General features: G+C 37.3%; 3 protein-coding genes and 2 pseudogenes across 6 annotated transcripts; 1 reads left to right on the top strand and 4 right to left on the bottom strand.

The window, feature by feature from the left end:
* Positions 1 to 9,437: 9,437 nt before the first annotated feature.
* Positions 9,438 to 43,533, bottom strand: LOC132283741 (uncharacterized). Its single transcript, XM_059785753.1, has 5 exons — positions 43,348 to 43,533; positions 34,335 to 35,588; positions 34,168 to 34,238; positions 13,931 to 16,446; positions 9,438 to 9,727 (listed from the first exon to the last, which is right to left on the bottom strand). Exons 2-4 carry the CDS (start codon positions 35,325 to 35,327, stop codon positions 16,266 to 16,268), a joined length of 1,245 nt encoding a protein of 414 aa, XP_059641736.1. The 5' UTR covers positions 35,328 to 35,588; positions 43,348 to 43,533; the 3' UTR covers positions 9,438 to 9,727; positions 13,931 to 16,265.
* Positions 43,534 to 50,716: 7,183 nt separating this feature from the next.
* On the bottom strand, positions 50,717 to 50,815 carry LOC132287435 (small nucleolar RNA R71; annotated as a pseudogene).
* A 24,378-nt stretch (positions 50,816 to 75,193) lies between these two features.
* On the bottom strand, positions 75,194 to 77,588 carry LOC132280944 (NAD(P)H-quinone oxidoreductase subunit T, chloroplastic-like; annotated as a pseudogene).
* Positions 77,589 to 77,779: 191 nt separating this feature from the next.
* On the bottom strand, positions 77,780 to 110,946 carry LOC132283054 (uncharacterized). Of its 4 annotated transcripts, none has more exons than XR_009471930.1 (6): positions 110,628 to 110,942; positions 109,704 to 110,546; positions 107,143 to 107,251; positions 97,758 to 97,893; positions 84,719 to 84,897; positions 77,780 to 78,034 (listed from the first exon to the last, which is right to left on the bottom strand). XR_009471930.1 is itself a non-coding variant. In XM_059784934.1 (6 exons), exons 1-5 carry the CDS (start codon positions 110,726 to 110,728, stop codon positions 84,776 to 84,778), a joined length of 1,311 nt encoding a protein of 436 aa, XP_059640917.1. In that variant the 5' UTR covers positions 110,729 to 110,946; the 3' UTR covers positions 77,780 to 78,034; positions 84,770 to 84,775. The 4 variants fall into 4 exon arrangements, 2 of the variants coding, with proteins under 2 accessions (XP_059640917.1, XP_059640916.1); XM_059784934.1 differs by having other exon boundaries at positions 84,770 to 84,897; positions 110,628 to 110,946; XR_009471931.1 differs by lacking the exon at positions 77,780 to 78,034 and adding an exon at positions 84,212 to 84,387 and having other exon boundaries at positions 110,628 to 110,945.
* Positions 82,545 to 83,174, top strand: LOC132280945 (uncharacterized mitochondrial protein AtMg00810-like). Its single transcript, XM_059782692.1, has one exon. It carries the CDS (start codon positions 82,545 to 82,547, stop codon positions 83,172 to 83,174), a length of 630 nt encoding a protein of 209 aa, XP_059638675.1.
* Positions 110,947 to 144,179: the final 33,233 nt, after the last annotated feature.

Genomic DNA, 144,179 nt, shown 5'->3' on the forward strand with positions numbered 1-144,179 from the left:
ATGCAATGGTTGTATGTTAAATAATGTCTATTTTCATGTTGGTTGCCTTGGGATTGCATTAGAATGGGTTAGGAAGGTGATCTATACGATCACATAGACTTTAGGCATGATCTAAACAGTCAAATGGGCTCGGCAGAGAAAGATTTTGGCCAGATCCCTCATCTATGCTCATAGATCCTTTATGCGCACAGATCATTCCATGTGTGCGCACAAATGTGCAATTGTGCTCACAGATCCCTTCATATGTGGGCACAGATGGCCCCTACAGCTTGGTTGCTTCACTGGAATGTGATATAAATGATAGGTTGTGATCAAGTGTGCACACAGATGGTCCAGTATTTGCATTTTGACCCTAGACTTCAGTATAATTACATATTTACCCCTGGACATATTCCTAATCATTGAATAACCCTAATAAATGACAGTTTTACCCTTTTTGAACCGCAAGTCATATATGACCTTGCCAAATGACTATTTTACCCTTAGGGACTCTAGAGTCACTATATTAATGGGAAATGACCATAGTACCCTTATGTAGCCTCGGGTTTGGGTAAGAACTCGGGTAGCGATCCAGACCCTCGAGTTTGGGTCTTTACATATATGCCTATTCAAGATCGATTCATAGCAATTGGTTTTGGAATTGGTGGCAACCAGGTTCGTGGTTTAGTTCAATGCACTCGGACGATTATAAGGTATATCAAGACGTCGAATGTCTGGTCAAGTGAACCGGATGATGTAGGACATGTTTAATTTGTCTATCTGAATAGGTTGGTTTTAAATTAATGTGATGCGTATGAGGTGCATGGTGGGACTATGGGTGAGTTAGTTATTTGTTAAGTTTAAAATTGGTATATGGTTGAACTAAGGCATGGTTGATTTGCCAAAGTCTAACTCAATAGATTTAAGATGGCATGGTTTATTTGCCAAAGGCATGGTTGAATTGTCGGCATGGTTGATTGTCAAGTATAACTAAATATACTTAAGGCTGCATGGGTGATTTGCCACAGACATGGTTGAATTGTCGGCATGGTTAATTTGTAAAGGTTTCACACAAGATACAAAAAGGGGTCATGGTTTATTTGTCAAAGTATAAATAACTATACTTAGCGAGGCATGGGTTAGTTGCCCAGTTATGAATAAAAATATGTCTATACTGATAGAACTGAATCCACACGAGAACAGAATTGAATTTTAAAAGCAAATAATTCAAAGTTTTGTGAATTCCGAGGACGGAATTCCGTTTGTTATGGGGAAGAATGTAATACCCCTAATTTTAAAAGGATATTCCTGGTATATAATTTATTATTTATTTGCATCTTGTTTGATTTATATGTACTTATTTGCATTAATAGTTATTATTTGATTTATTTGATAATTATTTGCATTATTTGGATTAATTTTGTAGTTTAGTTTTCAGTGAATTAACAGTTTTAAATAATTAATTTTGTAGCAGACTAAGTTGGTAACATATATAGTTTCATGGGCCGACTAGGATTGGAATTAGGGCATAGTCTCTAATTATTCATGGACTAGGGTTATTGATTTACACCTATAAATATAAGCTATATGGTGGTTTAGGGTTTTAGTAAAATAAGCAAACTTCTGAAGGAAACAGAGAACGTAAGATACAGAGTGAGGTTGGAGAGAAACAGAGCAAGTTTGTGAGGTTTCCGACTGAGGCTTCAAGGTCAGACCTAGGTGAAGGGAAAAGCAGAAGTAAGAGGAGGCTAGACAATAACTCAGTGTTGCCGGAACAGTGGACACGACGCCGGGATTTCATAACTGAAATCACAGGCAAGTTCTTTTCTTCCTCCTTCCCTTTGGCTTGTGTTCTGTGCACCTAGGTAGCCTCTAGGGTTTAATTAATTATGAACTGAGTTTTACAGTTATATTAGATGCTATATTGATGCTCTGTATGTGTTGAAATCTGTTCAAGTATAGTTCATGCATGTCTGATTTAAATTGTGTTCATAAAGCATGTTTAGTTTGTAGAACTTATAATCTCTGTATTGGATTTCAATTGCTGTAAACACACCATGGGGATTGTACTGGACATAGTTAAGACTCTTAGGAATAGTTTAAAACCAAATAAAAAGGGTTAGAAGCGGCCGGCATTGAAGAAGAAGGTCGCAGAAAGCGCAGACGCAAGAGATGACTCTCAGAGAGGGAGAGAGCCGACTCCAGGAGGAGGGAGCCGGCTCCCCCCCATTGTAGAGCCGGATCTAGGAGAGGTAGAGCCGGTTCTGCCTACCTAGAGAAGGCTCCAAGAATTTGGAGCCTACTTTTTTGTTTTCTGGAGCCTGCTCTACAAGTTTTAGAGCAGGCTCTCCCACGGAAGTTGTTTTCTGAAGTTTTCTAGGCAGTGTTTGGACGGTTTAATGTTTCCTGAACTGCTTTGTGAGTGTACTGGGGTTCCTAAGTGAAGTTTTAAGAGTTATTAAAATCTCTTATTGCATGGTTTATGTCCAAAGAATGGAACAGTATAAAAGTAAACAATTTAGCATACGGTTAATGGATGGGAGGAACTGAATTGTTTAATTTAATTTTAACAATTTGTTGGATTATAGCATGAATATAAATCTTGTTTAAAATATATGATTTTTATATTTTACTTTGATCATCTCTTATTTGTGAAAACGTATTTGCAATAGCTCTGTCATGTGTGTTTTTCTCGTTTCTGTTTCGGCATAAAACGTTTCACTGTTTTAAGTTTGTTTTGAAACTCACTGAAATAAACCAAGGTCTGAATTAATACTAGATGTAATTTAAGACCTTTAAGATCAATTAGAGGAAAAACAATAAGGTTGGATGTTGCCGGAGATGAAGCAGAGACGTGTAGTAGGGAAAAGAAAAGGCTCTGGACTTAGAAAGAGAAGGCTCTATGGAAAGGAGAAGGCTCTGGATTTAGAAGAGAAGGCTCCATGTCAAAAGAGAGGGCTCTTTGTTTTAAAAGAGAAGGCTCCAAGCTAGAAGAGCCTGCTCTCCAAGAATTAGAGTAGGCTCTTTGTTACGAGTTGTTGTTACTATTGGAGCATGGGAATTATTCTGATTATTTTGGGACTTTACAGAGTGATTAAGAATTAATGTAGGGTGTTAATAGGACCTTTAATTGGTTAAAGTTTACCTCTGAATTAACGGAACAAACCGTATAAAATCTACGCATCTTGTATACGGTTAATGGATGGAAGAAAACTTAAATTGCCTAAGCTTAATTTTGGCAATCCAGTGGGATCTAATATGTTTATAACACTTATTTTAAATGCATGATAGGGTTATCTATGTATTTGTTTTGATCTATTCATGTTTTGGGACGCTAATTGTCGAAATATTAAACCTTTTCTACAATTACTTGGATTATTGTTGGATTGAAATTGCTAGAATAATGAAACATTTTCTGCAATTATTTGGATAATGTTTTGGACTGTAAATTACTAAATTATGATTTATATATTGTAATTTACATGGATATGGAGAATTGTATGCACCGGTATGGGACGGTGGCATACTAGGGACGGTTTAGCTTCAAAATGCTAAGACCTAACCTATCGGATTAACGGAATGGATTGTAAACTATTGAATCCTAAATTTGTGTTTAAGTCAGATCAACTGACTAAGTTAAGTGACTTCCTGGATTGGTTGGTTGTAGTTAAGTCATATCAACTGAATAAGTTGAGTGACTATCTAGACTGCATTTTGTATGTCTCCTCAATGAATAATTGAATGACATACTCTGGTTTTGGATGGACTTTAGATATATAACTATGATACCACGAGATGAGCTTGAGTCTCAGACTCGTTGGTTAGGGTGCGTATATGCAGTGGATGCGTAGCTAGATATAGTAGATAGGTGTACCCTGTTAGGTCTAGGTACTCATGCCCACCTTTGGGTGCGTTTTCGCATGATACCTTCTATTCAGGTTGAGACCCCTATTGTAGTCCAGTGAATGTCCTTAGTGTGGATATATATATACTTATGGACTAAATAGATATTGTGAGGTATCTAGGGTGTATCTGCTTATCGGGTCTCTGTATGGATTGCAGTTAGATTATAACTTGTTTGTGGACCTGACCCACTATTATTTTTCAGGTAATGGATGGTTCCAGGTTGTAGAGCTTGTTCGTGCTGAGCAGAGACGGTTACTTATTCTTCTGACGATGTAGGAGTTTTCTTCATGGTTTAGCATTAAGTTCTTCAGTTGTTATTTTCCAGTGTTGGAGTTTATTAGGGGTCCACCAGATGGATTCCCGAGTTGTATTAAAAATGAAAAAGTTGGATGTATCAAAATAATTCTTTATCTATAAAATTTTATTCTGAGGTTTCAGTTTTTGGATTATCATTCGTGTTTCTTTTCAGCAATTTTATTTATTTCTGTTTATCTTAATTGTATTATGTATTCATTTATTGCTAATTGGTTTGATATCCTCAGGTAATCGGGCGTGGGCCTAGCCAACCCATATCCGAAAATCTGGGGGTATCACAGAGGGCCAAATAGTGCCCACAACCAAGCTTGGAATTAGTATGAAGCTTTAAAGAACCAAAATCAACACATTCAAACAATAACTTTCAAGCAATCAGACCAAACTCGAATTGATTATCAAAAGCATTTGACTGCATCAATTAATTGTATTCGGTATTTGTTAGAATAAGGGCTGCATTTCGTGGTCATGATGAATCTAGGCATTCAAGTAATCAAGGAAATTTCCTCCAGCTTTAAAGTTTCTTACTAATCATAATGAGGATGTTAAATCAGTAGCATTAAAGAATGCTCCTAAAAATCTCAAGTTAACCTCACCTGATATTCATAAGGATATTGTGAATGCTGCTGCCATTAAAACTACTAATGTTATTATTAGTGATATTAGAGATGAACTATTTTCTATCATGATTGATGAATCTCGTGACATATCGACAAAGAAACAAATGGTTGTTGTATTTCGTAATATGGATATGGATGGTGATGTAATTGAACGTTTTATAGGTTTGGAACATGTTACAAGTACCACTACTCTTTCACTTAAGATGGCAATTGATGAACTATTTTGTAGGCATGGACTGAGTATAACTAGATTGCACGGGCAAGGATATGATGGAGCTAGTAATATGCAAGGCGAATTTAATGGTCTTAAAACACCAATTTTAAAGGAAAATGAATGTGCTTTTTATGTCCATTGTTTTGCTCATCAATTAAAGTTAGCTCTTGTGAAAGTTGCAAAAAGTCATGTTGATATCACTACTTTTTTTAGCTATGTTGCTAATATGGTCAATGTTGTTGGGCTTCATGTAAACGTCGTGATATTCTTTATGAAAAACAAGCTACCATGGTTATTGAAGCACTTAATAATGGTGAAATTGAAAGTGGACGGGGTCTTAATCAGAATACTACTTTGAAGCGTGCTAGTGATACATGTTGGGGCTCTCACTATGATACTTTAATCAGCTTGATTTCCATGTTCTCAGCTGTTATTGATGTGCTTGAGATAATTATAGATGAAGGATCATATGTTGAACAGAGATCTGAAGCAAAAATTTTATTAACACTCATGCAGTCATTCAATTTTGTCTTTACTCTCCATTTAATGAGGGCTATATTGGGAGTTACAAATAAATTGTCAAAAACGCTGCAAAAGAAAAATCAAGACATTGTAAATGCTATGTCCTTGATTAAGTATACAAGAAAGAACTTCAATTGATGAGAAAGAATGGTTAGGATTCTTTACTCGATCACGTTGCTTCTTTTTGTGAAAAACATGATATTGAAGTTCCCAACATGAATGATACACGTGTAACTTCAAGGCGATCATGACATAAAGCTAATGAAATCACAAATTTGCATTGCAATTGTTCTATGTTGTGTTGGACATGCAACTTCAAGAGCTAAATAGTCGTTTCAGTGAGTCAAACATTGAGTTACTTATTTGTATATCGTGTTTGTGTCCAGATGATTCATTCGCTTCTTTTGACAAGGAAAAACTAATCCGACTTGCTGAATTTTATCCAAGAGATTTTGCTCCGTTAGACCTCCTGAAACTTGGTGATCAACTTAACACTTATATTATTGATATGTGCTCTAACAAGAAGTTTTCAAATTTAAAAGGAATTGGTGATCTTGCTCGAAGAATGGTTAAGACAAAAAGTGACAAGGCTTATCCATTAGTTAACTTGCTTTTGAAATTGGCATTGATTTTGCCGGTTGCTACTACCACAATGGAGTGGGATTTTTCTGCCATGAATATTTTGAAAACTCGATTGCGCAATCAAATGGAAGACCAATGGATGAATGATATGATGGTTGTGTATATTGAGAGAGACATATTTAATACTGTTGACAATGATGTTATTATTCAACGCTTTCAGAATATGAAAAATCGTCGAGGGCAGTTGTGAATGTACTTAATAGAAATATTATGAATCAATGTTTTAATTTTTAATATATATATATTGTTGCTATTAAAGATTGTCCCCACAGAAGGAAATTCCTGGATACGCTGCTGTCAATGAAGATATATTTGGTGTTGTGTCTTGAAGGTTCTCATGACAATAATCAGTATACTGTTGTGGTAGGCAAGACTTCATGTTATTCGCAGCCAAACTCGAGGACGAGTTTTTTTTAAATGGAGGGGATTGATGTAGGACAGAATTCTGAATAGTTCTGCAAGTCCATTCTTTACGATAATGGAGTGTGTTTTTTTATGGAAATGACGTATTGAGAAAAACTCACTAGCTTCAACTTATGGGCCATGTTGGTTTTCGGCTGAAAACTTTCGTTTAGGGCTTCGAAATCGCATTTTCTTATTTGTTAGGAGGCCAGTCAATTATTTCAAGATTTTTGTTCGAGGCCTTAACGAAGTCGGAATGCTCTGGAATTTTAGATTTAGTAGTTTTATTGATAATTTTTGTTACTCTTATTTTTTTCAGAATTTTTAGAGAAACTTTATTTTTTGGCTTATTTTTAGTGTTATTTTCCTTTTGCTATTAGGTTTCATTATGCTTTTAGTTTCCTTCTAGTGTTAGAATTTCTTTTATTATAAATATGTGTACTGCAAATAGCAAAATTAATTTTATTTATTCAATTTTTCAATACAATAGCAAATTTTCTCTTTCTTTGTGGATTCAAAGTTGTTACTTTGTGGATTCAAAGTAGTTTGTCGTTCCTTGTGAACAAACCTAGCTTCTTCTTATGTCATTTGTGCTTATATTTTAGTTCAAATGATCAAAATCTTTCACAACAAAATTCTCTGTCTCTCTTTTTACCTCTTGTTTCCATGAATTTTTTCTCTTCTATAGATTCTTTACTAACTAGGCTCTAAATCTTTTTCTAACAAAACTCTAATCCTCTTTGTTTCTTTGTTTTCTTCTCAATCTTAACCTTCTTTCTATTATTCTTTCTTTTTCCAGGCAAAACACAAATTTTCTTCATTATTAGGTTGATAAAAATAATATTACTCTTAATTTTTTAAAGTACAATATATATATATATATATATATATATATATATATGATATAATTATTATTTGTCCTGTCCATGCTGTATTCATATTCTAATTTTTTAGGATTTTTCGTTTCCGTGTCGTGTCATATCCTCGTCCGTATTTGTTTATGTGCTTCTTAGGTTGTCTACTTGACACCCACCCACCTCTTTTTCACATCCCGCCTTGAGTACCGCCTATGGGAGAGTAAAAGTACCTCAAATTTTTTTTGATATACCTAGATAAAGTTCTAATCTATAAATATAATCCGAGTTATTTTTCTAGTTAGTTAATCAATTTATATGAGACAATAAGCAACCATAACAAGCAAATAAAGTATAATGTATCTCCATACACATCTCAGCAAGCAAATAAGGTAATACAGTAGTAAGAATCCCACATCAAATTGGGATGATAAATGTGTTATACACAAATAAATTAAACAAAAAGATCAGTGTAATCTCAATGCACAAATGAATCAAGTAAACCGGAAGATCAACCAAAATATCAGCAGCTGGAAGTAGATAATATCAACAAAGCCGAGACTGAAAATATTAGATCAGATGAATACAAACATTTATGGGTAAATTATGCGGACCCCTCTATGGTTTGTCATAATTACGGGAACCTTTTTTGTGGTTTGGAAAATTACTCGAACCTCCCCTAAAAATGAAACTAACTTATGCAGGCCTCCCTTCTAATATGGTCAACGCAAGTCAATAACGAATTTTGCTGATGTCATGTACCGAATAAATTAAAATTATAATATTACCCTTCGTCCATCTCCTCTTTCTCACACATACAGAAAAGGTAGTACAATCGTTTACCATTACAACTTGAGGGTATTTTAATAAATTAGACAAATCTGTTAGTGCATTTGATAGCCCGTCACTAGGAAGGGAGGTCCGTATAAGTTAGTTTTATTTTTAGGAGAGGTCTGAGTAATTTTTCAAATTACAATATAACTATGATAAACCAAAGATCTATTTTTTGGGAGGGTAAAAAATCTACTATTTATGTCTTATTATATCCCTTCAGATCCTTCATTTTCCTTTCTTTTTCTTCCAATATTTCATACCAAACACAATTTTTCGTCTTCCTCCATTACCATTCTTTTCTTTTCCTTCTGTTTGCTGATTTTATGGGCTACAGAGTTGCAATTTTGAGGGTTCCAAGATGAAGAGAAACCCTTTTGATCCCAGAGGAGGATTTCAATATCTTCGGTAAGCACCAGGATAAACTATTGGAGGGATATAGATTGATAAAGAAGAGTCAGTCCCCTTCAAAATCCACTTGGTCGTAGTTCCATTGAATGAGGAATGAGAGACCCTCTAGGGTTTGAGCTTCGAGGATTCGAAATATTGTTCATAAAAATGAAAGCTGATATGATGGTTCTTCCCTTGAAGTCGCGAATGATAAGACCACCCTGTTGTGCCAATTTTGTGGAATTGGAAAAATCGGCGACAAATTTGAAGTTGAATCTCCATTTTGTTGGAGGAATCCATTGAGATGGAGGGTGGAGATCAGCTTGCAGGCAGTGATCCAAGGCAAAAAGCTAAAAGAATTCGATAAAGTTCTACCGAGCTCAGTTGAGGATATTCTTGAGGTCCCATCTAGTGGAGTTGAAGTACCAATCGTTATAACTCACTCCGTGTTTGAACTCTGTGAATGGGGTTGGTACCATAGCAGAGCTGACTTAAAAACGTTAAAATTGAGCTCAAATTTGACCCCATTTGGCTTTGAAATGAAGTTATGACTGTTTGAAGTTGCATGATCAAAGCTGATTGAAACAGGGAGCCGGCTCACACTCCGCATGAGCCGGCTCACAACCTGGGAGTGCAGAAAAATGGCCTGTTCTAAGTGCTCTAATGCCTTGATTACTTAGTTGAAACCACATACGGTTATCTTAAACATCCCAAGCACCATTTCCCACTCCCCATAGCACACATCTACCCATGGAGGTAGCCCAAAATAAATACATTTGCATCTATCAACACAACCAAGTTCCAACCTTTCCTACAATGGATTTCAAATATGAAGAGTGGCAAAAATAGAAGTGGTGCCAACATATACATACCAAAATACATAAAGTTGCCAAGGATTAATTACATCAACAATGCTTTCCTAGCATAATTTACAATACTTAACACGTGGAACATATCAACCTTATAGCATGGATACAAAATAGCAAGTAGCAAGGAACTTCAATGGCATCACTATGCTTGTGGACGTGGACTATTCTCCGCTTCCTTTTCGGCACCTGAAAATGTTAAATGATGGGGTGAGCAACACTTGCTCAGTAGAGGTGGCTAAAACACCCTTCCTAAGGCCACGTGAGCGACACATAAAGAAAAGGGAAGAAGGAGAAGGGATCATGCCATTGGAAGGGGCATATCCAACGAAAGGTCCATACATATGTCATAGGTAAACAAGTGAGCAGCACGTGTAAATATAACCAGGAGAATGTTATATGCTATGAATGAAGTAAACAACGTCTCATCATATACGTGCCATCAATGGGTAAGAAAACAAAAGTAGCAACAAGGGCAAATCAGAAACGTTCCAATACAAATTTGTATACATAACATGGATAGCCAGGTAAACATGTGCAAGAATACTAATGAACATGCCCCGTGTGTTGCCATGTATGAACACACGCCAAATACCACACTCACTCCAACATTCTTGGGGTCTGTTAACTCAACATACCCCTCTAGACTAGTTAACAAACCCGGATGCAGAGCAGTCTCCCCGTCAACCGTTTTCAAAAATATTTTTCCAACAAATTTCGGAAAATTAACCACCACAAACAAACCACCCCCCACACACCCCCGCTATGCATTTGTGATGAATAAATATGATATTTCCAGTCAATTCACTACTAAAATCATCATATAGCCAAGGCAATTTAGTAAGCATGCTTCTTCACATCACATTTAACAAGGCATTTTCACATTTACAATTAGTCAAACACGTCATAAACAACCTCAACAAAAATTTGCACAATTGTCACTTAAAAATTCATAAACTCACGTATCAAAAAAAAAAAAAAAAATTCATAAACTCATTTCAAATCGAAATAGATTATAGAGCAATCTCAAGTGATTTGGAAACTAGACTTATAACACAACCACGGTGGATCACTCCTGAAAACTAAATGTTTCTCAATTAAAACAGATTCTAGAAGGAAAACAGCTTACCCAAAATTGGCTGAAAATAAACCTATCGAAAGATTTCATTCATTTGGAAAATATTAAGGTACTACAAAAATTCCAAGCTTTGGTTTTTAGAAATTAGACTAATGGGAGTCACACTGGAAAGTTTGGTAATTTTCCAATGTCAAGAAGTCTATCAAATAAATTATTCAAAAACTGATTTCAAACAGCGAAAAAGCATGGACAGCAGCTATTTTCGGATTTTTTTTAAAATAAATAGATGGCCTAAAACCATCGAAATTAACAGAAACATGCTAGACTAAAATAGCATGTTTCTCTATGTCAGGAAGTCGGTTGAACCATTTCATCAAAATTCATTTCCAATCTGTTATAGAAAACTGGGCAGCGGCTACTAGCGGATTTTTAGAGAAAAAAAAATACAGCCTAAAATCATCAAATTTGACAAGAACATACTAGACTGATGAGAGAACGTTCTATAAAAAATTGAGAATTGTTCTATCTCAGGAAGTCGGTCGAACCATTTTGTCAAAATTCACTTTCAAGCTGGTGATTGAAAACTGGGCAGCAGCTACTGTCAAATTTTTAGAAAATTAAATACATGGCCTAAAATCATCAAAATTTTCTGAGATGGTCTGGACGCATAGGAGAAGTTTCAATAAGAATTTCGTGGCAATTGGAGCTACACAGCCCCTAACACAAAATTCGTTTCATCATCTATACAACTTGGGCAGTAAATGTGAGCATAGTTTCATGTAATTCACATAATATCTACAAGTGAAACATACCATGGGTCTATAACATATAAAACAAGAGTTCAATAATCACCAACATGACAAGGAATTTTAATCATATAGCAAGCTATCCCAAAGTAATTGACAAAGTGTACAATTTAACATGAATAACACACAATTACACACAAAAGCTAAGGAAATAGTGGGTTAGACACCCCTACCTCAAATGAATGAAGAACCATAAACTGCCCCTAGACGAAACTCCTCCAAATCCCACAAAAATTGGACCGCATGATAGCCCTTGTTGTGCTCGTCAACTTTCCCAACTAGCTCTTCGCCAAATTCCGAGAGTTACCAGATCAAATCTCTTGCTTGAGCTTGCAAGTAAGTAAAAAAAGGAAAAAGGGCAGAAGAGAGTGAAGGAGAAATACACGGCTGAAAATGGAGCTAAGGTCCTCAAAATATTAAGTCATTACCCTTGGGCCCCACTTTCCACTATAAGTATGAAAATTCCATCTTTGTCCCTATTTTCTCCACAATGCGGAAGCCTAGCCAAAATAAAAAGGGTTAATTCCACCTACACCCCCTGACATTTGCCTATATTCCACTTACACCCCTTCTAGGTTTCATAATTTCACCTACACCCCCTGTCAGTAACCACCGTCTAAATTCTTAACAGAAATGTGTGATTTTACATTTTTGCCCATGAATTATATATTAGAATTTATAACTTAAATGAAAAGTCCTAAATACCCTCTATTTCTCTCTCTCTACACACAGGCATATCACAGTACATATGATCGTCAATATATATTTTAAGTTTTGATTTTCTTTTGATTGGTATGCATATAGGCCTATATAAATCTAAAATCATGAAACTAAAACTCTGTTCCATTTTTTTTTTTTGGGGGGGGGGGTTAGTTTCAATTCGATTCGGTTCTATTATTTTTACTAATTTGGTCCAGATTTATTTTTACTAATTTGGTCCAGATTTATTTGAAAACGAGACCGAAAATTCTATGTGCACTTCTAGTGTAATTTTACAATGGATAGTGAGGACCGTGAGCTAGATGGTATTGTTTTAACGATTTCATTCGATTTTAGTTCAGATCAGCGAAGCTCGCAACGGAGGACGGCGGCTGTGATACGAACCCGTGTCGGCCGTAGCTGCACCTTGTTGATCCGAAAACCGGTGATGGCAAGGCAACACAACAGGAACCTCCGACGACGGCGACTTCTTCTACGACGCTAACTCTTGTCGTACCTCCACCATCCTCTTCGACCAAACCCAGTTCAGTCCGGCGAGTAGCGATTCAGTCATACCGGCCTTGCATCTCGATATTGTCGACTGCGGAAGACAATGAGAGCAGATCTGACATCCCAGTGTTGTCGACAGCGCAGACGATGATGGTCTCCTGGTTGTTGATATCGACGGTGAGGAGTGTCACCGTCAAGTACAGAGGCGTCCGATGAAGGCCGTGGGGTGGAGATCTATGATCCCAAACGCCAAGGGTCTAGAGTTTGGCTCGGGAAGTAAAGTGGTTCAGAACTTCCCTCCCGAGGCCGGAAAGTCGTATGGCACGATGGTGTAGTGGGATGACCGACGTGAAGTTTGTTGGGATCGTCGGTGGTGAGCAAGGAAGATGCCGACAGTGATGAAGTTCAACGGGACGTCGCGCATCACCGCTGGCTCCTCCTACCACAGTCTTCTTCTTCAATGACCACCACTATCTCAAAAAGCCACCGCCTTTCTCAGCCTCCTTCTACGACCCAATAACGTGCTTTAGTCCAAACAACCCATTAACTTGTTTTGGTGAAACCCAGTTCATGACGGCAAAGGACTGGCCGGACATTTCATTCCCGCCACCAACAGAAGAATCGAAGATGGGTGTAGGTAGTGATTGGCTAAGGGTAATTTTGTAAAATTGCATTGATAAATGAGGTTAAAAATGTCATTTCAAGTATTGGAAGGGTAAAATTGTCCTTGTATCGATTTATTCATGCTGACACCGTTAGTTGCTTAACGGCAGGGGGTGATTTGTTACATAAACCAAAACCTTAAGGGAGGTAGGTGAAATTATGAAACGTAGAGGGGGTGTAAGTGGAATATAGACAAACGTCAGGGGATGTAGGTGAAATTAACCCAAATAAAAATGAAGTGACCCAACATAAAATAACATAACGAGAAAATTCCCGAACACAAAGTACAACCTCGGGCCACACGGGGACCTCCCAAGTCCACAAACCCGAAATGAGGAAAACGATCCTAAATACATTTCTAAGAGTATGTGACTGTAAGAAAAGCTCTAAATGGAATCTCGGAACCCTGGTACACACATCCCCATGCCACAAAACACACAACACGTGTGCAAAGAAAAGAGAGAAAAAAAATGGGGAAAAAAAAAAATGAAAACGGTCTCTACAACATACCTGATGTATTCGATCATGGACATCCAAGTTCATTTTCACAAAAATGCATACATACATATACACACACACACACACTCAAGCAATCCAAAATAAAAGGTCAACCACAGAGAGGCAAAATATTTGCACCTTGGCCAATCTGCAGCGCTAGTTGCTTTGGTAGGGAGTCATCTTTACCCCTCTCCCCTCAACTCCCAGAGAAAACAAAAAGTTGCTCAGTAGGAGCCATCTTTAAGCTAACTGAACATCTTCCAGAGTACAGTAGAAAAGTTGCTCCTAGTCACATTGGATAGTACACCATGACTTCTACTGCTTGCTCAGAGATAAGGACTTGAATTGACCACTATGCCACCTTTCCAATAAGCAAACAGCAACACCCAGTGGCAATAAGAGTTCAAAAAAATGACAGGAAACTCCCATTCAAATAGTTTTAAATAAATTTATAATTAGTAAGTGGTCCAGCTTTGCTCCACTCCTTTCAGTTTATAACTCATATATATTAATTCCAAAATAGCCAAAAAGAAAAAGAAAAGAAAGATATAAACAAGCATTTATAAAAACCAATTGAATTATATCTTCTTTTCATTCTGCCTCATATGAAATTTTGCTTTGAAGAAAAAAAGAAAAAAAAGCATATATAATGGCATTACTGTTACTATTTAAACGACAAATTGACGGCTAGGGAATTTAATAGTTCAAATGTTTAGTTGAAAATTAGTAGGTGACAATATGAAAATATATATATAAATAAGTTTTTGAAATTAACCCAAAATTAATAATAATGATAAAAATGGTTGGAGGTGGAACCCACTATATTAATATATCAAGACATAAATTCAGCTTAGTTTGATTATTACAGACCATAACCTAATCTCTTGCCATGTACAAATCTAGAATATTTGATTTGTTATAAAAATCTAATCATGGCCAAATACCCGAGAATGGTCTGAAAGCGCAGCTTGAAGTACTGGGGAGATGAGGCTGCATAAGTAATGGGAATGCAATAAGATATAGGTCTTAGATGAGCTGTAATAATCAAAGAGTTTGATAAATCGCTTTGTCTTAATACCTATGTTACAAGGACTCTTCAAAAGTAAGTGAAGTATGAACGGACCATCTTAATACATATGTTACAATGACTCTTTAAAAGTAAGTGAAGTATCTGTGTCGAACGCACAATACTCGCACCTGACACGTGTACGCCAAGTCCATGTAACATAGCTTGCTACCCTGCCTAATGAGAACTACCTTGTAAAACTACTCTTCTAACCTGATGTTGAATTATGTCCAACTGCCATGTTTAAGTATTAAGCACCAAACATAATCTACAAATGAGAAACTCCAAAACTAATGCATGCAGATCTGAAGATATATACCAACTGGCTTTTGCCAATGATACATGATTAAAGGCTCTAACATCCCTACATACCTGACTTTCTAGGTTGTCGTACATTTGACTATTTTTTCTTTTCCAATAAAACTGCCCCACTGTCACTTTGTTCATGATGCATCTTGTTCTATTCATTACGCACTTTTTAATATTTAACCTTCATATTTACTTTTTTTTATTGGTACAGAGATCTTTGTTTAATTTTTTATTTTTATTTTTGATAAGTGTCTGTTTAAATGACTAAACAACTTGATATGATGTATTAGATCATGCACATCCAAGTACAATTTCGCAAAAATACACATATATATATACACACACACATAATCATGTTTCCAACATATCACAATGGACAGCATTATGCAAATTTCCCCCTTCCATTTTCTTGTTTTAGCTCAAGCAATCCAAAATAAAAAGCAACAGAAAGGGAAAACATTTGCACCTTGGCCAATCTGCTGCACTATTTGCTTCAGTAGGGAGTCATCTTTACACCCGCTCCCCTCAACTCCTAGAGAAAACAAAAATATTACACCATCACTTTAATGTCCCGACTGCAGTTCCATTAAGCTAACTGATCATCTTCCAGAGTACAGTAGAAAAGTTTCTCCTAGTCACATTGGATAGTACACCATGACTTCTACTGCTTGCTCAGAGATAAGGACTTGAATTGACCACAATGCCACCTTTCCAATAAGCCAACAGCTGGCAATAAGAGTTCAAAATAGTAATTTTTTTTCTTATTTTTGTGCTTTTCCCATCAGCCAAAATAGCATAGCACCTCCCATAGAATCATAGAAAAGAAGAGATTCTCCACTAATTCCTGAAACTACTGTTTATGTTAAATTGTTTGGCTAATATTTACCATCAGGCGGACTAAAATTCTCAAAAGTATAAACAAACTTCATGTTCTCTTGAGTCTTGCCTTTCATCTCTCTCCAAATTTTTTTCTTTTTCTGCCACCTTAATACTGCCATTTTCTCACATTTCCACTTCCGATATCTTTGCCGATCCTTCAACCAGCCAGAATAATCCTTCCCTTGCTTGCATTCAATGAAATCCGTTAAGTCGTCAATATCAGATGATTTTTTCTGGGCACTCTAGTATGCACTTGAGAAAAATCTCCCCATTGCAAGTTTCCTCTATTTCCTCCTCTGTGCCAACAACACATTCCATGTGATTTGCAAATGAGGAATTTGCTGAAGTATTTGTTTGCCCATCCTCACTTTCTGTACAATCGATTGCAACAGGAGCTGCACTGCCAAAAAGTGACAAAATAAGACAAACAGAAGGAGATAGCATGATGATGGTGTTTTGGGAGAGAATTTAGTCAGCAGTCTACACGAGTTTTTAGTGGAACCCTCCTGTATAATTTAACAGAAGCAAGAGAATATGCCAACATTCTCACCACCTCAAAACTCAATATTTTTTGTTTCAAACACAAACTAAGATTAAAAAAGAAAAGTGTAAGATAGCCAGTCTAGTTTTGTAGAAACAGAATCCACAAAAAACTGAAAGAAGTTTTTCCTTTATTGGAATTTTAGCACCTGCTTTAACAAGACAAATTATTCCATGCTCCAAATACTAGCTATAATCATGTTTGGGTCAGTAACCTTTTTTGATAAGCAAAGAATTCATTGAAGGCACTCAAAAAGGGAGCACAGGCTGCGCAGCCCACTTACAAAGTATTGAAAAACAAAAGAGTCGCTATAATTCAAGTTATCCACAAACAACAAAAGCTCCTCCACAGAGTTACAAAATCTACCATGAATCCAAAAAATAATAATAACCTTAGAATAGAGAATTTTTACACCCAAATAGGAGTCTCCTCCCCATCAAAGGATCTCTTATATCCCTCATGCCATAAACCCCCCTACAGGCAAAAGGGGACAACCGTCCAAGCATCTCAAGCTTGTTTCCTCAGTACACATTCATCCCAAGCTTCAAGCATGATCTTCGTGGAAGGCAGCATAACCCAATACACATCAACCAAGGCAAAAAGCAATCCCCACCCATCCCTGGCAACTGGGCAATGCAAGAGGAGGTAGTTCACCGACTCCTCACATCTCTAACACATGCAGCACCAATTGACAAAGCCTAGTGCCTCCTTAGATTGTGAATCATCAAAATCCTCTCCGAAAAAAAACAGTCCACCTGAAAATTCACCTTGGGCTTTTGAATGCCAAATAACCTTCCAAGGGAACTAAACATCCACCAACTGTATCCCAATACTTAAATTTATAACCAATAACCTTCCCAAAGCATTGAAATTTTAAAATATAACTCTTACAAATATCTATATATATATATATATAATATATCATTTAAGGATAAATTATTTCAGATGCTCCTACATTCAGCAAAGGATAAAGACATTTCTCTTTTCCTATGGAATTAAATAGCTCATTTCTATTTGAATCATCAAGCTATGATTGGTATCACATACCAGTTAGGAAGAGTTACTTGAAGATATGATAACATGTGATTTGACTAAGACCATGTGGCTTTGGATAGAGCGTAATGGAAACATAGGATTCATGTAGCCGACCCCAAGTAGTTGGAAAAAAGGTTCTGGTTGTAATTTGGCAGGGCATTAGGAAGAAAAATAATGTAAAAGGAAAAAAGAAAAATGCCACATGTGATAGATTTAAAAAAATCTATCCAGAGATTCACTTCTCGATTGAATAAAAGAAAAAAGGGGAAACAGAAAGAAGAATCCCAAGAATAAGGAAGCATGAAAATTCCTATCCGGGGAAAAAAAAAATCATATCCTAGTCAGTGTCAAGATTTTGCATTACATAATATATCACATACAAAAAATGAGAGAGAATGTAGGAAAACAGTTCAAATGCTGAATGTTGTACTAGCAAAACTTTTGACAACATTGCTGAGATTTTTTTGATTCAGCCAAGGGTAATCAAATTCGAATCAACTGCATGAAAACAATCAAGTAGCTGACAAAATACCCAACCAACCAGATTTGAGTCATAAAACACCTGCACTAAGCTTCCGGATATAAAGAGCAACAATTTTTTAAAAAAATAAAAATTATAGTCCATCCATTAGGAGTGGACAAAATGAATGGAAGGGAATGGAGGAATGATGGAAGAGGCATCCTTAAGGAAGGAAATGTTTCTTCCCCACTTTTTGATTGGTTTAGTCATCAATGGAAGGGAAGAGGAGGTTTTGATATTTAACTAGTATACCCCTAATTATATCAGACAAGTTAATAAACGAGGGTAATAGCGTCAATTCAACTTTAACCAATAAATATCCGTTGTTCTCTCACCTCGGCCTTCCCGTTTTGGATGGAAGCAAATTGGTGGGGCTAAAGGGAAGCTTCAAACATCCTACCATATCTTCCCTCTCCCCTCCAACCAAAGAATGGAAGCATGCTCCATCCATCCCTTCTTGCATCTCTCCTATCCAACATAGCATTAGGATATCTTAAACAGAGAAATTTTGGTACTGGTCTCAATCACAGGGCTACAATTGGAGGTGGAAAGTCCAAGTCATTCAAAAAAGTGCTCAATAGGGGATCTATGTTATTGTCTACGCGTGAAATTAGAAGATTGTTCTTGGGAGCATTTAATGGATTCTTAGTCTATAAGGGGACAAATTCTCTAGGATCATCTGACCTGCAATTGATGTCACTGCATAGGTCAGGACCCACCCGCATTGTGTAAATATTGTCCACTTTGCACACTCTCCGTGCAAGCAACTTTTCCCCCTAAAACGATGTGGGATGTCACAATCACACCTTGTCATGGCCTTGTGCAAGGTCTCCCCATTTCCTAGCTAGGGAATGGCTCTGATACCATATGTCAGGATCCGCCCTACTGTGTAAATATTGTCCGCTTTGTACACTGTCCGTGCTCACTGTTTCAAAATGTGTCCACATTGAGGATAAGTGTGGACGGTTAGAAAAAGTGACATGGTCCACATTAAGGGTAATATTGGGGGAAGAGGAAGACCAAAGTTAATGTGAGTAGAGTTAGTAAATAAAGATATGATAGCATGTGGATTGACCGAGACTATGGGCTTAAATAGAGTGGTATGGAAATATAAGATTCATGTTGCCAACCCCAAGTAATTGGGAAACAGCTTGGTAGTGGTTGTTGTTGTCGTCGTCTACACAATTAGGGGAATCTAAACATACAAGTGCCAGCAACTTCTCCCCCCAATCGATGTGGGACGTCAAAATCACCCCCTGTAGGAACACAATGTACTCACTGTCTTACCCTTATGGGCTTGTGCATAGTCCCCCATTTTCGTCAAAACCCGCCCATGCTACGTAGATATAGTCCAATTTGCACAATCTCTATGCTCACGGTTTTCAAAACATGTCCACACAATTAGGAGGCATCCACACATATAAGTGCAAGCAACCCCCTCCCCAAGCGACGATGTGGGACGACACAACATACAATAATATGTTGAGTCTATTATGTGCTGCTTCATTGTATTTAAATGCAGAAAATGCACTATAAGGTTCTTGAGTGATTTCATGATTTAATGCCACACATTTTCCCGCTTAAGACCATATTAGCGTGTTCATTTAACAAACACGTATGAGAATACATATTTTTCACTGAAAGTTGAACGAAGCATGACACAAATCCAAGGGCTATTTATCTGCAAACAAACTTATTTAAAATATATATATATATATTCCTTTTTTTCTTTCTGTCTTAAAACAAACAACACTTGAACAGAAAAAACTTCTGGTATATTTAATCTACAAGAACACTCACTGTGCCGTACAAATTAAATAGTGTTAACTACCACCTACTCTAAAAGCTTAAGCTATTAGAGAGGGTGTAACTTCAATATTTATATCTTTAGCACGCCCCCTCACATGTGGCATTCTTTTGGTCACTGTGTGTTTTCAATTTTAATTATCTGGGTGACTGTAAGGGTGTAACTTCAATATTTATATCCTCTAGCAAATAAGAACAGCAAGAATCCCACTCTTCCCTGTACATACAAAAGGTGATTTAGCAATTATACTTCATAATAAAAACCTCAGCTATGTGAATTTGCAGAAACGTGGACTGTATATTGCTCCTATTTGTCACAACTGTTTGGCCAACACCGATACCAATAATCATTTATTTTGTGAATGTAAATATGCTGTTGTAATTTGGCAAGAAATTGCTAGTATTATTCAAATGAATCTGCCCAGTTTCAACTTATTTCCACAAATGATAGACTGGTTTCTGCAACAATCAGCTTTCAAATCTACAAAATCAACAGTGGTAAGTGCCTTATTTGCTGCCACTATTTGGAAGATTTGGTCCAATCGAAATTCAAATCTCCATCATGGAATGCAGGATACTTCTTCTTCTGCTGCTAGAGCTATTGTTTGGGATGTGCTTGCATACCTGAAACTTAGACTTGAGGATTTGTTAATCATTTTTTAATTCTTCATGTTGTGGTTTTCTTTTTTATTATTGTCCAGCATTTATTGGAAATGGGCTTATTCTAGTCCTGTGATGTAAAAAGGGGGAATGCCTCCTTAAGACCTTGTAATGCTCTTTTTTGTTTTTATATATCATCCCATTCAGGAAAAAAAAAAAAAAAACAAAAGGTGATTTAGTCCAAACTAAAGTGCTATTGAGGCAAACAGAAAATGAAGAAGTCTTCTTACGACAGTAAGAAAGACCATAATTACTCCAATCACCGTCAGAGCCTAGATTTCTATAGGGAAATCTGAGGGAAAGCCTTGGAGAAGTATAAACCCTGATAATATCTCAAAATTATATTGATTAAAACTTGAATACAAAACATATAGAGGTTGTCCCTTTTATAAGACAACTCTTAATGAAACTTTTCCTAGACTGACTTTCATGCTACCCACAAGTCATTAATAATGACTTCTACTATTCCCTAACAATTTTAGATTCCCATATAATAATTACTTACTAAATAGACTTTTGACTAGATACTTTTCAAGACGCCATTGACCGCCGTAATCCTGACTGAAGTACCCTTACTCATTTGCATCAGCTATTATTCATAAATTGCAAAACTAGAAAGATAAAACTTGGATAATTTCCAAATTTCAAGAAATAAGCAATGTGGTCAAGTCAAAAAGAATTCCTGAACTAGAAAGACAAAACTTGGAAACAAGCCAATTTTCAAGGTTTAGAACAAGCAAAATAGTCGAAACAAAAATTTACCAAAAATAACATTATCAAGGCAAAACAATCGCCCAACACATCCTTTAAAGGAAATTTCTCACTTTCCAACATCTGAGAGTAAAAGAGCATCTGGTACCAGCTTTTTTGAGATATCAATCACCAGAAATTCAAAGATAAGTTGCACAGCAAACAAATAAATAATCACCAAGTAAATCACAAACAAACCTTATTAGCAGATAGATACCTTATTGAATAATTAAACATTACATCACAAAAAGCAGAAGATGACTAGGTTTTTTCGTTCAAAGATGACAATGCTTGACATACAAACATCATGGTATCTGTTACCATATATGATAGCCACGATTTATGGAATGATTTACCATATCAGCAGAGATTTGATAACCATAAATAATGGCATAGAATATGCTATTATTTGATTTAAATTTGATTTAATTTCCTTTCTTGTAATATGATCATGTGCACTTTTTATCTATAAATACTAGAATTGTGAATGAGTGATATATATCATTCAAGCCTTTACACAATTCTCTCCTTTTTTCTTCTTTATTTCTTCTTGGTATCAAAGCCAAGGTAGTCCGATTGCAACGAGGGCATTGCAAGTTCGGCACCACCGATTTGAGAATGGTATATGTTGACTTTAAGATATAATCAAATCAAGAGTAAGTGGTAAAGAAGAAGAAGAAGAAAGCGGATGAGAGAAAAGGAGAAAGAGATGAGGAAAGAGAGAAAGAATGAAAGAAATCATTTCATCCTTCCACCACATTCTATTTATAATAACAAGTTTCATAAATTACACATAAGCCCCAACATTATATAAGTAATAACAAATACGCCATTGACAACACTCCCCCTCAAGCTGGTGCAAAGATATCTATCATGCCCAGCTTGACTAATATATTTTGCAAGCAAGTCTTGCTCACACCCTTAGTCAAAACATCAACAACTTGATCATGTGTATTGACGTATGGAGTACAAATTAGCCCAAGACGAAACTTTTCCTTGATGAAGTGTCGATCGACTTCAATATCCTTTGTCCTGTCATGTTGAACTGAATTGTGGGCAATGCTAATAGCAGCCTTGTTGTCATAATACAACTTCATTGACTCGCGAACAGATAACCCAACTCACCCAACATCGTACGTAGCCATAACAACTTACAAACTCCATATGCCATGAATCTAAACTCAGCCTCTACACTAGATCTAGCTACTACAGACTGTTTCTTGCTTTGCCATGAAACAAGATTACCTCCAACAAATGTGCAATATCCTGAAGTAGATCGTCGATCTGTCACAGACCCTGCCCAATCAACATCAGTATAGGCTTCAACACGCAAGTGGCCATTACTGCCAAACAACATCCCCTTAACAGGTGAACCCTTGAGGTAGCAAAGAACATGATGAGCTGCCTCAAGGTGAGGTGTACGTGGAGCATGCATAAACTGATTAATCACACTAACAGCGTATGCAATATTCGGGTATGTGAGAGATAAGTAAATCAGTCTCCCAACCAATCGCTGAAAACTTCCCACATCATCTAATGGGTCTCCATCTACATCATTAAGCCTATGGTTCTGCTCAATGGGAATATCAATAGGTCTAGCTCCAAGCCTGCCTATTTCAGCCGACAAATCCAACACATACTTCGTTGAGAAATGAACACTGCTTTCTTCGATCTACACACCTCGATGCCAAGAAAGTATCTCAATGATCCGAGGTCTTTAACCTCGAACTATGTCCCCAAGAATGACTTCATTCGACGGATCTCTTTTGGATCATTTCCAATGATAACAATATCATCAACATATACAATAGGGGCAGTGGTGCTGCCCTGGTGCTTCTTGATGAAGAAATTATGATCTGTCTGATTTTGTGTGTACACTACTCTTTTCACAGCAATGCTGAACCACTCAAACCAAGCACTTGGCGACTGCTTTAACCCATACAAAGCTTTATTTAGCCTGCACACTAAATTATGACCATTGGCAAGCTTAAACCTTGGTGGCATAGTCATATACACCTCTTCCTCCAAGTCACCATGAAGGAAAGCATTCTTTACATCCAACTGATGTAAGGGCCAATTCAAATTAGCTGTCAAAGAAAGAAGAACACGTATAGAGTTCATCTTGGCAACTGGAGCAAATGTTTCCAGATAATCAATTCCATAGGTCTGAGTGAAGCCCTTTGCGACTAACTGAGCTTTACATCTCTCAATTGTTTCGTCTGCATGATACTTTATTGTGTAGACCCATTTGCAGCATACTGGATTCTTACCCCTAGGTAATGGAACAATATCCCAAGTACCATTCTTCTCAAGGGCCTTAATTTCTTCAAGCATAGCTTTCTTCCATGAAGTTTGACTGAGAGCATCTTAAACACTAGAAGGAACAGGTACAAAGGAGATACACGAAGTGAAAGCACGATATGTTGGAGATTAGGCATCATAGTTTACAAACTGAGATATGGGATGCTTTGTACAACTACGAACACCTTTACGATAGGCAATAGGGACATCAAGATCAACAGGAATGCTATTGGGAAAAGAATCAGGAGTATCAATATCAACTAAGGAATTACCTGGATCGAAGGAGACTTCCTGGTCCTGGGGTGAGTTGATAACTTGTTTTGCCCTCCTAGTGTAGACAATTGGCTACTTTCCCTGCTGCAAATCATTAGTGTTGGGAGGACTAGACATAGGCACCTCAATAAGAAGCTCCCCTGAATGGGAACAGGCAAAGGAAGGGGGCAATCCCTCTGAATGGACAACGAATTCTCTACCTGCATAGTAGTCTCCCCCTGTAGAGAATCCCAAGCAGTGGGAAAAAAAGGAACAAACTCGAAGAATGTAACATCCATTGAGAACCTTTAGGCAACGCTAGGAACCGAAGCTTTATCTAATATGTCACAGAACCTAATGGCACCTTTATATGATATGTGACAGAACCTTATCAGATATGTCACAGAACCGAGCAAAGTCAACCATTATTGTCCGGTAGCTCTGGTTGTAGGATAGCTCGAATCTTCTTCCTTGTCTGGTAAGGCTTACTCATCAAGCATCAAACAGACTTCTATTCTCATAGGTGAAATGAAGTTCTCAATGATATCTCTAAGTCCAGCTACTTAATTGGAAAACCTTCTGAATCTAATAGGAAGAAGTAAGGGTTGGCTTCTGTGTATGGGAGTACGCATTTTCTTGCTTGCCTGTGTAATAGTGTTCATACCTACCCACGTAAAGGTAAGCTCTCAATACGAGTTTGCATACCTGCCCTCTAGTTCACTGGAAATTGAAATCAAATAAGCAAGATGCTTAAGCAATACACTTTGAGGAAATTCAAACATTCCATGTTCTTCTGCGGATGCACTATTTCCTAAGTTCAGTACAGCGGAGAGAAGGATTACTCTGTTGCTTTCTCATGTATGTAAATCCCCTGCGACGACGAGTGGTAGGGTTATAACACCGATACCCTTTCTGAGTAGCAAAGTATCCAAGAAAGACACATCGGATTGCCTTAGGGTCCATTTTGTCCTTGCGATGATGAATGTGAACATAACAAACACAACCAAATAGTTTCGGAGGGACAGTAAACAAAGCAGTGTCATGGTGTAAGACAGAGAAGGGGGATTGATAGCCAAGAACCTTAGAAGACATGCGATTGATGAGATATGTAGCTATTAAGGTTGCATCAGCCCAATAACTTTTAGGCACTCCCATCCCAATTAGAAGAGAACGGGTCACCTCCGTAATATGACGGTGTTTTCTTTCAGCTACACCGTTCTGTTGTGGTGTATCGACACAAGAGGTTTGATGGACAATCCTGTTATCAGCAAAAAAAAAAGACAAGACCACCATACAGCAAAAAAAGAGGAAAGACCACCATACATAAACTCTCCTTCATTATCAAATCGAAGGATTTTGAGGGGACAACCAAACTGAGTACATACCATCCTATGAGAGGTTTTAACAATGGAATGAACTTCATCTTTGGTTTTTATAAGATAAAGCCAAGTATATCGACTAAACTCATCGACAAACACAATAAAGTAACGAAAACCAAGTAACGAAGTAGTAAATTCAGGACCCTACACATCAGAATGAACAAGCTACAAAGGAGCTGTACTTTTATTAATACTAGTAGGATAAGAAACACGACATTGTTTGGCAAAACCGCATGTTTCACAATTTAACTCAAAATATTCAACAGAAGCAAACTGGGGAAGCACATGCTTCAAAACAGGAAGAGGTAAATGACCTAGTCTATTATGCCATCGCATTTACAAATCTTTATTAACATTACTATTCCTAACACTAGATTGATTTGCAACATAATAAGAAGTTGGCCTCGGCCCTCGCGTTCAGCAAACACAAGCCATTGTCCTCACGTCCACTTCCAATCGTCCTCCCCGTGTTCAAGTCCTAAAACACACAGTGAGATAGAAAAAAGGTTACACTACAATTCAAGCCTTTTGTATTGTGACTGATAGAAAGGAGGTTATTAGTAAACTTTGGGACATGAAGAATAGAGGATAAGGTAAGATTAGGAGAGGCAGAAACAATGCCCTTTCCTGCAATGAAGGTGAAGGTGCCATCTGCTACTCTAACCTTATAATTACCGGAACATAAATTGTACGAAGAAAAATCAGATACCACACCAGTCATGTGATCAGTGGCTCCTGAATCAATGATCCAGGGTGGCCCACCAGATAATGTGGAAACCTAATGTGCCGAATGAGAGGTCCCTGTCTGAGCGAAGTTAGAGGTGGAAACGGAGGAATGTGGTGCTAGTAGATGTTGGAGAGCATCAAGTTCAGTCCCGGACAAAGAACTCGGTGGCCCTAAGGAGGCATGACCAGTAGAAGCCATCTCATGCTCTATAGTATGTGCCGTAGATAACCCCCTAAATGGACCATGGCCTAGTATTCACATTAGTAGGAGCTTGAGTAGGGCGACCATCTAGATTCCAGCATGTTTCCCTAGTGTGGCGGGTAAGCCCACAGTAATCACACCTCAACTTGCTTTTGTCATCCTGTTTCCCTCCTTTTCCCCCCTTTTGGAGGATTGGGCTTGTTCCATTGTTGTGTGGCAAGAGCAGACCTCTCAGACAATGGTACTTCTGGCTCAGGCTTAGTGTATACAGGCGCAGACATAGCCTTCATTCCACTCTCCTCAGCCTGGATATACGAACACACATCTCTAACAGAAGTAGGGGCTAGATACCTGTCTAACACTTATACACTAGCATGCTCGTATCTCAGATGCCACCCAAGAACTCATAGATTCGATTCCTTTCTACCATAGCACGAAATTCTTTAACATCAGCTACACATACAGGTATGTAGTCCTGGTAGTAATCTAGCTCTTCCCATTTACCACGTAGAGTGTTGTAGTATGTAGCAAGAGTTTGGTCTTCCTGCTTAAATCTTAAAATCTGTTGTTGGAGTTCATACAATTTTGCAAAATTACAAACCGAGGCACACGTCTTTTCCACAGCTGTCTATAGCTCTTTACCTGTTTTCACAAACAGAAACCCTTTGCTGATCTGTGGCTGCATTGACTGCAACAACCACGTCATAACTAGTGCATTATTTACACTCCACTCTTTGAATTCAAGATCGCTCTTGGAGAGATACGAGACAGTCCCTTCGATATGGTCGATCATCCTACGACTAGTGATATGCATACGAGCAGATTGAGCCTACTCCATATAGTTCGTCTCATCCAGCCTAACAGTCGTAATACAAAGGCCTAGATGGTGATCACTACTACCTTCCAATACTGGAGTCAGACTAGGAGAAGACCCAACTTCTTTTGAAGTCACCTCTAAGCCAGACATTTTATCAAACAGTTTATAGGTATACAATCCTCAGAAACAAAAACAGAAACAAAATACGTAGAGAACCACCTCTCTAACACACAAATTTCAACTAAAAAAGATTACCGTCTTCTAAGATGCATAAAAAGCGACCACACATTCACCACACAAACCCTAGAAAGAAACAAAGTAGACCATACCAGAATTGCAAACGACTAAGAAAAAGCAGCTTTTGCAGAACCCCGCGAACACAAAAAAACACTAATCTAGACTGCAATAGATAAAAAACAAGTCCAAAAAATTTTTTTGGCCTGAGCAGGGGCACGCTGCCCCCTGCGACCCCCAGCCAACTCACCGCAGAGTTGGATCTGTGGTACCTGTGGATGTGATTAACACTACTTCCTTGCAAACAAATCCCATCTTGGAATCTCTTCAAAACCCTTCACACCCACTAGGGTTTACACAAACTTGCCCTGGGGTTTCAACTACAAACCTAGAGCTTTACAAACCATCCTCTGATACCATGTTGACCTTAAGATGTAATCAAATCAAAAGTGATATAGAAGAAGAAGAAAAAGAGAAGAAAGTGAATGAGAGAAAAAGAGAGAGGGATGGGGAAAGGGAGAAAGAATGAAAGAAATCCTTTCATCCTTCCACCACATTCTATTTGCTAGATAGAACCACGTGCAATGCACGTGAATATAACTTAATCATATTTTAAGATAGTAAAATAGTACAAGTGAAAAATAAAAATAATTTGGAAATAATATGGAGAAAGAAAAATCTAAAATGAAATTTAAAAATAATTGACGGTAACTTGCAGATAAAAGTGCTAAATAATTGAATATTAATCTCAAAGATAAATAAGGATTAAAAATCACTAAGTCAATCATTTCGACACTTTTCATCATCTTCAAAGTTCCTTTATGCAAAACTTTATTGAAATCCTAATATTCTTGTATCAATAATCATATAATGACTCTCTTTATCACTTCAAATTTTTATTTTTTAAGTTATTTATTGTTGATTGTTTACGTAACTTATAAAAGAAAAACAAAACTACTTAATGAGTTACAATCTTAATAACAAACACACCTTTTAAAAATAATCTCCTTAATGCAAAACACTTCTAATATTTTAATAATTAAACAGAAAGATGATTAAGACCCTCATATAAATCATATTAATATTTTAATTTTAATTAACATCTATTCCGTAAATCTAAATTAATTTTTTGGTTTGGAAGATTCAAAATTAAAGTCAATTTTATTTTATTTTGAGATAAAATATTATATAAAATACCAATTATTTATCCAATATATATTTTTTTTACGTGCATTGCACGTGTTCATTTTCTCAAGGAGATGACTTTTAAAAGGCATATTTGTTGTTAAGATTGTAACTCATTAAGTAGTTTAGTTTTTTTTTTATAAGTTACGTAAACAATCAATAATAAATAAGTAAAAAACTAAAACTTCGAAGTTATTATTATTATTTTTTTTTTTTTTGTTTCTCTCGTTCCAAACAAGTATTAGTTGCTAAATAGGTAACTTGTCAACAATTGATGTATTAGTTTTTATGTAGGAAACAGGTTTAATTTGACCAAAAAGTTGCATGTTTTTTAAACCAAGAGTCGTTTTTTTTTTTTTCTATTTTTTTTTTTAAATAAGAATACGTGATTTTTAAGATGTGTTAGTTTTTAAATAGACAACTGATTTATTAGTCTAATCAGTCATGTGCTTCTTTGGACGTTAGATTTCAAACGGTCCACTAATGATTTGCAACAATTGAAATAGTTTAAGGGGTTAAGTGTCTTTCACTCAGTTCAGGATGTTTATTGGGAAAGAAAAGAAAGTTGAGGGAGGTTTAATGCACTTAACTCTTTAAAAAATAATAATAATGTATATACTATTAATTAAGAAACTTAATCCCAAAGTCGTTCATTTAACCCTATCATCAAGTCTATCATTTAACCCTCATGTACTAATTATGTATTGTATATATAATGATTCATTCGGTGAAAGAATTCTATGATAACTAACTGACATTTCAATCAATAATTATATGCGTCAGTCATCTATATATACTTAAACATGTATATTGTATATAAAATACAATATTTCATATATTTTATCTATGTAATTTTTCTAAACAGAGCAAATTTAATATTCATGCATATTTCTTTCACATCATAATAAAAGAACTCCAGAACTGAACTATTAGGAGAACATATAAAATATAATAACTCCTCATGTACTAATTATGTATGACACAATATAAATATATACATGATTAAATAGAAAGATAAAATATATAAATTGCTCTTCTATTCAAATTAAAACATACCTTTAAAAAACAAATTAAAAGGGTTTTGAGTTGTAATTTGATGTACATGAACCAAAAGACGAGTCTCCTCTCAAAGCCGTTGAAATTGTTTGTGGAAGAAGAAACCTCTAACAAACTTTTTGTGAAAAAATTCTTTTCAAAGAGAGATAGAAAGAAATAGAGAGAGTGAGATATAGGGTGATATGAATGTTGGATACATATATATATATATATATATTATATGGTTGAACAAACAGGTATTTGTAGTTAAAAGGTGACTTTTAGAAGAGGTGTTAGTGTAGTTAAAAGGTGAATTTTAGAAGAGGTGTTAGTAGTTATTTGAAAAGTCACATTTATTTATTAAAATAAATTAAATGATTTAATTGTATATAAATGATAAAAGGTGACCTTTAGAAGAGGTGTTAGTAGTTATTTGAAAAGTATATATTATAATTACAAAAAAGTGTTTATAAAAAATACAAATAAAATTGAACAAATAGGTGTTTGCAGTTAAAAGGTGACTTTTAGAAGAGGCGTTAGTGCAGTTAAAATGTGACTTTTAGAAGAGGTGTTAGTAGTTATTTGAAAGTCACATTTATTTATTAAAATAAATTAAATGATTTAATTGTATATAAATAATAAAAGGTGACTTTTAGAAGAGGTGTTAGTAATTATTTGAAAAGTATATATTATTATAACAAAAAAGTGTAATATAAAAAATACAAACAGAATACACTTTTATAGAGTAAATAGATAATAACAAGTTTCAAAAATTACACATAAGCCCCAACATTATATAAGTAATACTCCCTCTATCCCAATTTAGATGTCGCTTTTGGGGAGTAAAAATTTTTAAGGGGACATGTGAGACATGCCTTGTCTCTTTAGAAAGTTACTAATTTGCCCTTCTAAGTTTTTTTTTTTTGTGATAAGTAAAAATATATTAGAAAAACGTTCAAAAGGGGAATGCGTCCCTAATACAGGGAGAACAAAGATCTAAGGACCAATAGAATCCAAGAGATTAAAGAAAGCATCAATCGAGGAACATGCATTTCCTCTTACAAAACAGAACAAAGAACGAAAAATATGAATTTTTAAATTAGCTAAAGACGATTCTTTTCCTTCAAAGGATCTGTTATTTCTCTCACGCCACAAACACCACCAGACACAATGTGGAACAATCCTCCAATAATCACGAGCTTGTTCTTTAACAGGACACCTTCTCCAAGCGTTAATCAATTGTGAGGAGTGTTTAGGCATTACCCAAAAAAGGCCAAACATGCAAAAAATAAAACTCCAACAATCATACACCACAGGACAATGCAAAAGAATGTGATCCACGGATTCACTATCAGCTTTACATAAACAGCACCAATTAACAATGATGTTGCTTCTCTTTCTCAAATTGTCCAATGTCAAAATCTTTCCCAATGTGGCAGTCCAAACGAAGAATGCGATTCGAAGAGGAGCTTTAGAACACCAAACAGACTTCCAAGGGAACGCATGAAAAATGAAATTGGACAAACACAAGAACATGGATCGGACACCAAACCTATCATGAGCTAAAGGAACCCACAAAATATCATCACACCCTCTGCCAATATCCTTTTGCCTATACAACGTATCCAAAAAAAACAAAAGCTTCCTCCATTTCCCAATCCTGAAAGGGCCGCCTAAACCGCACTTCCCTCGTAACTCCATTGTTATCAAGTTGATAACAATCAATCACGTAGACATGCTTCTTGGCTGCAATACTGTAAAGTCTAGAAAATGAGTGAGATAGCAACTGATCTCCGCACCAAAGGTCCTCCCAAAAACGAACATGTCTGCCATCACAAACTTTGAATCTAATGTGTGTGGAGAAAACATCCCAGCCCTTCCGAATGAATTTCCACACACCAACACCTCCCGTAATAGTGACTGGAAGAGATGACCAACCCCCACTCTCCTCACCAAAACGACACGAGACAACTCTTCTCCACTGACGATGGCGTTCCCTTCCAAATCTCCATAACCACTTTCCCAAGAGAGCACGATTAAAAGGAACGATTTTTCGAATGCCTAACCTCAACGGTTGGCAAACTTGATCCCAATTAACAAGATGATACTTCAACTCCTCTCCCCTTCCACCCCAAAGAAAATCCCTCTGAATTTTTTCAATCCTTTCAGCAACAGAGCATAGAATTTGAAACAAAGATAAAAAATAGGTAGGAAGGGATAAGAGAGTACTCTTAATGAGTGTGACTTCCCCCCCCCTTAAATAGATACTGCTTTTTCCATCCTGCTAATCTTTTCTCATATCTATTAATCACTGGATCCCAATTCCCAACTCGTGTAGAAGAAACTCCCAAAAGCAATCCTAAGTAAGGAAGAGGAAAAGCACCAACTCCACACCCTAGGACAGCAGCTAAGGAGGAAATATCTGGAACATCCCCCACTGGGACAAACACACTCTTTCCGACATTAATCTTTAGCCCAGAAACTGCTTGGAAGCAAGCAAGAATGCACCTCAGATATCTGAGTTGAGAAACTTCAGCATCACAAAATACCAAAGTATCATCCGCGAACAACAAATGGGAGATCTGCATCTGATGTTCAACATCTCTGCCAACTCTGAACCCCCTGATGTAACCCAAATCTTCCGCTTTTCTCATTAATCTGCTTAGACCTTCCATGACAATAAGGAAAAGAAAAGACGATAATGGGTCTCCTTGTCGCAGACCACGCGAGCTAGCAAAAAAACCCGCAGGTGAACCATTCACGAGCACAGAAAACATAACTGACGAGATACAAGTTTCAATCCATTTTATCCACCTGTCACCAAACCCCATCCTCCGAAGCAGATACAGAACAAACTTCCAATTAAAATGATCATAAGCTTTCTCAATATCAAGCTTACACAAAACCGCAGGAAACCCACTTTTTAATCTAGAGTCAACACATTCCCCTGCAATAAGAACATAATCCAAAATCTGCCTCCCACCAACAAAATCATTCTGTGATTCTGAAATGAGACCATCCAAAACATTACTCATCCCGGAGACAAGAACCTTGGCAATAAGCATATACAAACATCCAATTAAGCTAATTGGCTGAAAGTCCTTAATATCAGAGGCACCGCCCTTTTTGGGAATAAGAGCAATAAAAGATGCGTTCAGAGTTTTCTCAAATGTGCCATGAGAATAAAAATCCTGAAAGGTGCCCATCACCTCAACTCGCACCACCTCCCAACTCTCCTTAAGAAACCGCATAGTAAACCCATCTGGCCTGGAGCTTTGTCCCCGTTACAACTAGAAAGTGCCTTAAGTACTTCCTCTTCTATGAATGGAATCTCAATCCTATCACTATCCAACGCAGAAATAGAATTAAAAGGAAGACCATCAAGAGTAGGTCTCCAATCCAAAGTCTCAGTGTAGAGCTGCTGATAAAAAGAAACAATTCCCCCGCGCTCCTCGTCCTCCCTCCACAATTCAGAACCATTGACCCGGATACACCCGATGTGATTACATCTTCTGTGAGCATTGGCAAGTCTATGAAAAAAATTTATATTACGATCCCCATCAGGTGGTGTCGAGTAACAAAGGGAGTAACAAATAAGCCCCTGACAACAGTATAAGGAGACATCGCCCATCAGGAGGTGTCGAGTAGGCAGGTGGTCTTACCTCAATGAGGGCATTGCTAAGTTTGACACCACCCATTCAAAAATGGTTTGAGGAGACATGGTTGTTTTTTTTTTGTTTTTTTTTTTTTTTTTTTTGTTTTTTATGGTCTGAGGAGACATTGTTGATTCTTTCATCTACGTTGTTTAAACATATGTATGAAGGAGAATGGTCTAAAAAGACATTGTTGATTCTTCTATCTACATATTTTAAACATGTGCATGAAGGGAAATGGTCTCAGGAGACATGGTTGGTTGTTTACGGTCTGAGGAGACATGGTTGGTTATTTACGATCTAAGGAGACATAGTTGGTTGTTTACGATCTGAGGAGACATGGTTAGTTGTTTATGGTCTGTGGAGACATTGTTGATTTTGCACTCCTCAGCTTGCATTCTTACAAAAAGCGTCAGCAAGATTGCACCAACTTGAAGGGGAGTGTTATGGAATGATTTACCATATTAGTAGCGATTTGATAGCCACGAATAATGGCATAGAATATGCCATAGAATATGTTGTTATTTTATTTAGATTTGATTTAATTTCCTCTCTTGTAATATGATCATGTGCTCTTTTTTTCTATAAATACTAGAGATGTGAATGAGTGATATATATCATTCAAGCCTTTACACAATTCTCTCCATATTTCTTCTTTATTTCTTATGTATCACTCTTAAAATTGTAGTAGAAAACAGAACAAAAATGAACATCCAATTAGCCATATACTATACAGAGCACAAGCTGCCACAAGACTATGATTGCCAATCAAGTTTAAGTTCTTTTACATCGACTTTATGTCATAATTAATATGTCTAAACTGAAAAACGTATAAGGAAATCCAAGGTAAAAGTTTCAGCAGAATGTTGACAACCAACAATTTACTCCTAAGATTCATACAAACAGATTACAATATGACATAAATTGAAGAGTTACAGCCTACATGAATAACTTTTATTTTTTCTGGCTAATATTATCTTATATGATATATTAGCTTATATGATATACACAATACTATCATGTACCTCAAGTAAAACATCTGGACTTTCTGGGATTTTGATGCAACTAATCGGCTAGATCTTTGGTCCAACACAGCCTGCATAATAATAAGTCAATACTTTAACAACATAAATAAAATGAAAATAAAAAAAGGAACGTATTTAGATAAGTTACAAAGGGGTTGAAAACACACCTCCGGGACATTATCAGTATGTAACACAATTGAAAAGGATTTTGATCTTGAAGCAATCAATGATTTCAATGTCTCTATATTACCCTCTTCAAAAATAAATAGATTCATCAATGTCATTAATGCCAATATGCAGCCCTTCACCAATAAATCAAGCCCATAATGAAAACTTAATGATAGCAGGCCTAGAAAATGCAGAAGCATCATTATGGACTCCTTGTGCTGTATCGGGTGACTTTCCATAATGTCATATAATGACTTTTGGATTGGTAAACATATGTTAAATTGTTGAAAACAACTGATAATACCCACTATAGAATCATATTCCTTACATGAAGAGAAGTTCTTTAAGTTTCTCGGACAACCCAGCCCGCCACTATGCCTTAGGCACCAAATGGCTTGTAACAGGGAACTGCTCATTAACTTCAATATAGAAGCAAGAAAACATATATCTTGTGGACTAGTATCCCCATTGGTAGTTAATGCAGTATCATTAGTGCCACCAGAAGGAGATTCTAATGTTATGGAGGCTAAGATCGATAAAATATCATCTCTGTATGACAAGTCAAGAACAAATTGGCTATCCTTCATGTATGCAATAGAGGAAGTTACCAGATCAGATTTTGTTCTCGAAAACACGTTGTATATGTGTGAATGCCAAGAGGTGTCTAACTTGGTGATTATATGATTAACTTTATTTCTAGTGACTTCCTGAATATAAGACTCAAAAGATGGCTGAATGTCTTCCCCAATTATACTTGAATTCACAAAACAACCTCCAGCACCTGTAGGATGGCTATCCATTTGCAAACTAGACATGTGCTTCCTGTACAAGATGACAGACCTTTCAAATGCTGATAGGTAGCAATCCATAAGTCTAAGGTCTGGTCTAATATTTTCCAAACCCATGCAAATACCAGTTGCTTCCGAAACCAATGAAATCAGATGTGCCTGGAAAAATTTTGGTGCAGAAAGCATGATAGGATTGAGAAGCATTGATATGGCTGCAGTTAGGCTGAGTTCAGAAGATCTATAATCCTTTCCATGCAGCAAAAATTATCTGCCGAGAAAATGTCCAAATGCTTGCTCATCAGAAAATGATAGGGAAAAATGAGCAGAGATAACCTCCATCACACTTCCAATATCACCATGACAACTGTGGCATGTATATAGCAATTTACTAGAAGAAGAAACGGAATCAATCAGCTTAAAATATTCTCTTAATCGTCCATGCACCAAAAGCTTATCTGCAAACACCTGAAGAAAAAATATCTGCATTAATTTGAGCAAGGCAGCAACGAGTTCATTCCTGACTGGAGAAGAAAGCACAAAAATTTATAAACCCATAAAAAAAAATGTGACCAATTTTAAAATAATTCTGAAACAAAACCAAACTCGTAGAATAATATGTAAAGATCCCTAAAATGAAAACAGTCCCAAAAAAAATCAAGAGGAAGAATATTTTTCCATCCAAAAGAAAGCCATACAACATTCTCAACATAAGAACCCATAAAAAGAGTATGAACATATGAATAGATTAAGCCAGCTTGATTTTCTTTTGGATGACAAAATTTTGTACAACTGTCCCATCATTCCCACAGAAGGTCTTAAAAATTTTCTTTTACTTGTGAGTTGTGTCTAATGAATAGCTCCTTTACCCAGGAAATAAAAAAGAAAAATGAGAAATCAATAACATGATTCATTGAGAAAAACTAAAAAAAATTCATTTATAATAATAATTCTCACAATCTTATGTGTCATGTAAGTCGGTTAATTATTTTTTCCTCCTGAATATGTAAGTTGGTTGCCTTGTTTTTTCAAAACGTTTGACTATGTTTGACTTTATGTCTGTCACTGGATTTTCATTTTTTGGCAAGGAATCGTGATATGCATCGATCCTATCTTAGTGTTGAGACCCTACCACGTCTCAATTTTCACAGGGAAATCAAAAGCTGCTCTATAGGCAATGATTTGGTTTATAGGGTTGATCATCAAGGCATCCAGGAGCGTGAATCTATACTGCGATCATGTCTGGTAGGTCGCTTTGACAGAGACGTGGGGTGTCTTGAAGGGATTGAGGCGTGGGCGTTGAAAACTTGGAAGGTTTCATGTGGGGTGAAAGTCTCTCCTTTACCTGATGATTTGCTCCTGTTCAGGTTTCCATCGAAGACTGAGGCCTTAAGGGTGTTGGATGGAGGGAGTAAGAGATGGGGCGACGCCTTATTATCCATCAACATTTGGTACTTTGCCGCCGGCTGGTCTGCTGTAAAAGAACGAGTAATACAAAGGGTGATTTTGTTTGGTTTGCCCCTCCATCTCTGGTGTAACAAGTTATTTGAAGCAATTGGGAACTTATGTGGTGGATATCAAGGTGTTGAGGTGGACGTCTCGGCGTGTGGACAGCGAATTCTCCTCTATGTTTCCGTCGGAAAAGTGATGCCGGAGTACGTTTCTGTTGAGGACCAACGAGTGGCTTACAGGGTCAACTTGATAGAGGAAATAACACCTCGTATTCTTCCGAAATCTTACTATGACGTTGGGGAGAGTTCACATATTTCGGCTGCTGCAACTGAAGGTAGTCACCGGAATGTACAGATCTACCACGACGTCGAAGGAAAGAGGTGACTGCCTATTCACGCGCCAGAAGCACGTAGAGGGGCCATCGATCAAGCCCTTAGTCACCGCCTTACGTTCCCTCGTAATATCCGCGCTAACGGATACCAACCACGTGGCAGAGATCGTGGCTTTCTGCGGATTCTGATGGGCCTAAGCGCGGATCTGAAGCGAGTTACGGGCCTATTTCGTCAAATGGGCCGCTTGCTCATCACGGCCCACAGGAGATGCAGAGGGCTGTTCATCGAGGGCCTCTTTCTTTTAAGAACAAGCCCAGCCCACAGCCCATTGCCAATTCATGTTACGGACCAAATGTGAGTAACCTGAAGAGAAAGGTTTTGAGGGGGCCCAATAATAAAATGTTAGTTTCTTTTATCAATTCCAAGCCAAGCCTACCTATTTCTAAAGGAGTTAGCCACTTACAGAGGCGTCGTTTTGATGATACCTCTGCAATCTTCTAAAATTCACCGTGCCGCTACGACTAGTGGAGGTCCTATTGAGAAGGGTTCTCGTCATTCTCAATGTTGTGCAGGTATCTCATCTTCATCTCTCTCTGATACTTTACAACCAAAAGGAAGAATTGTCAGGTCTTCGTCTCGGGACTTTAACAGAAATCATCACGGAGTTAGATGGTCTCGAAAAGAGAAGCAGAAGTGGATTTCTACTAATATTCCAGGTATGCCATCAGTTTCACATCCTCAGAATTTTAATGCTCCATCCTCTTCTTCTACCCCTTCTTGTGTGTTGAGGAGTGCTGGTGTTGAGCCGAAATTGGAGAAGAGGTGCGAGTTGACTGTCACGAATAATGGAACTGATTCTTTGCATGGGCTGATTACGGAAGGAAAGAAAGAGAATGAGTCTGGCGTTTCTAGGCAGATGAAAATTACAGATCGTGCAGTCAAGAAATTATCTGAAGGGGTTACAGTCTGTGTGGGCAGAGACCTGCATTTTCAGTTGCCCAATGAAGAGGCCGCAGCTTTGCTTAAAGAGCTTTGATTAAGTGTAGCACTTAAAGGTCTTAACTGCCTGCCTAATATAGGGGCTGACGAGACTGATTCTGGTAGACTCGCTGGGATGGGCGATTTTGTTATAGAATCTTATTCTTTTTATGAGAATGACAGGGAGCTGGAAGAGGAGGTGTTTGATGATTTGCTCCAATGAGCTTACACCCTTGGTGGAGAATGGTTCTGAAATCCTATAGGAGGTACCACTGGCTATGGTGCGACCAGACGAACAGGTTGTTGACAAGGGGAAAGATTGGGTAGTTGACAATATTGGAGTCACTAGTGAGCTTTTGGGAGTCTCTTCAGAAGGTAATGACGATCAGACATTATCTATCCTTCAAGCAATTGTGGAAGGGAGAGAGGTTGCAGTGATCAATGAAGTTATGAACATGAAGCCTTTGTCATCTTGGAAAGGAGTACAGGAGATAAAGAATCTCATTTCTGAAGTCAACTACGAAGGGAAAGGAGGAGTGGCGAAGGAAAGGGGAAGAACCGGGAGCAAGAGTCTCAGGAAGGGTGGAGAGGAGATCATCTTATCTGGTTTACAATGAAGCTACGAATCATTACATGGAATGTTCATGGTCTTAATGATCCGAACAAGAGAAGGGTGGTGAAGGTAGCTTTAAGGAAGTGGGGTGCCCAGCTTGTTTGTTTACAAGAAACCAAGTTGGCATCCATTTCTGACAGGGTGGTTAAGAGTTTGTGGGGAGGAAGGTTTGTGGAATGAGAGACCTTGAATGCTATAGGTTCTTCGGGTGGGATATTAGTCATGTGGGATAGTAGATGGTTAACTCGAACGGACGTCTAGATGGGGAGATTTTCTGTATCTTGTGTGCTTAAGATGGAAGAGGACAACTTCAAATGGGTTTTTACTGGAGTCTATGGACCGGTTGTTGATGATGAGCGACCTATCTTTTGGGAGGAGCTTTGCCATGTCTAAGGATTGTGGTCTCTCCCTTGGTGCTTGGGAGGGGATTTCAATTCTGTTAGGTCCCCGTCAGAGAGGTCTACAGGGGGAAGACGATCCTTGGAAATGGATCAATTTTCTGATTTTATTGATCAACATCTTCTTGTTGATTTACCAATGGAAGGTGCAGCCTATACTTGGTCAAATGGTAGGGATCCAATCACTCTTTCAAGACTAGACAGATTTTTAATTTCCGGGGATTGGGAAGAGAAATTCCCGGATGTTGTTCAGGCGATGTTAGCAAGGGTCACCTCTGATTATGTTCCTTTGGTCTTGGATTGTGGGGGTTTGTGTTCTCAAAGATTTCTAAGGGAAAGTCAAATCTTGGTGGGAGGGAGTTATTGTTTCAGGATCGCCCAGTTTCACAATTACAAAGAAGTTAAGGGCTCTCAAATTTGTTCTTAAGCAGTGGAACAAGGATGTCTACGGGAATTTGGAATTGAGGAAGAATAGAGTACTTGCTGATTTTTATGAGATTAATCGTCTTGAGGAGGCGGGAGGGGATGTGGAATTTCTACGTTCCAGGAGAGCCTCTTGTCAGGGGGTTCTTGCTGAGATTGCTAGTATGGAGGAGATCTCGTAGCGATAAAAATGTCGGGCTCTTTGGCTAAAGGAAGGAGATCGGAACACAAAATTCTTCCACCGGTTAGCTAACGCTCATAAGAGAAGTAATCATATAGGAAGAATTCGGGTGGATGGCGAGGAGCTGTGGAGAGAGGAAAAGGTGCATACGGTATTGCTTCCTTTTATCAGAAGCTTTATACCGAGCCTTTAGTTTGGAGGCCCAAACTTGATGGTCTCCATTTTGAGGCTATTTCTTAGCTAGATAGAGATAGGATTGAAAATCCTTTCACTGAAGAAGAAGTTCTTAAGGCTTTATCAAGTTGTAATGGGGACAAAGCTCCGGGGCTTGATGGCTTTACCATGCGATTTTTGATGGAAAGTTGGGCGGTTGTAAGAAATGAGGTAATAGGTACTTTTCAGGAGTCTCATTCTTATGGCATTTTTGAGAAGTCGCTTAATGCTTCATCATTGCCCTTATCCCAAAGAAGGGAGGCGCTTCAGATATAAAGGATTTTCGTCCAATCAGTTTGGTGGGCTGTATTTACAAACTTATTGCCAAGGTGCTTGCTTTAAGGATGAGGGAAGTAATGGATGGGATTATTTCGGACTCCCAAAATGCTTTTGTTGGCGGACGGCAAATTCTTGATTCAGTACTTATTGGTGGCGAATGTGTGGATTCCAGATTGCGGAGTGGTATTCCTCGAGTTTTATGAAAACTTGATATTGAGAAAGCATATGATCATATGAATTGGAATTTCCTACTCTATTTGTTACAAAGAAGGGGGTTTAGAAGTAAATGGAGGAAGTGGATTGAGACCTGTCTTTCGTCTGTTAAGTTTTCAGTTCTTGTGAATGGTTCTCCCGCTGGTTTCTTTGGTTGCTCTCGGGGTATAAGACAAGGAGATCCTTTGTCATCTTTCCTTTTTCTTGTTGTTATGGAGGGGTTAAGCAAACTTATGCGCAGGGCAGAGGACCTTGGTTTTATAAAGGGATTCAGGGTGGGTAGAGATTCAGTCCATCAGATGGAGATTTCTCATTTACTCTTTGCAGATGATACCCTGGTTTTCTGTGATGCTGATGTGTTTCAACTTCGATACTTGAGGTGTGCATTGGCAGTTTCCAGGCTAAAGGTCAATGTGGCTAAGAGTGTGCTTATCCCAGTAGGGAATGTTCAGGATATTTCCTCTTTAGTTGCAGTCCTTGGATGCCGAGTGAGCTCATTCCCTATTCCTTATTTGGGCTTGCCCCTAGGGGTCTCTTCAAGGTTAGTGGGGAGTTGGGATTCCGTGATTGACAGATATGCGAAGAGATTAGTAGGATGAAGAAGCAATACTTGTCAAAGGGGGGTAAAGTTACTCTTATCAAGAGTACATTATCGAGCCTTCCCACTTATTTTCTTTCTATGTTCCAAATCCCTTGCTCCGTTGCAAATAGGATTGAAAAAATTCTAAGGGATTTCCTATCGGGAGGAAAGGGCGATGAGTTCAAGTACCACCTTGTCAGATGGGAGGAAGTTTGTAAGCCTGTGAAATTGGGTGGACTTAGTATAAGACGTTTAGTTCCTTTTAATCAAGCTCTCCTGGGTAAATAGTTATGGAGATATGGGAGGGAAAGACATCGTCCATGGCGCAGGTTAGTCTCTTGTCGGTTTGGGGAAGAGGCTGGAGGTTGGTCTACACGTCCGGTTACCCTAGTGGGAGGAGTAAGGATGTGGAAGGCTATTCGAAAGGGATGTGATGTTTTTTCTGCTCATATCAGATTCAAACTCCGTGATGGTCGTCGCATTCGGTTTTGGGAAGATCTTTGGTGTGGGGATCAGCCACTTTCTCGTACATTTCCTAGATTATTCAGTATTGCTGTTGATAAACACGCCTACGTAGTTAACTATTATCGGCTTGATAGCAGCGGGATTACATTGGATGTGCATTTTCGGCACTCTTTTCAGAATTGGGAGATGGACGGGGTATGTGTTTTTCTGGATCTTCTGTATCGGCAGGAGGGCGTTGGCAGAGATAATGACGTTTTGATTTGGGTTCCTTCTTCCCACGGTCGTTTCGAAGTTAGATCCTTATTCTTATGTTTGTCTAATTTTGTGAATCGAGACTTCCCGTGGAAAACTATTTGGCGGTCTATGGCTCCAACTAGGATGGCTTTCTTCGTCTGGACCGCTATGTGGGGAAAGATTCTAACAATTGATAACTTGAGAAAAAGGGGCAATTGTATTGTTAATCAGTGTTTCGGTGTTGTCTATACAAGGATGATGAGGAGTCCGTTGATCACCTCCTTTTGCATTGCGCTGTGGCGAACGACTGTTGGAATCTTATTGTTGGGTTGTTTGGCATGTGTTGGGTTATGCCACGATCTACTAAAGAATTAATTTATGTTTGGAGAGGATGTCGAGTGAGAAGAGATGTTCGCGATTTCTGAAGAATTGTACCACATTGTGTATGGTGGTGCATTTGGAAGGAGAGAGATAGCAAAATGTTCGAAGGGAAAGAGTCGCCTACACCAATGGTCAAACTTTACATTCTTCGTTCTCTTTTCAATTATGTGAAGAGGAGCTTTTGTTCTTCTTATGATGATTTAATTACTTTCTTGGATTCTTTGGGGCATTAGTCCCGGTTCCACTTTTGTAATTGGGACGTGTTCCCCTTTTGAACGCTTTTTTTAATGTTATTTTTACTTATCAAAAAAAATATATGTAAGTTGGTTAATTGAATGCACAAGGGGGGAAAATTAGCTTGTCCATTGGCTCGACTTGCAGAAACATCAAGTAAAGCAGAGAAAAACTGTTCAAACCTCTTTACAAGTCCTTCAAAGAGTATATCAGAGAGACTGCATATGTCTTTAAATGTTATGCTGATCTGACAATTATCAATTTCCATCTCCAAGTAATTTGAATCAACTCCATATTTTAAAGGTTTTGAAGACAAATGAACAAGCAGACAACATAAACCTTTTAGTAGCGGTGGATTAAAACCCTAAAACACAAGAATGCTAAAAATCAAATCAAATTAACTAGAATAGGTAACCCTACTTAAAACAAAATGAAATAAGGACATGTTCATCAGAATAAATTGCACAAAAGATCCATCCAGACTTCATATTGTTTCTAAGAGTTTCTTCACTGAAGAATACATTCGCCAGAAATACATCTGCATCACATTTTCATTGCCAATGAATTCGATGATTCTAATTCCAGTTTACAGAAATTATAAAATACCTTTACTAAATTACTATTGTTTTGTCACTCATAATGCGTCATATTTTCATTGCCAATGAATTCGATGATTCTAATTCCAGTTTACAGAAATTATAAAATACCTTTACTAAATTACTATTGTTTTGTTACTCATAAAAACGAAAGAACAACTAAATATGCATCACAAGCTATACGGTACGCAAACGCGTTTATATGTATTAAGAAACAGTTTTCTGCTTCCTGCATTCTCTACAAGTAATTTCCTGCATTTTCTACCCAAAATAAATAAATAAAAGTGTATTTACTGCATTTTCTGTATATTTGGAAATTTTGGCATTCTCCAATTTTTTTTCCAAAGCACAATTGAAAAAAAAGAAAAAAAAAAAAAAGGTGATTCTTAGGAAACAGTGCAAAATGATTTCCATACTTCCTTTTTCGCACAAATTTAACAAAATAATAATAATAAAATGCAAGAGGTTATGCAAAAAGGAGGTTGCTTCCTATAAAATCCCAACATGACAACATACCTATATAATTAAAGAAATGTCACTGATTCAGCAAATACGTCTAGAAACCCTAGTCTTACCCACCACTCGGTTATAAAAATAAAAAATAAAAACAGAAAATAAACAATTCAGTGCAGGCGAGAGAGAGAGAAAGGGGTACCTCAGGAGCTTTAATGGCGGATAGCAGGTTCTGGAAGATCGGTGAAGATGACGAATGCCCACAATCTAGGGTTTCATTTGATGATTTGAAACGCTTCGCTTTTGTCGAACCCAGTCTAAAACACAACACACAGACAATTCCAGAGTAGGACTAGGGTTGTGTTTGTCAATTGACGCTTCAATTTTTGCTGCTTTTTCGCGCTAATTTTAAGAGCGTGTTTGTCCTGTTGGTTGAAATGACCCAAATGACCAAACACAATATTTTGAAAATTATCTTGTAACAAAATTAAGTCTTTTTTTCTTATTTAAAATTCAGTATTTGAAAGAAAAAAAAATTTCAAATCAAAACCACTATTATATATGAAAAACCTAAAAAAAATTAAGAAAGCCTCCCTCCATGTTTCAAATTGAGCAAATAACAACATTTTCTCAATTTAAAGATTGAAATATTTAAAATATTCTTAAAGCAAAATGAAAAAAAAAAATTAAAAACAATGCACAAATTTTATTAAGAGTATTTTTTAATTTTTATAAAAATAGTCAAAATTTACGGGACAATTTACTTCAAAATTTTAAATTATAAATAAAATACTTAGCAGGTCTAATGGTCTCAAATTCAGCGATTCTGGGCTGGATTTCCCTATTGGACTCTTCCAATAGCATCACCAAAAATTAGGCCCCACCCATTAGGTCACGGAATGGTCGCTGAAAATCGTGACCCTCTTGGCGAGCCGTGGGCCTGCCATGTGAGCCCGCATCATTTTTGTTTTTATTTTTTGTTCTGCCCAAAACACTATTCCTAATGGTATGTTTGTCTGGAGGAAAAAATAAAAATAAATAAATAAATAAACATATTTTTGGCTTTTTTTGGTCTCTTTGTTAAGGCACTGTTTGGCTTAGCCAAACAGTGCCTTAAAGGCTTTTTTGGGCAAAAAAAGTTTTAAAAAAAATTACGAAAACTGTTTTTTTTTTAAATTACTTTTTAAAATATTCTTACTGACATATAGCCGTTTTAGGCACTGTTTGGCTGACCTAAATAGTGCCTTAACGGCTATATTGGCACAAAAACCTAATTTTTTTTATTTTTTTTAAAATAATTTTATATATATATTTATTTATTTAAAAAAAAACCTTTCATTTTTCCTCTATAAATACATCAACCCCTACTATTATTCACCTCACATCAACCTCTAGTCTTCAACCTACAAGTACAATCACTAAGTCATTTTCTCAATCTTTTAGTTATATTTTTTACTCAAGTTCAATTACATGGATCCGACACTACCATATTACAACTACAACTCCCAATTCAACCAATCAAATGATAATTTTGATCCCTTTTTATTTGTTGGAGAAGAATCCCAATTTGTTGGAGAATAATCTCAATTTCCGTCTCATCAACCTTCTCAAGTTTCGCCCATTCCTAATAAAGTGCCACAATCCAGTAACTCCCAACCTCCTAGAAAGCAAAAGGCTATTCGGCCTCCTAATTGGTCCACGGTTGAAGATGAGGCTTTTATGTTATGCTTAGATGGCCATTAGTACTGATGCGATCATCGATTCAGACCAACAAAAGACAGTGTTATGGATCTGAATTCATGAAAATTTTGAGCAACACATTAGTGGTGTTGGTATACCTAAAAGAAATCATAACGCTTGTTTGAATCGTTGGTCCTTCATACAACAAATGATTACCAAATTTTCTGGATGCATGCCCAAATCGAAAGGAATTACCCCAGCGGGCAAGACAATGAGTACAAGGTAAGTTATTTCTTATATTAAATTTAATTGGTAGATATTTTAAATATTTGTCTTCTAATAATTATTAATTTTTATTTTTTTAGATGATAACAGCCAAAGAGTTGTTCTCTCATCAAAATAACACCAAATTTAAGTTTGACAATTGTTGGAACATTTTGAAAAGCAACAATAAATGACATTTACATTATCAAAAAGAATTGACATCCAAAAAAACAACCGAAGAAGATGAGTGGAATCCACATTAATGATAGTGAACCTGTCAGTTACTCAAACCCATCAACTCCATCAAGTAATGCAGCAACGACACCAAGTTCGGTTAAAGGATCAGCGCACATAGGCAAAAATAATCCAACGGATGTTGAAGAATGTTAGCGACCACAAGGACGAAAAGCAGCAAAGTGTGATACCCCCGGATTTCCGAATACGGGTTGGCCAGGCCCACGCCCGAATACAAAGGGATATCAAAAACAAATCGAAGATAACCGAACACAAAATACAAGAGGATAAATAAGAATAAATAAAAAATGCTGAAATGAACATCAAAATGATAATCCAATAAATCCTCAGAATAAATTTCCATTAAATAATAAAATATTCTGATACCATAAATCTTCTAATATACAACTCGAGAATCCATACTGTGTGGACCCCTAAAAAATTACAATTGAATAAATAACCATAACGACTATTTACGTCTAAAAGATAAAACATAAATGAATCTCCTAAGTAGACTCGGAAGAGTGAAACAGACTGATCCCTGCTTGGCACAAACAATCCTCTACACCTGAAGAACACCTAAAAACAATAATGGTAGGTCAAACCAACAAACAAGTTCTACTCTACTACAATCCAAGCAGAGATTCGATACGCGTATATATCATAGTCAATCCAACAATAACTAGTAGTTCGTATAAATTTACACACACACACACTAAAGGAACCTCACTAGACTATAGGGTTACCTCAACGTGAATAATAGACAACATGCAAAATGCACATATAGTGGGCATGAGTACCTAGACCTTCCAGGGCACACAACTACACTATATCTAGCTACAAATCCGTGGTGATATATGCATCCTAACCACTGATCCTGAGACTCAACCTCATATCATGGCATATAATTATATATATATATATATATATATATAATCCAGTAACCATCTTATCCAGTAAAATGTAATCCTCTATAAGTCATTCAACTTGTTCAGCTGACCTGACTTGAATATAAGTAGAACTTAATATTTTAGTTAATCCATTCCTTTATACAAAATCGGTAGGACTTAACTGATAAGTTAATCTATCCCTAGAGTGCCACCATCCCATACTGGTGCACTGCACCCTCACAATCCAATAATTGATGTAACGATTAAGGAAATACATCAAATAATCCAGAAATAAATATAATAACATAATGTCATGCTATCACAGAATATGAATCACTTATAATCTATTTAAGCTTCCTATATCATATCCTACACAAACTGAGTCTTAAACATGCTGATATTTTATTATACAGCCAAGTAAGCATTCTACATATCCAATTTATGTCACACATTTAATCTCAATTGTTAGAACAATTTACAAAGATTAAATCCATTCATTCCTTAAAGAATTCAAATAGCATGCATTGTTACATTTAAGTCTGATTAGAATTTGTTTAAACTCGTACCTAGTCCTTATTTAATGATTAGGACCCCTAAAATTCACTTAAAATTAATTTGACGCTGTTTACGAAACTTCCCCAGTTAAGGCTCGAGCTTTTGTCCTAATTGCTCGAGTTTTCTGTCCAAGGCTCGAGCTTCCTGTCCATTGCTCGAGCTTTACATCCGAGGCTCGAGTTTTACATCCAAGGCTCGAGCTTTTCTTCTATGGCTCGAGCTTTGTCTCCAAGGCTCGAGCACTGTATCAACGAATCAAACACTGTTTACACGATTCACCCCAGAATTTTACTGTGAACCCAATCTTTATTGTTTAAGGATTCCTAGGCATGTTTCTAAGTTCCATCAATCCACATATATGAAAATTACATTATTTAAAACATGTAAAAATTCATAAAGAAACCAGATCAAATCCATGAATTTAACAATTCATATAACAAGAACAAATATGAACCAAATTCAATAAAACATATGTTCTAATCCAATTAAACATGCATAATTATTTAGTTTTATATGTTTAAGAATCCTGGAATCTCCTAAGCATGTATAGAAACACAAATCTAAGGGAGAGAGATAGAAGAAGAACTTGCCTTAAACTTTCGGATCGAAAGTTTAACTTCTTCTTCCTTGATTTTCTTCTCTAAAGATTCTCTTTTCCTTCTTCATTCCTCTTCTTCCTTCTCTCTCTAACTCTCTCTCTCTAAAATATATTATGTGATATATTTTAACCATTTTTTACAACCTATAGTTATATATTTATAGGCTAAATAATAACTCTATTCCTTTTCCCAATCCAAGTCAACTTAATAAAGAAAATAAAAATTAAAATATTGAAAAGGTAACTTAAAATATGTTACGTATATAATTTATGTATATCCTTATTAAATAAATAAAATATATACATCAAATTATTTATTAACAGATTATTTAATAACACTTAAGTTACCATAATATTAAAAGGTAACTTAAAACATGATACGTATAAAATCTATGTATACCTTTATTATATAAATATATAAAATATATACATTAGATTAAATATTAATACAAAAGTAACCATAAAAGTAATTAATAAATTATTTTCCTTTTATATATGTATATACATATATATCTATATATATACATAAACAACTATCCATGAGTAATTGTCCATACCTATTAAACCTCCTATCAAAGTAGTCCAGGTGACCTAATCGGTTGGCCCATTACTACTAACCATAACCGTAAAATAAAATAAAATAAAATAAAATAAAACATTTAATCATTTAATCATTTAATCTACAATTAATCACAATTAATTAAACATATCATTTAAGCACAATCAGATAAACAAATAATACAAATAACACCTAGACAGATAATCAATTAATCAAGTAACACTTAATTCAATTAAACACATAAACAATTAGTCAAATAATCAATTAAACAATTAAAAATGTAATTAAAACAAATAAATTAATACCGACACTATCTTTTTTAAAATTAGGGGTACCTACCTATATAAGGAATATGAGCTACTTTTTGAGAGGATATACTTGATATACCAGAGAGTAGATAGAGGCACAATTTTGGAGATTCTTAGAAAAGAAGAAAAGAAAGGAGGAGGCTAGAGACACAAGATTGGAGTTCTTCCATCAACCAAGAAGAGGAGCAATCTCTACCATGGAGTTAGCCCTTGAGGGTTGGAGGACACCATCCATGAGTGGCTAGACATCCTCTTGGGGCTAGAGTTAGCCCTAAGCATGCTTTCTACATCTTGATTTATGTATTTTTTAAGAGATTTGTATTGTGATAGATGTTTTGACACATATATATATATAGATATTGTTTATCCAATGATTTATGTGGTTTAATGCTTCCAATTGATCATTTCATTCTATCCATATGTCTATGTATGCTAGAATAGATGTTCATGTGTTTATCTCTATTTCTTGTGTTATTGATGCATGTCTATGTGTATTAATGTTATAGATCTAAAGATGGTCAAGACATAGTGCTTAATGGAATGCTCTTGTGGTTTATTTGATGGTTCATACTGATTTCTTGATGGATTGTGCCTCTCCCTTAGTTTAATTAGTTTAATTTCATGTCATTAGCTTAATTGTAGTGTAGTTGTAGTTTAGATGTTAAATGGGAGGACAATCCATGCTCGTTGTTTGATATTCCATACTTATGAAAGCAAGTAGCATATGTCTCTAACCTTGTGATGTGTTTGGATTGTGAGCTTAAAGAAAGGATTAATGGCTTAGTTTGATATATTGTGCTATCCACCATGTTGCTTAGACAATTTATGCTTAATTTGTCATCCATGCTTATTGAAACAACCACACATACACTATGTTGTAATACATGTTTTCCCCCTCATTAATCATTCATTAAGGGTGTAGAAAAGCTATGCTTAATGGTGATCTCTAAACCCCAAGATCTCTCTCTCTCTTATTTTCTCTCCATTTACATTTAATTGTTTACTTTAGTTTAAATTGCGTTTTAGTCTAATTCAACCACCAACCAATCTTTTGACCTACTAACCCTAATCCCGATTCTACAACCTTGTACGACCCACCAATCCCTCGGGACGATCCGTACTTGCCCTAACTATATTTTTAGTGAAAGGTAGTAGTGGCAATTTCTAAATGTAAAAGTTGGCCACATTCATCATATATCTACACCATTATCTTTTGGTGCACAAACTGTGGGTTTGGGTTGACGCCCCGAGCCACACTAAGTTTTTGGCGCTGTTGCCGGGGATTGATTGAAGGCAACGTCGTATTTGTGGAATCAATTAGGAATCAGTACTCTTTTGATCGTGTCTTTACTTTGTTTTCATTTTGGTTACTTATTATGTTGGTTCTTGTTTGACTAGGTGCATTGAAAAGAAGGTGAGTAAAGGAGTATTCCAAGAAAGGAGCTAAGCAAAGCAAAGGAAAAAGGCAAAATTCTAAAAATTTGCAAGGCTAAAAACTGAAAAATAAATTGAAGTGCTAAAGGACCCTTTGTGAGCTCTTTTTTAACTCAATCTCTAGTTAAATCGTCGGCTTGCGTGGAGGCTTATATTTCAATTCTTAGATAAATCGTGAGCCCACGTGAAGGTAATTTACTTTTCTTGCATATTGTTGATAGCATGGGAGTATATGAACATTGTATGTGGAGGAAGTTTGTTGATTGTTAATTTGTTGCGAAGGTGAAGTGTTTGTTCATTACTTGTTGGTTGTTGTGTTTTGTTGTGCATGCATGGTCGTAGATCATTGAAACCCACTCTTGTCCCTCTAAATTTTCATCTTGAATCCGTTGTTCGAAACCCTAGGGGAAGAGGAAGTTCTAGTTAATCCATTTCATCAATGGAAGGATATAATGAGAACCATGTGGAGGACCCTGGTCACATAGACCAACAAGGCATCTCCACCCAAATGTGCATCATGATAACATGCAAGTACCATTAGGTATGCCGATGCCATTCATTCACCCACCACAACAACAAGGCCAAGTTCCATTGGGAATGCTAAGGCCAATCTATGCTCCACCACCTCCCATCATTCAAGGCAATCAAGGTGCCCATGTTACACCTCCAATTGCTAATCCTCTCCTTGCTTTAAAAGATCACTATGTGCCTAATGAATACAATGCACCCACATGCATTCAATTGCCACCATTTAAAGCACACCTCTATGATATCAAACCACAAACTATTCAAATGCTTCCTAACTATCATGGACTTCCAAGTGAAGAACCTTACAAGTATTTGGATGAGTTTCTTGAAGTATGTTCCACCGTGAGATACACGGACATACCAGAAGAGGTTTTAAGGCTTAAACCTTTTCCATTTACCCTTAAAGACAAGACAAAATATTGGTTTAACAATCTTAGGCCTTTTTCAATAACTTCTTGGGCAGAAATGCAACAAGAGTTCTTGAAAAAGTACTATCCGGTTTCTAAGACCAATGCCATGAGAACCTCAATTCGAGAGTTTTCACACGGGGATGGGGAAACGTTCCATGAGGTATGGGAAAGATTCAATGAATTGCTTAGGAAGTGTCCACATCATGACATGCCCAAATGGCAATTAGTTCAATATTTCTTCAAGAGCTTATTGGACAATTATAAGGGCATGATTGATGCTTCCATGAGTGGCTTTTACATTGATAGGCATGAGGATGACGTGTGGCGTCTTTATGAGAGCATGAGTGAGAATTCTTTGCATCGAACTTTATCATCCAAGAATGGTAGGAATTTAAGTGAAAGGAAGAGTATTGGCTTACATCAAGTTGACCATTCCAATGAAATAGCCGCCGAGGTGAAATCCTTATCTCAAAGGTTTGATCAATTCTTGATCAACCAAAACTCGGCAAATCAAGTATCTTCCGTTCCTAACCATTCCTATTATGCATCCAATGAGACATGTATGACTTGTTCAAGTGTTTTACATTCTGCTTCTAATTGTCCCCATAGACGTGTGCAAAGTGAGCATCATGAACAAGTCAATGCAGCTTTTGTTAATCAAGGGAACAATCCTTATGGCAATCATTATAATCCTAGTTGGAGGAATCACCCGAATTTCTCTTGGAGAAACCAAGGGGAAGGCTCAAACCCTCCCCAAGGTGGTTTCCAAGGGAAGTATGTTCCACCTTCGATGCAAAGCCAAGGTTCCCAAGGATATAGACCATTTCAATCACAAGGAAACCAATTCTCTAATTCTCATTTTCCTAATCAACCATCATATTCTCAAGGAAATGCTAGAAGTCCCGCTTTTGAAGAGAAAATTTTGACCGCTATAGGCACTCTAGAGGCGAATACTCAATTGTTTCATTCTCATTCTCAATCCATTGCTAAGCTAGAAACCTAAGTAGGGCAAATAGCTAGTACTTTAAATACTAGAAAGAAAGGGAAAATGCCTTTGAATGCCCCACAAAAGCAACAATGTGTTGTGGAGACTCATTCCTCATCGGAAGGTCACACAATAGAGCATGTCAATGCGGTGACTACCTTGAGAAGTGGGAAGATTGCGGACAACCAAGTGGGTATGTCCAATGAAGAGAGTGAACCGGTGCAACCACAAGATGACACCCGTCCCGTTTCTCATCATATCTCTCCTTCATTGCATATGCATGATCTTTCAAATGAGAATATTTTGAAAAGTGATTTTGAAAAGAAAAATTTGCAACATGATTTCAAAACTTCTTGTGTTGAAGAGACTTCAAAGAAAATTTCTGAAAAGGTTTTTGAGCCAAGAGCTCCATTCCCGGATGCCTTAAAAGGATCCATTTCAATTGACAAGCAAAAGGCCAAAATAAATGAAATTATGGATGTGTTTAGGCAAGTGAAAGTCAATCTTCCCCTTTTGGATGCAATCAAGCAAATTCCAGCTTATGCCAAGTTTCTGAAAGACTTATGCACCCAAAAGAGGAAGAGCAAAAGCCAAGCACCTAGGAAAGTGGTCTTAACCGAGCAAGTAAGCTCAATTTTGCAGCATAACACTCTTCCGAAGTTTAAGGACCCCGGTTCACCTACCACTTCATGCATAATTGGAGATCATATCATTAATTGAGCTCTTCTTGACGTAGGAGCAAGTGTTAATCTTCTTCCATACTCAGTATATGTCAAATTAGGCTTAGGAGACTTGAAACCGGCGTAGGTGGTTTTGCAACTTGCCGACCGATCTATCAAAAAGCCTAGGGGTATCATTGAGGACGTATTGATTAAGATTAATAAATTTTTCTTCCCCGTTGATTTCGTTGTTATTGAAATAGAACCGGTCCCGAATCCTAAGAGCCAAATTCCTGTTATCCTTGGCCGCCTTTTTTGGCAACCGCGAATGCCAACATTAATTGTAGGACGGGGATAATGAAGATCTCATTTGGTCACATGAAGGTGAAGTTAAATATCTTCAATCCGACCCCCAATTCATTTGACAAGCATGAAGAAGTTAATGTTGTGGAGAAATGTCATGACCTTAAATGTGAAGGAATTGAGTTTTTGCGTGAGATCGAAGTTTCAAAAAGTTCATCTTCAACCCTGTATTCTAAGAAAATTGTTTCAAATTATTGCTTTGAAAGGGCATGGAAGCCCAAAGATTATTGTGACCAAAGACCAAAAATTTCTTTTGAGCTTAATCCAACAAGTTTTCTAGAGAACCATTTGTTGGATGGAGTTTAAAACACTCATCACCCCATCAAGGAGGGGATGCACTACAAGATGTTTGATCCAGGCTAAAAGAGCCCAACGTCTTGCTAGAGACGTTAAAGGCTAGTACATTTCGTAGGGTGTCACAACCCTATTCCTCCCTCATTTCTGTTTTAAATTTCATTTCTTGCGAAGTCTAGATATTGGCTTTGGGTTCATATGCACTGCTAGGAACTGTGATTAGGATTGCATGCACTTTTATGTTGAAATTGAGCATTTTGCATAAGTTCGATCGATCGCAAAATGAGTTCGATCGATCGAACTCCATACCTGCATCAAACCTGCATCCAAATCACCCTCTGTCCCATCGATCAAGAAAAACCTGCATATTTCAGCTCTCTGTCCCATTAATTGAAGACTTTCTTAGATCGATCTGAAGTTCTTCGATCAATTCAACTTCACCATTGGATCGATCTGCAGTGTCCAACACTTAGAAAAATTTTAAACCTGCATCAAAAGGCTCTCTGTCCCATTGATCGAACTTGTCTGTAGATTTTTGAATGTTCGATCGATCGGAGTCATTCTTTGATCGATCTTGGAGAGATCGATCTCTGTTCTTTAATTTACTGTTTTAAGTTTATCTTGTTTTGAATTTTAAATTTAAAATAATAATTATTTTATTGTGTTTATTCTGTGATTAAAAAAAAAAAAAAATTCAAAACCTTCCAAACATTTTGTCTTTTAGTGAGGAGAAATCAATCGAACTGGTGACGGAATGTTTTTAAAAAATCAAGTCAAGGGGTTTGTAGATCAATTCAAAGATCGATCTAACATATTCTCCCTCATTCCCTTCGCCGCTGCACAACCCATCTTATCCATTTCCGGCGAGACTTCGGCGATCATCCCAAGCGTCGATTCTCTCTTTCTTCCATCGTAGATCTCATTCACATCTTACCCTTTCGTAACTCAACTTCTCTCTCGGTTTATAGGTGAGATCCGAATCCCTCTTGATTTCAAGCTTTAATTACATAAATCCATGCTTTAAATGTTAGATCTAAGGTGTCTTGAACATGAATTTTGCAATTGATGACGTTTTGAAGCTTTGTATATATATGTATATATATGCATATATGGTTTTATATGTTTTTGATTTTTGATTTTTGATTTGATTTCGGGGGTCACGGGCAGAATCAAGTGACTAATGTTGATGCTTTGATGTGTAGATGGGCCCATGACCATGTTCGTGAAGGCCCCGTGCCATCCACGTCACAGATCTGTGACTTTTCGAGTTTCACCTCACAGTTCGATCGATCGAACTTTTTCTTCGATTGATCTGTAACAGATCGATCTCACTTATTCTTGATTGATCAAACTTGTATCGATCTCACATTTTGTGATCGATTGAACTTTACAGATATACTTCACACATTTCACACACCATCTCTTGTGTTTCATGCTATCTCATACATGCCTAATGCTTGTGTTTTCCACATTGGATGCATTCCATACTTATACTATCTAGCATGCTTCACATCATGTCACTTATTCCTTGTCACTTGCATAGATTCATGTTTCCTATCTGCTTTGTGTATCCTATTTTGACATACATGATTCTATTAATTGTGCTGTAATTTTTTATACTGGCACTGATTCCTTTTTGCAAGTTTTCTTTTTATTTTGCAGACCATGGCTAAGGTCAAGACTGTTGCTCGTGGACACTATCATCGGAGGCCTAGGTGGAGTTGGGACGACGAGGCAGGTCCATCTCACGCCCAGGACCCCATTCAGGAGAAGCCAGCAGAGCCCACTCCACCTTAGTCTCTAGTTGACAGTCGACTACAGTCTTCAGCCGAGGCATCTTCTTCACAAGCTGACGCTGAGGCTGAGCACATACCATCTCCATCACCACCGCCAGCTCAGCCAGCCTAGCACTTAGACCGGCCATTGCTGAGATATTCACGCCTTCGAGTGGTGCACGAGTCGGTCTTTAACATAGACTTCTTCTCCCGGTCTGTTCTTACTAGAGCAGCATATGACGATATAGACCGGAGGGGCATCTCAGCCATACTAGCCCCTGTCATATACCCAGTGTACCCGAGGTTGGACCGGATGTTCTTCCAGAACCTCCGACCTGCCCCGAGTAACCTAGCAGAGCTGCGGATTACCATTGATGGCCACCATATCACTATCACGGTGGACACCCTTTCCAGATCCTGCCGTTGTCCACACGTCTGCCCTCCTGATCTCTAGGATACCTATCCTACTCTATGGAGGCCCACATACAGACATGGTCGTTGCCCTCACAGGTCACTATGCCGGTGGCGAGACTTTCGCCACCCGGACTTATCTGCTAGACGACCTGTGGTTCTTCAATTCGGTGCTATACTGAAATGTTTTCATGGCCGGCCACAAGATACAGAGGCGCAGCGACTTTCTGTCAGCCTTATACGCCTTCTATACAGGGTATTGGATATCCATTCCTGCGCTCACCTGGAACGTTATGATGAAGCTGTATGTTGACCATATCAGCAACGCCAAGCCCAAAAGGGCTAAGTATCTCCCATTGAGCCATTTCATCGCACAAATTCTGAGAGACCAGCGCTATCCCTTCCAGCCACGGGAGCGTACTGAGACTGGGGTCTGTCCATTCAAGAAGAAGGATTGGGATAAGAGTTACCAAGCTTTTATCAAGAGCCTACAGGACGACGTTGTCGAGGCAACTGAGGAGTTAGAGAGAGAGGAAATGGAGCAGGCAGTGGCAGCAGTAGCAGCACAGGTGGCGGATGATATACCAGTCGATCCGCCTGCCATGCACATGGATATTGACTTAGAGCAGCCAGCAGAGGACCAGGAGCATCACTCTCCGACTGGGTCGCCCATTCAGGATGAGGAGCAAGCTCAGGATCATCATTCTCCCGCTCTAGAGGTACCTGAGGCTCCAGCACAGACACCTGGCTTTAGAGAGCGACTCCAGGCTTTAGAGGATGCTGTAGTATCTATCCGCACCGACACAGTCTCTATCCGAGAGGATGCTGTCTCCATCCGAGCTGACATTTCATCTCTCCGTACCGATGTCATGGCTGCGTTGTGAGACTTATCTCGAGATATCCGCGGAACACTCCCTGCCTTCCCTGCCTATCCTACCTCCTCTTCCTGATCTTTCTATCCCTTTGCTCTTGTCATTTTATATATATATGATACATTATTAATGTTACTCCATTTTTTTGGCCAGTCTGTTGGCCCTAATACTGTCCTATGATGTATATTATTTCTATTTATACATGCTATATTTTGGATGTTATACCTTGTATTGATATATCTGTTGTGATTAACTCTATCAGGTGCATCCCAGTGACTTTAGTGAGAGAGAGTACTGCCCAAAATTTTCAGGACCACCCTTATACCTCTCTCTATTTTCAATTGTTATCCCATTTACACTTGTATATCCACTGTGCACTGTTATTATCCCTTTTGTTATCTGATGAGTTTTATCCAAGTGCCAAATTTTCAGGACCATAGTTAATCCGAAGTTTGGGGGGGCTATGCCACATACTTTGGATAGTTCTGTCCCGGTTATTCTTTGCTATAGTTCCACTGGTATACTCTTTCCTTTTGTTCTCTTTGCACATTAAGGACATTGTGTCATTTAAGTTTGGGGGTAATAGTGTGAATTGCAGTGTTTGCTTTAAATTCAAAAATTTTAGTATGACTTGTGTATTTGAAGGATTTTCTATGATTGGTCCATAACTAGTTATGATTTTGATCCTTTGAGGACTATATTGCTTAAAATTTAAAAATTGCTAGACTTGAGAGTCCAATACTCCTTGTATGCTTTGTGGATGCCATTTAGGAGTAAATTTTTCGAAAGATTGATATCATGCTTGAACTTGTGGTCCACATCATCCTGATTTTGTGATTGTTTTGAGATTCACTCTAATATTCTACACTAGCACAGACGCACACTAGCATCATTTGTGGGGTACATGCTTTGTTGATTATTGAATTGGTTATATCCCAATTGAGATAGTAGTGCATTGAAAACTTTCATTTTGATAAAGGTGGATAACAACCCATTTTCATTAAGTAGCTGGGATTCTAGCCTTATCAAGCACTAAACTTTTCGTGCCGAAAGGTGGAGGGCCTAAACTCTAAGTTAATAAATGAATTCAATGAAAAAAAAAAAAAGAAAAAAAAAAAGAGAAAAGTTGCAAAAGCAATAAAAAGTAAGGACTTCTCCCAAAAGGTGAGAAGTGGGAAATAATTAGATGGAGGTTGTCTTGATTTGTAGCCTAGTTGATTTGAGCTTATAAGTCCTTAGGGGTGTTTCAACACCTAGTGCCCTAAAGCCGTCTGGTTTGGGAGTCATTGACCTAACGCTCGACCTCATGGATCGATAGAAAGCTTAATAGATCAACACATTGCACCATGCTTCTATCTTTGATCCTATTAAAAAAAAAAAAAAATCGAGTGAAAAGAATAAGCGCACCTAGAACAATAAAGCTTTAATAAAAGGTCCACTCTTTGTCTTGATGATCGTTACTAGATTTGTATTATAGTTTGAGGGTAAGGATGTGATCATTTTTTTAGTCGGCTAAGATAGCAACATACTTGATGCCGGTTCACTCAAAAAGGATTCTAGAGTTGTTTTGATTTACATGATCATTTTCTTGATGTGTGGAGGACCATACTTGCTTGCTTGATGTTAAAATTTTGGGAGATTGCTTGGAAAGGGTTGAAAAATTGCATACTTGAGGTAGTTTTCTCCCAATACTTGTTTGCAATATTGGTGCCTCTTTTGAAAAAATGAGCTTAATGTTTATGGGTATCATTTCTGGAAACCCTCACGAGACTTCACTCGTCCACTAGGGGTAACCTAGGGGTTTAAAAGGCTTGTTGCATATGCTAAATACAATCGTGTTCCCTACGAAAGTGGCGTTATCCATTTATTGCTTTCTAGTTCATAGTTGTATAGTTGTTTATTTCATTTCTTTTCTTTTTAATTCATTGCTAGGGACTAGCAATATTTAAGTTTGAGGGTGTGATGAGCACTGAAAAGTGCGTATTTAAACCCCTTAAACTTAGGTATTCTACGAATTTTATTTATCTTATTTTCCCGCTTTAGATTGATTTTGTATTATTTCCATTTTCAGGTACTTATCCCCAAAATAAGCTAACTCAGCTAAATAAGAGCATAATTGAAGCAATCTTGAGATTAATCAAAGAAAGGAGCAAAGTGGAGGCAAAAGGAAGCAAGTGGTGGAAATTTAGCATATTCGATCAATCTCACAATATATTCGATCGATCGAAAGTTCATCGATCTTAATATTTCAAGATGGATCCAAGCTCTCTTGTCCTTATCCAAAGATCCCACAAAGTTCGATCGATCCAACTTTCTTCCGATCGATCGAAAAGATTCCATCTTATCCACTTGTACCACCCTACCTACCACATTTGTCTCTTTCCCAAAAATATCTTCAAAATATCTCAGATTTGTTTTTATCCAAAAAGGCGCCGCCATAAAGGATCGATCCAGCTTAAATTCGATAGATCTCAGCCATGTTCGATCGATCTCACCACAAGTTCGATCGATCGAACTCCCTAAATCCCGAGAAAATCTAAATTCCAGCTCATTAAAAGTTGTCTCATATCCAATCATAGGAAGGAATATTGGTGTATGAGCCCAGCTCATTTTGGGTGATATTTAACCTACCTATATTAGGAATATGAGCCACTTTTTGAGAGGATATACTTGATATACTAGAGAGTAGATAAAGGCACAATTTTAGAGATTCTTAGAAAAGAAGAAAAGAAAGGAGGAGGTTATAAACACAAGCTTGGAGTTCTTCCATCAACCAAGAAGAGGAGCAATCTCTACCATGGAGTTAGCCCTTGAGGGTTGGAGGACACCATCCATGAGTGGCTAGACGTCCTCTTGGAGCTAGAGTTAGCCCTAAGCATACTTTTTACATCTTGATTTATGTATTTTTGAGGAGATTTGTATTGTGATAGATGTTTTGACACTTTTATATATATAGATATTGTTTATCCAATGATTTATGTGGTTTAATGCTTCCAATTGATCATTTCATTCTATCCATATGTCTATGTATGCTAGAATAGATGTTCATGTGTTTATCTCTATTTCTTGTGTTATTGATGCATGTCTATGTGTATTAATGTTATAGATCTAAAGATGGTCAAGACATAGTGCTTAATGGAATGCTCTTGTGGTTTATTTGATGGTTCATACTGATTTCTTGATAGATTGTGCCTCTCCCTTAGTTTAATTAGTTTAATTTCATGTCATTAGCTTAATTGTAGTGTAGTTGTAGTTTAGATGTTAAATGGGAGGACAATCCATGCTCGTTGTTTGATATTCCATACTTATGAAAGCAAGTAACATATGTCTCTAACCTTGTGATGTGTTTGGATTGTGAGCTTAAAGAAAGGATTAATGCCTTAGTTTGATATATTGTGCTATCCACCATGTTGCTTAGATAATATATGCTTAATTTGTCATCCATGCTTATTGAAACAACCACACACACACTATGTTGCAATACATGTTTTCCCCCTCATTAATCATTCATTAAGGGTGTAGAAAAGCTATGCTTAGTGGTGATCTCTAAACCCCAAGATCTCTCTCTCTCTCTTATTTTCTCTCCATTACATTTAATTGTTTACTTTAGTTTAAACTGGGTTTTAGTCTAATTCAACCACCAACCAATCTTTTGATCACTCGACCTACTAACCCTAATCTCGATTCTACAACCTTGTACGACCCACCAATCCTTTGGGACGATCCCTACTTGCCCTAACTATATTTTTAGTGAAAGGTAATAGTGGCAATTTCTAAATGTAATACTTGGCCACATTCATCATAGATCTACACCATTATCTTTTAGGGCACAAATTGTGGGTTTAGGTTGATGCCCCGAGCCACACTATGTTTTTGGCGCCGTTTCCGGGTATTGATTGAAGGCAACGTCATATTTGTGGAATCAATTAGGAATTAGTACTATTTTGATCACGTCTTTACTTTGTTTTCATTTTGGTTACTTATTGTGTTGGTTCTTGTTTGATTAGGTGCATTGAAAAGAAGGTGAACAAAGGAGTATTCCAAGCAAGGAGCTAAGCAAAATAAATGAAAAAGGTAAAATTCTAAAAATTTGCAAGGCTAAAAACTGAAAAATAAATTGAAGTGCTAAAGGACCCTTTGTGAGCTCTTTCTTAACTCAATCTCTAGTTAAATCGTCGGCCCACGTGGAGGCTTATATTTCAATTCTTAAATAAATCGTGAGCCCATGTGGAGGCAATTTACTTTTCTTGCATATTATTGATAGCATGGGAGTATAGGAACATTGTATGTGGAGAAAGTTTGTTGATTGTTAATTTGTTGCGAAGGTGAAGTGTTTGTTTATTACTTGTTGGTTGTTGTGTTTTGTTGTGCATGCATGGTCGTAGATTATTGAAACTCACTCTTGCCCCTCTAAATTTTCATCTTGAATCCGTTGCAGAAGTTAACTTGCGCTTTAGCTCATCAAAAGCTTTCTGACAATGTTCATCCCACACGAACCGTACTTCTTTCTTGGTTAGGTAAGTAAGCGGTCCCGCTATCTTCGAGAACCCCTGAATGAACCTACGATAATATCCTACCAATTCGAGGAAACTCCGAATCTCGGTAGGTGAAGTAGGCTGTCCCCACTCAACCACTGCTAAAACCTTAGCTGAATCTACCGCTATTCCCCTTTCTGACACCACGTGACCCAGAAACTTCACTTCCCGCTGCCAAAATTCACACTTCTTGAACTTGGCATATAACTGGTGCTCATGAAGCGTCTGCAAGACTATGTGAAGATGTCTAGCATGGTCGTCCTCTGACTTTGAATAAATCAAAATGTCATCTATAAAGACAATGACAAATTGATCTAAATAAGCCCTGAAAACTCTGTTCATTAAGTCCATGAAAACCGCAGGTGCATTAGTCAGTCTGAAAGGTATGACACGAAACTCATAAGAACCATATCTAATGAGAAACGCTATCCTCGGAACATCCTGCTCCCGAACCCGAAGTTGATGATATCCAAAACGAAGATCAATCTTAGAGAAGTATGTAGCTCCCTTCAACTGATCAAAAAGATCATCAATCTTGGGCAAAAGGGTACTTATTATGAATAGTAACCTTATTCAACTCCCTATAATCTATACACAGGTGAAGTGAACCATCCCTCTTATTCACAAGCAGAACTGGTGCTCCCTAGGGTGAAATACTCCTACGAATAAAACCCTGGCTGAGTAATTGCTGAATTTGATCCCTTAGCTCTCACATCTCCACTGGTGCCATCTTGTATGGTGCTCTAGCAATAAGTGTAGTGCCTGGAGCTAAGTCAATCACAAAGTCTATCTCACGACTAGGTGGCAATCCTGGAATTTCCTGAAAAACATCCGAAAAATCCTGTACGATTGGTATGCTATCTAATGATACAGAAATCTCCTCATCCGTTTCCTCCTCCATATGGAACAAAGAAGTGCTAGTAACCCCATTAGAATGTGGCATAGCGACAACTTACCTATCTTGTCTGGGTATGGTGAACACATTAATCCCATCAAAACATTTAACTTGGGCATGGTAGTGAAATGACTAGTCCATCCCAAGTAACACAGCATAAGTGTGCATGTCCAGGACCAATAGATTGGCTAGAAATCTGAGTCTACCAATATCTAGTGTCACAAGCCCATCACTCTCATGTAAAATGGCAACATTGTCCAAAGGTGTAGCAATACCATGAGATCTATCAACATACCTGTGTCCACTAAACTACAAAACCTAAAACTCCTGAATGCTCCATAGAGCAAAACACATAAGGTAACACAAAATGCTCCGGAATCTACTCACTTTTAGATTATCGCTCCATCTTAGGAATTCTTCCCTCGAAATCAAACTTACTTTATTGATTTACACAAGTTCTTTTATAAACTCCCTAACAATCATCCCGCCTCAACACAATGGACCTACAAGCAAATATTCGTTTGCCTGTCCAAAACCAATCACTCCACTGTGACAATCCTTTATTATTGTGACAATCACATTCCAAAATAGTTTAATAAAACCATATGTGTAATCATCACACAATATAAAAACCAAAACCACCAGTTCACTTTATTAAGAACTTCTCTAAACCATAAATTGTCAAACGAATAACTGTAAGATATTCTTTAACCAAATACTAGTGTACGTGATTAAATTCATACTACACTTTTATTAATATCTCCACCACTGCTAGTAATTAAAATCACTCTTAAAAGAGCCATCCTCCTTGTGGTTCGGTATCCTCCTGCTTGGACGGCCCGACATCTCCTTGTTTAGGACACTGCTTGGAAGTGTGGCCATACTCTCCACAAGTATAGCAAGTACCCCTAAAAGTACCAAATGGCCTCCTCTGCTGGTTAGACTGTAGCTAATCCCGTCTTACCTGTGGTCCCCCATTCTGCTATCTCTGAGCTAACCCAAGACATTGATTAAATGTATACCCATCCTCTCCGCGGCCAAAACAATGAACTTTAACCACATTCTGCACCATTGGTACTGCTTCGAGTGTCCGCTGAACGCGTGGCTGATTCTGAAGTGCAGTTGCTACGCCTGCAGCTACAGCCTGAGTAATAATGTAAACTAACTGAGGAGAAAACTCTAGATTCCTGCTTGATTGTAGCCCCGATCCTGAGACCCTTGAGTCTGCTATACATCTTCCTACTCGATGTGCAACTGACCACCTTCCTCCTGCTCCTTCTCCTGAAGCCTTGGCAGTTGCTGCTCTTCCTCCATTTGCCGACGCCGTAGGCGATCTTGCTGCCTATGTGCCGCTCTCCTTTGTCGACTGTTTCCTTGCATGTTCTGTCCTCTTCTAGCGTTAACTATACTGTTAACATAGAAAGACAGACATCAATACGACTTAAACCGAATCGTAAAGGAGTACAACGAATCCTAAACTTAAGCTCTAAACAAGAGAATACGCTACGTGGAAGTCTTATACGATAGAATCTTAGAGACACTTGAACCTGGAGTGCTCTGATACCAACTGTGATACCCCTCGATTCTAGAGCCACGGGTGATCAAGTCCGAGCACAGATCCGAGGGATACGAAACAATTAATATGTAAATAAGCATATAATACAGAACGAATTAAAGAAATAAATAATAAGCTGAAAAGAATTCTACAGTATAATCCTTAAAATTTATAAATTAATATAAATTCTAAACTTTCCAATATCTGTACAACTCGGGAATCCATCTAGTGGACCCCTATCCAAATCCCAAACTGAAAAGGAAACAACTATAATAAAAATCTAAAGTTAAACATAGAAAGCAGTCCTACGTAGTCGGAGGAGTGAGTGATTGTATCTGCTCTGCACGATCAAGCCCTAACCCTGAAAGTGACGAACACCTAAAAAATAAGAGTGGGTCAGGCCCACATGCAAGTCCTATCCTATTACAATCCATACAGAAACCATATACGCAGATACATCCTAGATAGCTCAACAATAACTAAAGTAGTCCATATAGATATAAATACACACTATAGGACGCTCACTAGACTATAGTGTAACCTTAGCCTGAATAGAAGGTAACATGCAAATCGCACGTAACGTGGTCATGCATACCTAGACCTACCAGGGAATAACAACTATGTCCAGTTATCCATCCTAGGTGATATACGCACCATAACTATGATCCTGAGACTCAAGCTCATATCACGGCACCATAAAGATATATATATTAAATCCGTTCAAGGTATGACATTCAAATGTTCATTGATCTGTCATATATATAAGTAGGACTTAACTTTTATAGTTAATCCACCTTACTTCAGAATAGGCAGGACTTAGTGCTTTGAACTAATCCATTCCCAGAATAGGTAGGTGATAGTGTTTTGAACTAAGCCATCCCTAATATGCCACCGTCCCATACCGGTGCATATACACATATATAAGTAGGACTTAACTGTTATAGTTAATCCAACTTATTTCCAAATAGGTAGGACTTAGTATTTTTAACTAATCCGTCCCTAGTATGCTACCATCCTATACCGGTGCATACAAAACACAAGTCCGTATAATTGATAAAGCAGAAATAAGTAACTCATCAATCATATACCAAAATTAGCATAAATAAAGTCTAACATGTGTATGACCAAATTATGCATCCAATATAAGATCTAAAAATCCTATTTCAGTCCTTTAAATTGATAAAATAAGATTAAGCATTTAATCCTCCAAATCAGTCATAACTTGATCCAATTGTAGGCAAGTTAAATACCGTCTTATTCCAAACCAAGCATAGTTAATTTCAAGTAGTCCACTACACTTATACCTATATTTAAATATGATTAAATAGTATTAAATCATAGATACAAGAAACTCCAAGTTCCAGTAGGTAAGTTGATTAACAACCAAAATGCAATATGTCAGATTTTTCCCTAAGTTCACACTGTCCATTCCTTAACCCATTTATGAATTATTATTTCCCTATATTTTTACAGGTCTATAACACTCATATACATCATTTAAAACAGTTTAAACAAAGTAGGAATACCCTGTATAGTCCAAACAATGCCCTAAAAATAGTTAAAACGTAATTCGGGGCGAGAGCAGGCTCTCACAAATTGAGAGCCTGCTTCATTAACATGGGAGCCGGCTCCCTAACTTTGGGAGTAGGCTCTGTGGAGCTAGGAGCCGGCTCCACACTCCTTGGAGCCGGCTCCATTGATGAGGGAGCTGGCTCCCTCCTTTTGGGAGCCTGCTCTCTCACTCCCTGAGCCGTTCTGTGTTTTCTGCTTTGTCTTCCTCGCCTCTGGCGATACCCAGGCCTCTAAAATTCTTTTAATACTTGTTCCAGTGTTCAATTAATGTCCCAAATTATTTACATGACATCATTATGCATTAACAATATCAATTACACAAGGCTTAAAAACATATACAGAAAGATACAATTAAACGCTTAAAGAATTTTCAAAACAGTTTAATTCAACGAAGCTTTTAAACATGCATCACAGATATGTTTTAGCATTAATTAAACCCCTGGATTCTACCTAGGCATGCACAGAACACAGGTTAAAGGGAAGAGTTAGAATAGAGACTTGCCTCTGATTTCAGTTTAGAAATCTTAAACCGTCGTCTCTAGCAACTCCGACGGCCTTAATTGCTTTTACTGACCTCTGCTGCTCCTAGTTTAACCCACGAGCATGCGTCAATGATTCCTCCTTGATTCAGCCTTTGACCCTAACCAAAACCCTAACTTTTCTCTCTCTGTTCTCTCTCAAACCCCCCTGTTCTTTCTCTCATCCTCCACTGTTTGTAAGTAGAGTTCTAAAAACCCTTGCAGACTATTAAACTGTTATATTTTTAGACCACTTAGGTTAACCTAATTCTAATTACATAGGGAAAGAAAAGCACACACAAGTCGGCAACACCGTGAATCATAAAACCCTAATTAATCCAATTAACTTATTTAAAGAATTAAACAATTACAATAATTCAATTAAATACAAATAATAAATTAAAAAAACAATTAAATCAATTAATTCAAACAATTAAACAATTAAACCAACAAAAATGTAACTAAATAATTAATTAAAATACCAAGACTATCCTTTTAAAATTAGGGGTATTACATGTAGTCTTCCTAGTTTTGTATGACCCGTTCCCTATTATCCTATTCATTGTTTGGATTCACGGGGCTACAAGAGATGTGTCTTAGGCACCACCTACTGAGCTTTATGTTCACCCCATTATTTAACATTTTTCAAGTCCGGGAAAAAAAGTAGTGGATCCTGACCTTCCACAAGCATGAGGAAGACTAGGAGTTTATTTTGTCATCTTTAGTATTTTTTCCCATTTTTTTTGTAAAGTCTCAAATTATAGTAAAGTGTATTTACTTTGCACACCATGGACATGTATTGTGGCTAAGACATTTGATTGTAAATGATGTAAATTTTGGGACTATGTAGATATTTCATGTTGAATGGGAATTGAAGTTGCGTTTTGACAAATTCATTAATGTCTTTCAATTATTAAATATCATATTTCGTTACCATGAATTCGGAAATGAAGTGCATAACAGGTTCGGTGCGAGTTCGGGTGGTAGTAAACACAGTCAGTGGCCATTCCAGTGAGTTTCAGGGTTCAGGGCCTTGTTTCGGCCGACTGATCCTCACCATCAGCCGAACGAAACCCTAGGTTTGGCCGACCAAACCCCCATCATCAGTTGACCGACGGTTGAAACAGTGAAAGTCCTGAGAACAAATTTTTGCCCCATCATTTTAGGCGACCGACCCTGTAGGTCAGCCGGCTGATCCTGCTTTGTCAGCCGGCTGGTAAAGGCCCATCAGCCGGCTGATCATCCCCTCTGATAAGCGCCGAATATTGTATATTCAAGCGCCCTAAATTGCATTAGTTAAGTCCATCGTTTGATTATTTCAGTAGATTATCTTCATTTGTGTGTATGTATATATTTTCAGGTCCATTTGCCAAAAAAGGAGCAAAATCAAGGCTTTGTGGAGTTTTGGCCATCAAAAGGCACAAGGCTGAATTTCTGGCAGCAGTGGATCCTGAACTTTGCTCACCATTTTGACCTTGAAAACTTGAGAACTGGACTTCCATCATAACATGACATATTTCGAGCTCTGAATCAGCTTTCCAAATCTTCAAGTGGTTCGTCATTCGGAGTTCGGAGCAGAGAGTTATGATCTTCTTATCATAGGTGCTCAGAACTGCCTGGCAGCAATGAATTTCTGCCTTGCTCTTCAATTTCAACCAACCAGACTTGAGAATTGGATCTCCACCAAAACATAAAGTTTTTAGAACTCTGAATTAGCTTTCCAAATATTCAAATGGTTCATCATTCGTAGTTCGGAACGCAAAGTTATGGCCATTTTACCAAAGTAGGTCCGGGCGGAGCAAGGCAAGAATGGAGCATTCTACTCCAATTTCAAGCGCTCGAGCCCTTATTTCGAGTGCTCGAAATTAGGGCAGAATTGCATCTGGAAATGGCCCATTTTCAGCCACTTGCATCTTGGGTTCCTCAATTCTAATTTCCCTCTTTAATGGTTGGTTGGAGATGTTGGTTGGTGGGGGTTTTTAGGGGCTTATCTCTAGAAGATAAGAGAGGGAGGCCACATATCTTATTAAGCTTCATTTTACAAGATTAGAGGAGAGAGAAGAGAGCAAGGAAGAGGGTGTTCTTGAGTGCTACAGTAGGAGCTCGAAAATGGAGATGGATTCTTCTTCTTCTTCTTCCATTTTTGTATCAATGGAGAGCTAAACCTCCATCCAGGGAGGTGATGAAGCTCCTCCCTTGTAAGCATGTGCTAGTGTAGATTTTATTTTGGGGAGAACAATGTATAGTTTTTGGTTATTTTATGATCTAGAGCATCATATTTGTTTTAATGAACTTTAATGTCTATACATGATTATTTTGAGTTATTCCTCTTGTCTTAGATGATTACTTCTCTTAATCATAATGCTTACACTTTCATAGTGACAATGGAAGTTAGATCATGAAATGGTTTTATTGACATGAAGTTGGAGAACTTAGATAGTCCATTGCTTAGGATCCCCATTTGATGGTCTATGCTTAATTCCTAATTTTATGTGCTTTCATCATTCCATTAAGGACTTGATAATCTTGGGCTTAGGGAGCATGTGAAGGCTACACCCTAGTTTAGGTGGCTTGAGTATGTGAACCTTTGATGGATTATTCTTGTTGTTGATTTAATGAACGTCTTGAAAATACTATAGCAACCAAGTGTTGCCATGTATCATGACCATCATTTGTGTTGTTTTTCCCCAATTTAATCTTAATCTAGCATGTGTATAGGGTTGGAGTGAATTCATCTCCCTAGTCTTTTCTACTTGTATCTCACTTCTTCAATTTCATTGCAATCTATTGTTTTATGCATTTTAATTTCTTAGTTTAGTGACAAACACACAAACCCTTTATAAACCCCTCATCACTCTAAAATGACTTTAGATACTTAGGTTACCTTAAGACTAGCGCAGTCCTAGTGGTTCGACTTACCCGTCCAATAGCCCTATTTTACAATGATTCGTGCTATTGCGAAGGTTGATGTTTAATTGACCAACCGATCACCCTCTGACCTGCATTACTTGACCACCATTGTAAGGATGCATTTTAGGGTATTTTGGGAATCTGGATTGACCCCTATGATGGTGTTGGACATAGGATGTGACGAGTTTGGCCTAATTGACCTCGGGTTCGGGAAAGGACCAGTGTAACGGTCCGGACCTACGGGTTCGGGTCGTTACACCAATAAACCTGGAAAAATCTCACAGGAAAACCATCAGGACCTGGTGCTTTATCAGCTCCCATACAAAAAATTGTATGCTTGACCTCCTCCCTTATAATAGGTGTGATACTCCTCGGATCCGAGACACGGGTTGATCAGGCCCAGGCCCAAACCCGAGGGAATATCAAACAATTAAAGTATTTTAAAGCGAACACAGATGACAAAATGAAATAATAAAGATAGAATAAAGCTGAAAGAAATGCTAATTATAAAACCCTCTATGTATAACTGAATAATAAAACTCCAATCCTCCAAAACTTCAAGGTTACAACTTGGGAAACCACTGGTGGACCCCTAACTAAAAGTTCAACTGAAATTAAAAACTAAAAATAGATAACGCTAGAAACATCGAGAGAAGTCCTACGTAATCAGCTGAATGTGAGACTGTCCTCAACAAGCACGATCAAGCTCTAAGGCTGGAATCGTCCTGTACCTGAAAAGAATAATAAAGGAGTGGGTCAGACTCACGAGTAAGTTCTAATCTAACTGCAATCCATACAGTGACTCGATACGCAGATACACTGTGGACACCTCACAATATCTATCTAGTCCATATATATAAATATATCCACACTAAGGGACATTCACTGGTCTATAATAGGGGTCTCAACCTGAATAGAAGGCAACATGTGAATACGCACCCAAAGGTGGGCATGAGTACCTAGACCTAACAGGGTACACCTCAACCTATTATAACCAGCTACGCATCCACCACATATACGCACCCTAACCAACGAGTCTGAGATTCAAGCTCAACTCGTGGTACCATAAACATATATATAAAGTCAGTCCAAATCCAGGGTATGTAGTTCAACTATTTATTAAACTGACATACAATAAACCAACTAGTTAGTCACTCAACTTATTCAGTTGATATGACTTAACTACCATCCGTTAATCCAGGAAGTCATCCAACTTGGTTATAGCTGATCTGACCTAGTCACAAATAGGATTCAATATCTTTCAATCCATTCCATTAATCCATTAGGTTAGGTTTATGCGTTTTGAGCTAAACCGTCCCTAGTGTGTCACCGTCCCATACCGGTACATACAATCCTCCATATCCATGTAAATTACAACATATATAAAAGTTCAATAATTTACAGACCCAAAACCACCATTCAAATAATTGCAGAAAAATATTTAAAGTTTCAGCAATTTAAATCCAAGCATTTAACCATATAGTTGCAGGAGACGATTTAATAAATCAACAATTAACATCCAGAGTCTGCATAGACCAAATTTAATATGTCAAGGACTCCATCATGCATGTGAATAGGTTAAATAATCCTATTATTATCTAATAAATTGCTAAAATAATTTCAAAAGATTGTTTAATGTTTTAGCAATTTAAATCCAAACATTAACCATATAGTTGCAGGAAACGATTTAATAATTCAGTAACTAGCCTCCCGAGCATGCATAGATCAAAATTAATAATTAAATGACCTTATCATGCATTTGAATATATTTTAAAACAAGTTTTATAAACACATTACATTCCATCAAATTGCTGAAATTTAATTCAACAATTAATTTATCTTCCATTTGTTAGCAACATAGGAAATGCCTTAATTTTTACACTGTTTGTCCTGACAATTTAGAATTAAACTTTAATCAATTTAAGGTCTTAATAACACCCAAATTCAGCCTTCTAATCTCTCTGTGGAACCCCAGAACCAACAGATTAAATCCCATGCTCCAATAGTAAAACACAGTACGTAGAAAAACTAAAAAAAATTAAAACAGAACGTAAAATGAAAAGGGAGCCTGCTCCAAAATTTGGGAGCAGGCTCCTTCAGCCTAGAGCCGGCTCTACTTGTGTGGGAACCGGCTCCCACTTCTATGGAGCCGGCTCTTACCTCTTTGAGAGCCTTCAGTCCCCTGTGCTTCGTTTCAGCTTCTCTGCTCCTTCTCGGCCTTATTCCTATCACTCTGTTAGTTTTTAAAACTAATCTTAGGTGTCATATTAATACCCAGTAGCATCCCAATGCCTTGATAACAACAATTAAAAACAATTACAGAGATTAAATTTGCTACCGAACTAACCCGCGTTAGGAACAAAACTGAAACTATAATTCTATTCCAACCTTTCTGTTCCTCTTCACAAACTGATCTTAGGAGTCTTATATCATCCCATTAACATCCCCAGGGTTCATTTACAGAAGATAAAAGCAAGAATCGTAACTAAAATCTCAACAGATTTTAACATGCTTTAATGAACAGAACTGGAAGCAACCATACACGAACTGTAAACAGATTTGAATTCAAGGTAAATAGATCATCAACAGAGCATATATTAAACATGTAAGTTTCAATTACTAATTAGTTAAACCCTAGAGACTATCTAGGTGCACAGAACACGAGCCAAAAGGGAAAGAGGAAGATAAGAACTTGCCTGTACAGTTTTATAAACAAAACCTTGTCGCCGTTGTTCTAAGCTTTCCGGCAACCACTGCAATAATGTCTAACCTCCTAATACTTCTGCCCTTTCCTTCTCATAGGTTTGGCCTTGAAACCTCAGTTGAGAACTCACAAACTTGCTCTATTCTCACAAAACCTCACTCTGTAACTCTCTGTATCTATGTTACGTGAGTAGGGTTCTTCCAACCCTTAATACAGATTATAACTATGTATGTATAGGCGTAAAAATCCTAAACCCTAATCCTTGTTTAATTAGAGACAGAGCCCTAATTCTAATCCTAGCCGGCCCATGAAACTATCTCTGTTACCACAGTGCGGCTTACCTATACGTGAATTGCAACGCAAAGTTAACTGTAACCTAAAACATAATTAAATTAAAATCCAATTAAATAATTAAAGACACTTAAACAATTAATTCCAATTAAATAACCCAATTAATCAATTAAAACACTTAAACAATTAAATCAAATAATAAATAAAAACAATTAAACAAAAAAAAAATCACCCAAAAATACAATAAAATAATAAATAAAATGCCGAGACTATTCTTTTAAAATTAGAGATATTGCAATAGGCCTCTCTAGATAACCTGCTTCCTTAAGGGTTAAAATATTCCTAATATACTCTGCAGAAGGATCACTATACTACCCTTATGATGAAACAAGATTAGTATAATATTGTAACAACATGTTCCTGATCCCAATATCATTGTAAATCATATTAGCATCATCATCCTTAAGCTTTGTAATATTATTGTTCACTCGACGGGCCTTAATCTTCTAATAAAAAAATTTTGAGCTCCTGTCTTGATCTTTAACCCAACTTATTCTAGCCTTCTGTGATAACAAAATCTCCTCATTAGATTGAGCAGTTTCATACCATCTTCTGGCATCAACCTCTTTTTGAATAAGATCTTCATTGGAAGGAAAATGAAATAATTCACTCTGGCATACCTCAAGTTCCTTTTTTACATTGATTAACTTCTCAAAAACTGAACCAAATTTTGTTTTATTCCATGTCTTAACAGCCTGTTTCACCCCTTTCAGCTTCTTAATAACCTTAGCAATTGGATCCCCAAACACAACAATTTGCCAAGTCTCAGCCACCACTTGTTTAACCATAGATTGAGCATTCCACAACTGTAAAAATCTAAAAGGTTTTGGACCAGAAGCAACCTGTAGAGGAATTTGAACACTGAGCCCCCAATGATCTGAAGCTAAAGGGGAAGTAAGTTCAATTTGAGAGGAAGGAAATAACTCACTCCAATCTTCATTCATCAAGCTTCTATCAAGCTGTAAATAAATTCTCCTTGAAAATTGTCTTTTATTACACCATGTATAAGTACCATTGAGGACATGGATATCAACGAGAGTCAAGAGATCAATTACATTATTGAAATCCTTCAAAACCCTTAGTGATAAATTCAACCCCCCCCCCCCCCCCCCCCACTCTTTTCATGATTGTATCGAACAATGCTCCAATCACACACAAGTAACCATGCCCCTATAATCCTAGTAGCCATATCCTCAAGACACCTCCACAAATCATGTCTATCTACTGCAATATTTTCACCATATACACAACTTACCCAAAAAACCTTATCAGATTCCTAACCTGAACTTTAAGTAAGATCACCTATGACTTAACCTCAATAATTTGGACATCAAACATCAAAGGATCCCACCCACACCAAATTCTTCATCCATCCACAACATTATAATTATTGTACAATTGCCAATTTGCTCTAATTCTGGTACTTATCATACTAAACTTTGCCCTTTGAACTCTGGTTTCGACCAAACACACCAGAGCCAAAGAGTACTTACTCAACCAGGAATGGACCTCAAGTTGCATCCATCTCCTGTTGAGCCCTCTAACATTCCACATACCTATCATAGGGTAATAGTTGTTGGTGGAACAGCTCTACTGGCCACCATACCTCTTGTTATTCTCAGAAGAATAATTTCATTCTCAGCTTTTTTCTTCCTAAGCTTCCTACACTGTTTCTTAGTTACAGAAGTACTTCCTTGGGGAGAGCCCTCCAGCATAGTTGATAATCCAATGGATAATTTATCACCCTTGACAGATGAAACACCTTCCATACTAGTCACTGGACTACTACACAATATTGAATCAGTGGACACCTGGAGCTCCGAACCCACAGCCACCGGACTTCCATTAACCCCTATATCAATCTTCAAATTATCATTATTCACAGGTGATTCAATAATTGTTGTTACATCATTTTTGGCATTCTGCACATCCATATCAGCAACAACCTTATTAATAATTGTTGCCGTACCCTTGAGCCTTTCTTTTATAACCTTCACACCCTCTTCACAGATCACCTTATTAACATGCACTATATCCACCAAATCTTGAATCTTCTGAACAACCACCTCAGCTTCTACCCCACTAACATCCACATTAGATTCTAGACCCTCATCAACTGGTATCATCTTTCCTTTTTGCTTTACAACCCATTTAGAGACAACCTTTTTCTTCTTAGCCTGCATAGGACAATTAGCTTCAGCATGTGTATAACCATTACATTTCCTACATAATTGTGGCTTCCAATTGTACTCAACTACAATCTCACATTCAGTATCATGAATATCCATATGAACCACTTCAGGCAGTTCATCATGTACATTAACCTCAACCATTACTTTAACAAAACCCTCACGCTCTCTAGCAATAGTGGCCTCATCAGGAAACAAAGGCTTAGAAAATTGTGAACAAACCCTAGCTATGGACATCTTCCCACGACAATGCATGGGTAAACTAATCAATCGAACCCAAATAGGAACCGATCCCAAAACTTCTTTCTCTAAGTTAACATTCTTCTCCCATCGTTTCAGAATCATAGGGCGACCTTGATAAGTATATATATGTTGTAGAATAGTTTGAACTGCCTCTGCATTTTCAAACCTCACCATAAAGAACCCTCTTGGCAATGAGACCAATTTAAGCACACCCACTAATTTCCATATTCGCTTCAAGAAATCATTAAAATGTGGAAAATATGGCCGTTTTCCCACCACATAGCCCACAATTGAATGTTTCCAACATTTTACCTCTTCCTCAACATCTTCATCCGAGATTTTAACCACCTTCGCCCCACGACACTTCGGTATATAAGGCAGTTTCTCCATCTTCTTCTGCACCTCAACTTCAAACAACTTCCTCCACGAAGGTGGAGAGTTCGGTTTTTGGTTTTGGTCCTGGACTGATGCATGAGGATTACCAGCCCCTACCAACATGAGAGAGGAGGAAGGATCCTCCCCCATGATTAACAATCACACCAGTCCACACCACCGGCCAATGCTGTCAGAATTGAAGCTGAAACCCTAAATTGCCCAAATTAGAGAAAAAAAGGGCAAAGCAGTAAAAAAATTCTGACGTGACTATTGAAAAATGCTAATGTGGCGAATTCGGAGAGCCTAAATTCGGAGAGCCCATTAGAGATGCGCTTACAAGCTATATTAACTCCAAACGCACTCTAAATGGTCAATGATTGAATACCAATGGTTGGTTATTAAAAACTAATAATTGCTACATATGTTTTTCAGTTTTTCTTCTTCTTCTTATTATTACTATTTTCTCCTAAGGTAACAATTGTTGCTTATGTTGTGTGGTTGAAGGGCAAAAAGTGCTTTTGATTTGAAAATAAAATATATTTTTAGTGGCCAAAGCTCAAATTTGGAGTTTTTTTTTTTTTTTTAACATATGTTCGGTAGCTGTAGTATTCATAAATAAGTGTTTGTTAACAAATTTGTGTAGCTTATTTATCTATTACTAGAGCTTGTTTGTATTACGAAAAACTTTTCTCCTTGACTCCTTGTATATCTTGAATTTTAGTTCAAATGTAACTTGAGGGGATAAATAAACCGAGTTCAAACTTCACAAGAAGCATTTAAGTCACAAACATTTATATTCAGATTCAACTCGAGCTAAAATAATTCTTTGATTATTAATGGAGTTGAACTTGAATAACTAGCTAGATTTTCGAAGTGCCTCGCAACCGTCTCTTTAATTGTTAATATTGAGATAATCTTCCTTTTTCTTTGACTTGCTGTTTGACTACAAATTACAAATTTTTTTTTTTTTTAATGTTAATTACAAAATTGGCGTTTTCAGATGTTAAAGTGTAAGAAAAAAAAAATAAAAAAAAATCAATGCATATGTCAAACTATTTTTATTATATCGGAATTCAGGTTTTAGTGGATTCAAATAACTATTTAAGAAGTAAAGATACACAATGTAATTAATAACTTGTGGCATTGATTATTTACCAAAAAAAATAAATTTGTGACATTAATTAATTGAACATAAATTTCATATGGCCAAAGGCACAAATTAAGGGGTACCCAGTTACCAACTTGCCCATTGAACTTGAATTAATGTAGAATCTGAAACTAAACCATTGAAAAATGATATGTTTGAATCTCCATGAATCATAATTAACTATACAAATTTTGCAATTATATATATTATATACACAAAAAAAAATATTGTTACATTGTCATTAATTATCAATCCTTTTGTAATATGGTTCCTTGAAGAAGATGACATAAATGATGCAACAAATTGCAACTATAAGAGCAGAAACTGCTTGGTCACTGAGCTACAAGTTCCTTCCACCGGGACGATCCACCACGTCCGGGACAGACTCATAGTTCTCTAAATCCACCATGTATGGATTCTCCAACTTCATCTTCATCTTCCTGACTCGCGGCCTCCTAAGCAAGCGACTAGCCACCTCTCATCATCACTTTGATATTGTGATCCGAATTTGGTACTAGGTCGTATTGCGACTCGCTTATGACCCATTGGATAAGCTTTGTGTAGGCCGTTTTTGCTTATAGGCCGTGGACCTTAATTAATACTCTCTTATAACCCGACATATAAGGGTGCTTAGAGTTTGGAGTATAACGATCAAGAGACACTAAAAATCGTATAGAAAAATAATGGAGAACTGACATTTATAATATTTGATTTTATATATAGTGAAAACTTTCACCAGATGTCCACCGTGAGCGTAAGTTTTGCTGAAGTATAAATCTTTATATTCTTTGCATATTTTTATTTATTTATTTTTTTTTCGTGTCGTGTTTCCTAATTGTAATTGTTGCTTAGCTTGCGGCTGCGTTGGTCATAACAATCACTCAACACATCATAAACTTCTTTTAGTTTCGTGAACTTGTCCTTTCAGTGGGAGTGAAGTTGTGTCCGGATGATATTCTTTTGATAACCTCCGGTAAGCGGCTTTAATCTCTTCCAAATCAGCTTCTGCAAATATTCCTAAGAACCTGATCATCATCAGTATCAACTAGTGTTATCAACTTATCACTAGCTGATCAATTCTTAAAAAGACTGATTATTTAAATGATATTGCCCACATACACACAAGCAAATCCTTAGGAAGACAACAAAAACTTGTATAATGACCTACTAGTGTAGACCCACCACAATCACCCCCTTACCCAAACACTGGCCACACTTTCGGTGGTTCTGATATAATTTGTAACAGTTCACTATATTAAGTCACGCTGAAGGCTGCTACAATTTATTATTTTTTTATTTTATTTTATTTTATTTTTTTTGTGAAGAAAATTGTAGGTTCTGTTTGATTCCATGAAAAATTAATTGGTTGTTAATTTGGGCAGAACTTGGAAAACTAGTTTAGAAATAGCATCCATCAACAAAGCAAACACAGCCAAATCATAACAAGTGAAGAAAATAGTGCTAGCAATTCAAGCTATCTATAAATGCATAACCATATATAGAACTAAGAGTACTCCCAGGTAGTGAGACTCAGATGAATTGTTAAGCAAGTCAGAGAACTTTTCACCCAAAGTCCTGGTCGTCCTCTTCTGCTTTAAGCTGTTTTTTTTTTTTTTTTTGAAAGGTAATGCCTATTCCTGGTATAATCAATAGATATAATAAAATCCGGTGATCAAAGAGAAGCACGATCCCGATGTCAGCCGATCAATACATCAGATGGTGGCATCTGGTGGTTGCGGCAGTGGACAGAGCCAAGGGAGAACTTCCCACTCAGCAAGAAGATCGGTGAGTTCATCATTGCCTGGAAGTGTGGAGAGCTTTTCAAAAACAGAGGATTGGATTTTTCCTCATCCCATTGTTCTGTAACGAAGAAAGATTCTTGCATTCCGTTCACTCTAAATACCATAGACTGCGGATGAGAGAACAACTTTGCAAATTAAACTCAATCGTGTGTTTCTCCTCTGGTGGAAGCTACCCCAAGCAACAAAAAGGTCCCAATCCGATCTTTGTTGTGTGTCAAATCGATACATGTTCTGAATTGCACTCCAGATGGAGGAGACGTATGAGCAAGAGAAGAACAAGTGAGTGGTTATCTGGGAATTCACCACACAACACAAGCGTAAGCTGTTCTTGTGTTAACTTCGTACTACTACTTCATCCAATCCAACCTTCGTCCTCGTTCTCACAATGAATTCTTGTACCAACTCCGGCTTTTTCCTACTAGGTTTTCCTGATAAGGTTTTAGTAAGACTGCAATACCATTTCCAGACACAAGGATATTGTGCTCTTTTCCCTTCGCAATGGATTTTTCCCACCGAGTTTTTCCAAACCCAAATAAGCCAGAAAACCCAGCACACAAATTTAACAGGGAAATGAGCTACCAATTTGCAGAGCAGTGAAACAACTCTTTCAAGGGATTTTTTATTTAAAGGCTCTAAATCTTTTCCATAAATGAACATAATTTAAGCAATAAAGACCCTAAAAACCCTTGAAAGTCTAAACTGTTATATGTCATGTCCTTCAAACCAACTTTTAATTACAATCACATAACATCATATCAAACTTTCCTGATCATCAAGTGAAACCCATCTCAAATACATTTAAATCTCAAGAATTCATGAATTGGAGATTACTCATATTGATAAACCAGAAAGCTCCGAGTTGTCAAAGAAACAACAGAATCAGAGTATTTTCTATCCCACAATATCAATTGTCACTAAAGCCCACTTTAGTTTCTATTACACAATGAAACAAACTTGCAGATAGAAATTGAAGAATCACATAAACCTAATCAATTTTATTTAAAAAATTAGAGAGAAAATAGAGCCAAAAAAAATCAGAACCATCACAAGTTGATTCAACTCATAGAAATATTATACACGTACTGACATACATACATAAGCATATAAAGAAAACCAGATTGTTCTGTTACCTTGCCAGAATGAAAGGCTCGTGAAATATACGTTGAAAATAATTATGTATAAGAACAATTAGCAATTCAAGAACTATCTGTCAATCGGTGCTTCCACGGTCATCTGCTAATCCCAGACTTTTTGTAGTGGGGATTTGTTTTTAACTGTCCAAAGAAAAATAACATAAAATAAAAAAAATAAAGAAACATTTAGAGAAATAAAAAATAGCATTTTCTTTGTTCATGTGAAAGATAACATTACTATTGCTTAAAGAAACCCATGTGATAGAGGAGTAATCCAACATCAAATACAATAAATAAATAAAATAAAGCAATATCAAATATTTAAAAACGATGCCTTATGGTTGACATATATAAAGCAAATATTGGTAACTGAAAGTATAGTATCCTAGATAAACAATACCCTACCAAATATATAAGAGACGATTATCATATGGCTAATAAAAGCTGAAAAGAAAATTAGATTAAAAAAAATGAAAAAAGAGAATATTTTGTGTAAAAAGATGATGTTTAAAGCCTTAATGTCCCCCCACACATGAAAAGGTTACAAAAGAAAAGCAATACTATAATTGATTTGTCCAAATCCTTATGAATGCAGCGAAACCGACAAATCTAGCTGATCCCAAGTAAAATGAACATTACAGTTAGGAAAAGAAGAAGAAGAAGAAGAAAGACTAGGAAATATCACCTAGATGAAGGTAAAGTAACATAAAGCACATGTCCAAGAGAATAATTACCATTGAGTGATTAAATGATTATAACCAATATCAATTCGCTACATATCACGATTATACCCAATAATTATTGATGCCGCCTTACTAAGAGGAGACGGTCAAATCGCCTTTACAACAATATTGAAATGAAATAAAAGAACAATGCAAGAGAAAGGAGAATTGCAAAGCAAACTTTATTTGCTATAAAAATATAATATCTTCAACTCATCCTCAAACCCTAGCAATTACAAGGTTTTATATGTAGTTTCTTCCTCCCCAATCCTAGCCTTATGCTAGCTAACTGCCCAATATAAATTAAAATCAAAATAGGAAAGCTGTTGAAAATCAGAAAACTACACAAAATAAGGAAAAATTCAAAATATGGAAAGTTTCTGAAAGACACAAATTCCACTTGTAGAAAATTAGAAATTTGCCTGCATCAGTCCCCCCGGGTTGGAAAGAACTCGCCCTCGAGTTTGGAGCGATTTTCCACGATCAATAAAAAATCTAAGCATGGCTTTCCATCCATTCTTTCTTCTTTTCCATGCTCGAATCAAATACGTTAATCTTCTAATACTAACAAAGAATACAATTGCATAAGATTTTCTTTGAAACTGAATAGATTCACAAAACTTGGTGGAACACATATTTGGAACTAGAAATTTAATCAACTTTAACTTTTGTTCCAACAATCACCTAGCAATTGTAGTGCGCACCAAGAATTCATCCCAAATCATGTCATTAAAGTAAAATCCATATTTATTTATCTCCATGAATCCAAAAGCTTCATGATCAGCCATGTATCCGTCATTTTGAGATCCTCTTTAAGATAGTTGTCCTTATAAATCTCGAATTTAAAATTTGCCAGCCAACGACGGTCAGTTTGCTCATCGGATTATCTATGGAGACACGGAACATCGAGCGGATTTTCCGCGATAGTGTTGGTGTTTGACACATCATCATCCACCGGAATATTGTCATCAACAGGCACAACACATTGACCCAATAGTTGAGTCGACAACTCAACCTGTCTCCACAAAAACTCTTTTCTCGCCTTCGTGTTGCTTGGGTAAGGGTTTAGCCAGATTTCGCATCCTACAATTTCCTCCTCTCGGTTGTTGTTGTGGAGGCATGATTGAGCAGTCGAGAAGACGAAACCAAAGCTCTAACACCAAACTGATGCCACATTACCAAAAGAGGAGACGATCAAATCGCCTTCACAGCAATATTGAAACGAAATAAAAGAATTGTTGTACAATATTATATAAGTTGTCACACGTGTACAGTTAGTATTGTTTGAGTTGTCACCTACCCCTCATTACCATATATAGAATTACCATGTATAGGGTTTCCTTGTTCTCCACTCACCTACTCCCGTAGCTTCTCCTAAATAAACACCATTGTATTATTGTATTACTAACTCAATAACATATACGTTTTCATATATTCTCTTTCTCTCACTTTATTTCAACATGTTATCAGAGCGGAAATCGATCCCTCTTAATTTTTTTTTTTTTTTTTTAAGTCTTATTCAGACTCCGATCTTGATTCCATCTTAGCTTTCTCTCAAGCTCTTCTCGGCGATCTCTCCTCAGTGATCTCATTTCTCGTCTCAGCAATCGCTCTTAGATCCCTCCTCGGCTTTCTCTTCGATAATTTCTCTCGGGTTCATCTCGACTAGATCTTGGTTCTCTTATCTCGGCTCCCTCTCGCTACTATATCTCATTTGTTTAGCAGCTCTTGTGATGGATACTAAGGAATCCCATCTTCTTGGGTCAATCACCAACACTAAACTGGTAAAGCGTGAGCGTGCAAATCAGCCCTCCCCCACCACTACTATCGTTACTTTAGGTAATACATGTCTCTATGCTTCATCTTTTACACCTTGGATCATTGATTCAGGGGCATCCGATCACATGACAGGTAACCCATCTTTTATGTCTGATATTTCTCATGTTTTCTCACCATCGGTTGTTAGTATAGCGAATGGTGCCAAATCACCTGTTCATGGAATTGGTACCTTCCGCACTTCGGGTCTCACTTTTTCATCGGTTTTATATATCCCTCAATTTTCATTCAATTTATTGTCAGTTCGCAAAATCATATCAGATTTAAATTGCTTCGTTACTTTTTCTCCTTCCCGTTGTGTCTTTCAGGATCTTAAGACGAAAAAGACGAATGGTGGGGGGTTTGAGAAGGATGGTCTTTACTACTTCCAGCCAACTACTGCTCTGACAGCTCTACATTCCACCTCCTCTTCAGCTTGCCAGTGGCATTACCGCCTTGGACATCCCTCTTCAAATAGTCTTCGAGCCTTGGTCCCTTCTTTAGTTGGTTTTTTCTAAGTTTAATTGTACTACTTGCGAACTTAGTAAACATCGTCGGGTTACTTTTAAATATCGTTTTGATAAAAGTTTAAAACCTTTTAAGTTAGTACAATCGGATGTTTGGGGACCAGCTCGTACTACTGGTTTATTTAGTGCTCGTTATTTTGTGTTATTTATTGATGATTATTTACGTTTAACTTGGGTTTATATTCTTAAAGATAGATCTCAAGTATTCTTTGTTTTTCAATCCTTTTATGCTGAAATTCAAAATCCTTTTGATGCAAAATTACTTGTTCTTAGAACTGACAATGCCCTTGAATATAAACTAAAAGTTTTTCAAAATTTTCTTGAGTCGAGGGGCATTATCCATCAAACATCTTGTGTTGATATCCCTCAACAAAATGAAGTTGCTAAACGGAAGAATGGCCCACTCCTAGCTATCGCTGGTGCCTTAATAATTCAAATGCATGTTCCAAAACATTTTTGGGCAGATGCAGTTCTGGTTACTGCTCATCTTTTAAACTGCATGCCTTCTAGTGTCCTTCAAGGAAAATCACCCTTCCAAATAATGTTTTCTGACAAAAATCCTTTTTCCATTCCTGGGTGTGTCCGTTTTGTTCATAATCTAAGCCCGGGACGAGACAAACTAGATCCTCGTGCTCACAAATGTATTTTCTTAGGTTATTCTCGTACTCAAAAGGGATATAAATGCTACATTCTAACTCTTCGAAAACAATTTGTGTGTGCAGATGTCACTTTCTTTGAGGATGTTCCTTATTATTCTCAGGAAGGCAGACGTCTGGAGGACTCTGCTCTTCAAGAGTCTGTTCTTCCAACTCCAGTTTTTGATTCTGACATCCCACCAGCTCTTTGTGTCTATGCTCGTCGCAGGAAAAGAGTAGTTAATCATGTTCCAACGACTGAAGTAGTAAACCCAGCTTTGCCACTTCCACCAGTTGTGTCAACGCCTGGAGATTCCTCCATCTCTCCGGACTTTGATCTTAATCAACCTATTGCTATTCGGAAAGGTAAACGGTTTTGTACCAATCACCCTATCTCTAATTTTGTATCGTATAATAAATTATCCTCCTCCTTTCAAGCTTTTTCTTTGTCATTATCCTCTATTGCTCTTCCTAAGTCCTAAAGGGAGGCACTTTCTCATCCAGGGTGGAGGAAAGCTATGGAAGAATAAATAAATGCTTTAAAATTGTTCCTAAGCTTGTTGATACTCAGGTTGTTGGTTGTCGTTGGGTTTTTACTGTTAAACAGAAGCCTAATGGTACCGTTGAACGTCTCAAAGCTCGACTTGTTGCTAAAGCCTATACTAAGATTTGTGGCCATGATTTTATTGAGACGTTCTCTCTTGTGGCCAAACTGAATTCTGTTCGTATGATAATCTCTCTTGCAGCTAATCTAGACTGGCCACTTCATCAACTTGATGTTAAAAATGCCTTTCTGCATGGTGACCTTAATGAGAAAGTCTATATGACTTAGCCACCTGGGTTTGAGTATAAGGGGGAGTGTGTGTGTCATCTCAAGAAGTCTATCTATGGCCTCAAACGGTCCCCTTGTGCATGGTTTGATAAGTTTAGTAAAGCAGTGGTGGCTCAGGGTATGGCTAGAAGCCAAGTTGACCACTCTTTCTTTTTTAAGAAAACGAAACGTGGTATTGTGATTCTTGTAGTGTATATAGATGATATTGTTATCACCGGCAGTGTGAAAGATGGGATACAAGTTCTAATCCATCACTTGAGTTCTAGCTTCCTTACTAAGGATTTGGGCAAACTTCGGTATTTTCTAGGAATTGAGGTGGCTCGGTCGAAGCAAGGCATTAGTCTTTCTCAGCAGAAGTATACTTTAAATCTCTTACAGGATACTGGATATCTTGGTTTGAAACCCGTAGCTACACCCATGGAGACTAATGTAAAACTTAAGGTGGATGATGGTGACCCACTCGATGATCCAAAGATGTATCGAAGACTTATAGGTAAACTTATTTATCTCACAATCACTCGTCCAGACATCTCCTATGCAGTCAGTGTTGTGAGAAAGTTCATAACTAGTCCTCGGGTACCTCACATAGAGGCAGTTGTATGCATCTTGAAGTATCTCAATGGTGCTCCAGGACGTGGTCTGCTTTATCGATCTTCTGGACATCTTCGGATTGAGGGATATACAGATGCAGATTGGGCTGGTTCTCCTTCTGATCGACGGTCCACCACGGGTTACTGCACCTTTATATGAGGAAATCTAATAACTTGGAGGAGCAAGAAACAGTCAGTTGTGATCCGTTCCAGTGTTGAAGCAGAGTATCGTGCCATGGCACACACTGCCTGTGAACTTAATTGGTTGAAAACTCTTTTACACGAACTTGGAATTTCAGTCCAGTACCCAATTCCTCTTCATTGTGACAATCTGGCAGCTATTCATATTGCTAGCAATCCAGTCTACCATGAGAAGACTAAACACATTGAAGTAGATTGCCATTTCATTCGATCTAAAGTTGACTTGAATGAGATTGTTACACCTTTTGTTCCTTCTGGTAGACAAGCTGGCAGACATCTTCACTAAGGCGCTTCCCAAGAACTCTATTGATTCCATATGTAGCAAGCTGGGAGTTATTGACATTTACTCTCCAGCTTGAGGGGGAGTGTTGTACAGTATTGTATGAGTTGTCACACGTGTACAGTTAGTATTGTTTGAGTTTTCACCTACCCCTCATTACCATATATAGAATTACCATGTATAGGGTTTTTTTGTTCTCCACTCACCTACTCCTGTAGCTTCTCCTATATAAACACCATTGTATTATTGTATTACTAACTCAATAACATATACGTTTTCATATATTCTCTTTCTCTCACTCTCTTTCAACAAGAATGATGCAAGAGAAAGGAGGATTGCAAAGCAAACTTTATTTGCTGTAAAAATATAATATCTTCAACTCATCCCCAAACCCTAGCAATTACAAGGCTTTATATAGAGTTTCTTCCTCCCCAATCCTAGCCTTATATTAGCTAACTACCCAATATAAATTAAAATCAAAATAAGAAAGCTGTTGAAAATCATAAAACTACACAAAATAAGGAAAATTTCAAAATATGGAAATTTCTTGAAAAACACAAATAGCACTTGCAGAAAATTAGAAATTTGCCTGCATCACTTACTATATTTGAACTACTAGATCAAGGATAAGAAACCAGTAACACACATCCATTACAATTTGCATTACATAGAACAGAGCATTACATATAACAGAGCTACATGTAGAAAGAGTTCTGTATATATTCAACTCTTGTTAAACAATATCAGCTCATATACATGATGACAAGATTGAGTAGCAAAGTCTTAAAAGTTAAAACACCAAACAAAGGAAACTGAAAGAAAAAGCTGCATTTTGTAAATTAGCTGTTAAAGTTCTTCCATTCGGATCATCATCTCCCCCATCTTTATTGAACTAATCAAGTCAAAGAAGTTACAACATTAGAAATGCAATAGAGATATTTAATCAAGTTACATTTTCTTTTCTTTTGAAGTTTCTGATTCTATTTGTTTTCTCCTAATTCCACTCGTGTGAAACGAATGCATTATCATACACGATGTACTTCACTTCAGACGGTTATGTAATGTGCCCACTTTATAAAGTTAATTGGAAACTTTGCATTTCATATTTAGAATGAGAAAAGAAAAACTAGTATTCCATTTATACTATTGATATATATATATATATATCGCATTCCCCACTTCTCAGGCATACCAATTATATATATATATGAACATAAACGTACCGTCTACATATTTTTGTCTAGTGTTGAAAATGAAAATCAGTCCTTCACAACCTTAATTCACATCTTCGCAGCCGATAACTCGACTAGAGAAAGAATGTATTGCGCAATCTCAGCAGAGGCATTGGGCTTTGCAGCCATGAGAGCCCTCTCAGACATCTCTGCCATTAGAATCTCATTCCCTGCAAAAACACATGATGGAAAAATTAGAAGGAATGTCATTGTTGCAGAGGCAAAATTGGATGCATATTGTTTCCTGTGACTGTTCAAAAAATAGATATATATAAAATAAAAAATAAAAAAACCTACCGAAGTACCAACCATAAAAATACAGAATGAAAACAAGATATGAGTCACATGCATAAGCCGCACATGTGTCACCTCTCTTTTGGAAGGGGGAATGACGTAGAGAGTTGATAAATTTAGAGTAAAATATTTATTTTATTTCTATTATTTTGTTCATGTTTAAGTTTAGGCTTATTTTTGTATTTTCATATTTTAAGGTTTCATTAAGCAAATTCATTAAGGTTTGCTTATGATTTTGTCTATAAGTAATTCTTATGTAATAAGGTTTCATAATCTTTTTGATGATTATTAAGATTGTGGATACATTGAGTTCTTCCCCATAATCCTTCTTCTTTCCTAATCTTCTCATTTCTTCTTCTTCTTCTCTCTCTCTCTTCTCGAACTGCATCAATACACATTCTTTCAGAATGATTCATAAGATTGCCAAATCTCTCTCTTCTGGAACTCCATCAATACAAATTCTTTTAGAATGATTCATAAGAATGCCAAGTATATCTCTTCCTAGTCATGAGAACGGGTGTCCGATCATGTGCATACTCAGGCTATGTTTGGGAGCATAAAATTGGTGCCTTGGAACTTTGACTAAATTTTCTCCAATTCCTATTCCAAGGTGCCAATTCCATAACTCCAAATACAATGTTAATCTCAATAAAATAGTAATTGATCTATCAGTAGGTTTGTACACTCGCTAAAAACATGTGCTCACCGTGGGAATCTTAGGAGCCAACGATAAATGAGTTTTCTATTTATGGGGTTTGCCGGCTCTAGGATGTGGGATAAATTCCTTTCCGATTACTTATTTGGGTTTGCCTTTGGGTGCTTCGGCCAAGAGGGTGGATGTTTGGGGTTCAGTGATTCAGCGTTTCGAGAATCGATTGGCCGAATGGAAGAAGCAATATCTTTCGAAGGGTGGGAAAGTCACTTTTATAAAGAGCACCTTGTCTAGTCTCCCAACATTTTTCCTATCCCTCTTTCAGATCCCGTGCACTGTTGTTGATAGATTGGAGAATCTCCAACGGAATTTTTTTTGGGGTGGAAGGGGTGAGGATTTCAATTATCATCTTGTCAGGTGGGAACATGTTTGCAGGCCGTTTCAAATGGGCGGTCTTGGTCTTACGAGAATGATCCCCTTTTATAGGGCGCCTCTTGGGAAGTGGTTAATTGAGATTTGGTAGTGAGAGACATCACTTATGGAGGAGGATTATAGCGTATCGCTTTGGGAAGGAGAGAGGAGGATGATCTTCAAGGCCGGTTAGATCTGTTGTTGGTGTGGGAGTGTGGAAATTTATTCGCAAGGGTTGGGACGAGCTGTCTAAGCATATGAGGTTCAAAGTTCGGGAGGGCAGGGATGTTCGGTTCTAAGAGTATTATTGGTGGGGGGTTTTCCCTTTGTCTAGGTTGTTTCCGAGACTTTTTAGGATTGCTGCGGATAGACATGATATGGTAGCAGATTGTTATCGGCTTAATAGCAGAAGGCTAACGTGGGATGTGCATTTTCGGTGTTCTTTCCAGGATTGGGAACTTGAGGATGTCCTTGGCCTTTTGGATCTTTTGTATAGACAGGATGTGGATGGTAGAGGGTCTGACTCCTTGGTTTGGATGCCTTCTCCTCAGGGGAGGTTTGATGTCCGTTCTTTATTCCTTTGCCTCGCTGGTTTTCATGGCTCTAGTTTCCCGTGGAAGACTGTTCCTCTCAAGGTGGCACTTTTTATTTGAACTACGGCTTTAGGTAAGATTCTGACTCTGGACAATTTGAGAAAGAAAAGACAGATTACAGTCAAGTGGTGTTGTATGTATAAACATGATGGAGAGTCTATGGATCACCTTCACTTGCATTATCCTATGGCTTAGAGTCCTATTTTTGGTCTTTTTGGCATCCATTGGGTTATGCCTCAGTCTTCAAGGGATTTGATTAACATTTGGAGGGGCCATAGGGTGGGGGACTATGCTCGTGTCTGTTGGAGGGTGACCCCCCTTTATGTTTGGTGGAGCATCTGGAAAGAGCAAAACAAAAGATCTTTTGATGGGGAGGAAACCTCCATTGGGGCGCTGAAATTTGCTATTATTAGTTCTATTTTTAGTTAGGTGATGGGGAGAAATTGTATATCTTTAAATGAGATTGTGGACTTTTTGGGTTCTTTGGGTTTGGGTCCATAGGGCTTTTTGTTTGGTTTCTTGTATCTCTCTTGGGATGCATTCCCCTTTTGAACGCTTTCTAATACATTTTATTTATCAACATATATATATATATATATATATATATATATATATGGGGTTTGCATTTATCCTTTCCAGTATGCTCAAATGACAAAGAAACCTATTCTCTACATCATTATTTATGTCCAAAAGCTTGAGCCCATATCAGGTTCTAGAGATGGTTAGCAGATTTAATTTTACCAATTTGGTCCACCAACCTAATTTATTACATTTTAACCAATTTTGTTAGACTCAATGGTCACATGTTCCTATAGAACTCTATTATCCCAGTAATCTATGATTTGAACTGCTACTCCCAAAAGGAAGATTGTGTTCTAGGATTAGAAATAGATATCTTCAAAGAAGATGGGGAGAAAATGAAAGAAGAGAACGAGGTGTACATTTCTTGGTCTTCACTTATTTATGCAAGGGAAGCCTTAAAAGTAATTTTACAGGACAGTCCCAGGGGATGCAAGATACGGAAACTTAAGATAAAAAAGAGCAATGACGAGACACTTACTCATTATGCCTTTTCATTTGATAGTATTAAGTTATTCAGTAGTTAGTTTGAGATAATATCATATGATGCATTTTTTTTTTTTTGGTGTCATTTATTAATGAGTGTGTTTTATTTTAGACTTTGCCATTGGATTAGTGCCTCCCGTGGACCTTGGACTGCCGGGCTTCGACTCTCTGCATCTACTAATCTAACATCTAACACTTATTGCCTTGAAAAAAGAAAAAAAAAATTATATAATTGAATTTACAATTTTAGTGGGCAATTTTTTTAGGGCTAGGGTTTCTGCACGCATTGTAGCCATTGCTAGGGTTTCTCCTATGTGATCTAGGCTACTATAGCGTGATGGAAGAGTGAGTCTCACCATGGAGGAGGGTCAGACCTCCTCCCAACAACTGCCAAAAGGGTCTAATGGCCGAAAAACCTCTCCACCATGCACTGGATGGATGAGTTTGTTTCAGGGTGCAACTGAAAACTCTTTTGTGAATCTTTCATTTACAGAAGAGAGTCATCATGTGGATACGATTAAGGTGACTGATGATGATGTTGCAGAGGACGTTGAGTATTTGAAGAATTCGGTACTTGGGTATGTGCTAGGGAAGAGGCCTTTCTTTCCCTTTCTCGAAAATTTCATCAAGAGGTGGAACTTGGATGCAAAAGTGGTGTCGTTTCACGATGGTTTCTTTTTGGTGTGATTTCAGACTGAGGTAGATGGTAAGCTCCATCCTCTTTTCTGTAGATTAACAAAAGATGGATGCTTGTCAAGAATAATGATGCAGCAGGCTACAGAAATCCTTGGCCTACCTGCTTTCCAGCAAAGAGAAGCCCAAGAAACATGAGAATAATGAGTTCAACAAGGTACCAGGCCTTCCATAGAATTTTGTCTCGAGCACAAGAAATGGGAGTGTGAAACAGAAATTGCTCAAGAGGAAGCAGATCTGCAGAAGTGAAGCAGTCAAGATTCCATTCCCCATTGACAATCAAATATCTAAGAGTAGCATCTCTAGATAAAGTAATGGACCTCAGAGCTCTAAGAGAAAATTGATTCCTTAACAGAGTTCCATTATACGAAGAATCAAGAAAGAATTTAATTTTGCCCCATTACATATCTGATAGGAAATATTTTGCAGCATATGATCTCTAACACTCAAAAAATTCCTCCAGATAACAGAATGAGTTGCAAATGGAGCAGCCAACCAGCATGTGGGATGAGGAATGTACATGTTATTGAACCAAGCGACCCACAACCTATCCTTGCTTTGAATAAAATCCCTAACCAGAGAGCAGCAAGCAGCAGATTGAATGTCATCCAATCTACTTATACAACCACCTTCTTTCTTAGATTTAGTCACCCGAGACCAGCTAAGTTGATGGATTTAGTGGTTGCTTTGATTTATTCAGTGGACCTATGCCTAACTAATCATTAATTAATGACTAGGGAACATATATTCTTACTATGGCATTCATGCATGTCTTGCACTAGTTTTATTATAATTTGATTAAGTTTGATCACAGAAATCCAGATCTGGTAGTTTGTTGAAAAATGTTTTATTATAAATATTTATTAAATATATTGTTGACCTAAGGTTTCTAACCAAGGGTAAATGAGCATTTTCAAGATAACAAACCATTGAAGGTGTTGAATTTAAGAACTCAAGAGAGCTTGTCTATATCTAAGAACTCAAGAGAGCTTGTGGATCAATGGCAAAGCCAAGTAGTATCCTATACTTGAAAATGAAATCATGAAGCTCAAAAGACATTGAAGTCAAAGAAAGATAGAGACATCAACCCAAAGCTTAAAGAAAAGGAAGAAAAAAGAATTGGGTAGAATAGTCTTGGGTGAGTGCTTAGCTTAAATTGTAAAGTTATTTTTGAAGTAACTTCATTTCGAAGCTCATCTCTTGACTTGTGGACTTTAGGACCACGCTTATCATTTATATCATTCATAAGACCTTAAACCATTAGCAATAGGTTATGAAATTCATTATATACAAAATTGATATATGAAGCCTTTGCTAAAGATGAGTTAGTTAAACTTTCATAAGCTTTGAAAGAACACACCACTTGAGCTATAAATACTAAGACCATGTGTTTCATTCATACCATTTGAATTGGTCTTTAGAATTAGCATATAAGGCTTTGAACTTAATTGTTTCAATATTGAAAAGTCTCTATCAAATATTGAGAATTTCTCTAGATTGGAATATTCATCATAATCTCAATATTTACACTTAGAGTGTCAAGGAACTTGAATTGATACCATGTTAATGTCCTTAGACACTTGATATTAGGCCAATTAATTTAATTGTTAATTTTTTAAGGCCTTAGTCACCTTGAGTTGATTTAAGACTCTACGACTTAATGCACTTCATGTACATCATTTTAATGGTCCCAAGACTTTTAGCAATAGGTCTTGGTTTTAATTGAACCATTCTATAAGATCCTAATTGCTAGAGGAATAACTTAAGCTCTGTTAACTACTATCTACTCCAAAAGCTTAAGCTGTTAGACAGGGTGTAACTTTAATATTTATATCCTTCAACACACCCCCTCACATGTGGTCTTCTTTTGGTTCAATAGTTGTTTTTCAATTTTTAATTAGGGTGATGGCGAGGTTTGAACTGGAGACCATTGGCTCTGATACCATGTTAACTACCATCTACTCCAAAAGCTTAAGTTGTTAGAGAGGGTGTAACTTTAATATTTATATCCTTCGACAAGCTCATACATCACAAATGGGAAAAATCAACTCATTTCTATAGGATCATGCATGCATATCACTCATGACTCATAATTTGATCCTTGATCAACTTAGATGTAGGTCATGAACATCATTGGTATATTCACAATTGACCTAAATGGAGTACAAGGCCAAAGACACCTTGAAAGGATATGCATCTCTGAAGACTTTCGGCCAACTAAAAGAGTCTACTAGCCGACTAGCATTACACCATTTTTAGACAGTGAGAGTGCCAAGTTGAAAATTCGTTTCAGCCACCTAAAACTTGGTTTCAGCCGACCGATTCAATCGTTTCAACCGGTCGATATTACTATCAGCTGACCGAAAGCTGCTGAGTTTGAAATCCAACGGCTAGTTTCTGCATTTAATGCTCTCACCTACTCTCCAACAGCTATATTCAGCTCTCTCTCTATAGATATGAAGCTGTGGCATTCTTGACTATAAGAGAGAAGGAAAGATATGAGAGAACTACCATTGTGCTTATAGGACGCATCATTTGTTGGTAGATGCTACCATGGAGCTTAAATCTTCATCTCATCCATCCATGGGTAGCTACCACTATTGAGCCAAACATTTAAATATCATTCATAGTGGTTAAATCCTAGAAAAGGGCTTTCATTTTAGTATTTCATTTGTAACTCTAGGCATGTGAGCTTTAATTTGTATATCCATCTATTGAGAGAGATTATTGTAACACTCAAACTTCAACTTCATATCTATCATTCATACTCTTCACCCGCAAGCAAGAGTATGAAAAGGTTCACTCTTCGCCTGCAAGTGAGAGAAAGGTTAGCTCTTCACCCGCAAGCAAGGGTGTGATGAGCACATTTTCTATCATGATTATTATCCCTAAATTATATTTACTAGTCCTTGTAATTAAATAAGTTAGTTGTTTATGTAAAATGTTTTGTCTTGTGATTGTGTACTGTTCTATGCATTTTCATGTAAAAAGGGGCAGCAGATTGCTGTCAGCACGTGCAGCAGATCTCAGCAACTTGCAGCAGATTGCAACTTGTGCAAGTAGCCCTTCATTTCAGCAACTTGTGCAAGTAGCTTTTCATTTCAGTAACTTGTGTCACTTGCACAAGTGACTTGAGTTCATTTGGCTATTTATAAGCCATTGCCGCTGCAGAAAAGGGACAAAGAAAGGAGCAGAAAAATGAGGGAAGAACTAGGATTCATAGTTGTTAAAGGCTCAAGGCGCACTAAGGCGCCAAAGGCCTTCTGGAGCCTAAGCGCAAGACGCAGTATAAGGCGTGAGCCTGATTGAAGCAAAGCGCGTGTATATAATATTGCATATTTAAACATATATTATTATTATATATTCATAATCAAGCAGTAATTGCAGTTAATGTAAGTAGTAAACCATAAATTTATAAATTTTGTCAAATATTTCATAAGGTTAAACAATACGACATATGATGTAACACTTTTTAATTTAGTAGTCATCAAGTAAAAAATAAAATGATATGGATAAATGATTAAAAAATACAAGGCACGCCTTTTTTGAGCCTGGAGCCTACTAAACAGCATGAGCCCGTGGGCTTTATGTGAGCCTGATTGAAGGGGCTGGCCTGTAGTAGCTGAGCCTTGACGAGCCTGAGGCTTTTTTGGAGCCTAGGCGCGCCTTTTAACAACTATGCTAGGAGTTGAAGGCTGTTCTTTGCATGGTTTTGGGGCTGTTTACAGCAGCTGCCATTTCTTCTTTTCCTTGCTTATGTGTTCTTTCTTTTGTTTGTTTAAAGTGTTAATTATGTCATTCTAATTTCCTCAATTAAGGTTGAGGAGGAAACCCCAGTAGTAATGAAATGATCTTCAAGTTTTTGTTTACTTAATTCCCTTGACGATGGCTTTAATGTCTACGATTCTTGCTTCAAATGATTGATTGAATTTCAGAACTTTCACCATTAATATCATGTATTCGTCGTAGTTAGGAATTCAATATTCAATTGATCAACGCTTGATTTCTTAGGTTTTGATAGTAAATTTCTTTGATCTTATTTTTTCATATTTTTGGATACATATGATCTTTAGAATTTTCTCTTTTAAGCGAAGAATAATCTATCTTTGAAAATACATTTCAAGTGTAGATTGATTTCTAGATCTTGAGAAAGCAGTAGATTGATTTCTAGATTGCTACTCTAAATTTGGGAATTAGTAAATGAATATTTAGAAGGTTATGGATTCAATGGTGGTGGAATCTGACGCCTCAGTTATTTGTTTTTATTGATTGAATCTCAATTTTCTTTGCACGCTTAGTTTAATATCTCAAACTGTAACAACCCGTGATTTTTAAGACGTGTTATATATATAGTTAGCCTATAATTAATTTGACGAAGATAAAGATACAATAAGGAAGGATTATATTTGGGATAATATAGAGATAAAGATACGATAAGGATTATATTTGGGCTAATATATTTAAATTTGAATTTGAGTTTTGAAGGGAGATTATCACGTAAATTTGTTACGTAAGTTAGTATAAATCTGAGTTGTGGGTTATGGAAGAATTTGCGAATTATCTTATTATAGGTGAAATTTTTCCTAAATATTGTTCGGGAGTATTTGTGTGCAGAATTAGAGAAGTACGTACAGACAGAATTAGAGAGATGTATAGAGAGGAGGCAGAGAGACCGAGAGTTTGAAGCTTGGATGATCCAGTAATGAATAATTATTCTTTCAGGGTAGGGTTCTCTATACCTTGAATCGCTTGGGTGATTTTATCTCAAATATTTTATAACTGTTATTTTGCTCAAATTGCATATATGTATTTTTGTTCAAAAGCATATGTATATTTGTTAAGCTAATTTTCATGAAACATCCTTGAAATTCTTAGTATGGTTTTTCCTACTGGGACTTCCCATCTCACCACCCTCCAGTTTCAGGTACCGAGGATGCTTGAGGATTTCTAGTTGCGGGTTTAGAGAGGAGCTGTGTTGCGGGATGTATTTTTATTTAATTGGAGAATTTTGTACATGTATTTGAGGAAAATTGATTTTTGTATCAATAAAGGGTATTTCTTTTTATGATCCTGGGTGAATACTGATGTATTTGTTATTTGAGTGAATTGAGGATTTTATTAGAATTTTCGGGGCGTTATAGATGGTATCAGAGCATGTACCCAGTCGGAAGTGTGTGTGTAGTGACGATGTAGACGGGTGTGAATGGGCGAGTGTTTAGTACCGGCGAACTATCACTCGTAGCCAGGTGTGTGTGGGCGGATGTCATTCACTGGTTAGCTATTGGGGATGATTAGTTCTTGTGATTGGGCATATGGCCCTGATTTGTTACTGGTTTATTTTGAGTGGGCGGGTGACGACATCGGCTACCACAACTGTTGCGGAGTGTGTGGGCGGGTAACTAGCACTGTCAGCTACCACAACGTTTTACATGTCACGGTATCTCACATCGCCTGGGGTAAGGATTTATTTATATTGTTTTGTGATTTTTGATGTTTTCAGATATGCGAAAACTATTGGATCTAAATTTCGGGGACGAAATTCTTTTTAAGTGGTGGAGAATGTAACAACCGTGATTTTTAAGACGTGTTATATAGATAGTTAGCCTATAATTAATTTGACGAAGATAAAGATACGATAAGGAAGGATTATATTTGGGATTATATAGACATAAAGATACGATAACGAAGTATTATATTTAGGATAATATATTTAAATTTGAATTTGAGTTTTGAAGGGAGATTATCACGTAAATTTGTTACGTAAGTTAGTATAAATCTGCGTTGTGGGTTATGGAAGAATTTGTGAATTAGCTTATTATAGGTGATATTTTTCCTAAATATTGTTCGGGAGTATTTGTGTGCAGAATTAGAGAAGTATGTACAGACAGAATTAGAGAGATGTATAGAGAGGAGGCAAAGAGACCGAGAGTTTGAAGCTTGGATGATCCAGCAATGAATAATTATTCTTTCAGGGTAGGGTTCTCTATACCTTGAATCGCTTGGGTGATTTTATCTCAAATATTTTGTAACTGTTATTTTGCTCAAATTGCATATATGTATTTTTGTTCAAAAGCATATGTATTTTTGTGAAGCTAATTTTCATGAAACATCCTTGAAATTCTTAGTATGGTTTTTCCTACTGGGACTTCCCGTCTCACTACCCTCCAGTTTCAGGTACCGAGGATGCTTGAGGATTTCTAGTTGTGGGTTTAGAGAGGAGCTGTGTTGCGGGATTTATTTTTATTTAATTGGAGAATTTTGTACATATATTAGAGGAAAATTGATTTTTGTATCAATAAAGGGTATTTCTTTTTATGATCCTGGGTGTATATTGATGTGTTTGTTATTTGAGTGAATTAAGGATTTTATTAGAATTTTTGGGGCGTTACAAATGGTATCAGAGCCTGACCAGCCGGAAGTGTGCCAACGGGGACGTCGGGCCTCCAAGGGGGGTGTATTGTGATGACCCTATGGGCGGGTGTGTCGTGGGCGGGTGCGAGACACTAGTAGGCTACCACATTGGCGAGCTACGGGTGCACAGTCCCACATCGCCTGGGTAAGGGAATGCCCAAGAGTAAAACCATGCGGGATCAGGCCCAAAGCGGACAATATCATACCTATGGTGGAGTGGGTCGTGACACAAACCAACCAACTTGTTCAACTAGGTTAGCTTTAAGTTAATTTGGGTTTAGATTGGTTTTCCATACTTGCGAGTGATTTAAAAAGAAACAACAGGGTGTAACTAAAATCGAAATCAGGTCAAGCTAATCTTTAGCTGGCATGGTTTCAAGCTTTCATGGAGGGAAAAAAGCATTGGTAACCCACAGGAGAAAATACCAAACAGCACCAAAACCAAAATTGGCAGAAAGTTGGGAGGTGGGGGGAAGAAGAAAAGAAGAGGAAACCACCAAAAGGGGGTTGTTTCTTGCTTCTATCTGTTATAATTGCTTTAATGGTATTGACTCCAGACAGCTTGTGTTCTTTGAGTGCAGCTTTGCTAGAGCTATTTGGGACTGGATTGCAGATTGTTGTGAGTGGCATTTGAACTGTCATAATTTTGCTGAATTTTTTATTTGGTGTGAACAGAGATCTCAAGCTTCCAAGTTATTTTCTATGATCTTTTATACACAAACAAACACTAATCTCCATTTTCTGTACATACTACTACACTTTTTCTTCCTCTCTCTCTCTACACTAGTAGAGAGGAGCCAAAAACCCTTCTAAGCTTGCATTATACTTGAAGAAGAAGATGGCTTGAAGAAAAGAGAGAGAAATATCTACAAAGGAGGCTTTCAAAGCAAAAAAGGGTTAGAAAAAGAGGTTTTCTAAACGTATCTCTTCATTTCTTTACTTTTTGCTCTTCTTTTGCTATTTTCTTCTACATATCCCATGTTAATGTGTTGAAACCCTCATCTTGACTTTCATCTCTACACAGGAGGCAAACGGGTGTGCGGTGGCCGGTTTCCGAAATCCACACACCTCAAACCGAGGCCGAAGAGATGAGCATCCTTGGCCACCCGTTGTGTTAAACCCCGTAGTATTTTGGTAGGTTTTCCTTTTCATGTAAAACCTTGCTATTTTTCTTGTGTGCTCATTACATCCATTTTGCATTAAAATCGGTCACACACGTGTTTATTTCAACGGGTTGACCTTCTTGTCAAACCATTGTAAGCATTCTACATGCAAAAGATGATTCTCGTGATGTCTATACGGGCTATATGGAAAGAGAGGAACTTAAGGATGCATCAAAAGTGCTAGAAGTCTGCTGTTGAGGTTGCTAGAGCAGTTGTTTTGAAGTTATGGATGTTGCTGCCATCTGTTCTTTTGACGAGTTTTGATTCGTATTAGAAGAAATACAAGATAGAAGGAATAGAAGTGTAAAGGCTTGAATGAGATTGTAAGAATATGTGAAGACTTGAATGAATGTAAACACTCATTACAACTCTAGTATTTATATACTAAAAAGAGCCCATGTTAGTATTTCAAGAAAGGAAACTAAATAAAATCAGTGCATATTTTATGCCTAGACATGTGCATAAATAAAGTCAAATCCCATGATTCTAGCCTATCATATCTTTAGATAATATGGTAAGTTACATCCATTATTCTTAACCAATCATATCACAGCTAACACCCCCCCTCAAGTTGGTGCGTGGATATTTGTGACGCCCAACTTGGACAATGCATCCTCAAACACGGTCGTCATAAACATACAGCCAACAACTATGTTTGGCTACATTTAATTGACCAGCCAAGACATAACCACGGCATTATCTCAGCAAGTGTTTCCTTAGACCATAAACAATCAATAATGTCTCCACAGAACATAAACAATCAACAATGTCTCCTCAGACCATTCCCCTTCATACACAAGTTTAAAATATGTAGATGGAAGAATCAACAATGTCACCTCAGACTATTCCCTTCATGCACATGTTTAAAATATGTAGGTGGAAGAATCAACAATGTCTCCCCAAACCATAAGCCATCGACAATGTCTCCTCAAACCATTCCCCAATGGGTGGTGTTGAATTCGCAATGCCCTCACTGCGGTGAGACCACCCTGATACCAAGACGAAATACAAGATAGAAGGAATAGAAGTCTAAAGGCTTGAATGAGATTGTAAGAATATGTAAAGACTTGAATGAATGTAAACACTCATTTACAGCTTTGGTATTTATATACTAAAAAAAGCACATGTTAATATTAAAACAAAGGAAACTGAATAAAATCAATGCATATTCTACGCCTAGACATATGCATAAATAAAGTCAAATCCCATGATTCTAGCTTATCATATCTCAGCTAAAATGATAAGTTACATCCATGATTGTAACTTATCATATCTCAGCTAACAGTATTAGACTTGCAGTTTTTCTATTTTTTCTTTGCTTCCAAGTTTATTGGAAGTGGTCTTTTCACTTTGATTCTAGTGTGATGTATGGGGGGTATGCCCTCTCTTTATTCATTATACTTATTTTGACTATCTTTTCAATGGAAACAAAAAAAAAAAAAATAGATCTGTTGTTTGGACAAGTGTGAAAATTATTCATTATTTACGCATATTAAGAATCCCAGAGCTCATCCATCCATTCTCCCAGGTTTTCATGTAAGCCAAAACTTAACCCGGTATATCTACATACAGAATATGAAATAGGGCTATGACACGATATAGATATTAAAAAATTTCAAAGAATAGAAACTATATCGCATAAACAAGAATTGATTGATGAGAAATACATTAAGATCTATAAAGTAAATCATGCCAGCATGTGAAACAGAAACCACAATAATAATCAATAGGCAATAGGGTCAACATACCTATAATTTCTTCAATAGCAGTTGCAAGGGTAGTCGAATCCAGTTCATCTTCTGTTATAACCCTTGAACCTGCTAAATCTGCCATTAAAGATGCATTTCTGAATTGATGTCCTTCAGCAACATTTGGTGATGGTATCTAACAAGTTCAAAAGAAAGCTAATAATTTAAACAAGTGAGACAGTCAACCCCATTATAGATTCTAAAGATGCAAATAGCTGGAATTTTCTCATATAATTTATAGCTAAATACAAGAATAGGTGACTGATTCAAGTTTGAAGCAAGAATATTGTAACATATATGACTGCACATTTTTTTATTTGCAATGTGGGATAGTTATTTTTTCTTTTAAATCATTTTTCCCGGTTTTATTTAATCAACAAAAGAACTTTCCCAGCAAACAAGGCACATAATATTACATATGAGAGCTCAGAATTATTTTAAGTCATGGAAAGCAAACTGTGGCCACAAAGGCAGGGCTTATGGATTCCAAGAAACATCATAGAATAGAAATTTTGAAAAGGCTTCCATATTTGCACTTTCTCATCTTCTTAATGCTTTGGCAAGGAAAATTCTTAGGGTAAACAATTGGACGTTCAGGCCTTTCTAATCTTCAAGAAGTACTGTTGAAACTAAAGAATGAAGAAGAATCTGAAGGGAAAAGGCCTGTGTCTTTAGATTTGAAGGGTTATGTCCTCGGATACCAGGACTGTTTCAATAAATCATGAATGATACAGAAAAATAATGGAGAGAAACAACTCAGCCTTAGACAGTAGGTGAGTCCAGCTCCTCAAAAAAATGATTCCATCAAACTCCATGATTTGTGGCTATCAAATCTCTTGCTAATATGGTAAGTCATTCCATAATTCGTAGCTATCATATATCTGCTAACAATAACATTCATTATCTAAATTCAATAAAGAAAAAGAATAAAATTATACTAAGGTCCCTCGCGTCTGATAAAAACTAAATAGGGTAAAGTACAATGATACCAGAGGTTTGGCATAAGTACAGTCATATACAAGTTGGCCTATTTTTGGACAATGACACCCCCCTTGTTAGACTTGCAATCCAAACAGAGCCTAAACACATGTAAAAAATCTACTTTACCCTTCACTATTTTATTAATTTTAATTGTAACATATCAAAATAATTAGATGACCAAATTAACCTTTTCCTCTCTCTACTCTACCCTTCACTATTTTATTAATTTTAATTGTAACACTCCCTTGTGAGATTTGCAATCCAAACAGAGCCTAAAACACGTGAAAAGTCTAGTTCACCCTTCACTATTTTATTAATTTTAATTGTAACATATCAAAATAATTAGACGACCAAATTACCCTTTTCCTCTCTCTCTCTCTCTCTCTCTATATATATATATATATATAAACCACCACACACTAGTCATCACCACTGTAACCTCCATAACCACCCCAACTTCAGCTCACCACCACCCATTTTCCCCTCCACCACCATCACCGTCCACAACTACCACAACTTAGGCCTTATTTACGGCGTTCACTCCGCCACCACTAACACCCATCTTCCCCTCCGCCACCACCACCTATCTTCCCCTCCACCACCACCACCGATCTAAAACTACCGATGGAAAATTAGGCCTTATTTACAGCATTCACTCCGCCACCACCACCACCCATCTTCCCCTCCACCACCACAACCGATCCAAAACTACCGATGGAGTACGAAGAAGAGAATCGCGAATCAGAGGCAAAAGCTCATTGCGAGAGCTCCGCGACGGCGGCCAAAGAGCAACGATGTTCTTTTCGACAGTAGAGGATGTTCTTACCGTTGGACATCGCATCGTCATTCGTCTCATTGCCGGTGCGATTCATCTTCTTCACCACCGGTAACTTCAAACTGACGACGATTTTGATCGCCACTGTGGGTAAGATCAAGATCGGGCTCCATCGACTTTGTTGCTGAAGACGGAGAGAATGAACCGAAGGGCAAGAGCAATCACTGCCGCCCTCGCCAAGTAACTATTGCCACCACCGCCGCCAGAGCATCACAGTCATGTTCTTGGGCTTTGCACCCCAGTCGTCGTCGTTCTTTTTCCTCCAAATCAAGTTCTATAAGCTCACTGAACTGATGCTGTGTACGGTACTTTCACAGGACTTGTGTACTTCGGCGTTGGGTAAGCTCACCGAACTAGGTCTCTCTTTGCCGTTGACAGTTTTCTCCGGTATGTTCTTCACCGTCTTTACTTTGAGTTCTTCAACATTGATAAAACTTTATATTGCTGATGATGATGACGACGACGACGATGATGGGGTGGTGGTTGTGGTGGTTGAGGTGTGATGATGATGCGGCAGTGGCGGTTTATGTAGTGGTGGTGGTTGGTGGTGGTGATATATATGTGTGTGTGTATGCATGTGTGCCTATATATATATATACAAATATACAGAGAGAGAGAGAGAGAGTGGGTTCTGTCATTCCTTTCTATGTATATAGCATAGCTTGTGCCCTTATACTCCTCAACTAGAACGCTTCTTGCTGGTTTGGCTGGTAGCCTTCACTCTGTTAGGCTTTTGGGTTAGGGTTTAAGAGGGGAAAGAGAAGAAGAGAGTGAGGAGAGAGAAAAGTTGGGTTTCTCAAATGGGTTGTACCCGGTAACCCATTTAAACCTATTTGATCCAAGGGTATTTAAGTCAATCAAAAAGGGTTGTATTTGTTAATTTTATATCAAAGGGTAATAAAGTCAATTCACCATTGTCAGGGTGTCTTTGTCAATTTTATCAAACTTGAGGGGGTGTCATTGTCCAAAAATAAGCCAACTTGTATATGACTGTACTTATGCCAAACCTCAGGGGGTGTCATTGTACTTTACCCAAATAAATAAAATTTTCTTCTCAGCCATTTTCTTAAGATGGTGTTTACAAGAAAAATCTCCATCAGCAAGTCTTCGGAGCATGGAGATGAAGAAAAACTAAGGTATTGTGAGATCCTGATGGCAAGAATGCCAACAACAATATGATACTATATATGTTAATATTTTTAATTTTAAATGAAATTTTTTATGACTAGTGATTTTTTTATTACTAAATTAGTTCTTTTATTTTGATCATGATAATCGTGTTTTGTTAAACCTTGTGATTATATATATACTCATATTAAGATTAATATTATATAGAAAATAATAGTACAAATTTCTTTTTCAACTGGTTGCATGGTTTGTGACTAAGAAGATTAATCATAAGGCCCAAAAGCGCATCTGTGCAACAATTATTTGGCATGTGTGGCATGAGAGAAATATGAGATTGCACCAGGAGGTTCAAAGAACTGCTGTAGAGATTGCTAGAGCTATTTGTGGAGAGGTCCTGGTACTTTCAGAGATGGAGATGGGAGAGCACTACTTGAATTTTCTTATTCCATTGTGATTAGAACTGCGTAATGTACTCTGGTTTGTCTAAGGACAACTTGTTTCCCGAGGGAATGCCCTTGTTGATGATTGTACTTTTTTGTTATATCTATAAAAAAATAATATCTTTACCAAATCAAAATTCCTTGCTCCACCCCTACTTAGAATGTATAGATGTAATTTATATTTCTTCTAGGGACAGATTGGTCTTTATGAAAGATCACTCTGAGTTATATTTGTGGATGATCATTCTCGTATGACTTGGTTGTTCTTTATGAAAGATCACTGAGTTATTTTCAATCTTTCAAAAATTTCGTAACGAAATGAAAACCCAATTTGGATGTTCACTTCATGTATTGAGCTCTGATAATGCCAAAGAATATTTCTCAGCTTCTTTTGATTCGTATCTTCGTGATAAAGGCATTACTCATCATCATATGTTTCGAACCCACAACAAATTGGTGTGGTTGAACGAAAGAATCATCACCTATTGGAAGTGACTCGTGCCCTCTTATTCCATATGCATGTCCCAAAATGTTTTTGGCGTTTTGTCGTATTTACCATATGCATGTCCCAAAACGTTTTTGGCATTTTGTCGTATTTACTACAAGTCATCTCAGTAACCATATGCCATCTTCGGTGTTAGAATGAGAAATTTCCTCACTCTGTTTTGTTTCCTATTTCTCCCTCATTTTCTCTTAGTCTTTGGGTGTGAATGCTATGTCCACAATCTCGGACCTGGCTTTGATAAACTTGATCCTCGTACCACTAAGTGTGTGTTTCTCGATTAATCTCATTTACAAAAGGGTTACCGTTGTTACAATCCTATCCTTCAACGATAGTTTATTAGTGTAGATGCCTCTTTTTGCGAGTCTATTCCGTATTTTTCCGATGAAAGTCCTGTTCTTGATCTTACTCCTGAGACATCCTCACACTCTGTTCCACTTCCCTCCCATTGTTATCTAGCCACTCTAGTCCAACGCATCACATTGCATCATTACAGGTTTATACTTGAAGACCGAAGCCATTTGCTGCCAAGCCTCATCAGCCTTCTTCAGAGTCTTTGGATCCGACACCATCCACTGCCGACTTTTTGCCTATTGCCCTTTGTAAAGGTACTCGCTAATGTGTCACTAATCATCCCATTACTAATTATGTTTCCTATAAACCTTTATCATCAGCTTTCTCGGGTTCCTCCTCCAAGTTGTCTACTACTCTTGTTCCTAAGAACGTGCAGGATGCTCTATTTGATCCGGGCTGGAAGAAAGCAATGGAAGATGAAATGGATTCCTTACATCGTAATGGAATATGAGATCTTGTTCCATTGCCTCTTGGTACCAAACTTGTTGGTCGTAAGTGAGTATGTATTGTGAAATATCTTCCTGATGGTTCTACTGGGCATTTAAAAGCACCCCTCGTTGCTAAAGATTATACACAGACCTATGGAGTTGATTATGATGAGACATTCTCTCCTGTTGCCAAGATTTCGTGTTAGTGTGTTAATTTCTATTGTTCTAATTTTAATTGGTCGCTATTTCAGTTAAATATAAAAAATGCCTTCGTTTTTTTTTTTTTTCTTTTTTTTTTTTTTTTTTTTTTTGATAAGTAAAATTCGATTAGAAAAGCGTTCAAAAGGGGAACGCGTCCCTAATACAAAAAACGAAGGTTGAACCTAAGGACCAATAGAGTCCAAAAGGTCAACTAAATCAACAGTCGAGGAGCAATCGCTTCCTTTCACAAAACAGAAAATAGAACGAAGAATATGCATTTTCAAAGTCGCCATAGACGTTTCCTTCCCTTTAAAAGTTCTGCTATTTCTCTCTCTCCATATACACCACTAGACACAGTGTGGAACTACCCTCCAATAGTCACGAGCATGACTTTTCACTGGGCATCTTTTCCATGCGTTAATCAATCCTATGGAGGAATGGGGCATTACCCAATGCAAATAAAAAATGCTAAAAATGAGGTTCCAACAATCATACGCCACAGGACAGTGTATAAAAATGTGATTCACAGACTCACCATCTGATTTGCATAGACAACACTAATTAACAATAGTGTTGCCTCTCTTCCTCAAATTGTCCAACGTCAAAATCTTGCCCCATATGGCAGTCCAAACAAAGAAAGCGACTCTAAGTGGAGCTTTAGAACGCTAAACAGTCTTCCATGGGAAGTCATGATCAATGAAATTGGACAGACAAAGGAACGTGGACCGAACACCAAATCTACCATGGGTCAAAGGAACCCACAAAATATCATCACTACCCTTACCAACATCCTTCTGCTGATACAACAAATCCAAAAAGACACAAACCTCGTCCATCTCCCAATCCTGAAAAGAACGCCTAAAATGCACATCCCACGTAACCACGCCACTATCAAGTCGATAACAGTCAGCTACAAAGGCGTGCTTATTCTCGGCAATGCCATAAAGTCTAGGAAAGGAATAAGATAACAACTAATCTCCACACCATAAATCCTCTCAAAAACGAACACGTCTACTATCACGAACTTTGAATCTGATGTGAGAGGAAAAGACATCCCAACCCTTTCGAATGAATTTCCACGTGCCTACACCCCCCGCAATAGATACCGGACGAGAGGACCAGCCACCACTCTCCTCCCCAAAACGACACGAGACAACCCTTCTCCACTGGCAATGTCGCTCCCTACCAAATCTCTATAACCACTTTCCCAATAAAGCTTATTAAAAGGAACCAGTTTTCTGTTGCCTAAACCGCCTAACTTCAAGGGTTTGCAAACTTGCTCCCACTTAACAAAATGATACTTGAACTCCTCTCCCCTTTCACCCCATGGAAAGTCCCTTTGAATTTTTTCAATCCTTTCAGCGACAGAGAATGGGATATGAAACAAAGATAAGAAATAAGTGGGTAGGGATGAGAGACTACTCTTAATAAGAGTGACCTTCCACCCCCCCCCCCCCCCCCCCCCCCCCCCCCCCCCGACAAATATTGCTTCTTTCATCCTGCCAATCTCTTCTCATACCTATTGATCACCGGCTCCCAACTCCACACCCTCCTGGAAGAAGCCCCCAAAGGCAATCCCAAATAAGAAAGGGGAAAAGCATCGACCCCACAGCCAAGAACTGCAACTAAGGAGGAAATATCTGGAACATCCCCTACCGGGACAAGCACACTCTTTCCAATATTGATCTTAAGCTCAGAGACCGTCTGGAAGCACACTAGAATGCCTCTCAAATATCCAAGTTGGGATACATCAGCGTCACCAAAAACCAAGGTATCATCCACAAACAACAGATGGGAGATCTCCATCTGATAAGCTACATCTTTACCAACTCTGAACCCTTTGACATAAAAAATGCTTCCTTATAGGGTGACTTAGCTATAATTCAGTGTAATCAAAGGCCCAAGGCGCACTAAGGCGCTAGAGGTCCTTTGGAGCCTAGGTGCAAGGTGAGGCGCACGCCTGAATGAAGCAAGACGCACAATTGAAAAATTAAATTACTATTAAAGCATATTCATATTCCATATTAAAGGCATTTGTCAAAGGCGCACCTGGGCACACAACAGGCGCAAGTGTTGTGCCTATATGAGCTTGGAGCCTAGGGGCGCTCCTTTAACAACACTAGTCTATATGGAGCAACCACTTGGGTTAGTTGCTCATGGGGGGTATCAATATACTATTTGTCATTTAAAGAAAGAGCTTGTATGGTTTGAAACAGTCACCAAGATCCTGGTTTGGAAATTTTTCTAAGGTAGCATTAGAATTTGGTTTTCACAGATGCCAACCTGACCATGCAATATTTCATTAACATACAAAAACACGTTATATCTTTCTTGTTGTATATGTGGATGACATCATTATCACCGGTGATGATTATATGGGCATTGCTAAGTTGAAATTGTTTTTACAACATCGATTTCAGACTAAAGATTTGGGTAAGCTCAGATACTTTTTAGGAATTGAAGTTACTCGATCTAAGCAAGGTATAAGTTTGTCTCAGAGAAATAATGTGATCGACTTATTGGATGAAATATGTCTATTAAGGGTAGTTGTATGGGAGAGTGCTTTGCGATTTGACCCAAAAGCTTAAACTGTTAGGTGAGCTAACACCCAAACCCTATATATATCCATTCAATTTTCCATTCGGACATGATGTGGGACAAGTCCTCCTTATAACATTCTTCCCCACCTGAACTCACAACGCTCTCGTTGTGGTTAGGCCACCCTACCTACCCGGGTGGGCTCACACAGACACCTCCGAACTGGGCGCTTGGCTTGACACCGGATCAACGACTGGTCTGACTCTGATACCAACTGCAGTGGGCCGAGTGCTTTGCGATCCGACCCAAAAGCTTAAATTGTTGAGTGGGGCTAACACCCAACCCATATATAAGCATTCACTTTCCCATCCAGATCCGATGTGGGACAAGTCTTCCTTGTAACAGTAGTCCAATTGATGTTCCTATGGATACAAACTCTAAACTCTTGGCTGATGAGGGAGACTTTTTATTTGACGACCCTGGTAGATATCGTCAAAAAGCTAATTTATCTCACCATTACTCGGCCCATTGCATATGCGGTTAGTGTAGCGAATCAGTTCATGGGAGCTCCTAGGGTGCCAAATTGGAATGTTGTTCTTCAAATTATTCAATATCTCGAACAAGCTCGGGCCTCGGGTTATCGTATAGACCAAATGGACACCTTAAGGGGAAGGTTTTATAGATGCTGATTGGATTGGTTCTCCTTTAGATAGAATATCCACTACAGGATATTGCACTTTCGTAGGTGGTAATCCAGTAACTTGGAGGAGTAAGAAGCAAATAGTGGTAGCTCAATCCAGTGCTGAAGTTGAGTATAGGGTGATGACCCACACCTCTAGTGAGTTAACATGGATACAACATTTTCATAAGGAATTTGGGTTGACAGTTAGAACTCCTCTTCCATTGTTTTGTGATAACCAAGCAGCCCTCCACATTGCCTCTACTCCTGTGTTTCATGAGAGCACCAAGCATATTGAAGTTGATTGTGTGTGTGTGTAAATTGGAATTACATTAAACGACCAATTTGTCCCTAGAAGAAATATAAATTATTTATATACATTCTAACACTACCCCTCAAGCTGGGGAGTATATATCATATAATCCCAGCTTGGAACAAATAATCTTCAAACGATTATGACTCAGAGCCTTGGTAAACTCCCATTGTTAGGGTTAAAAAAAAAAAAAAAAAAAAAAAAAAAAAAAAAAAAAAAAAAAAAAAAGAGCCTTGGTAAACATATCGGCAAGTTGATCTTCAGATTTCACAAATGGTGAAGAGATGTTTCCACTCAATATTTTATCTCGAATAACAAGTGAGAGAAGAAACCAGATAACCTCTCACAAAATTCCCCAACCAGTATTTTCACGTTCTCTTTAATTTGAACCCTAATTTTAACAATGTTGATGTTAGTATTACTTATTTTTAATTGATAAAATGTATTATATATATGTACTAGCATTTAAAAATGTGGAAGTGACAAGGAAGAAGAAGAAAGGGGGCACATCTTCAGTATGGGTCTTTTGATTTTCATCTACTTTTTTTTAAATCCTGGACGCATTGCATGTTTTTATTGGGTGATTAAGTATCAAAATAGAATTTATCAAAATTATGTGTTTAGTGAAAGGTAATTAGTGATTTGCTACTACAAGTAACTACGAACTAACAGCATGGTCTAATTAGAAATTTTTTAATAGTTCATGGGTTTTTGCCATGTCAGGGAGGTTATCTACAAAAATGTATAGTTCGGGGGTTTCTTTTTACAATTTGCCCAAATTCCTATCCTACTCAATCTCTCAAATGAGACATAAGAAGATAATCATCGCACACATAATTCAAATTAAATCATTATGCACTATTGCTGCTACCTAGTGCTTATTAGTTGAATCCTCATAATAGGGATTAAACCAGTGTGGGGTTGAATTGAGTCATTCTGAAATATTTAAGTTAAGGAAAACATGTCTCAATAGATAGTTTAACTACCAGAATAGAAGGTTTCCCAGTGGCCAAGATCTCGTAGCAAGTCATCGCCCCAGCTCTTGAAACGACAAGGTCTGCAGCTGGATATGCCAAATTCATGGAATGCAAGAACCTTCAAGATGTTAGAACAAAAACAGATTAAAAAGGGAGAAAAAAAAAAATAGACATTAAAAAATCAAATGCAAATATAACATTCGAAGAACTAAATATTTACCTCAATCAGCAAAGAGCACAGAGAAAAATTAAGCTAAAACTTCCCACTTTCAAAGTTCAACAAGTTAGTTTAACTTTAAAATGTTATGTAAAACTTTGTGATAAAATATGTTGTGCCCAGTTTGTTGCGTGATTGTGACCACGCAAGATCATATACAAGCAGTAGATAATCAAAACACAATCACACAAGTCAGAGATGCTTGGAGAGCCATGGGCGTTATGGTCTATGTATTTGGTCGCGTTTGGTCTTCCATGGGTGTTCTCAGAATCCACGGTAGACTTGTTAGAGACTTGGAAAGGGTGTGCAGTGGAGAACCGAGTCAACGATGCTTGGAGGGCCACTCCCCTTTGTATTTGGTGGGTTATGTGGCATGAGAGAAATAGGAGATATTTTGAGGGAGAAAAGTCTCCCATTTGGGCTATTAAATACAGTATTCTTACTTCTTTTTACTTTTGGGTAAATGGGCGGGACTGTAATTCAATGAATTGTCTTTTGGATTTTGTGGATAGCTTAAAGCTATAGTGTCGTCTTGGACGGCTGTTGTCTTCTTTGGGAGCTGTCCCCTTTTGAGCACCTTTTACAAAATCTTACTTATCAAAAAAAAAAAAAAAAACACAATCACACAAGCCCACAAAAGACTACAAGATTTTTTATGATTCGGAAATAAGGAGAAAAGCATTAGAATCAAGGGGCCCAGGAATTAGTATAACTAAAACGGAATATATGACATGTAAATTTGATAAAGTAGAAAACGATGACAATATAAATATTACACTTCAAAACCAAACAGTTACTCAAAAGAACTCTTTATGTTACCTACAATCAAAAAGATGGGGAGATAGATGGTGATGTAGTAAGTAGGATTGGAACCGGGTGGACAAAATGGAGGCAAGCTAGAGGTATCCTTTGGGACAAATGAATACAAAATAAATTAAAAGGAAAATTTTATAGAAAAATTATTAGGCTGGTAATATTATATGAAGCGGAGTGTTGGGTGTTGAAAAAGAGACACAAATACAGCGCATTCATGTATTAGAAATGAGGATGCTATGTTGGATGATAGGAATGAAGAGATGAAATAAATAAAGAACGTGTGAGGGCAACATTAGGTATAGTGCCTACAAATGATAAAGGGTAAACTCCACTGACCTCCCCTACATTTGCCATTTTTTTTTTTAATGACCCCCTTATGACAAATTTGGTTACTTTTTTGGGTGATTTTACCTTTCTACCCTGAATATTTTACTATTAGAAATAATAAAATATCCAGCTATGTCAACTTATCATTTTGCCCATTTAAAAAAATAAAACTTTTCTTTTTTTCTCTCTCCATTCCTTCCTTCTCTCTCCCCTCTCCACCTATCACCATAGCCACCGCACCTCCCACCATGGCCACCGCACCTCCCACCCATTACCGCCACCCCTACCCTTTCACCACCACCACTAGGGTTTGGATAATAGAGATACCATATTGGAACTAGGGTTTGGAAAATAGAGAAAAAAAAAAAAAGACATGGTTTGGAATTTCTGTATATTACAGCTTCACATCTTACTTGAGCCTTATGTGAATATATATACTGGTGTACAGAAATAACAGAAAGACTAAAATACCCCTTTAGGAATAAGCAAATCACAAATATGCCCTAATACACCTATTCCACAAGAATATACTTTATTAAGTCAAGGGAAACATTTTTCTATACTTTCACATCCATAGTAGTTACAATAACTTGAACTCATTTTGTTGCATCAACTAATAATAGCTCCCAAATATTCACAGTGCTCAGGATGGTGATTGTAGAGACTTCATTTGAACGAAAAAGGTAATACTAAATTTGATACGTAGGTGTCAAGCTTATGGTTTTAATCAAATGAATTACCTTTATATGCAAGAATAATTTTCCTAAAGTTACCAATATTGAATTATATGGTCTGCATTAAAGTAAGAGGTTTTGGTCAAAATTTGATATAAATGTAAGTAAACAAACAAAAGTTCCAAGTTATATCAGGCTAAAATTTACTCGAGTATAAGTTATACCCGCCCTTGTATGGGTTGCCTGTAAATGTAATATCTTCAGCTGATATATTGGTAATATTGATCTCTAACTATGAGAAGAAATCAACAATTGTTGGTGATAAACTTGTTAGAACTTCATCACGGTAATGCTGAATTGGTATATTAATCCATCATGGGTTAACCTACTATATCATCACATAAGCTTAGCAGAGAATAAACCTATGAAATTCTTCCACGCCTCAATATCAGTATTATAAGATAATCAAAGTAAACGAAAATCAAAACACATATTAGATCACACTCACACGAAGAGCAGAGAAGAAGAACGCTTACGGCATAAGAATCAACCGTGAATGTCTTTTGACGAGGCTATCCATCTCATCAAATGCTTCTACGCCAGTCTGCCAAATGATGAACAAGTCCTTGTGCTCCAACATCAACTGATGGTACAAATTCAAGAGGGCAATATTGATAGCATTAGCCCCCAAAGACCCTCCAAGAACTAACACAACCTTGGCCTCCGAGTCCCCTGTATTGGCCAACCTTGGAAAGAAATGCATCCTCGCCGCGGCCTTGGACGCATACTGCCTCAGCGATGACCTAACAGGATTCCCACAAACCACACAATTGCTTCTCGGGAAAGACTCAAGCGTTGAATTATACGCAACAAAAACCATATCAGCGAAAAATGAAAGCACCCAATTCGCAATTCCTGGTACTGAATTCTGCTCTTGGATCACGAGTTTCAGTCCTTTGAGGGCAGCAGCGAGGCAGATTGGGAATGAAACGTAGCCACCGGTCCCAACGACGATTTGGGGATCGAAATCACGCAATTGGTGCCAGCTTTTGATGACAGATTTGATGAGACGGTAGGGGAGGATAAAGAGGTTGCTGGGTGAGAAGAGTGGGCGGGCCAAAGGGGCAGCAGGGACAGAGGCGAAGTCGTAGCCGGCGGAAGGGATTGCGGTGCTTTCCATTCCGGTTGGTGTTCCGATAAAGAGGATTTGGGCGTTAGGGTTTATGATTTTGAGTTCGTCCGCAATGGCAACGGCTGGGTAGATGTGGCCTCCGGTCCCACCAGCGGCAAATAAGATACGGAAATCGCTGTTTTTGGCATTATTAGCATTCTGATTACTCGTTTGATGGATGGATAGACAGCATATGATGTTGAAGTTCCTGAATGACATGAAAAGAGAGAAAGCTTAGAGAGAGAATATATTATATAGTCGAGAGGGGTAGAGAAGAGAGAGAACTTACCTTGATTTGGGTGGTGGGAAAGTGAGCGTGGAAAGAGATGGGTGACTCTGCAGATTTACTGGCAACTTCAGAGCAAGTGACGTGCGAGAGAAGGCGGCCATTAAAGCTGAAGGTGGAGCTGTAGCTTCTTCGGCTTATACATTTGTGACATTGGCCAGTATGTTCAGAGTTGAGATAACCAACTCACACACATGCTCTGAAAATTAACGTGAGTGAGATGTACTCGGCGCTAGTGGCGCTTGGATTTTTATTCTGCCGGCTTGGCGGGGAACAAAACTTAAAAAAATAAGTACGAAAAATACAAAGAAGTTTTACTTCTACATTTGACATCTCACGGTTTGAAGGTTATGTGTGTGTGTGTGTGGGGTTTGAAGGTTATATGTGTATCTCATGGTTCGAAGGTTGTGTGTGTGTGTGTGTGTGTGTGTGGGGTTTGAAGGTTATATGTGTATCTCATGGTTTGAAGGTGTGTGTGTGTGTGTGTGTGGGGTTTGAAGGTTATATGTGTATCTCATGGTTCGAAGGTTGTGTGTGTGTGTGTGTGTGTGTGTGTGTGGGGTTTGAAGGTTATATGTGTATCTCATGGTTTGAAGGTTGTGTGTGTGTGTGTGTGTGTGTGTGTGTGTGTGTGTGTGTGGGGGGGGGGGGGGGGGGGGGGGGGGTTTTGAATTTTGGATAATTTACACAAAATAATTTACACAAATCTCTCCTATAATTTGTTATAATTGTAAGGACCTCTCCTCTAATTTGGGAATTTACTCAAATCTCCCTAAGAATGAAAATATCCTACACGACCTTTCTTCTGTTAGAGTCAACGTCAGTCAAGGACGGAAATTACCAATGTCATGTACAAATTTTACTAAAATTCCCAAAATACCCTTGTCATATATAATTACATATTATAGGTAAAAGATATAAATATATATATATATATATACACACACATGAAACCCAATTCATGAACCTGCGAAGTTTTGTTCTCTCTTTGTCTACACACACACACACACACACACACATATGTTGCTTGTGTAATTCTCCAATTACATATCTTTGTGACAATATATCAATGAATTTTCAGAGGATGGGTGCACTAGAGAAGAAACAATTGTGACATTGAATTCAACAACAAACCGCAGTAACCAACCCTAATGTTACCCAAATCGAGGAAGAAAAAAAAAAAAAAAAAAGCACTTTACCCAAATCAGGGGAACAAAAAAAGCCCTTACCCAAAATTCTGACCTCATCGGAAAAGAAACGTTGATTCAGTTCAAACCCAGTAACGTAAACCTTACCAATATATGTTGATCATGCAACTCATGCTCCAAATCAACGTAACGGTCGTCAAAATTAAAGTGTTCTTGTGAGTTCAAACTCAGTAATCCATCAATTCAGAGATATATTATAACTAAAAAAATGATATTGTGGTGAAATTAAGGAAATTGTGAAGACTGAGTCTTCTTTTTCCTTTTTCGATTTTCCGTCATTCATTTTATTTATTTATTTTAATTGTTTAATTATTTAATTTATTCTTTTTTCGCGTTGCCTTAGGGTTTTGTTGTACCCGTGGTAGGCTTCGATGTTCGGAACTGATTTTCGGCACTACGTGCATTGCATTATGTCTTAATTTCGTAGAAAAGTATGCTCGTTTTATTTTAATTTCTAGGGGTATGGATGCATGGTTTCTTCGGAAACATTTTCATTTTTCGGAGTGTTTTACGTAATTATGTTTTTAGATATTTTGCCGTAGGGACTTTTGTGCAATCATTTTGCTAGATATTATGTGGAGGGATTAACTTGCAAATAGGGGATAAGAGTGACAAGTGGCACTCTCCCATTGGACCACATGTTGGCTTACCACTGGAGCATTTGTTGACTTAGATTGTTGACAAGTGTAGGCTTAGGATCAAACCTTATGAGGGGGCCTAGATTAGTGACAAGTGGAGGGTGGATGTGTGTGTGTGTGAGAGAGGTAGTATTGGTGTGTGTATGTTTGGCTAACAAAACCTTTGGTTAGTGGAGAAAGATGTGAAACTTCATCTTCCTCACTTAACCACCATTGAAGGACTTAGAAACCCTAGCCTCTATTTCTCATATTTGAACCCCTTCCCTTGAGCTTTGAGTCTTCCACCTTGAAGACAAAAGCTTCATCTCTTCCTCCTTTACAAGACTACAACACCTTTTCTTGTTTTCACCATTTGCCCTTATTTGCTTTGGATTCTAGAGGGACAATCCTCTAGTGAGATAGGGAATGTTATATGTTTATACCCTTAGTGTTTTATGTGTTCTTGGAGTTGGTATGCATTCTTACATGTTAATTTCAAATTTTAGGGTTGTATATAGATGTATATAACTTGAAATTAACTTAGGGTTTTGTTTTATATAAGTGTTGTACTTGATTATTAACTTATGTTAAGCTTACTTCATTTAGGGATGTTTTGAATCATGTGATTTTTGACTGTGTAATAATTAAGTTTCTATATTATTGTGGTTAGTGATTTAATTATGTACTTAATACTATGTCAATGTTGAAATCATGGAATTGAAACTTATTGTACATTAGCATGGATGTATTTCAATTATTGACAATATAGTAGTAACTTAGCTTGATTCTCATTGTGAACTTGATGTTGGAATTGTCCTTGTAGTGAAGACTGAGGGCATATATTGTGTGTTTCCAAAATTTGATTGTGCATGGAAGGTGGAAAAGTGCATTGTATACTTAGTATACTTGTTGTATAACTTATTAATTTTGGAAACTTGGGACGTCATAGTCTTGACTATGGTTATAGTACGGCTCTCATACAAGAAATACGAGTTCTCCCCACATGTGTGTACTAGGGTAGTTCTCGGTGGTCTAGTAACCCAAAATAGCTATTATGCGTTTGGTTTTATCCGGCGTGATGTCCAAGTATATCTACATTTGTTTGATTTCGCATTTTTAATTCAAGTTGAGAACATGGGGACGTTGTAACTTGTTGTTTTGTATTGGATATCCCAATGTTGTTTAATCGCATTACTATTGTGGTTTATGTTGAAAATGTTTTAAAGTAGCTCTAGGATGATCCTATTCCACTTTGGACATAGACGTTAGGCGGCGTGAACCACATGTTTCCATTTATATTAACTTGCAAAACCATTAAAATTTTAGGTTATACGCATGTGCATTATCCTACAAGTAACTTGTTTACCCACCTTAGTTGTTTGAATCTTTTTCAGGCAAGGAAACTTTGTTTTTTGATGCTTAACATCCGTAGCTTGGCTTGGTAGCAATTGGATATCTTTTGTGTACATTATATCATACAAATGTTTAGCATGCTCCTTTTGTTTCATTTTGTTAACCATGGATGTATAGTATTTAGAAGCCTATTTAGCTTAATTTGAAATGTGTGATATGTTATATTTTGATCCCTTTTGAAGGAGGAAATGGAATTAGGACTTATAAACTTCTTAGTTGAGTCCCAATGTCATTTCTACCTTCGCTTCATCTTTTATATAACCTTGGTTTACATATAATGAGGCCTTAGAGCCATCTTTTGGTTGTTGCCCTTTATTTGTTAAATTGCACACTTAGGTATGTTTCACACACTTGCAAATGATCATTCATGTTTGGGGAGCTTGTTTATCATTTTTGGGTGCCAAAGAAACCATTTTAAAGCATTTAGAATGCATATTTAGGTATCCCATTGAAATAAATGCATGCACATGTTAAAATTGTTATTTATGCCTTGGGAATCAAAATTTGAAAAATTTGCTAGCAAGTTGAGGAATATTACGGAATATACATGAGCATGGATGGTAAGCGACATAGATAGATGTAAGTTTACTTTTAAAAGGATATTAGAGTTCAAAATTGTTTGATATGTGGATTTGAGCTTTATGTGGGGACCATATTTGTTGTGCACAATGTTAAAGGTTCGAAGTTATTTCTGACTGTGCGTAATCTACATACTTGTTGTAAATTTTTTTTTTTAATTGTTAGGATACTTTGCTATGCTAACCATGTTATGAATGAGCTAAGTGCGTTAAAAGCACAAATTTTGAATGTTTGTGGGTATCATCTCTGGAAACCCTCACGAGACTATAACTCGTCCACTAGGGGTAACCTAGGGGTTTAAAGGCTTGTTGCATATACTAAATGCAATCATTTCTCCAATGAAAGAGGAAGTTATCTTAGTTATTTTATTTTAAGTTTTGTTTTATATTGCTAAGGGACTAGTAATATGTAAGTTTGGGGGTGTGATAAAAGCTAAATGTTGCCTATTTGAACCGTTAGATTTGCATATTTTAATACCTTAGTAATGTTTATTTCATGTTACTTATGTTATTTTCTTAATTTTTATTTTTTTCAGTTAATCTCCAAAAATTCAATCAATTTCGTTACTTTTAGGGTATTTGAGTTCAATTAACGAATGGAGACCGCGAGAGCTAGAGTATCCAAGGTAACACAATGGTCAAGATCATTCAAGGATAAATTTAGAAGACTTTTAAAGGGCTTTTCAACAAGCTAAATTCATTTTTAGGTCATTATATGAAGAAAAAAAGGTTTAATATTCCAATAAGGAAACAACTTAAGTAGAAAATTCTGGACTCGCTTCACTATTTTGGGCATAACATTTTACCCGAAACTCGGAATTGGGAAAACTCAGCGGCCCTAGAAAGAAGACTCGAAACCCATTGTTTTTATGTCTAATAGAAGTTTTTAGATTCGTACTCCAAATAAGTCAAAACAACATTACAAACTGACAAAAATATAGAAGCCTGTTTGGGCTCCTTTCTTTTGGTTGGGCCTTCTCTATTTTCCTTCTCTATGAGGAAATCCTACAACATGTGGATATAAAAGGGAGATGTTAAGCAGAAAAAAAGGGAGATTACAAAGAATACACAAGAGATACATTGGGGCAGCTTTTAGGGTTTTGAAGATTGAAGATTCTAATTGGTGGTCCATGGAAATGACTTCTATACCAACAATGATAAAATCCTTCCTCTCCATGAGTAACTAAATTTCATCTTAGGGAATTGATGTAACCCTAGCCAAGTAACATGGTTTGATTGTTCTTAATTTTAGGGATTTTTATATGTATATTGATTGCATGGTTTTGAGCAATTAACTTAGTTGTACTAAGCAATTGGGTTTTAATGAAAATAATTGGTGTTTGATGAAATTAATCTCATCTTAGAATTAATTTTGCTTTAATCAAATTTAAACTTTTTTTATTCTGAGAGATTGGCGGCTAAGGGCTTCTCTTAATGGTTTAAGTAGTGATCATGCAATGGTACTTAATTGAATATATATGAATGAATGTTTTAATAATGCATGCCTAGGGAAGACGAGTTGTACTGCACCATAGATTAGAGTAGTTAGGTAGACAATTCATGCCAATCGAATATGAGTTATGGCTTAGTATTTATTCATATACGCCTTCTTAATTGAATTAAAGTGTGCTTGTAGCCACTTAATTCCCGAATATACATAAGTTTGAATTTCCCCATAGTTGAACCAATTAACTATGTTATGAAGCTAGTGGTGAAGTCAATCTTTAAGATCTTCTTTCCATGATCTCAATCTTTATTTTAATTGCTTATTTTTACTTTTCATGTTATTTATACAGAATTAAAACAACAAATCTTCTCGCTAAATTAAATGAGCAATTAATTTTTTACTTAACAATCCACCATAGTCCTTGAGGTTTGACATTCTCAACATAGCCCTATCCTACAAGGATTCGTTCTATTGCGAATGATTTTTATCATTGATATAACACACATCAGTTCTTCTTCTTTAACGCCGGCAGCCTTCGAGTTACCATCGTCCACTCTACTGATCTGATTTCCTCTCATTCTTCCTTCCTTTTCTCTGGCCGTCTCTCTTTCTCTCCCCCTCTCTCCTTGTGTGTGTGTCTTTCTCTCTCTCGCCTCTGCTATCTTTCTTTCTTTCTATCTCTAACTCTCAGAAGAGAGTACACACATATATATATACTATATATGTATCATAACCCTAGTCCTACAACACGTCCGACTAAAAATAAAACACCAATAATAATAATAATAATAAATTTACTAATAAACATAATATACACACATATATATGTATATATACAACCCAATATATATATATATATATATAAATACATCCCCATGGCTGACGTCCAAACCCATCTAGGATTCCTTCAAATAATCTAAGACCCATCTAGTTGGTCCAAATACCACCAGCCCAACTCTTTAATAAATTTAAAATGATAAAACATTTAACTATACAAATAACTATGTAAAAATACAATTAAACAATTAAGCACATCACATACTATCACATAATTAACATGAATGAAATCAAATAATTAAAAGCACATAACCTTTAAGTCACATAATTAAATTAACTGAAATAAAATAAATAAAAACAAACCAACAACTAAACACATAATTAAATTAAATGCAATAAAATAAATAAATAAATGCCATGAAAATTAGCGGTATTACATTTTGTGAATGAGTAAGCATGGTGTGGGTTCGCGTGGGCTGAAGAGATAGTTCCATGGTAGGAGGAGCTGTAATAGTAATATGGTCATCAAAATACTCACGTGAGAGAAGAATTTCGCACAGGGAGGAACCACCCAAAGGGATTGACTGCGTCAGTGATGTGACAGCCCAAGTTTTACAAAACCCAGTGCGTCAGCGAGTGACCCGAAACTGACCCGATAACGGATCCCAAATGCGGAAGCAATGGAAAAGATGCAGTCTCTAGAGATGGATATCATCTCTAAGATGCCAAAGTGACTTCCTAGAAGTCACGGAACTCAAAGAAAAACAAATGTGGAAGCTAAAATGAACCAAGAGGGGTAAAATGGTATTTTCATACTGAAATGGATGTTGCCATGCATACCATTGGATAGACAATGAAAAATTAATAAATTTAGACTCAAAAATCACTTGATTCGTAGTTCAGACGAAAAAGATATGGCTAACGGGAGAAAATGTCAAAAGAAATCAACAGAAGACCATCTAACTGGTTAGATAATTTATCTAATCAATTAGATGGCAAATAGAATGGACACAAGATTGCCGAAGGCCATCTAACTGGTTAGAAGATCCATCTACCCAATCAGATGAACTTGTAACTCAAAATCCATTCTGCCAACAAAGGTTTTTTTTTTGGAAAAGGTGGATTTTTAAGTGCTAAGATGAGATTTTTTGGAAAAAGTTTGCGAAGTAACCCCCCTTCTAAAATTGAGTCTTCTAATTAATTATGGTTTAAACCAAATTTAAAATGTAATGTGAAATGCCCAAAATGCCCCCAACAGAAACTACTTCATGGTTGATGAACGCTGAAAAGTGCGCATTTAAACCCCTTAAGCTCGAGTATTCTAGGACCTTTATCTATCTTACTTTCCTGTTTTAGACTAATTTCATGTTATTGTCCTTTTTAGGTGCTTATCCCCAAAATATGTCAATTCAACCAAATTAGAGCATAAAAGAAGCAATCTCAAGCTAAATGGAAGAATGGAGCAAAGTGGTGGAAATTAGCAAACTTCGATCGATCAGGAATATTTTCGATCGATCTCACTTTGATCAATCTCTCCTCACCAAGATGGATCAGACTCCTTGTCCTTATCCTCAAAGAATTTCCATCTTCGATCGATCAAACTTCCTTTAGATCGATCGAACTTCCTTGATCTTATCCCCACCTACCACTTTTGTCTTTTTCCCAAAGTATCCCAAAATATCTCAGAGATTTGTCGTATTCCAAAAAGGCGCCACCAAAGATTGATTGATCTGGCCTTAATTCAATGGATCTGACCACAGTTTGATCGATCTCATCTGAATTCGATCGATCGAACCTCCTTAAGTCCGAATTAAAACAGAGTCCAACTCCTTAAAAGATGGCTCGTGGTGTAATTATTGAAGGGACCCTAGTGCACTAGACTTGACCATTGGGTGTAACACTTGAGCTTCCTATATAAGGATTTTAAGTCATTTTTACAAGAGATCTCACCATATCTTCATATCTCATATTACATATCTTGGAGAGGAGGCTAAAGCTTAGAGAGACATACACTATTTTGGGAGTTCTTCCATTCTTCTAGGGTTTCCATCAAGGAAAAGAGCATTTCTACCATGGAGATGGCCCTTGAGGGTTGGATAACTACATCAATGAGTGGCTAAACATCTTCTTGGGGCTAAAGTTAGCCCTAAGCATGCCTTATAGACCTTAATGCTTTGTACTTTGAGGGGATTTGTGTTGTAATGTTGTCTTGACACTTGATTTATATATGAATCTTGTTCTTACAATGATTTGTATTGATTAATACTTCCAATTGATCATTTCATTTTATCCATATGTTTATGTATGCTAAAGTAGATGTTAATGTGTTTATCTCTTGATTTTGTGATATTGATGCTATGAATCTAGAGATTGTCAAGGCATAGTGCTTAAATAGAATACTCTTATGGTTTGTTTGATGGTTCATACTCATTTCTTGATGGATTGTGCCTCTACCTTAGTCTAATTAGTTTAATTTTCATGTCCTTAGCTTTGATGTAGTGTAGTTGCTTTACTTTCTTAGATGTGAGGATAATCCATGCTTGTTATTTGATATTCCATACTTGTAAATGCAAGTAGTATAATTCTCTAACTTGTTAGTGTGTTGATTGTGAGCTTAAAGGAAGGAATAATGACTTAGTTTGATATATTGTGCTATTCATTAGGTTGTTTAGATAATGTATACTTAATTAGTCAATCCATGCTTATTGATTCAATCAATCACACCTCATTATATTGCAACACATGTTTCCCCTTATTCATTATACATTGAGTGTCTAGAATGGTGATGTTTAGTGGTGACCTCTAGATCCCAAGATCTCTCTCTCTTGTTCTCTACTCTTTTATTTATTTTAGTTGCTTAGTATTGAATTCATTTACATTGTAGTTTAATTAACCAAATAAATAATCTTTTGATCACTCAACCTACTAATCTGACTTTGTTCCCATATTAACATAGCCCCCAATCCCTTGGGACGATCCCTACTCACCCTACCTACATTACTACTTAGAGTTAGTAGTGGCCCTTTATAAATTTAAACTTGGCCATACTTTCATTGCAACTTTGGATGTTAATACGATCGTGAGACGACACCACACCAAGTTTTGGCGCCATTGTCGGGGATTGATTTGGCAACGCCGTGTTTTGGAAACAATTAGGAATTAGTATTTTTTTGATCGTGTTTTTACTTTATTTTCTTTTTAGTTACTTATTGTGTTTGTTCTTATTTGGCTAGGTGAATTGAGTAAGGAAGTCAAGCAAAGGAGAATTGAAAAGCAAGGGGCTAAGCTAAGCACAAAAAGGCTAAAATCTAAAATTTGCAAAGCTAAGTTGAAAAAGTGAAAAATGAATTGAAGTTGCTTAAGGACCCTTTGTGAGATCTTTCTAACTCAATCTCTAGTTAAATCATCGGCCCGTGTGGTGGCAAGTTCTTACATTCTTAGATAAATCGTGAGCCCGCGTGGAGGCAATTTACTTTTCTTTGCATATTGTTCAAACATGGGAGTATGGGATCATTGTATGTGGAGATTTGTTGATTGATTTATTGTGGGGGCGAAGTGATTGCTATTTGCTTGTTATTTGTTTTGCTAGTGCATGCATGGTCGTAGGTCATTAAATCCTACTCTTGTCCCTCCTAATTTGCATCTTGAATCGGTTGTTCATAATCCTAAGGGAAGAGGTAGTTCTCATCACTCCATTTTATCAATGGAAGAGCAACATGACGACCATGTGGAGGACCTTGGTCACATAGACCAACAAGGCATCCTCCACCTTAATGTGCATTATGACAACATCCAAGTACCATTAGGCATGCCTAGACCATCCATCCCACCACAACAACAAGGCCAAATTCCATTGGGAATGCCTCGGCCAATTTTTGCTCACAACCTCCCATGGTTCAAGTTAATCATGGTGTTCGTTTAGTACTACCGGTTGGGAATCCTCCCATTGCTTTGCGTGATCATTATGTTCCAAATGAATACAATGCACCGACATGCATTCAATTGCCCCCATTTAGAGCACATCACTATGAGATTAAACCGCAAACCATTCAACTGCTTCCTAACTATCATGGACTTCTAGATGAAGAACTGTATAAGCATTTGGATGAGTTTTTTGAAGTGTGTTCCACCGTGAAATACACGGACTTGCCAGAAGAAGTGTTAAGACTCAAACTTTTTCCTTTTACCCTTAAGGACGAAGCAAAATATTGGTTCAACAATCTTAGGCTTTTTTCGATAACTTCTTAGGCAGAAATGCAATAAAAGTTCTTGAAGAAGTACTATCCAGTATCAAAGACCAATGTTATGAGAACTTCCATTTGTGAATTTTCTCAAGGGGAAGGGGAATTGTTTCATGAGGCCCGGGAAAGATTTAATAATTTGCTTAGGAAGTGTCCACATCATGACATTCTTTAGCGGCAATTAGTCCAATACTTCTTTGAAAGTTTACCGGATAATAAAAAAGGAATGGTAGATGCTTCTATGGGTGGTTCTTACCGTGATAAACATGAGAATGATGTTTGGCAATTGTATGAAAGTATGAGTGAAAATTCCATGCATAGATCTTTATCCTCTAAAAATGATAGAATTTTAGGTGGAAGGAAGAATGTCCGCTTATATCAAGTTGATAATTCAAATGACATACCCGCCAAGGTGAAATCTTTAACTCAAAGGTTTGATCAATTTTTGGTTAGCCACAATTCAGCAAATCAAGTGTCTTCCTCCCCTAATCATGTTCATCATCATGCATCTAATGAATCTTGTATGACTTGCTCTAGTATCTTACATACTACTTCCAATTGTCCCCATGGACATGTGCAAAGTGAACAACATGAACAAGTTAATGCTGCATTTGTTAACCAAGAGAATAATCCCTATGGCTCACACTACAATCCCGGATAGAGGAACCATCCAAACTTCTCTTGGAAAAGCCAAGGGGAAGGCTCAAACCATCCCCAAGGTGGTTTTCAAGGCAAATATGTTCCGCCTCCAATGCAAAGCCAAGGTTCCCAAGGTTATAGATTTTCGTTTCAATCATCACATGGAAACCAATTTTCTAATTCTCATTTTCCTAATCAATCATCTTATTCCCAATAAAATTTTAGGAGTCCTGCTTTTGAGGAGAAAGTGTTGACCGCTTTGGGCACTCTAGAGGCAAACACTTAATTGTTTCATTCCCATTCTCAATCCATTGCTAAGCTAGAAACCCAAGTCGGGCAAATAGTTAGTACCTTGAATGCTAGAGAGAAAGGGAAGACGCCTCTAAATGCCCCACCAAAGCAACAATTCGTTGTAGAAACCAATGAAGGTCACACAATTGAACATGTCAATGCGGTGACGACCTTGAGAAGTGGGAGAATTGTGGACAATCAAATTGGTGTTTCCAATGAAGAGAGTGAACCGGTGCAGCCAAAAGTTGACACCCGTCCCGTTTCACATTCTATTCCTCCTTCATTGCATGTGCATGATCATCTTTGTGAGAAAATGTTGAAAAATGATTTGAAAAGTGATTTGAACAATGATTTGAAGAATTCATGTGTTGAAGATGTTGTTGAAAAAGATTTTGAAAAAGTTTTTGAGCCAAGAGCTCCATTTCCAAATGCCTTGAAATGGTCCATTTCTATTGATAAGCAAAAGACCAAAGTGAATAAAATCATCGAAGTGTTTATGCAAGTGAAGATCAATCTTCCACTTTTGGATGCAATTAAGCAAATTCCGGCTTATGCCAAGTTTTTAAAAGATCTTTGCACCTAAAAGAGGAAGAACAAGAGCCAAACACCAAAGAAAGTGGTCTTAACCGAGTAAGTAAGTTCTATCTTGCAACATAACACTCTCCTAAAGTTTAAGGACCCCGGTTCACCTACTACTTCTTGCATCATTGGTGACCATGTCATTAATCAGGCTCTTTTAGACTTAGGATCAAGTGTTAATCTTTTTCCTTACTCGGTATATGTTAAATTGGGCTTAGGAGACTTAAAACCGAAGTCGGTAGTTTTACAACTTGCCGACCGGTCCATCAAAAAGCCCCGGGGTATCATTGAGGATGTTTTGATTAAGATTGATAAGTTCTTCTTTCCCGTTGATTATGTAGTCATTGACACGGAACCGATCCCAAATCCCAAGAGTTAAATTCCCGTTATCCTTAGCCGTCCTTTCTTGGCAACCGCAAATGCCAACATAAATTGTAGGACGGGGATAATGAAAATATTGGTGGTTGTTGTTTGTTGTCCTTCCACCACAAGCTTAAGAGTGTGCATTAAAGCGAGGGCCAACTTTTACATTTATAAAAGCCACTACTACCTTCACTAAAAATATAGTTAGGGTGAGTAGGGATCGTCCCAAGGGATTGAGTTGTCGTACTAGCTTGTTGAATCACTATTAGGGTTAGTAGGTCAAGTAATCAAACAAATAGTTGGTTGGTTGATTAAACTAGAGAACAAATTAAACTAAATAATTGAATGCAATAAATAGTAAGTAAGAGAGAGAGAGATCTTGGGGTTTAGAGGTCACTACCAAACAATACTTTTCTACACCCTTAACAAGTGACTAATGAGGGAGATGTGTCTTGCAATATTGATATGTGTGTGTGTGTGGTTGATTCAACTAGCAAGGATAACTAATTAAGTATATATTGTCTAAGCAACATGTGAAAAACATAATATATCTAACAATTAAGTATATATTGTCTAAGTAGCATGTGAAAAGCGCAATATATCTAGCAAGTCATTAACCCTTTCATTAAGCTCACAAGCCAAATATACCATAAGGTTAGAGACATATGCTACTTGCATTCAAAAGTATGGAACATCAAACAACAAGCATGGTTTGTCCTCCCATCTAACAACTATACTACCATTACACTACAATTAAGCTGATGACATGAAATTAAACTAATTAAGCTAAGAGAGAGGCACAATCCATCAAGCAATGAGCATGAACCATCAAGAAAATTATAAGCGCATTCCATTAAGCATTATGTTTTGACAACCTCTAGATCTATAGCATTAATACACATAGACATGCATCAATAACACAAGAAATGGAGACAAACACATGAACATCTATTCTAGTATACATAGACATATGGATAGAATGAAATGATCAATTGGAAGTATTAAACCACATAATTCATTGAATAAACAAGATCTATATATATAAAAGTGCCAAAACATGTATTATAACACTAATCCCTCAATAATACACACTAATCCATCAAGATGTAGAAAGCATGCTTGGGGCTAACTCTAGCCCTAAGAGGATGTCTAGCCACTCATGGTGATGCTTCTCCAACCCTCAAGGGCAAACTCCATGGAAGAAATCTACTCCTTGGTTGATGAAGAGCTCCCAAGTTTGTGTCTCTAGCGTCTTCCTCCTTTCTTCCTCCCTAAGAATAACCTCTATTGTGTTAGATGGATCCTAAACATCTCCTCAAAAAGTGCATCATATTATATATATAGGCAGGTTAAGTGACACACAAAATGAGCTAGGGTCATGCACAAAATATTCCCCAATGATTGGATAAGGACAACTTTCAATGAGCTGGAAATTTAACTTTTTCGCACTGGAGGATGTTTGACCGATCTAACCTTGGACTTGGATCAATCAAACATGGCTGAGATCTATCGAACTGAAGTTGGATCGATCCTCAATGGCAGCGCCTTTTTGGATAAAAACAAATCTGAGATATTTCGAAGATATTTTTGGGAAAAGGACAAAAGTGGTTCGTAGGGTGGTACAACTAGATAAGATCAATCATTTGGATAAGGACAAGGTAGTTCAATCGATCGAAGAATGATATTGGATCGATCAAACTTTTGAGATCTCTGAAAATGTCATCATGGCTCTGATCCATCTTGAAGTGCTGAGATCAATTATGTTGGATCGATCGAACGTTGATCTGAGATCAATCGAAGATGTTGAATTCCACCTTTTGCTTCCATTTAGCTCATTTTTTTTGATTCATCCCAGAATTGCTTCATTTCTGCTCTTATTTGGCTGAGTTAGCTTATTTTCGGGATAAGTGCCTAAAAATGGAAATAACACGAAATCAATCTAAAACGGTAAGGTAAGATAGATAAAAGTACCAGAATACCTAAGCTTAAGGGGTTTAAATACGCACTTTTCAGCGCTCATCACACCCCCAAACTTAAATATTGCTAGTCCCTAGCAATGAACTAGAAAGTAAAGGAATGAAATGAACAACTATGTACTAGAAAGCAATAAATGGATAACGCCACTTTCGTAGGGAACACGATTGCACTTAGCATATGCAACAAGCCTTTTAAACCCCTAGGTTACCCCTAGTGGACGAGTGAAGTCTCGTGAGGGTTTCCAGAAATGATACCCACAAACATTAAGCTTATTCTTTCAAAAGAGACACCAATATTGCAAACAAGCATTGGGAGAAAACTACCTCAAGTATGCAATTTTTCAAACATTTCTATGCAATCTCCAAAAATCTCAACATCAAGCAAGCAAGTATTGTCCTCTACACATCAAGAAAATGATCATGCAAATCAAAACAACTCTAGAATCCTTTTGAATGGACCGGCATCAAATATGTTGCTATCTAAGCCAACTAAAGAATTAATCACATCCTTACCCTCAAACTAGCACACAAATCTAGTACCGATCATCAAGACAAAAAGTGGACCTTTTATTAAAGCTTTATTATTCTAGGTGCGCTTATTCTTTTCACTTGATTTTTTATTTATTTATTTATTTTTTTAGGATCAAAGATGGAAGTATGTTGCAATGTGTTGATCTATTAAGCTTTCTAGTGATCCATGAGGTTGAGCGTTAGGTCAATGACTCCCAAGCCAGACGGCTTTAGGGCATTAGGTGTTCAAACACCCTTACAGACTTACAAGCTCAAATCAACTAGGCTACAAATCAAGACAATCTCCATCTAATCATTTCCCACTTCTCATCTTTTGGGAGAAGTCCTCACTTTTTTTTTTTTTTTTTTTTTTTTTTTTTTTTTTTTTTTTTTTTTGTATAGCAAGTTCAATTATTAACCTAGAGTTTGGGCCCTCCACCTTTCGACGCCAGAAGTGCAGTGCTTGATGAGGCTAGAATCCCGGCTACTTAGTGAAAAGGGGTTGTTATCCCCTTTATCAAGAATGAGAGCTTTCAATGCACTACTAGCTCAATTGGGATATAACCAATTCAATAATCAACAAAGCATGTACCCCACAAATGAATGCTAGTGTGCGCCTGTGCTAGTATAGAATACTAGAGTGAATCTCAAAACAATCACAAAATTAAGATGATGTGGACTACAAGTGCAAACAAGATATCAATTTTTCGAAAAATTTACTCCTAAATGGCTTCCACAAGGCAAACAAGGAGTATTGGACTCTCAAGTCAAGCAATTTTTAAATTCTAAGCAATATAGTCCTCAAAAGATCAAAATAATCGCTAATATGGACCAATCATTAAAAATCTCTCAAATACACAAGTCATGCTCAAAATTTTGAATTTAAAAATAAACACTGTAACATACACCATTACCTCCAAGCTTAAACGGCACAGTGTCCTCAATGTGCAAAGATAATATAGGGAAAGAGTATACCAGTGCAAGTAGCAAGAATGATCAGGACAAAAGTATCCAAAGTGGGTAGCATGGCCCCCCCAAACTTGGGATTAACTGTGGTCCCGAAATTTGGCACTTGGATAAACTCATCAGATAACAAAAGGGATAATCAGTGCACAGTGGACATGCAAGTGTAAATGGGGTAATCAAATAAAGTAGTGAGAGAGGTATAAGGGTGGTCCTGAAAATTGGGCAGCACTCTCTCTCACTGAAGTCACTGTGATGCACCTGATGGAGTCAAATAGATAGATATAAGAACATAATAGATGACATCCACAACAAAAATATATATAAAGAAAATAAAGTATAGAGTACATCAAAAGATCAAAGCCGACATATCTGGTTTCAAATAATATACAGTGATAAAAGTAACAGGTATGAATCAGAGAGATGGAGTATAGAGAGATAGAAGAAACTGGGAATCTCAGGTTGACGAGGCAGGACGGGCAGGGCGAGCTCCGCGGATATCGTGAGATAAGTCTCGGAGTGCAGTCATGACATCCGTGCGGAATGTAGCAAAATCAGCTCGGTGGGCCACAGCATCGGCTCGAATGGCAGCAGTATCAGCTTTGATAGCAACTACTGCATCCTCCAGAGCATGAAGACGCTCTCTAAAGCTGGGGATCTGACTAGGAGCCTCAGGTATGGATGAATCAGAAGAAAGATCTTGAGTCTGCTCCTCTGTATGAATGGGTGATCCAGCTGGAGAGTGCTGCTCTGCGTCATCTGCAAGTCCCTCTAAATCAATGTCCATACGCTCGACAGCTGGATCAACTGGTGCGTCGTCCGCTGCTGCTACTGGGGCCTCAGCCGCTAAATCCTCTAAAGCTAAGTCCTCTGCCGCCTGAGCTGCGTCCTTTTATAATCGGGCAATAATAGCATTATAGCTCTTGTCCCAGTCCTTCTTCAAGAAGTGACAGGAACCTCTCTCAGGGTGCTCCCGAGGATGGAAAGGATATCGCTAATCGATCAGGATTTGGGTGATGAGGTGGCCAAATAGGAGAAACTTAGCCTTTTTGGGCCTCTCCTTGCTAATATGCTCATCGTAGAGCTTCCTCATCACGCTCCAGATGAGCGTGGGGATAGATATCCAGTGGCCTGTATAGAATGCGTAGAGGGCTGTTAGATAGTCTTCTCGCCACTGAATCTTGTGCCCGGCCATGTATATGTTCTGAAAAAGAACGGAATCAAAGAACCATAGGTCATCTAGAAGATAAGTGTGGGTGGCGAAAGTCTTGCCATCGGCATAGTGACCTGTCAAGAAAACTGCCATGTCGGCATAAGAAGGCCTGTATAGCCTAGGATAAAGCTCCTGTAGCTCCGAAGGGCATCGGTGTGGATAATGGCATAATCTGGCTTGTGTGTCCACAATAATAGTAATCTGGTGGCCATCTATGGTAGTGACTAGCTCTGCCGTGGTATGCGGGGATGGTCGGAGGTTCTGGAAGAACATCCGTACAAGCCGCGGGTAGATTGGCTCAGTAACTGGGGCAAGAATAGTTGCAAGGCCCCTCCGGATAATATCATCATAAGCTGATCGGGTTAGAACCGATCTGGAGAAGAAATCTGTGTCGAAAACTGACTCATGGGCTACTGACATCTGTGCATATCTGGGCGCGGGCCTGTCACACTCCTGGGCTGGCTGAGCTGGCTGATGTGGTGGAAATGGTGATGGTGAATGCTCAGCCTCAGCCTCATCCTGTAATGGAGATGGTGTAAATGCAGGCAGAACCTGTGAAGGTGACTGAGGTGGAGTAGGCTTTAATGGCTCCTCCTGTGTAGGGTTCTGTGCATGAGAAGGACCGGCCTCGGCATCAAAAGTGTGCCTGCCCCGGCGGTGATAGTGTCCGCTGGCTATAGTCTTTCGCTTAGGCATGGCTTGAAAAACAATTTAAAACTTGTAAGGGGAGTTAGTGCCAGAATAAAGAATTGAAAGCACAAAATAGAGACATGTATGTCAAATAAGATAGACAAAACAGATATAACATGAATCTATACAAGTGACAGGATGTGAACATGCTAAGCAGTATAAGTGTAAAATGCATCCAATATGGAAAATCACAGGCATTGGGCATGAATGAGATAACATGGACACAAGATAAGATGCATGGAATATGTGTATGAAATCTGTGAAGTTCGATCGATCACAAAAAATGTGAGATCGATCTCAAAACTTCGATCGATCTGAGAAACTAAAAAACTGAGTTCGATCGATCTCTCAAGATCGATCTGAGAAATAAGTTCGATCGATCGAACTGTGCGATGTGAAAATCGAAAGTTCATAGATCTGTGACGTGGATGGCATGGGGCCTTCACGAATAGTGTCGTGGGCCCATCAACGCATCATACAATCAATCCTATTCACTTTACAAAGCCCATACTCCCAAAATCAATTCAAAAATAAAAAACATACAAAACATATAAACATATATATACACATATATACATAGTGCCTCAAGCTTCATCAATAGAGGAAATCATTATCAATATATCATGGATTCAACATTTAAAACATGTATTTAACAACTTGAAGCTTGAAATCAAAGATGGGGTTCGGATTTTACCCAAAATCGAGGAGAGAAGATGAGATGCGAAAGGGGTGATGCAAACTCAGATCCAAGAGGAGAGAGAAGAGAGAGAGAGAGTCGAAGCTCACTGGATCTCGCCGGAGGTTTGCCGGAGATAATGAAGATGGGTGGATGCACAGTGGTGACGGGAATGAGGGACTGAGGGTTTGGAAGAGGGTTGGATTGATCTAATGAATCGATCTTGAGACCTTCAGGTTCTAATTTTTTAAAAACTTTTCCCATCCAGTTCGATTGATCGAACTGAGATTTTAAATCGATCGAACTGTGATGATCTTTCTTCAAAGTATTTTTGGAATTTTTGAAAAATTAAAAACTAAAATTAAAAACAAAAAATAAAAAATAAAAAATTAAAAACAGAAAATATTTTTGGATTTTTGAAAAATAAAAATAAAATAAAATAAAAGAAAATAAAATCTTTTTGGATTTTTGAAATAAATAAAGTAAAATCTCTTCTCCTTTTTTTTTTTTTTTAATTTATTTATAAATTAAAAACTGAAAATTAAAAATGAAAATAAAAGTTTTTTGAATTTATTTTATTTTATTTTTAAAAATAAAATAAAATAAAATCTTTTTGGGATTTTTGGAAAAGAAAATAAAAATATTTTTGGATTTTTAAAATTAAAAAGTCAAATAAAGTCAAAGATGGTGAGATGAAGAATAGAGATTGATCTAAACAAGAGTTCGATCGATCTAATAGAGAGCAAAAATATACAGGTTTTTGGTTAAAAAATTTGGCTAAGTGTTGGAACTTAAGATCGATCGAACTTGAAGTTTGGATCGATCGAAAAAGTTATGATCGATCTGAGAATAAGTTCAAATGATGGGACAGAGAGGTGATTTGGATGTAGGTGGATGCAGGTCGAAATTTTTCCCAAGTGTTGGATGCAAGTAGAAGTTCTATCGATCGACCTCTCATTTGAGATCGATCGAACTTATGCAAAATGCTTAACTCCAACATGAAAGCTCATGCAATCCTAACCATAGTTCCTAGCAATGCATATGAAGCAAAAACAAGTATCAAGACTTCGCAAGAAATGAAATTAAAGATAGAAATGAGCGAGGAATAGGGTTTTGATATCCTACGAATACTTTTGCTAGTTTTTAACGTCTCTAGCAAGACATTGGGTTCTTTTAGCCCGGATCAAAGATCTTGTAATGCATCCCCTCCTTGTTGGGGTGATAGATACTTTGAACCCCACCCAACAAATTGTTCTTTGAAGAACTTGTTGAATTTAGCTCAAAAGAAAGTTTTGATCCCTTGTCAATGCAATCACAATCTTTGGGCTTCCATGCCCTTTTAAAGCAAGAATTTAAAACAACACTTTGAGAATGCAAGGTTGAAGATGATCCCTTTGAAGTTTTGGTCTTACACGAAAGCTCACTTCCTTGACATTGAAGATCATGACATTTATCTACAACATTCACTTCTCCTTCATACTTGTCAAATGAATTGGGGGTTGGATTGAAGATATTCAACTTCACCTTCATGTGGCCAAATGAGATTTTCATTATCCTTTTCCTACAATTGATGTTGGCATTAGTGGTTGCCAAGAAAGGACGGCCAAGGATAACGGGAATTTGGCTTTTAGGATTGGGGACCGGTTCCGTGTCAATGACAACGAAATCAATGGGGAAGAAAAATTTGTCAATCTTTATTAAGACATCCACAATGATACCCTTAGGCTTCTTAATGGATCGGTCGGCAAGTTATAAAACTATCGACGTTGATTTCAATTCACTTAGGCCCAATTTTACATAAACCGGGTATGGAAGAAGGTTAACACTTGCTCCTAAGTCAAGAAGCGCCCGATTAATGACATGATCACCAATGATGCATGATGTGGTAGGTGAACCGGGGTCCTTAAACTTTGGTAAAGTGTTATGTTGCAAAATTGAGCTCACTTGCTCGGTTAAAACCACTTTTCTTTGTGCTTGGCTCTTGTTCTTCCGCTTTGGGTGCACAAGTCTTTCAAGAATTTGGCATAAGCTGGAATTTGCTTGATTGCACCAAAAAGTGGAAGATTGACTTTCACTTGCCTAAACATTTCCATGATTTCATTGGTTTTTGCCTTTTGCTTGTCTTTTGAAATGGATCATTTTAAGGCATCCGGAAATGGAGCTTTTGGCTCAAGCACTTTTTCAGTATTTTCTTTTGAAAACTCTTCAACACAAGAATTTTTCAAATCACTTTGTTTCAAATCATTTTTTCAACAAAACCTTTTCAAATTCATTTTTCGGCAAATCTTTCTTCAAATCATTTTCAAAATCACATTTTGAAGCTTTCTCATTCATAAGATCATGTATATACAATGAAGGAGGAATGGGATGTGAAACGGGACGGGTGTCAACTCGTGGTTGCACCAGTACACTCTCTTCATTGAACATTTTAACTTGATTGTTCACAATCCTACCACTCCACAAGGTAGTCACCGCATTAACATGCTCAATGGTGTGGCCTTCCGATGAGGAATGGGTTTCCACAACACATTGTTGCTTAGGTGGGGCATTCATAGGCATCTTTCCTTTCTCTCTTGCATTAAAAGTGCTTGTTATTTGCCCTACTTAGGTTTCTAGCTTCGCAATAGATTGAGAATGGGAATGAAGCAATTGTGTGTTTGCCTCAAGAGTGCCCAAAGCATTCAAAACTTTTTATTCAAAGGCGGGACTTCTAGCATTTCCTTGGGAATAAGATTGGTTGGGAAAATGAGAGTTAGCAAATTGATTCCCTTGTGATTGATAAGGTCTATAACCTTGAGATCCTTGGCTTTGAAGTGGAGGTGGAATGTACTTCCCTTGAAAACTGCCTTGGAAAGGGTTTGAGCCCTTTTCTTGGTTTTTCAAGAGAAATTCGGATGATTTCTCCAACTTGGATTATAATAAGTACCATAAGGATTGTTCCCTTGGTTCACAAAAGTTGCATTGACTTGTTCATTAGGTTCATTTTGCACTTGTCCATGGGGACAATGAGAAGTAGAATGAAGAACACTAGAATAATACATGATTCATTTGATGCAGATGAGAATGGTTAGGGAAGGAAGATACTTGGTTCGCCGAGTTTTGGTTAATTAAAAATTGATCAAACCTTTGAGATAAAGACTTCATTTCGGCGGCTATCTCATTTGAATGGTCGACTTGATGTAAGCCAACACTCTTCCTACCTTGTGAATTTCTACCATTCTTGGATGATAATGTTCTATGCAAAGAATTTTCACTCATGCTCTCATAAAGACGCCACACGTCATCCTCATGCCTATTAATGTAAGAGCCACCCATGGAAGCATTAACCATGCCCTTATAATTGTCCGATAACCTCTCAAAGAAATATTGAACTAATTGCCATTTAGGCATGTCATGATGTGGACACTTCCTAAGCAATTCATTAAAGCATTCCTATGCCTCATGAAACGTTTCTCCATCCCCATGTGTGAATTCTCTAATGGAAGTTCTCATGGCATTGGTCTTAGAAACCGGATAGTACTTCTTCAAAAACTCTTGTTGCATTTCCGCCCAAGAAGTGATTGAAAAAGGCCTAAGATTGTTAAACCAATATTTTGCCTTGTCCTTTAAGGTGAATGGAAAAAGTTTGAGTGTTAAGACCTCTTCCGGTATGTCCGTATATTTTACGGTGGAACATACTTCAAGAAACTCATCCAAATGCTTGTAAGGTTCTTCACTTGGAAGTCCATGATAGTTAGGAAGCATTTGAATGGTTTGTGGCTTAATTTCATAGTGATGTGCTCTAAATGGCGGCAATTGAATGCATGTAGGTGCATTATATTCATTAGGCACATAGTGATCTCTTAAAGCAAGTGGAGGATTAACAATTTAAGTGCAACATGGGCACCTTGATTTTGATTTCCTTGAATGATGGGAGGTTATGTAGCATAGATTGGCCTTGGCATTCCCAATGGAACTTGGCCTTGTTGTTGTGGTGGATGAACATATGGCTTTGGCATGCCTAATGGCACTTGAATGTTATCATGATGCACATTGGGGTGGAGGATACCTTGTTGGTCTATGTGACCGAGGTCCTCCACATGGTCCTCATTGTGTCCTTCCATTGATGAAATGGATTGGGTAGAACTAGAACTTCGTCTTCCCCTAGGATTTCTAACTACGGATTCAAGATGCAAATCAAGAGGGACAAGAGTCGATTTAGTGATCTACGACCATGCATGCCTAATGTAAAACACACAAACACAATGAATGAACAAACATTTCGACTTCACAATAATTCAATGAAACTTCCTCCACAAACACTTAACCCATACTCCTATGCTTTAACAACAATGATGCAAAGAACAATTAAGAATGCCTCCATGCGGGCTCACGATTTATCTAAGAATTTAAAAACAAGCCTCCACGCGGGCCAACGAATTAACTAAGGGCTTGAGTAAAAAAAAGCTCATAAAGGTCCTTTAGCACTTCAACTCCAAATTTATAGCTTAGCTTAGCAATTTTTTTTTTTAGATTTTTAGCATTTTTCCTTGCTTGCGTAGCTCCTTTGCTTTGCTTAGATGCTCCTTTGCTTGCTTGCTTTCCAACTCAATGCACCTTGTCAATCAAGAACAAACACAATAAGTAATCAAAAGAAAAATAATAATAAAAAAATAAAGTAAAGACACGATCAAAGGAGTACTAATTCCTAATGAATTCCACAAATACGACGTTGCCTCTTCCCCGGCAATGGCGCCAAAAACTTAGTGCGATTGTGTTGTTCGCCGTCCTTCCACCACAAGCTTAAGAGTGTGCATTAAGGTGAGGGCCAAGTTTTACATTTATAAAAGCCACTACTACCTCCACTAAAAATATAGTTAGGGTGAGTAGGGATGGTCCCAAGGGATTGAGTTGTCGTACTAGCTTGTTGAATCACTATTAGGGTTAGTAGGTCGAGTAATCAAACAAATAGTTGGTTGGTTGATTAAATTAGAGAACAAATTAAACTAAATAATTGAATGCAATAAATAGTAAGTAAAAGAGAGAGAGATCTTGGGCTTTAGAGGTCACCACCAAACAATACTTTTCTACACCGTTAACAAGTGACTAATGAGGGAGATGTGTGTTGCAATATTGATATGTGTGTGTGTGTGGTTGATTCAACTAGGAAGGATGACCAATTAAGTATATATTGTCTAAGTAACATGTGAAAAGCATAATATATCTAACAATTAAGTATATATTGTCTAAGTAGCATGTGAAAAGCGCAATATATCTAGCAAGTCATTAACTCTTTCATTAAGCTCACAAGCCAAATACACCACAAGGTTAGAGACATATGCTACTTGCATTCAAAAGTATGGAACATCAAACAACAAGCATGGATTGTCCTCCCATCTAACAACTATACTACCACTACACTACAATTAAGCTAATGACATGAAATTAAACTAATTAAGCTAAGGGAGAGGCACAATCCATCAAGCAATGAGCATGAACCATCAAGAAAATTATAAGAGCATTCCATTAAGCATTATGTTTTGACAACCTCTAGATCTATAGTATTAATACACATAGATATGCATCAATAACATAAAAAATAGAGACAAACACATGAACATCTATTCTAGCATACATAGACATATGGATAGAATGAAATGATCAATTGGAAGCATTAAACCATATAAATCATTGAATAAACAAGATCTATATATAAAAGTGCCAAAACATGTATTACAACACTAATCCCTCAATAATACACAAAATCAAGATGTAAAAAGCATGCTTGGGGCTAACTCTAGCCCCAAGAGGATGTCTAGCCACTCATGGTGATGCTTCTCCAACCCTCAAGGGCAAACTCCATAGAAGAAATCTACTCCTTGGTTGATGAAGAGCTCCCAAGCTTGTGTCTCTAGCGTCCTCCTCCTTTCTTCCTCCCTAAGAATAGCCTCTATTATGTTAGATGGATCCTAAGCATCTCCTCAAAAAGTGTATCATATTCTATATATAGGTTGGTCAAGTGACACACAAAATGAGATGGGGTCGTGCACAAAATATTCCCCAATGATTGGACAAGGACAACTTTCAATGAGCTGGAAATTTAACTTTTTCGTACTGGAGGAAGTTCGATCGGTCGAACCTTGGACTTGGATCGATCGAACATGGCTGAGATCTATCGAACTGAAGTTGGATCGATCCTCAATGGCAGCGCCTTTTTAGATGAAAACAAATCTGAGATATTTTGAAGATATTTTTGGGAAAAGGACAAAAGTGGTTGGTAGGGTGGTACAACTAGATAAGATCAATCATTTGGATAAGGACAAGGTAGTTCGATCGATTGAAGAATGATGTTGGATCGATCGAACTTTTGAGATCTCTGAAAATGTCATCATGGCTCTGATCCATCTTGAAGTGCTGAGATCGATCATGTTGGATCGATCAAACTTTGATTTGAAATCGATCGAAGATGTTGAATTCCACCTTTTGCTTCCAATTGGCTCCTTTCTTTGATTCATTCTAGAATTGCTTCATTTCTGCTCTTATTTGGCTGAATTAGCTTATTTTCGGGATAAGTGCCTGAAAATGGAAATAACACTAGAATACCTAAGCTTAAGGAGTTTAAATACGCACTTTTCAGCGCTCATCAAATATCATTTGGGCATATAAAAGTGAAGTTGAACATTATTTAATCCAACCCCGAATTCAATGGATAAACATGAAGAAGTGTGTGTTGTAGAGAAGTGTGTTGAAAATGAATTTGATAAAGTTGAGTCTTTACTTGATATTGAACATTCCCATGGTTTGCTTACCAAAAAGAGCTCAAAGAAAAATGTGTGCAAAGCTAGTGTTGAAAGGGCATGGAAGCCCAAGAATTGCATGGACAAAGGACCGTCAATCTCCTTTGATTCAAATCCTGCGAGTTCCTTAGGTAACAATTTGTTGGGTGGGATTCAAAGTGCCATTCATTCCATTAAGGAGGGGATGCATCATAAGATTTTTGATCTGGGCTAAAAGAGCCTAAAGTCTTGTTAGAGGCGTTAAACACTAGTACTTCATAGGGTTTACACTTTATAACCCTATTCCTCCTTCATTTTTATTTTACCTTTTATTTCTTGCGTCTTCTAGATATGTTTTGGGTTCATACACATTGATAAGGACTTTGATTGAGAATGCATGCACTGTCATTTTCAAAATTAAGCATTTTGTGCCTGTTCGATCGATCTCAAAAGAGGTTCGATCGATCGAACTGCCAACCCTGCATCCAATCATCTCTCTGTCCTATCGAGCGTAATTTTCCTGCATATTTCAGCTCTCTGTATATCGTGCGAATTTCATTTTCAATCGATCTGAGTGTGCCAAGATCGATCGAGATTTTCCTTAGATCGATCTTCAGTCCATACTTAGAAAAATTTTTGGAACCTAAGAAAAAGGCCTCTCTATGCATCGTTCGAACTTGTATGTAGGTTTTCACCTGTTGGATCGATCGAAGTTCCTTCCAAATCGATCTTTGATTGATCGTTCCATTTTCTTTTTGTTAACTTTGACTACTTTTTGAATTTTGCATTTCATTTAAAAAAAAAAAAACCAAAAACCAAAAATATTTTATTTTATTTTATTTTCAAAATTCAAAAAATTCAAAAAAATATTTTTCTTTATTTTTATTTTTATTTTTATTTTTATTCCATTTTATTTTCAAAAATCCAAAAAGAATTTTATTTTATTTTTATTTCCGAAAATCCAAAAATATTTTTAATTTTAGTTATTTTTTTTAAAAAAATAATAAAAAAATAAATTCAAAAATTTTCAAAAAAATACTTGTCGTTTTGCGAGGTTAGATCGATCTGAGTCTTTTTCAGATCGATCTTCGTTCGATCGATTTGATTTCTTAGTGATCGATCGAACTCGTCGGAAACAGTTTTTAAAAATAGAAGCCAAGGGTCATTTGGATCAATTTCAAAGATCGATCTCGGACCCTAGCCTCTTCCACTACTGTTCATCATCTCTCCCACCTCCGACGAATATTCGGTGACCTTCCACAAGCTTCTGAACTCTCTCTCAACTCCGATCTACTCTCTCTCTCTCGATGAGTCTATGTGTGTGTTGAGTTATAGCTCTTGGAGTGGTGTAAGCTTTGTTATTCTACTAGTTTAGTAGTAGTTGTTCTTGTAAGTATATTGCTTTGATTTGATTTCGAATTTGTTTACAAGTTAATAAGTTTGAGTAATTGTAACTTATTATTTTGCGTCGCTTGTTCCAACATTGTTAAAATGTGTTTCTTGTTATAGATTGCTCTAAAAATGTTTCAATGATATCTTTAGAAGGATCCCTCAGCTTTCCCTTGAAATTAGACTTTAGGGAGCATGATCCTTATGTTGTGCCATTTATATTATACTTGCAAAGACTCTTAAAACTTTAGGTTACACGCATAAGCATCATCCTACGAGTAATTTCAAATTACTCACCCCTAGTTGATTATGGGTTTTGCAGGCAAGGAGACACTTTTCTCGGATGCGAGCCATCCATAGCTCGACTTGTATTTACATTTCAAGTATCTTTGGTTGTTTTAAGCATGCAAATGTTAGCATGTTTATTTCTCTTTTAAAGTTGTAATGTAGCACTTGTTTAAAAGCTTGGTTAGCTTCCTTTGAGATTTGTAATATGTACCCAAACAACTCCTTTTGATGTACTTTAACATGACATGTAATGAGGCCAAGCGCCATTCACTATTATGCAATGGAATGTATATAAATTTTCAGCTTGTTTAATTACCATGACATAGTTTCTTTTGGGGGCATTTTGGGCATTTCACTTTACATTTTAAATTTGGTTCAAACCATAATTGATTAGAAGACTCAATTTTAGGGGGGTTTACTTCATAAACTTTTTCCAAAAAATCTCATCTTGGCCCTTAAAAACCCACTTTTTCTAGAAAAACCCTTGTTGGCAGAATGGATTTTGAGTTGCAAGTTCATCTGATCAGGTGGATGGATCTTCTAACTGGTTAGATGGCCTTCGGCAATCTTGCATCCATTCTGTTTTGCCATCTAATTAGTTAGATAAATCATCTAACCGGTTAGATGGCTTTGTGTTGCTTTGACTTTTTTCTTCCGTTAGCCATATCTTCTTCGTTCGGACTCCGAATCAAGTGATTCTTAAGTTTAAATTTATTAATTTTTCATTTTCTACGCAATGGTATGCATGGTAGCATCCATTTTAGTGTGAAAGGACCATTTTACCCCTCGTGGTTCATTTTGTCCGTTTTTAAAACATAGCTTTCGCATTTATTTTCCTTTGAGTTCTGTGACTTCTGGGAAGTCACTTTGGTGTCTTAGAGATGATATGCATCTCTAGAGACCACTATTTCATTGCTTTCGCATTTGGGATCCATTACCGGGTTAGTTTTGGGTCACTTGCTAACGCACCGGGTTTTTTAAAACTTGGGCTGTCACAGGTGAGCTGGGCATCTCATGTATAGAATTGGATACTGAGCATATGGTTGGTAAGATTTATGGGGAGGAAATCTGGCTAGAGATGGAAAGAGTTAGAGAATCGGGGATTGGAATTTGAAAGATAGGAGGTGAGGTAACTGCCTGGGAGGTCCACGTGGAGAGATTTGTGGTATTAACACGTGCAGAGTTTTGGTCAAGAGAAAAATATTAAAAGATTGTCTCTACAAAAATGATGTGCCTGGAAACAAAGATGCGGTTGATGGTAGGATCTTGACACTTATATGCACTTTGTGTAAGAGAGTACCTAAGGAACACATAAGGCCGAGAATGAAGTTTAAGTTTGTTTTTAGTGTAAGGCTTTAACCAAGGGTAACATAAGCATCCAAAAACACGTAGTTTGGTATAATTTGGTGAATGACCAAACAATTTTTCAAACGGAGATTGGAGAGACAAAATTGGTATTGGCATGCGATTAATTAGATAAATGGCGGTGAGAAATACATTGGACCAAAATTTTAGAGGAAGCGAGGCTTGACTTAAAAGTGTGAGACCTGTTTCTTGAATATTACGGTGATGACGTTCAGCCGTACTATAATGTTCAGGGGTATGGGGTGGTATTTAATCCCTTGGGATTCAATAAAGGATTTCAGTGCACTAAACTCCCCACCACCATCAGAATAGATGGAAATTCTTTATCTTTGGAAAAAAATTTCAACCACTTGTTTAATATGAGTAAATTTACTTGAGACCTCATATTTTAATTTGATCGAAAAAAGCTAGATATACTTTGTGAAATGGTCAACAAATATAATGTAATATTGAAAACCATCAGGAGATTTAACAAGAGAGGGTCCCAAAACATAAGAGTAAAGTAATTCAAAAGGAGCGTTACTTTTTAAAGATGACATGAAAAGGAAGTTTATGAATTTTATTTACAACTGCAAGCATTACATAAAATTTCACTAGTAATAGACGAGGACAATGGTAAGGTTTGAGAAGAGACAATATGTTTGACGATTTTAGGAGATGGATGACCCAGATGGTTGTGCCATTGTTGGAAAGGAACTTTGGCAATATCAAATATAAGAATTGGCTTGGAAGAGTGAGATACATGAGATGGCCATTCATAAACTCCATCTTTATTCCTCCTTTCATGAGAGCACTACAAGAAATTTGGTTTTTAGTGACGGTCAAATTTGTCCCTAAAAGCCCTAAGACCGTCCTTAATGATCGAATTCGACCGTTCCTAATAGTTGTATCACAAAAGATTTTTAGGGATGATAAAAATTGTTCGTCCCTAAAAAAATCATATGTGTATATGTGTGTATATAGTGAATGTATAAGCAGTTAGGGTTTATTAATTGGGAAATAAGGGAATTGAGGAGTGAAAATTACCGGCGGTGGGATTGATGTTAAAGACGGTTGAGAGTGTTAGAGGATTCGTTGATAGGAGAGCAAATTATTTTCGGATGTTGCTATTGGGGGGCTTTTCAAGACCTCCATGTTGATACCCACCTTGAGAAAGAGAAAATCTAGGGCTACGACTTCAATTGAAAAGAAAGAGATCGATTAGGGAAGACAAAACCAGTTTGAGAGAGAGAACGGAAGTAGAAGATCGAGCTAGGGCAAGAAATAGTCTTCAGACACAGAGCACATCGAATAAGAAATTTAGTAGAGTGATCCCTCGTGGATTACATACACAGATATATACTTAATTGAAAAGAAAGAGATCGATTGGGGAAGACCAAACCAGTTTAAGAGAGAGGACGGAAGGAGAAGATCGAGCTAGGGCAAGAAACAATCTTTAGACATAGAGCACATCGAATAAGAAATTTAGCAGAGTGATCCCTCGTGGATTACATATACAAATATATACTTAATTGACCAAAACTACACGTTTTGATAGGGTAGTCTTGTAAAATTACTTAGTAGTTAATTAATGACGGTAACTTTACCGTCCCAAAAGGCTTTTTAATAATTTTTTTATTAAAAAAAATTATCAATTCACTAAATAGCCTTTTGGGACGGTAACTTAACCATCCCAAAAGGCTATTTTGATAATTTTTTTATTAAAAAAATTATAATTTCACTAAATATGGCGCTAAGTTTTGGCGCCACCATGTTGGAGGGGTTTTTAATTTTTTTGGTCTTTTAGGGACGGAAAGGTTAGACTGTCACCAAAAAGGGTGTCTTTAGGGATAGTTTTTCTGTTGTCCCTAAAGGACTATCACCAATACACTTAATTCTTGTAGTGGAGGTGCCCTCGTGTGAAGATCCTTCACCACAAAAGAAGAAGGTGAGAATTCAATAGACACACTATTAGAATTACAAAACTTAGATACATAAATAAGATTCTTCTTCATGCTAGGAACACAAAGTACATTAGACAGTAAGAATGATTGAAAAGATGATGGTAATTTAGTAGAACCAATTTGAGTGATTTGGAGCCCTGTACCATCTCCAATCATTATGTCATACGAACCATCATATTCTGAGTGCAATAAGAGATTATTAAGATCTGCAGTAACATGATGTCATGCTCCAGAATCAACCAACCATTTTGTAGAGGAAAAGTTTGGTTGAGCGACAAAATAAGCACGCAGTGGTGCAAAGGGAGTGTGCAGAGGTGTACCAAAATTCTGGTAGGACAGTTGAGAAGGCGGTGAAGAGAAAAACCTAAACCAAAGGCAACATTTGGCGGTATGACCTCGTTGATCACACAGCTAATGAAAACCCTTGTAGGGTTTGGGTTTGGGTTGTACGGATTATGCTTATAATTGTTGGCCACCCTTGTTTGTTTTGAGTATTGCCTGTCATGCCCCAAATCCTCGTGACTCAGTGAATGAACGGAATAAAAGTAAACCTAACTCGAAGTCTAACCCAAATGCAAAAATGAAGAGTGAGATAGCCATTAAGCATGAATTATTTATCATGCAACGTTATAATGGGGTTCGAACCACCAACGTTATCCAAATGACTGATATTCGAGGCCCGAAATAACTCAAAAGTGGATTGGAGAAGTCTTGGAGGCAAAAAAAAAAAGAGACTTAAAGTAGCAAGGGAGCAAGCTCCTTTTTGAGGGAGCCGCCTCCTTTTGCTGGACGATTCCTAAAGAAATAGAGTTGGCTCCTCACCTGGGAATCCTAAATTTGATCACTTTATATACATTTTAAAGCTAGACACTCAATCCCCTTCAACTCCAGCATACATAGATGATCTAAAAAGAATTGTCAAGCTAGTTCACGGAGTCCACGACATGGTAACACAACAAGACATGAATTCCTAAATCATTAGCGTACAAAAGAGTGCTTAGAATTGATAATTTCAAATCCAAAAGAATAAAGTTATGTTGCTATTGCAATTATTACAAAACATTACAAGTTCGGGCCCTAATGCTTAAAAAAATACAATGTTTTTATAAAAGAACAACAAAGACCAAGTATTGAATACAAAAAAAGTTTACAAATGCCACCTTTGACCCCAACTAAGCTTATGAGGGTCCTTCTTCAATCATTTCCTTGCCGTGACCTGAAAAATAGTAATTAAGGGGTGAGCACAACAGCTCAGTAGGAGGTGCCTAAAACACACCTCTTCATGACCCCGTGAATCCAACCAAAGCACAGAAAATGGGAACTGGGATGATGCTATTTTGGGGAAAAATAAACCACAACATAAGTCAACTAATCCACATTATGCAATGTAATGCCAATACGATATTAATCACCCTCACCAATTCTAACCTTTTGATCGGTTGATCAACTATACATCAACCTTCGCAATAGCACGAATCATTGTAAAATAGGGCTATTGGTCGGGTAAGTCGAACCACTGGGACTGCGCTAGTCTATGGCAACCTAAGAGTCTAGATTACTTTTAGAATGATGAGGGGGTATATAGAGTTTTGTTGGTTTGTCACTTAGTCACTAGAATTGAAATGTGCTTAAAGAAATAAATGCAAGGAATTTAAGAAGAAGAAGTCTAGAAAAGGAGGTCTAGGGAAGTGAATTCACCACCAATCCTATAAACATACTAAATTTCTATTAACTTGGGAAACAATTTCACTACATGGCAATGATATGTAGTAATACTAGATTGCTACATTATCCTCAAGAAAATCATAGGATCAAGACTTAAGTATAATCCCTCAAAGAGCCACATGCTAGAACTACCTAGATTAGGGTGTAGCCATAACATGCTCACTAAGCTAGGGATCATCAAACCCCTCAATCACTATGGTAATAGCACATGAAGTCAAGATACAAGATTAATCCATCAAAAGGAAGTCTTAAGCTATGGATTAACAAATTTCTCATACAACATGCCTTTAAACCCATTTCACAATTTCATTTCCATTCTCACTATGAAGATGCAAGTTATATAATCATGAGAGGATAAAATCTAAGACAAGATAATGAACTCAACATGATCATTTATAGGCATTGAAATCCATTACAACAAGTGTAAGTGCTCTAAATCATGAAACTACCATGTACATGAATTATTCCCCAAATTAGATGAAATTAAAGCATGCTTACAAGAGAGAGCTTCATCACCTCCCTAGATGGAGGTTTAGTTATCCATGGATACAAAAATGGAAGAAGGAAGCTTGGAAGAATAAGCCATTTTCGAGCTCCCTTCCTTTGGCTTCAAGAACACACCCTCCTTGCTCTCTTCTCTCTCCTCTATCTTGTAAAAATGAAGCTTAATGATTGTGTGGCTCTTATCCCTCTTATCTACCACCAAAAGGCCACCAACCAACATCTCCAACCACTTCATTAAAGAGGAAAACAAAATGAAGAAACCAAGGTGCAAGTGGGCTGAAATGAGCCATTTCCGAAGGGCATTCTGCCCAAAATTCGAGCACTCTAAGCAAGGCCTCGAGCACTAGAATTTAGTGTAAAAAGCTCCATGCTTCACTTGCTCCGCCCAGACCTACTTTGGTTAAACAGACATAACTTTGCGCTCCGAACTCCGAATGATGAACCGTTTGAAGATTTAAAAAGATAATTCAGAGATCTAAATATTTCATGTTTTGGTGGAGATCCAATTCTCAAGGATGGTTGGTCGAAAATGAAGATCAAGGCAGAATTTCATTGCTGCCAGGCAGTTCTGTGCACCTCTGGTAACAAGGCCATAACTCTCTCCTCCAAGCTCCGAATGACAAACCGTTTGAAGATTTAGAAAGATAATTTAGAGCTCTAAATCTTTCATGTTATGAGGGAAGTCCAGTTCTCGAGTTTGGAAGGTCAAAATGGCGAGCAAAGTCCAGGTTCTACTGCTGCCAGAATTCAGCATTGGCACCTTTTGTTGCTCAAGATTCCACAAGGCCTTATTCTTGTTCCATTTTGGCCAATGAACCTGAAAATGCATAAAAACATAGAAATGAAGATAATCTACATAAATTAACATACAACAGACTTTACTAATGCAATTTAGGGCGCTTGAATATACAATATTCGGCGCTTATCACACCCCCAAACTTACATTTTGCTAGTCCCTTAGCAAAACTACAATGAAAAACTTAATGAAAAGACAACCATGGGCTTGCTACTACAAAAATATCATCCATGGTAAAATAAGATATATACATTGCTCAAAAATAACTTGAAATAGAAAAAGAGCTGGAGATGGGGTCATTGGGAAGACTACCTTGCATATATGAAGCATTGATACAAAAATTGGCTAAATACATTTCCACATATATGCATTAACATCAAAGTCTATATAAATAACTCAATTATCATCTCTTGAATGGAAATCAACTCTAGCTTCAGTGAAAGTGAATTGGATTCTCAACATGCGGCTTTTACTTTCTTTTCCAATTCCAAAGCACAAGTTTTCAAATCATTGAATTCCCCTTTAAATGAGGTCCCTAAGGCATGATTTTATTTACAAGACAACTTTTGTTGCTTGTTGACAATTTATTGTAACTCATAAGCGAAACAT

Source organism: Cornus florida, unplaced genomic scaffold (genome assembly GCF_030987335.1).
Source record: "Cornus florida cultivar Cherokee Brave unplaced genomic scaffold, ASM3098733v1 CherokeeBrave_3.0.0_Hap2_Chr11, whole genome shotgun sequence".
Lineage (NCBI taxonomy): Eukaryota > Viridiplantae > Streptophyta > Magnoliopsida > Cornales > Cornaceae > Cornus > Cornus florida.

Coding starts and splice junctions, on each gene's coding strand:
- LOC132283741 (XM_059785753.1), bottom strand. CDS start 35,327: ATGCTTCTCAATCCTATCATGCTTTCTGCACCAAAATTTTTCCAGGCA. Junction 34,239..34,334: donor ATACTGATAATGTCCCGGAG/GTGTGTTTTCAA, acceptor ATTATTATGCAG/GCTGTGTTGGACCAAAGATC. Junction 16,447..34,167: donor GTCCAGATGTTTTACTTGAG/GTACATGATAGT, acceptor ACTTTTTGGCAG/TGCAGCTCCTGTTGCAATCG.
- LOC132280945 (XM_059782692.1), top strand. CDS start 82,545: ATGGCTAGAAGCCAAGTTGACCACTCTTTCTTTTTTAAGAAAACGAAA.
- LOC132283054 (XM_059784934.1), bottom strand. CDS start 110,728: ATGGCCGCCTTCTCTCGCACGTCACTTGCTCTGAAGTTGCCAGTAAAT. Junction 107,252..109,703: donor TCACGGTTGATTCTTATGCC/GTAAGCGTTCTT, acceptor AACATCTTGAAG/GTTCTTGCATTCCATGAATT. Junction 84,898..97,757: donor TGCTATTGAAGAAATTATAG/GTATGTTGACCC, acceptor GTGTTTTTGCAG/GGAATGAGATTCTAATGGCA.